The sequence below is a fragment of the Homarus americanus genome, unplaced genomic scaffold (assembly GCF_018991925.1).
Source record: "Homarus americanus isolate GMGI-L3 unplaced genomic scaffold, GMGI_Hamer_2.0 scaffold1826, whole genome shotgun sequence".
In the NCBI taxonomy this organism is placed as follows: domain Eukaryota; kingdom Metazoa; phylum Arthropoda; class Malacostraca; order Decapoda; family Nephropidae; genus Homarus; species Homarus americanus.
Window position 1 is genome coordinate 1 of NW_024737933.1, and position 103,120 is coordinate 103,120.

At 40.1% G+C, this 103,120-nt stretch overlaps 1 protein-coding gene across 5 annotated transcripts; it reads left to right on the forward strand.

Annotated features, from left to right (window-relative positions):
* The first annotated feature begins 680 nt into the window (after positions 1-680).
* On the forward strand, positions 681-68,829 carry LOC121873623. Of its 5 annotated transcripts, none has more exons than XM_042377265.1 (7): positions 693-816; positions 3,240-3,336; positions 19,412-19,547; positions 43,812-44,528; positions 46,141-46,275; positions 67,327-67,506; positions 67,644-68,829. In XM_042377265.1, exons 3-7 carry the CDS (start codon positions 19,545-19,547, stop codon positions 68,145-68,147), a joined length of 1,539 nt encoding a protein of 512 aa, XP_042233199.1. In that variant the 5' UTR covers positions 693-816; positions 3,240-3,336; positions 19,412-19,544; the 3' UTR covers positions 68,148-68,829. The 5 variants fall into 5 exon arrangements, with proteins under 5 accessions (XP_042233198.1, XP_042233203.1, XP_042233199.1 ...); XM_042377268.1 differs by having other exon boundaries at positions 19,412-19,490; XM_042377264.1 differs by lacking the exon at positions 3,240-3,336 and having other exon boundaries at positions 681-816.
* The last annotated feature ends 34,291 nt before the right edge of the window (positions 68,830-103,120 follow it).

Genomic DNA, 103,120 nt, shown 5'->3' on the forward strand with positions numbered 1-103,120 from the left:
AGACAGAGTGTTAAACTTTTATTATTATATATATATATATATATATATATATATATATATATATATATATATATATATATATATATATATATATATATATATATATATATGGATCATATGAAGATCTTCCCCCCCAAAGTATCCAACTGAAGATCCACCCCCCCAGTCGCGCTCATATGAAGATCCCCCCCCCTCAGTCGCGCTCATATGAAGATCCCCCCCAACATATAATATAAATAAACAACATAAGGATTAAATAATATAACATTATTCAGATTACTTTCATGTTACACTAAATACTGCAAGAAATTTATGTACATAGTTTCTTAAAAAAGAATTATTACACTGAATATTGCAAAAAAATATGAGTACATAGGTTATCAAAAGCATTCCTGAAGAAACGGTCACACCACATCCAGGCTTGATCATATGAAGATCCTCCCCCCCCCCAAGTAGGTTTGGGGGGGAGGATCTTCATATGATCATATATATATATATATATATATATATATATATATATATATATATATATATATATATATATATATATATATATAAATAATATATTTGTGTTAACAAGTGAGGAAGAAGATAAAGTATAAGGATAGAGATAAATTAATAAAACTTGAGGCTAAGTGGCCAGTAATCCCCAGAACAAGTTCAATAAAACTTAAGACAGAGCCGGAGTGTCGGACAAGGGACACACCATCTTCCCGCGTCACTTGACAACAACAAACTCGTCCAAATTTTATATTTTTCTACAAAATATAAAAACTCGTGATTTTTCCGCCTCCTCAACATTAGACAAAGTTCTTGGTGAGTTAATGGTTACTTATTCACAGTCTAGCTTTGAAATATGTGCTGAAATATGTGGAAAATGAGTTAAAAGTAAAGTATGCGAATGGTACAAAGTAGGACCGAGCCATGTAACTTATTCGTTATTTAACAACTTAAAAGTTACTTGTGTGACAGTCAGAGAAAAACATTAAAGACTTATAATGAGAGTTGTTTCAATTCGTTCATTTTTCCACACATGTTCTTATAGTATTTTAAACTGTTGTGGATATTTTGCCGTGACTGACTAAGTTTCTATTAACGCTATTGATATGGCCAATGGCCAACTTTTCATAGAAAATTATTGGTAAATTTTTCTTGTAGCTCTGTTCACTTGTAGCAAGTTAAAAATATATTTTTCTAGTGTATTTGTGTGTGCTGAGACCGAATATGATCTTCCTTTTTGGCGGAAATTAGCCGTTTTGTTTTGCGATTTTTTCCGTTTGACGTTTTCCGAGAAAAAATTGCCTAAGCGACTAAGAAATACACAATAAAACACTAGAAAAACAATAACCAAACCTAACCTAACTTAATTTAACTGAATTGACTCACCATATGATGGAATCACCTATTTCTTACCTTATTGGCCTGGTTCTTGTTCGTCGTTGCATTCTGGGATTCTTACACAACATCACATATGTTGGTCTTTGCGATATTTACATTCAGTCTTACTCTTAGTACTCTTTACTGAGGTTGGAAGAACACCATGCGATCGAAAAAATGCTATAGTTTCTGCGTTTTTTTCCCAAAACTCGCAATCAGCTCCATATACTTTAAGTGACACCCATCGCACACTTCCATGGTCGGAAGTGAACTTGAATTTCAAAATATGAGAGACCAAAAAGAATACTCGAATTTGATTGGGTAAAAAAGACCATGAATTAAACCCAAAAACATTTTAATTGGTTTCAAAATAAGAAAGGCTTTTGATTAGCCGCGTGACGTGTACAGCAACGCATGCGCAGGATGATTTATGAAGGGGACGCAGGAGACACGCAGTGTTGGACGAGAGGCAGACGATAATGACGCGTTGTTAATGGAAGAAAATAGAAACATTTTTGGAAGAGCTATCTCTGTTATTGTGCTTTCCGCCGGTAATGTAATAGATGAAAATTATCTTATAATTAGACGTCTTATTCGAATATGATAATAGATTAGTGGTAGGAATGAACGGAGCCACAAGAAAATAATACCAAATTATTATATAAATGGCGCTATTTCACTGTTTTATAGTGGACACTGTCGTAATTTGTGCAAATGTGTTCAAAAGTGGTTATTTGTAAATTAAACCTAACCTAACCTGAGATGATATGAAAAATAAGCAGCAGAAGCATTGTTAGAAGACCTCACCAACCTAACCAAACAAACCTACCTAATCTTACCTAACTTACTGTGAGATGGTGTAATTTTACGTTTTTTGTGGATGTGAGAGCAGCTCTCTGTACTGAATGGTTCTTAAGCATATCCTGAGCATCGGCGTTGATCAAGCCCGGGTGACAGAGTGTTTTGAAATACGTCAATATGATTGGCTGTTTACATTCTGGGAGGAGAGGTTACTGCCGCATAACCACCGAGAAGACTGAGTACTGTAGTGCACCTCCAGGTGGTTTAATTGTGAAAGAGATGTATATAAAGTATTACCTTCTTTATAAAACAGGCAAAAGGAACCAACCTTATCTAACTACAGTATAAAGTATTGAGTTAGGTCGGTTCCTGTGGTGGTACTTTCCTTTTTCAACATACCAGTACAGTAACTACTATGTTCTATTTGGAAATGTATATAACAATAAAAGTTGTTTGTTACTTTCTTATTAGTATAAATCTGGTGTTGAAAATTGATAAATATTTCAAAATAGATTGAGTGTTAATACTTTACCATTATTGCACACTTAAACTGGGTATTTTGCAGACTTTTTTATATAAAGGAAGCTATTCTTTACCTCCACAATAGTTCATATCCACCACACAAACTCTAATTTACCCAGTCTGGTTTTTCCGTTGTTTATCTTTTCGGTTTCATGTACCAAAGAGAACACCAAACAAATGTTTGAAAACCTTACCTAACTTTTCCTAACCTATAAAAAGGTTAAAAACTGCTTCTGAGTTCACGGATCCCCTCCTCGTCCGAGCACCCAAAACTACACCGATGTGTACGGTATACTCTCGATTTAACGGAATACGATATAACCAACTCTAGATTTAGCGGAAGGAATTTTTTCCGTTGCTTTTCACACGATTCGGTGAACAAGTTTGCTAAGTTGAGATTGATTCCGTTAATGTGCTCACACCTACGGGCACACCTCAGACCCACGATGTGTACTTAGAAACATTATTTGTGGTTTACAATAAACTATGTGGTTCGGTGTTTGTTTTAAAATTTTCTATAATTTTCATTTTTTTTCCAGTTAATAGATGCGCTCTTTTGACTTTCTCCCCCACACCACTTCCTTTCTGAGAGACTTTCGGCATCACGTCCAAGCACAGTAGTTAGTCGACCGAAAGGTGCAGTAAGCAATTGTTTATTGTAGTAGGCCCATAAGAGAAACAAAATTCAACTTAGGCTTTATTCTACAAGAGTTCAAGCATCATGTAGCAAAAACAAATGAAACAAATAATTAACATAAGCAGATAAATAGACAACAACAAAATGAAACAAAAGAGAAACAATAACATTAAAACAAAGTGGAAAGATATACCTATGTTCTGTACTGTATATATACAGTATAACAAGAGGTAGACACACGCAGGGCACAGACTGAACGGATGTATACAGACCCCATGCGCCAAGCAGCGCATTTAGCACGGAATCTACTGAATCAAGCTTGATTTAGTGAACTAGTTTGCTGAATCGAGCAAAAATAACGGAAAGTTCGATTTAGCAGAAGTTTTGATTTAACGGAAAGGGGCGGCTGTAATTAGTTGATTAAATTGAGAAAATACTGAAAACACTGAAAACCTGAATAAGGTCAACGTTTTATAGTATTAGGATTATTATAGGTTAGGTATATATATTTTAATTTCTAAAAAAAAAAAGAGTTTTGAACTCTCCGATAGCCGGGTTTTAATATTTACTCCGAAAATTGTTCCAAAAGTAAAAAAAAATCTGAAAATTCCGGCTTTGGGAACGATTTTTTGAGTGGCACATTTTCTGGAAAATTCTGAGAAAACTTTTCCGTTACCTGGATAATTTCGGGGATGAGGGATTTTTTCTGACTTTGAAAGAGTTGTCTTGGTACCCGGAAATCTCTCATTCCTGGAAGTGTTCTGCACCAATTTTTCAGGCAAATGGCGATATCACTGTACTGTATTTTAATTTTTTGAGTGTGGTGCATGACTCCAAAAAGATCCTTCTAGTCTTCAAATTTTTATTCAAAGTTGACTTCTTTAAAAACAAGGACACAGTACTGTAAAGTGAACCAAACAAACCCAACCTAACCTTACTTAACTTAAGTAAAGTATGGTTAGGTTAAGTTAGGTTTTGTTGGTTCATATCATAAACAAATGAATTTATGTTGTAGTCTCACAGCTGCCATCTCTGAAGAACTTAACGAACTCATCTTGATTACAGTAGGATCTCAAGTTTAGTGAGTTTTAGATTTGTTTCATATTTTTCTCATCACTTACAGTTTCCAGCCTTTCAAGAATAATTATTTTTATTACCGGTTTTGCGAGTCAATAGAGAGTGGGCAGCGCGCAGTGTAGCAGTCCTTTGTCTTCCACCGAGTTTTTGTTTACGGCAACTAGTTTCAATGAGTGAGAGCAGGCGGTGCAGTGACCTTGGATTATATAACCCATTGTGCTTACGTTTTGCAAGATTCTTGTGGAACTGTTAACAATTCTTGTGTATTACGGTAACAATACTTGTGTGTTACAATTCTCGTATACTAACAATGAGTGAGGTGCGTAATGTAAATGTCGGGAGCGGTTCTGGCGTTAATGATGATCATAGAGAAGGTCAACAAGAAAAGCCCCAAGCCAAATGTGACTACCGTAAGGGGATGAAGAAGAAGAAATACATCCTTGAAATTAAACGAGAGATGATCAGAAGTGGTGCTCGTACCTGTGACATCATGCGCAGGTTCAACTGTCCCCAATCGACCGTCCGTTCCCTTAAGAAGAACAAGGAAGCCTTAACTACTGCTGTGAATTTATTCTCAAGATTTTCTAGTAACAGGACGCTCTCTAATACTTCACAACGAAACCTACTGTTTGTTATCACAAAACATTACCTTCACAAGTGGCTGGAAAGAAGAAACCGTGAGCAGGGCGACCGGTCTGGGCCACAGATAAGGCATCAAGTACGTGTTTATTATGCTGCAGTTGAACAGAAGAAACGAGTTAACTCTCCACCACCGTTCAATGCTTCTGTTGGTTAGTTGTCTGGCTGTGTGTTACAGCAAAGACAGTGGTATTTTCCACTCTTCGCAGGAAAATTTCCCCAAGTCGAAACGACACATCTCACAGGAGCTGTATTTATTTATGCAAACACCACTGTACACCCTACCATATTGTTAATATTGTAAACAGATTAATGTATAGCTACTACTAGTTCTATACTGGAGGTGGGGTGGGGGATTAGTGGGTCATGTTACTGACCTGACCTAATGCAATGTCAGGTCACCCATTGTTGTGGTGACCTGAAGATGCCTTAAATAAGTTGCTCCAATTGTTTCCCACTTACTGAATGTACAGTACAGTATATGTAACTGTTATCACTTTGTGCACAACACAAATTGTTACAGAAAAACAGCAGCTAGTGAGTGAACAACAACCTTCTACAATGGCAGTAGAATATGAAGTAAGTGATTCAAGCAGCTAGGCCACCCACGTGCCTGGCACATGGGGATGCATTGGAGCATGATGCAATATCTTGGAATGCCTTGAAAATCTGTTCCCAGGCCAAGAACGGAGAGATCTGGAGAGAGTTTCTGGAAATTTTCTCGTAATTTTCCAGATTTTCAACCTCAGAAAATCGTTCACAAACTCGGAATTTAGATAAATTTCTTGAAAAAATTCCGAGCAAATTTCCAATTGGGCTATTGGCGAGTTCCAACTAAGAGGGATTCTGGCTAATGGAGATACCTGTATTACTTTGTAGGAAAGCCTCTGATAACGACGGTACTACTAAAGACGATTCATACTTAAGACCCTGGTTAATTTAGGACCCATTTCAATTTATATACTGTAGGTGCCATGATGGGGGCAGAAAAAGAGAGTGCATAAAAAACAACAGTTTTCACTTGATCACACAGAATCTTGAATGAGACTGTACAACTATAGACTGGTGAGCCTGACCAGCATAATATGTAAAGTACTTGAGAGTATTATCAGAGATGCCGCAATGGAACATCTAATACGAAACAACCTTGTAAAAGATTGCCATCACGGTTTTATGCCGGGGCGCTCTTGCTTAACACAATTGCTCAAGGTATTGGATATTTGGACCCATATTCTGGAGCGGGGTGGTAATATCGACAATATTTACCTAGATTTTGCCAAGGCTTTTGACAGTGTACCCCACGAAAGGCTTAAAATCAAACTGGAAGGGTACGGAATTCAGGGAAATGTCCTAGCGTGGATAGAAGACTTTCTACATGACTGCAAGCAGTGTGTGGTGATTAATGGCATGAAATCGTCATCTGTACCTGTCACAAGTGGGGTACCACAGGGCAGTGTATTGGGCCCGCTGTAGTTTGTTTCATAAATGACATGCCTGATGTTGTACACTCCTCCATACAAATGTTTGCCGATGACGCCAAGTTATTTCGGTAAATTAAGAACCAAGCGGACTGTGAAGAGCTGCAGAAGGACCTCTGTGGGCTCCAGGAATGGTCGAAGAAATGGCTGTTGAGATTCAATGTCACAAAGTGTAAGAGGATGCACCTGGGGCGAACCAACGGTAAGGAGGCGTATCATATGTCCCAACGGGATGAAGAAACTGCACTATTTGAGACTGTATGTGAGAAGGACCTAGGTGTGTATGTTGACAATGAGCTGAAGTTCTCGAGCTATTGCCAGAAGAAGGTAAATCAATCAAATAAATTATTGGGTCGTTCAGATATCTAGATGGTTCGTCCCTCGTAACGATCTTCAGGAGTGAAGTGCTTTCCCGTCTGGAGTACTGTTACCCCATCTGGTCCCCGAGATATGCTAGGGACTTTCAGTTGGTTGAAAATGTTCAAAGGAGGGCCACCAGACTGGTGCCTGCACTTCGGCACCTCAGCTACCCTGAGAGATTGGAGCGCCTGAACTTGCCTAGCTTATACTACAGACGGGCAAGGGGGGACCTAGTTGAGGTTTATAAGCATCTCGGGGGGCACTACTCAGTTGAGTGTCCTTACTTGGAGCTGGCGGACGCTCGCCCCACAAGGGGTCACAGCTCAAGATTGAAGAAGCCACACGTCCAGAAAACTGTGAGGGCAAACTTTTTCTGAGTGAGGGTTGTAAACTCTTGGAACAATCTACCAGAGAGTGTTGTGACGGCACCGAGTGTGAGCTCTTTCGAGACAAGACTTGACCAACACTGGAGCGGGCTCAGGTACATTCAGGAGCCGGTGCATGCCCAGTATTTGCCAAGAGTGGGTGACAGAGATGTGACCGATCGCCCGGGCGGCTAGCGAGCCGATCTTTTGGTGAAGAAGATAAATGAAAAGGAAAAGTAATCAGAGACACGACTGATTGCCCATGCGGCTAACTAGGCGATCAGTGGCGAAGAGGATAAAAGTGAAAAAGTAAAAGTATTACTGAATATGTATTTGATTGAATTAATGTATATATGTGTGAAATGAACAATGCAATTCATTAATAATACGTAGATTATTAAAACACAAGAGGAGAGGAGACGGTATTGTTTTTGTGTGTTTACACCCGTGAGTCATTGACGATGGTTCTACATAAACTGAAGAAAATAAGTCCCTGGTTGTAGCTGTAGTAAAAGTAATGTAAAAAAATGAATATGTATGTTTTAAGTAATGTTATTTAATCTTAGTAAATGAAACAATAAAAGTAGCTAACCATTAATGGTAAAGAAAAAACAAAATAGATTGGGAACTCCATCATATGAAAGTGCGTACATGTGAAAACATCGTCATTCCTCTACATAAGAAAATGAAAGCAACACTTATTACTGTTCATATATGTTTTAAATAATACCTACTAATGTAAAATAAAAATTCTACACAAAAATGGTGGTAAAGTCTAAAACATAAGGACAGCCAATGAATATTGTGCGAGTTTTTACTCAGTTGGCGAAGTCATCAGGTTCAACTCTGGCTGAAGCTGTAGCTTTCCATAAAGATATTAGCTGTTGCTGAAACTGTTACTGAACCTGAAGTTGTTGCTGAAGCTGCTTATGATAATGAATTTGATGGTGTAGCTGAAGTTGGTAGTTTAGGCCTTCGAATAATAAAGCTGTCAAAAGAACCTTGCACAGCTGCTTTCTTTTCTGTTAATTGTAATGCTTTCTGTTAATGGATCCACATCAGAAAATATGTTCATTGCTTGCTCCATATAATATCCACAGACCTCTCACCTTTTTCATATCGTTTTAACACATCTAGTTTCTCGGCTAACCTTATGCTCTTCTTTTGCCAGCTGTGACTGTTTGTGCTGGCGTCACCACTCATAAGCCCAAGCCCGGCAGCCTCCGTGCTCAAGGCTTGTTTTTTAATTTTTTTTTTATTTATTTTTTTTATAATACATATCGGGATTTAGTTATTATTTATATAAAAATGTAATTTTACTTTATTTTTTATAATATTTTTGTTGTAAATACGAAGAAAATAACGGTGTAAATTGAATTGGGTCCTAAATTAACCAGGGTTTTAAATATGAATCGTCGTTAGTAGAACCGTCGTTATCGGAGGCTTTCCTTCACGACCCTGTTACCAGTCGTATGAGCACCCTCTCTTATGGACAGCAACACATATATAGGTCATTCTACCAGTACATGCCTGCATACATACATACATGCATATTTATAATATATGTACATTCGGGGAAAGTAATTTCGCTACATCTTCAAGTTACTTATCTGTTAAAGCTATCAATGATATACTTTTAATGATGATAATTTGCATTACATCAAATGCATAGATAAATTTTGTGATACAGTACCTGTATATGTAAATTCTATTTCTTTATTATATCGTAGTGATGTTAATACCGTAGTTTTGCGTTAATGCCAGGAATTGAAAAGACTACATGAAGAGGAATTACCTTTCCCAATTACAGTTGTACCCCGCTTAACGCGGTCAATTGAACCCACAGGGTACCGCGTTAAGTGAACAACAGAACATATGGGATTAATTCCAATAGAGACTGGCCTGACCCCCAAGCTCCACTTTTTGACGACACACAACTATGTTGTAGTAAAAATATTATCTTAACTTTATGATGGTATGCACACAAAATTAATAATTAAGAGAAATATCAATAATATTAGGTTTTTTAACACTTACATTAGTAGAAAAGATGGCTGGGCACACGGGGATGGGGGGTTGGTTCCGAGGCAGAGGGGTTGGTTCCGAGGCAGAGGGCAGATTATTGGCCCTCACCTGTATCACTTGTATCAATCGTATCACTATCCACCACAGAGGCTTGCAGGGCCTCTTTGTCAAACCCCTCAAAGTCCATATAAGTCCATATCCTCACTATAATTATCACTATCACTGACTTGGGCCGACTGTGGTGGGTGGCGGGTGAAGAACCCGGTAATGTTTTGATGACTGGGCGACCTTGTGTGCATCGTGCCCGCGGCGCTTCCCGCGTATATGAGTAGTTGAACCGCGTTAAGTGAAAGTTCAGTTCTGGCGAGGCACCGCGTATATGAGAAATCGCGTTAAGTGAAACCGCGTTAAGCGGGGTACAACTGTATACATACTATGCACATATATTTACCTTCCTAACTACCAACATAAATACATGTACGGTATATGGATTAAAAACTCGTGTACGTGATGTAATTTTAAATCGGCGCTTTTGTAGATTTTGACACAATATAATTGCAAACCATCTAAAACTGCTCAGCAAAATGCAACAAGTTAGACGGAGTAAGGCAGTTTATTTACCCGTTCAGTGTGACTGGTGGGCCCTCTGTTGCTTGTGATCTTGGTCCAATCTGGCTTGCAGGAGGATAACGCCACAGGCATATCAGCTGCAGTCTTGAGTCTGTTTCTCTCTTTGGTTTTTAGCTTTGTTGTGGTGACAAAACCTGCTTCATACATGTAATTTGTTGTAAAAGGAAACAACAGTAAGTCACTTTCCTCACTTAAGAGTGGATATTCTTTGGTAACACTGATCCAGAATGATGGTTTGTGCTCGATTCTTAATGTATTATCACATGTGAGAGTGAGAAGCTCTTTTTGTTTATCAGGTGTTAGGTTCAACCCTACAATAGATTCTGGCCTCTCAAAAGCAAATGGGTCTTTTACCAAGTGTTTTTCTCTGAAAAATTAGAACTTCTCTTCAGTAAAATACTGATTAAAGCTGGCACACAATGCAAGGAGGTGAAGCTGTATATATCACCTTTCATATTCTTCAAACTTTCTTCAGTGATGCAGTTTTCCTCAATATATTATAATAGTGTTGGGAACATGTAGTAGATAGGGCGATCAACTCCAAGTCTGGCTTGCCATAGTACAGGGGTCACCAAACTACGGCCCGTGGGCCGGATCCCAAGTCCTTCCCCGGCTCGTGGTAGCTCAGCCTACGCTCTGACGTTACCAGAGCTTTCGTTCTGGCTTGCAAGTATTGAACAGAATGATTATGCGGCCCGCGCTCGTCGTTCTTTCAGTTATCCGGCCCACTGTGAAAAAAGTTTGGTGACCCCTGCCATAGTACAGTAGAAGTCCAAAAATCCGGACTGCTTGGGGATTGGGTCGGTCCGGATTTTCGGATTTTCCAGATTCTCAGGCAGTACTTTTAAAATTCAAATTAAGGAGGAATAAAGAAGAGATGAACAGGTACATTTTGATAGTTTATTCATTAGCAAATATAGCATGCTTCATTTATCAAAACGAGCAGGTTTAATGAAAAAGCTGTGAATTCTAGAATTTTATTCTTTGCCTTTTTTATATCATAAATTGTAGACTTTCCAATGTCGTATGTTTCCATTAGAACAGTATTGCTCACACCACGTACTAGTTTCTTAATTATTTCAAGTTTGTCACTCAATTTCAACGTGTTCTTCTTTCTCTTCACACAACGAAGTTTATTTACTTTAGGAGCCATTATTATGGGCTTGTACAGTAATCTGTAAATGGAAAGAGTAGGACTCAAAATATTGTTATATTACAATGGTATTCTATTCATACTGTGCTTGATATAATGCATTCACAGAAATGTAATATTTTTGCTAAAATGAAGTACGTATTACAGTGGAAAGTGGGATAAAATCGTGACGAAAACAATGACTTTCACTTTCTTTCGTTCAAAAGATGTTACTGTAATCGCTTTTCGAATGGTTTAGTTAAAAAACTGTTGTATTACAATAATATTCCCTCCTAATTGACTTGAATAAATACTTGAATGGAAATATACAATATTTTTGTTGAAACTACCCGCATTTCAGTGTAAAGTGTCTTAATAATAAATGGTAAACAATTTGCCTTCGGCACTCGTGTTTCAGTTTATAGGACGTAGAGCGTTTTTACTGAAGGTTTTGTTGTTCCCTTACCCTCAAAAACGTGGGTCGAACTATAAACGAGGAATATCATAAATTAACGATTTCTTGGTCAAAAAATCAGGGTCGACCGATAAACGAGGGGGGGTTATAGATGAGTATATACGGTATGTTGTCACAGTTTGATTGCTCGTTTTAAAGTGGCGACCACGTGGTCGCTTGTTGTCGCTGTGCAGCTGTGGCGCTCACGCATGTGCACATACACACAAAAGCCCGCAAAAAAAAAACAAAAACAATAATAATAATTAGTTTTCCAAAAGTCCGGATTCTCGGGTGGTCCGGATTTCTGGCATCCGGATTTTTGGACTTTTACTGTACTATTGATTTCTTAAAGGCTTTTATTTCCTCACTGTGTTGGAATACACCATTTCATTTCCTTGCAGTTTCAGATTAAGTTTATTTAGCTTTGAAAAATGTCTGCTAGGTATGACAGTTTTAATATCTCTCATCATTGCAAAATAAGTTTGCCAAATCAGATTTTTTAAGTAAGGGGGAAAGATGAATCTCCATCCTGAACTCATAAACCCTCGTTAGAATTCTGTCACGGGAAAGCCACCGAACCTCTGTATGATACAAGTGTGAATAATCAGCTCCCATTTCTAAGCACAGAAATTCAAACAACCGACTGTTCAGTGAAATTCCTTTGATCATATTAACAACTTTCACCACGTCTTTCAGAACATCCTTGAGATTATCAGGGATACCATTGGCAGTCATTACTTGCTGCCTTTGATATTTTATTCACAACCCCACTGTTTTTTCCTGTCATATTAGCTGCACCATCAGTTGTAATTCCTTTACAACTAGCCCAGTCCAGTTTGTATTTTCAAAATACACAATAATTTAACACTGTATATCTGTGACCCCAAAGTGTGTGTAGGTAAGGTCAAACAACAGAGTAAGTCTTCCAAAAAGTCATCTTTCCATGCATATCTAAAATTAACCAACAATGTTGCAGTTAGATATGTCAGTACTTTCATCAAGTTGGATAGCAAATTCTTCACCAGACTGTAGATGTGAAACCAGCTAGAATTCTACATCCTTTGCAATAGCACTTATCTGCCGAGACACTGTTGTATCACCGAGAGGGACGCATTTGATTTGATTTGCAAACTTATTAAGAACTGTACTCACTATATCCAGAGTGGATGGAAGAATAAGTTTATCAGCTTATTTATATGGCACATTTTCTTCTGCCGTGCGATAAGTAACTAAATATGGTGCCAGTTGTACTTTATCATTAAGGGTGGTTGCTTTACTAAGAAATTTTACTGACAACTTCATGTCCTCCTTTCTTCTCTGGAAGTACTCAAGTGGTTTACCAATGGGTTCAGTGTATTTTGTCTTTCAGTTCTTTTTCAATTTGGACGGTTTCAAACTTTCATTTGTAATAACTTCATTGCAAATCACTCACAGGCTTTGGTTCTTTTTTGCTCTGTTCACACCTTCCAAGGCCATACTTAAAAAAAACATCACTTTACTGCCTTGTCCATGACTTAATTTTCTTTTTGGCAGGGGGTTCAGAAGGGGAGGCTAATGAGGAAGAGGTCTCTACCATGCTCCCCACATTTTCAACTGTAGGGCTCTTTGACTGTTTATCTTTCTCAGATGCATATTTATCTTATGGCTGAGAAGGTACTATGATTTTTCTTATAAATAAGTGATCCCTCCCACATTATAAACACAGCTGAGAAAAATTTCCTGTGCCTGTAGTACTGTGGTGAATGTCGATTTCTGAACATGCCCGAGTCATGTCTCTCCCCCTTCCCCACCCCATGCACTCTCTCTTTTGTCATTTTGTTTATTTTATTTTACTGTATTTTATATATATATATATATATATATATATATATATATATATATATATATATATATATATATATATATATATATATATATATATATATATATATATATATATGATAAAATAACGGAGACTGCAGCTTTAGCCTTGAATAAAGACTCAAAGCTAAGGCATGCTGTTTCCATTTTCCGCGTGATTTTATCAAGATTTATCTTATCCAGTTTTCATTGTGGATTTACATGAAATATATATATATATATATATATATATATATATATATATATATATATATATATATATATATATATATATATATATATATATATATATATATATGTATGTATGTATGTATGTATGTATGTATATATGTATATATATATTATATATATATAAATATATATATATATATATATATATATATATATATATATATATATATATATATATATATATATATATATATATATATATATATATATTATCATGTAAATCCAAAATGAAAACGGATAAGATAATCTTGAGTTAAAATCACACGGAAAATGGAACAACGGAGATGTCTTGAATAAAGACTAAAAGCTGAGGTACTCTCGTTGTTTCCATTTTCCGCGTGATTTTATCAAGATATATATATATATATATATATATATATATATATATATATATATATATATATATATATATATATATATATATATATATATATATATGTATATATATATATGTATATATATATATAACCTAAACCCCTACTTACGACGGGGTTAGGGACCCAAATCCAGGTCGAATTTCAAAAAAAATTCAAAAATTTTTTTAAAATCTAATGAAACAGGGGGCACTAATAAAAATGTGAGGAATGGATACAGTACAGTAAAAGTAATAAATAATGAAGGAATGGATACGGTAGGGCTGGGCTTTTATACTGAAAATGCTCGTCAGCTGGGCAGAATTTTTACGGTTTTACTTGTGCAGGGTTGGGACATAGGTATTTGGAAGAAGCAGAAGGAGACAGGGCTGGGTGGTGTAATGTAAACTTCCTTCAGACAGGTTTATGCTGTGGTAACTACTGGTTGAAGAAGGTATTGGATCATCTTGAGAAATTGAAAGAGGCAGCACTGTGACGTGAGGAGCCAGTACTGGGGACTTCTTGAAATAGGTGTCCAATTTAGACACACAGTTTTTCTTTTTTCTTTTCATTATAAATTTCTCTGTAGCAAGCAAGTGAATCTTGGATCATTCTGTCAACTTTGGCATAGCTCTCATAATTTTTGATCCATGTCATCAAACATTTGCATTGCTTTACTAAATTAACAAATACTCTGGCGTGACATGAGGAAAACTTTACAAGGGGTCACACAGGCTCTTCTTCTACATTTTGTCTCTCTTCTTCCTCTGCAACTTTCTGTTCATCTAGTTCAATAAGATCCTGGGTACTGAGCTCTTCTGCTACACTTTCAACCAACTGTCCAACATCATGGTATCAATTTCTAACTCCAGCTGTTTACCTCACTCCACCTATCTTGTTACTAATAAAATAGCTTCCACTTTCATTAAATCCTTTGGAAACTGTTCACATATCTTTTCAGTTTCTTCCATATTCCATTATTACAATGTTTTTGTAACTAGTCCCATGCTGCACTAATGTTCTTTATACATGACAAAATGTTGTATAAAAGGGCTGGTAGGACTTTGCCACCTTCAGTAGCAACAACATAGCCTGAAGCGAAGGTAGATGTAGACCTAAATAAAGCACAAAAGCAGAAATACTTACCCAACAGTCCATGCGGGTTTGGGATGGGAGTAGAGGTAGTGTTAGGTGGCATGTACACTACCTTAACATCGAGTGCATGTCGTCCAGGTGTGGTGGGTATGCGGGCATTATCCAAAATCAGTAAATCTTGAATGGAATCCTTTGTTGCGCGAACAATACTCCTTGGCACAAGTGAATAAAACAAGTCATGAACCAAACCTCAAGTAATTACTAGGTCTATCCAGGCTTTCTTATTTTCAAACAGGAAAAACGACGTGTTTCGGCGCGGGTTTCATGGGGACTGTTTATAGATCGCGAAGGGCTTTGGCTTGAAACCAGCAACATTCCCCCCCCAACAGAAGTGTAATTCTGTCGCTTGAATACCTTAGATCAGGAAAAACGCGGATGAAACATATGTCCGGTTCCAGGGACGTCCGTTCTTCATTCAAGCCGCGGTGTTCCCTTGCGATAAAATGCGGCTCATCGCCAAAAGCCGGCAGCACCAACATCGGCACTAACGCTCCTCCACTCCTATAACACTGTATTGCGGTATCATCAAACCACCCTTGACTTCCTGTAGGGTTTGATCAAGTTGTCTCATGGCGTAAAACTTGAGCTTTGGAACGGGCACCGGCAAACTAATGATTTAAATTTACCAAGGCCTGCAGCTTCTGCATCTGGTCTTCTATCCATAGCAACGACAGGTTTTCCACTATATGTGGATAGGACCTTGTCTTTTTCTTTGTTATTATAGTTCCTTTATAGGTGTTGTTCCTTTCACTACTTCACCGAATCGTTCCTTGTCCTTCAGAATAGTGGATATGATGGGAATTAATGAGAAACCTGAATTAAGCATTGAATCGTTACTACTATTTTCGTTGTAAGCGACGGTTGCCTGTGGGTTTTGGTATCTAGAGAACGGGCGTAACCATGGGGCGCGCTTGGCTTCGCTGCGCTTTAAACTTCCAGTCATTATAAAGTCAATTAAATACAATAATAACGAAAGTTCTGGCCCGATCAGTATGAGGTTCAGGTGGCGGCTTTTGAGCGAAGCTGCTTTGGTGGGTGCGGAACCCAAACCACCCCTCCCTCTCGCCGGGGCCGAGCGTTTGATTATAGAAAATCTTTTGGCGATCATTTGAAAATTTTTAGTCCGCGGCGATTACTTGATCGTGGTAATGTCCCGTATGGACGTACAGTCAAAGCAGGTCGTTAAGTACCAATGGACGTAAGTCCATATAGTCGTAAGTCGGGGTCTAGGTGTATATATATATATATATGTTAGCGGGAGAGAGAAGTGGAGAAGACGGGAATGCTGCATTTAGCACGTTAAAGGGGTAAGATGCAGTTTCTTAGAAATTTTTTTTAGGGGGGACGTATGTATGTTTTTCTCAGCACATGAGGACAGTGCTGTCTTTTTTTAGGGGGGTCGATTGTAATATTCAGAAATTTCAAATGCCCCGCCATTAGGGATACTGAACGTTCAAGGTCGTCTGAGGGAAGAGAGCGCTCCCCGCACATAGTGGGAGGTTGTGGAACTAGGCTTATATTATATTAAATGTAATTTGCCGAATTAATAATGATGCGATTCATGAAGTTAAGGGACTATTATTGAATTTGAAATTATTATAGATCGTTTATCAGTCTGAATAATGTTACGGGTGTCCCAAGGAGTTATTAGTTAGGCGGAAAATATGTCACGTAGGCCTAAGCTAACGCCTTGAGAGGACGTGACGCTGGCTGGTCCTCAGTCACGGAGAAGCATTCAGACAAACAAGACGTCCCTGCGCGTCCGTCACAGAAATAGTCACGTGGCCTAGTCACCTGTGTTGCACTATTGCAGTATAACAAGTAAGTCTCATTCGATCTCAGACAGAGTTAGATAGGGCAGTGGTAAAGTTAACAAGAGCTAACAGTGAGCTCATTTCAGGGTTTCCGTCAGAACCCACTTGACCGGAGTTTGACTGCGAGAGATTGACTGCCGTTTGAGACTGCCGTTGATGATTGAGGGTGGCGATTGTCGCCATTGGACCGATCAGTGTAGGCCTGTCACTGTTTAGCGGGGTATCAAAGGATCTCTTGAGGGAATCTAGCCGTCTGGGTGCCCAGCTGACGACGGGATGATTGTGGGGGTCATCAGCTCTCCTCTATCTCGGCTCACAACACCACATGTCTCGAGCAGCTTAGTGAAACCCTCTTGCTAACGGGAAGCTAAAGCTTCTCTCATCTGTACAACGTCTGATTGGCTCACTCCCTTCCGCTTTATGGACGCTCTGGGAGTACACTGAGGCTATCTGAGTAAATTAATGGTCACACATTGAGACCATGAGTCTAGGACTCTAGGAGGTACCTAGAGGAACATTTTATCTCCCTTATTACGGGTGTATGTTGAGTTGGGTGGAGCATGGTTCACGAGTATGGGTGGACCCAGTAACATATCAATAATAGTGAATATATTTGGGTGTAGTTAATACCATTTCTCAGTTACTGATATTACTCTTGACGTGTGTAGTTTAATATTTCCTAAATAATTTTGATAGTATTGTTTTTTGAATGTTTGTGTCATAATCCCGACCTCAGGTATAACCTTTGTTCCCCAGAGTAGTGTTTAAGTTAGGTTAGGAATTGTGCATCTGTTGGGGTAATATAATTATATTGAGTGCCCTTTAGGCCTATTCATTGTAGAGTATTTAATTTCTTATTTTTTTGATACCATTTTCTCAGTGCTGGATATTATTTTGTTGAAAGCCCTTAAGGCCTGTTTAATGTGTGCAAGCAACATTTCTTAATACTTCAAATTTATTGTTGCCTGAGTTTCTAATAATTTCTATATCATGTATAACTTTTATTCCCCAGAGTAGTGTTTTAAGTTCAAGTTAAGAGGTGCTCATATTGGTGTACCATTATTTGATTGTGTTTGTAGTGTTGGAAGGAATATAAGTGTCTAAATTTTACAGTGTGTCTCATTCATCCCAGTCACAGACGCTATCCTTCCACGGGTCACGGACAATTCATTTTGTTTAGTAGATTTAAGTGTTCTTGTGCTGGTTCGGGATTTTTCTCAAAGGGGCGCTTCCACTGCCATTACCATCTATTAATCTTTAATAAACCCCAAGTCAAGTGAGAAACTAAAGTCCCGTATATTCCGACCGGTTACATATATATATAAAAAATTTTTGGGGGGTTCAATGGCAAGTGTCTACTGTGCAGCACCTTACACTTCAGCACAGCACAGCACAAGAACTGCCTCAGAAAACTTTGGTTATATAGTATTAAACTTTCACCTACAATAAAGGTGTCCATACAACTGTTGTTGCTTTGCTTACTGTTAGTTGGTGTGGGTGATGACTGGTTACATTGGGGAGGATGGAGGTGACTTGTCACACTCTGAGGAGATTTCCTGGACCTCTGGTGATGACACTAGCTCACTCCAGTAACTCCCAGGAGCTGGAGGTGATGGCAGTGGTTCCTTTAATGCTGTTGACTCTGGGAAAATAAGTGATGATAAAAATCTGTGCATCACTTTTCCACACAATTAGCAGAGACTTTATTAATGAGTTTCAGTGTTTAGGGATTTTGACAATGGTAAACGAGGAGGAGCTTTAATTTTAAATCACCAGGTAAAATCAAGGTGAAAAACATCCAACTTATCCCTTCCCATTTTTAGGCTTTTCATGAGGTAAGAAAGCATTTACAGAAAAATTGGCACAAGTTGCTGGTTAACATGTGCAACCATGATGCAGTATTACTGTAGCTGTTGATGTACCCGGTAGGTGTGTTGACTACGACATGAGCAACTTTTTTTATGGTATACCAGAACACTGTACATTGTTGCTTGTGTTTAGTAAGTAAAAAACCTTTGAATGATCCACTTTCAAATGTGTGTCTGTTCACTATCCAGGATGGCTCAAGTTCCTAAATAATGTCATTTTAAACACCCTTAGATGTAAAACATTTGTTCAATATCACAGAATTATGTAGATTTGTTTCTTAGTTTGTTCCATTTCATAGTTGTGTGTGACCATCTCAGATTGATATTAAAAGAAATATTGTACGTATAAGCTTCTTGTTCTCAATGAGGATGGTCTTTTTTTTATGTAGAATAAGCCTGCCTGAGTGTTTGTCCAGTAAATTGATGTAATACTTTTGCTCGATAAGTCACTGCCATTTTGAGCAACAGCATTTTTCTGCCATTTTCCACAATTGAACGGGTTAGCCGTGATTACCCGACGGTAGCTCTCCGTGGGTCTCTTGCAGTCTCTCTCGTCAGGTTCTCTGAACTTTTATTGACATAAAGTGTAACATAATCTAGTTACTAATATTCAAATGTTTACCTCCTTAACAGCCCTCTGTCAGCATCAGCCTTCAGTGAGATTGTGGACCTACAGCAGAGTGGTCAAATTGTACCTAACATAACGCAGCAGGTGATTAATGCCATAAGTATTGCCAGTGATCTACGGACTTCATAAACCTCAGTGATGGTCAGTACAAAGCTGATTATATGTTACATCAATTTATTTGTCAGTGGCCTAAGGTTAAAAATGCTTTGAAAGCATTTGAGGTGGATGTAGGGTAGATGATTAGTGGGTCTCATGTTTTTAACCTGACTTGTTATGTCCCCCAGTTTTTATAAGCTATTCTTTTGTTTGTGGTAGAGGTGGTGTGTGGATTAGTAGAGCCCATGTTATTGACCTGACCTGATGTTATGTAAAAGTCACCCATTGTATATAAGCCTCTTTCACTCCCTGTAAATTGAGTTGCTTCTGGGTTATATATATATATATATATATATATATATATATATATATATATATATATATATATATATATATATATATATATATACAGTTATCCTACTTGTGTCAATAGAACCCAGAGGGTCCGTTAAGTGAAATCGCGTTAAGTGAACAACAGAACATATGGATTAATTCCAATGAAACCAGCCCGACCCCGACTCAGAACACATAACTATGTTGTAGTAAAATAACATCTTAATTTTATGATGGTACATGCACACAATTAATACTTAAGAGAATGAAATATAGTCGCAAGAGTTAATGTCTAAAATATGGACTCAACTCCCTCCTCTTCTCACACTGCATTGCTTGGCCCTCTCTGAAATTTTTGGAAAACCACTAAATTCAAAATTAAAGATATACAATTGACATTGCTGAATTCCGACCAAGGAATATTTTGAATATAAATGTCATATATTTTGCACAAAAGATAACATATTTACTCAGGAAAACATTTTATCTAAAATTTGTATTTCTAATGCAAAATATATGATGTATATTCAAAATGATCACCAAATTATAAGAATTCCAGCAATGGAAATTATATTCTGGCAGGGTAATTTGTATGAATTTTATGAGCTAAAACAGGCAGTCAGGCAGGGTGGCGGTTGGGCAAATCTAAAAATAGCGTCTCGAGCGGACACTCACAGCGTATATGTGGAAAAAATCGTGTTAAGTAGGAAAGTTCAGCTCTGGCGAGGCACAGCAGATATGAAAAAGCGCTAATTGAAACGGCGTTAATTGAAGGTAATATATATATATATATATATATATATATATATAACATAATATACACACACACACACACACCCTGACCCCGACTTCGACTTCAGACTACGACGCCCTCAGATATAAATAAAAAAATAAATAAATAAAAATTTTTTTAAATGACACGCATTTTCTATGCAGCGTTTCAATTAATGTAGTCTCCATGTATAATTAGGAAATTATAGAGGGTCCTATGTGCATTCAGCTGACTACATTAAAGGTTAGTGCTCAGTCACATATCATTCCTTATTATTTATTACTTTTCCTGTACTGTATCCATTCATCATTATTCATTACTTTTACTGTACTGTATTTCATTGTAGATTTTTATTAATTTTTTTTTTATTTTTTTATATATCTGTAATGGGACTTACGACCTGGATTTGGGTCCTAACCCGTCGTAAGTCGGGTCTGGTATATATATATATATATATATATATATATATATATATATATATATATATATATATATATATACACACATACATACATACATACTACATCCTTGACCACCGAAGGGTCAAGACGTATCTGGCGCTCCTTTCGGAGCAGCCAGGTCAACTGTTAAGTTGGCCCATACCAACCCCCTCCCCTGAACCACTTCTCCCCACCGGAGTATCAACAGGTTCTCGCCAGAAGTTACAATTTCATTTGGGAAAGGAATGGAACCAGTGTTAAACAGAGGTGAACATTGGTGAACAGTGCTTAAGTCAGTGAGAACAACTCAACAGTAAAAGTCGTATTCAAGTTAACCTTCACACAGTGAGGTCCCAGGTACCCAGTGATAACGGCCCGTGAGACCCAACAACCGGCGATGTGTTAATCCGTCTACGATAGGAAGGCCTGGGGCCACACCTCACTCATATAACACCATCTGTGAGGGAATTACTACACCCCGTCAAGTCCCTCATAACACCATCTGTGAGGGAATTACTACACCACGTGATGCCCCTCATAACACCATCTGTGAGGGAGTTACTACACCACGTCAAGTCCCTCATAACGCCATCTGTGAGGGAATTACTACACCATGTGAGGTCCCTCATAACACCATCTGTGAGGGAATTACTACACCACATGATGCCCCTCATAACACCATCTGTGAGGGAATTACTACACCACGTCAGGTACCTCATAACACCATCTGTGAGGGAATTACTACACCACGTCAGGCCCCTCATAACACCATCTGTGAGGGAATTACTACACCACGTCAGGTCCCTCATAAAACCATCTGTGAGGGAATTCGTACACCACGTGATGCCCCTCATAACACCACTGTGAGGGAGTTACTACACCACGTGAGGCCCCTCGTAACACCATCTATGAGTAGGGTGTGTCATAAGGAGGCGAATTTTTTTTTTTTAGTTTGAAAAATCGGCCCATGGTAGTAATGATGTAGTTCTATGTGTAGAATCATGTGATATCTTCAGATTTGAAAAGTTTTCATTTTTTGCTAGGTAAATTTTAACTTGAAATCTTATGAAAATTTAGTATTCCCACCCCTTTACCAACACCACTAAATAGCTTATTTAAAGTAAAGTAAATGTATCAGGTTAATTTATTAGAATGAAAATGATCCAGAATAGTGAAACGAATGATCTTGACACATTTATTAAATTTAATATTCCTTTAGAAAACAAAATCATCAAATACAAAAACCGGTTTTACTACTACGACCCGGTGTTGCTGCACACCATAGAGAACATGTCTTTCTTGCTTCTGTTTCTACTCACCACCTCCCTGCTGACCACCTGAGCTCGGATGTAGCCTTCCCTCCTCTCCTTGCTGTACACGTGACTGCTGGCCTCACTCACTTGCTGTACACAACGCTCTATACTCTGGGTGTGCGAGGGCCAGGCAGGGACATGCATGGGGTTGTCCAGGAAAGCTCTGATTTGAACATTGGTGAGGCTGCAGGTAAGAGGGGGCTCACTGCCAGCCTGGATGTTATCCAGATCTATGAGATCAGTGAGGGTCTTGGCACCTAGATTGACTTCAGGAGTCTTCCTGACCCTGAAGGAATCGTCACCAACTGATTCATCATGCCCAGATCCTCTCATAAGTCTCATATCCAAGATCTTTTTGACTGCCACTCTTCTCTCCTCCTCATCCTTACTGCAGAGCATTGTCTGCAGAACTGCTTCGGGATGAGCATACCAGAAAGATCTCATCACAGTCTGCTGCACAATCTGAACAACCTTCCTTGGCTGACTCCTCAGGAGCTCAAGCTGGAAGAGAACATGCCTCTGACCTTCGGAGAACGATGACTTGACCTTGGTGTTGAACCAATTTGGCAATTAGACACTCACGATGAATTGGACAATAAGTCTCAGGTTGTGAAGCTGGTTCCCTTTCAGTTTATGATGAGCGACCCAAATTCTGCAGAACCTGAGCCAGGAGCTACCTAGAATGAGACTGGACCCATTCTGCAGGTATAGTTCATCAGGCATGACCCCAGTTTTGATGGCACTGCAAATCATGTAACCATAGTACTGGGTCAGTACTCAGGCTTCTGCCACCACAGTATGTGCAAGCTCAACGTAGCAGTGGAGCTGAACTGTGATTTTTCAAAGCTCGGATTTATTTCTAACTCAGTGGCAGAGTCCAGCATCTTGCCAAGAGGACCAGACCATCTGTTGTTTGAAAGAGTCTTGCCATCCAGCTCCTGGATCAGATGTCTGAGTGGCAACTCGTTGGTGTGGAGGTCACAAACAATCCAGACCAGCTTCCTCCCAATCTTCCGCTCTATCCACTGTATGACCCCCCTTGCCACCCTGTGTTCGTGTTGGTGCTGTCCCCTCCAATGGCCTGCAGGGTCTGGTTTACGTTCCTCTCTCTGAGCCAGTTCACAATGTTATCTGCCACTATCTCAGCTGGTTTCCTGATGTCATCTTTCTCTGGAGTGAAATGCCACAAATACTTCCCTCCTGGTTCACTGCAGCAGGAGTAGTGTTCCTCCTTCACCATGGCAAGGAACAACTTGTCAGAATCTCCAACTTTCATGAACACTTTAGTGTCATCCCTTCTCCCATCAAAGAACAAACAATTGATTCCATTTTCTCTTATCCCTTTATCAAACTCCTCTTCTAGGTTACTGACAAGTTTCTCCTGAGCTCTCCTAACTTTGTTATGATCTATCACCAGGTGAACATCATCAGGTGTTATCAAACCACCGTCAACCCAGGCAGCTGTTGCTATCTCTGCAGTTTCTCTGAGACCAGTGTGGTGTCGCATGCTGGCCAGAGCGTGCTCGATATATCTTTCCTATTTCGAATCTTATGTCGGAAGGTTTGGGATCATTATTTTCTGCTAGGGACAAAGTCACCATTCTCCTGGTCAGCACTCCGATCAGCCATGGGGAAGTCATTAAACTCTGAATCAGCTTGACTCCAATCATCGGCCTTTTTTACCTCACCCTGGGCCTTCTCAAGTCTCTTCTCCTCGGCAACTCTTCTCCTCTTCTGTCTCTCTGTGGCAGCCTCCTGTCTCTTGGACTCCGGAATATCTTGGCTAGAAATCATGAGAGCCCCTATACTGCCAGTCTTCTCTCTGTGCTTTGACAAATGCCAGTTCGATCACAGGAATCTTCAGTTCCACGCTTGCAAATACAGGAGATGTGGGCCTTCGGATTTACAGTCAACATCGTGATCCAAACTCAGGATAAGAGAACAATTAAGCACTTGCAAGTAATTATGTCAAATAACTGGTCCGGTTGTTTGGCAAAGCTGTCCTTAACTGCAAAAGTTTTCCCTCCCCAAGAGAGATATCTCTTGCTCTTTCCCAACTGGCTAGCAGTCTCTCACTAATCTTCTTCTGACTTGTTATGACTGGAGGCTTGAACTGAGCGTTAGCCAGAGTGTACTGTGCCAAGACAGCTTTGGTCATATCACTGGCAATGTCTTTGTTTATGTAAGTTCTTTGGTTCTTTTCACTGATTTGCCTGATTAAAACACCGTATCTCAAAGCATCTCTCAATGTAGTCAACTCCGACTTCAGGAGCTCTCTCCCAGACCCAAGATAGTGACTGAGATGGCTGGATTTTTGGTTCCTTGTCCTGACACAAGCAGCCATCGCAAATATTATCAACTTATAAATGCATCAGAATCTGAAACAGAAAAAAATATTGTTAGTTGGGTTGTTAAAGAATGAAGTCAGAAAGCAATGTTCACTATTTAATTGTAATGCACTAATGCAGCTGTACGTTAGATTTTCGATAAATTTCACACTAAAATTTACCTCGCAAAAGGTTGCAAAATATTGAAACTGAAATTATTTTCTTTTTATATACACTAAAATCTACCAAAAAAGTGATGGGCCATTAGTTTTAGCTGATCTTCCCTCCTATGACACACCCTAATCTATGAGGGAACTACTACACCACGTGAGGCCCCTCATAACACCATCTGTGAGGGAATTACTACACGTGAGGCCCCTCATAACACCATCTGTGAGGGAATTACTACACCACATTAGGTCCCTCCTGACACCATCTGGGAGAGAGTTACTACACTACGTGTTTGCTGTTCAACACCTACATTAATCTGAATGTTCACTGTATGTTCCTTTACCTTTCTCTAATGAAGGCTTTTGTTAAACCACCAATGTATGTAATAAGTCATTTATGTCCAATGTATATATTCAGCCTTCGGGCTGCAGAACTTTTTCAATAAACCGTTAATTATTACACACACACACACACACACACACACACACACACACACACACACACACACACACACACACACACACACACACACACACACACACACACACACACACACACACACACACACACACACACACACACACACACACACACACACACACACACACACACACACACACACACACACACACACACACACACACACACACACACACACACACACACACACACACACACACACACACACACACACACACACACACACACACACACACACACACACACACACACACACACACACACACACACACACACACACACACACACACACACACACACACACACACACACACACACACACACACACACACACACACACACACACACACACACACACACACACACACACACACACACACACACACACACACACACACACACACACACACACACACACACACACACACACACACACACACACACACACACACACACACACACACACACACACACACACACACACACACACACACACACACACACACACACACACACACACACACACACACACACACACACACACACACACACACACACACACACACACACACACACACACACACACACACACACACACACACACACACACACACACACACACACACACACACACACACACACACAGAGTAAAACCTAGATTAACCGCCCACATATGGGGGAAGGGGCCGACAGATAATCCGAAAGGTCGGTTAATATTAAATAAAGTCTACGAAAATAAACCATACATTTTCAATGTACCTATCCCTAACCTACCTCATTTAAGTCCCTCTATTCATTTTTGTTCATTTGCTATTCATACTTCAAGAGAATTTGCTTTAAAACATTAACCACTTTAGTAAATAAATATGAACCAGCACAGAAACCGTGAATACAAAATGGAAAAGTCAAAGAACATATGTCATCACAAAAATTGTGACCAAGTCCCAGGTTGCTCATCTGACTTACTGTCTCATTTACACACAATTGCAGGGTCTCAATTATTTCTCTTACTATTGACAGCACAACATACATATAGGTACATTGTTTCTCACTCTTGATTTGTTTTTTATTTTTGCATTTCTTTATGGTTCTTTATTATTATTAGCATTATCATTATTAATATTATTATTATTATTATTATTATTATCATCATCATCATTATCATTACATTATCGCCCCCCAGGCCCCAATGTGAGTCAGTGACCTGTGCCCGGGTGGGCTAATCCCCGTAAAAAAAAAAAAAATTTAAGGGGTCCGGGATCAGCGGTTAATCCGAAAGTCGGTTAATTGAGGTTTTGCTGTATATACAATCGGCCTTTAACATACGCAGGGGTTAGGTTACAGAGATACCTGTGAATGTTAAAAATCGGTGTACTTTTGCTGCCCCTCCCCCCAAAAAAATTCCCTGGCCCCCATGTCCTTATTTACCGTATATAACTGTGTGTAGTTCGAGTTTTTAAGACCAATTTATTTGGCAAAAAATTGGGGGTCGACCTCTAAACGGGTAATAGTTTGTTAGGTTGAAAAATATTTACCAGTAACTACCAGTAAACAATGGAAACGACGCACCAATGCACCACCAGCTGTGAGTGTCGGTACAGTTGCCAGGGCAGATCTCTTGCGTCATCATAGCAAGCCCAAAGTAGCCAAATGCATTGTATGGTATGCACAGGACGATGTAAAACAACGTATTCATTTTTTAAAGTTTATTTATAGATACTGGACATATATTTTTGTTCATTACATTTGAAACATCAATCTTTGTTAATTAAATTTGAAACAATAGAAAACTACGATACCGTATTTTCATTAAAATATTACATCACAAGTATATTTTACCTTAACTGTGACTGAATGAATATATTCTCAGAAATAAATATGGAAATGTAATATTTTTGCTGAAATGACGTACATATTACAGTGGAAAGTGGGATAAAATCATGACGAAAACAATGACTTTCGCTTTCTTTCGTTGTTCAAAAGATTTTACCGTAATCGCTTTTCGAATGGTTTTCAGTTAAAAAACTATTGTACTGTATAACAATAATATTCCATCCTATCATTAGCCTCATAATCCCACAACTGAAAACCATTTGAAAAGCGATTACGGTAACATCTTTTGAGTGAAAGAAAGCGAAAGTCATTGCTTTCGTCACAATTTTATCCCACTTTCTACTGTAATACGTACATCATTTCAGGAAAAATATTACATTTCCATATTCTCAGAAATAAATAATAGTTTTGTTGAAACGTAATGTACAGTATTTAATATTAAAATGCAAAAAGAGCTATAAAAACAATTAATACTGTACACCTGTAATGTACTGGCTGGCATCTCCACTCGTCCCTGCTCCCTCCAGTCACCACTCCTCCCCGCTCTATCCCTCCGCCTCCTCCACATCGTCACTACTGTTGTATTACAATAATATTCTATTCTAATTCACTTGAATAAATACTACGATACCATATTTCTGAATATTTTCATTAAAATCCATCCAAATCATTTTCCTTGTCATCGTCTTCAGCACCAAAGAGCTCCTCCCAGTCTTCTCCTTGAACAGGGCTAGAGGGTACGTGTTTTTCGAATCGTTTTCAGTTAAAAAATGTTACATCACATGTATATTTTACCTAAACTGCGCCTGAATGAATATATTCTTGGAAATAAATAGTAGTTTTGCTGAAACGTGATGTATTTCAATGTAAAATAGGATAAAATACATGACGAAAACAAAAGACTTTACCTAACCTTCCGATGTTCAAGAGATGTTACTCGTTTTTTTTATTGTTTTCTGTTAGAATACTGTTATATTACAATGATATTCTATTCATACTGTGCTTGATATAATGCATTCAATGTAATGTAATATTTTTGCTGAAATGACGTACGTATTACAGTGGAAAGTGGGATAAAATCGTGACGAAAACAATGACTTTCGCTTTCTTTCGTTCAAAAGATGTTATCGTAATCGCTTTTCGAATGGTTTTCAGTTAAAAAAACTGTTGCATCACAAGTGAATTAGGATAGAATATTATTTTAAATTAGGATTAAGTACATGAAAACAAAAGACTTTACCTAACCTTCCGATGTTCAAGATATGTTACTCGTTTTTTAATAGTTTTTGGTTAAAACACTGTTATATTATGATATTCTGTTCATACTGTGCTTGATATAATACATACACAGAAATGTAATATTTTTGCAACTACAATGCTGATGTCAACACAACCGTGGTTACAGCGAGACTGACTGAGTGAGGGAGAGCTATGCGTGTGTGTGTGTGTGAGAGGTTGCGGGAGCTGGCGGTTTCCCGTGTTCGGTGCCGCTCGAGTTGAATGGCCGACTATATACTGTGTGTGTGTGTGTGTGTGTGTGGCGGGTTGAGGTGTTGATTGTATGTAGAAGTCCGCGTGCTTTATTGGGCTAATGAAATATATATGGATCCTCGTGTTTCGAAGCCGGATTTGGTAAAACGTTACTCTGACCACCTACGTGATACGGGTGGTCCCCATTAGAGGTTCACGGCGCCATAAGCTCGTTGAACAGGCTTTGTGTGAAATATAACAAAGTCTCGGACTGCTTTTAGTATCCTGGTGGTCCAGCGGTTAGCGTTCCCTGGTCACAGTCATATGCTTGTGGGCCGTGGGTTCGAATCCTGGCGGGTTGAGGTGTTGATTGTATGTAGAAGTCCGCGTGCTTTATTGGGCTAATGAAATATATATATATATATATATATACAGTATTACCCCGCCTAACGCGGTTTCACTTAACGCGTTTTATCATATACGCGGTGCCTCGCCAGAGCTGAACTTTCACTTAACACGGATTTTTTCCACATATACGCGGTGAGTGTCCGACTCGAGACGCTATTTTTAGATTTGCCCCACCCTGCCTGACTGCCTGTTTTAGCTCATAAAATTCATACAAATTACCCGGCCAGAATATAATTTACATTGCTGGAATTCTTATAATTTGGTGATCATTTTGAATATAAACATCATATATTTTGCATTAGACATACAAATTTTAGATAAAAATTTTTCTCAGAGTAACTATGTTATCTTTTGTGCAAAATATATGACATTTATATTCAAAATATTCCTGGTCTTACAAGGAATCCAGCAATATCAATTATATTATCCTAACTTTAGTTTGAGGTATTATTTATTAAAATTTAGTGGTTATCCCACACATCTCCTTGGGACGGTTGGTGGGGGGTGAGGGGGAGGGAGGGACCGACCGACCATCTGTTACCCCATGAAGAATTATTATTTTTTGTTATTAACTGAAGATATTTGTTTTAGCTCATAAAATTCATACAAATTACCCGGTCTGAATATAATTTACATTGCTGGAATTCTTATAATTTGATGATCATTTTGAATATAAACATCATATTTTTGCATTAGACATACAAATTTTAGATAACAATTTTTCTCAAATTAACTATGTTATCTTTTGTGCAAAATATATGACATTTATATTCAAAATATTCCTGGTCTTACAAGGAATCCAGCAATGTCAATTATTATCCTAACTTTAATCTGAGGTATTATTTAATACTAAATGTTAAAAACCCTGGAAGGGAGGATTGGTGGGGGGTGGGGGGGAGGGTTGGGACTGACCGCACGGTTGGAAGAGGGGGGGAGGCAAGGTTGAGTCCATTATTTGAATGGACATTAACTTGGCGACTGTATTTCTCTATTTCTCTTAAATATTAATTGTGTGCATGTACCATCATAAAATTAAGATGTTATTTTTACTACAACATAGGTATGTGCCTTCAAAAAGTGGAGTTTGGGGGTCGGGCTGGTTTCTATTGGAATTAATCCCATATGTTCTGTTGTTCACTTAACGCGGATTTCACTTAACGCGGGACCCTCTGGGTTCAATTGACATATTAAATTGGGGTATTATATATATATATATATATATATATATATATATATATATATATATATATATATATATATATATATATATATATATATATATATATATATATATATATATACACACACACACAGTTGTACCCCACTTAACGCGGTCAATAAAACCCAGAGGGTACTGTGTTAAGTGAAAACCGCATTAAGTGAACAACAGAACATATGGGATTAATTCCAATAGAAACCGGCCCAACCCCCAAACTCCACTTTTTGACGACACATGACTATGTTGTAGTAAAAATTTTATCTTAACTTTATGATGGTATGAAAAAACAAGTACCGTATATCACGGCCTATAAGACGAAATTTGAACATTAAAAAAATCTGCCCAAAGTTAGGGGGTCGTCTAAACCACCAAGTTTAAAATTCTTACCTCTTAAATATTGTGGTTTAGTGTGTCAAGAGTGGTGATGAAAACATCGTAAGCCACTCACAAGGTCTTACCACAAATTATTTTATACTGAAACTTACGTTTGGCAAGCTGGATTCAAATTAAGATTACCGGTATATTAAAATAATAAAAATGTATTATAAACCTGTCTAACATACCGTAAAAGAGATTTATACCCCTGTAATAAACACAGCTATCATCACACACCCCTCCCCACGCCCCCCCCATTTGCCAGTGAGGAGACAAGAAAGGGAAAGTGACCGCGAGATTGGGCTATTTTTAGACGTGGAGGTGGTCAGTAATGCATACCGGTATCGGTATATTTACTCATAATAATATTTATCTCCTATAAATAATTGATTTAAATTTTATTTTTTTACAAAGAATATTCAGTAAATGAGTGCATTAATTCTTGAAACTATCGACGGTTAATTACAGACGCTCAAGTGACGTCACTAGTGTTTACACTACACCAGCTGGTAAATTAAATGTGTGCATGTGTATGCATGTATACATACAGTATATATAAATATGTTTGTGTAATAAATGTATGTAGTAAGTACGTAATATTTTTTCACTCAAATCCTAATGAAACACTACTGGAGAACATTCCTTTGTCGCAAAACAGTTTATAAATTAAAGAAAATAATTACAGTGTGTTTAATATATTACAGTATATTATAAATAAATAAATAAACAAATAATTCGGTAAATCTATTTCAAGTAAATGGAAAATAAGCAAACATGTTATTTACCAAGACACGTCCCTCTGGCTCAGGGTGAGATGGAGGGGAGATAACAAGGCTATTTATAGCCCGTCTGAAGTGGCCAGTACCCTAATGCACCATAAATAATTCATTGAACATTCATTTTTTGTACATAGTATATTCAGTATATATATATATATATATTATATATATATATATTATATATATATATATATATATATATATATATATATATATATATATATATATATATATATATATATATATATATATATATATATATATATATACAGTACTCCCTCTTTATCGACGGGGGTTACGTTCTGTAAACGGCCGTCGATAAAGAAACCGTCGATACCGTGATGGTTGCGTAATTTTTCTAACTATTATTAGCATATGTTGAATAAATGTACCTTTAAGCATTAATGCGTTTCCTTTACACATAACCTTAAATAATAGTGTATAAATAATAATATAATAAGTGGAAAAAAATACTAGCAAACTTACCATTTAATTTATTGAAGTGAACATCGGTCCTGACAGTAAACAATACAGTATATACAGTATATACAAGTGTGATGATTGAGGCTTATTAAAAGCCTGACCAGTCAGATGAGTATGATTAGTCAAGGTCTGCATCTTCTTGAGGGGTGTGGGCAGGTACTGCGTCTTATTGTTGTGAGGTGCCGGCAGCTTCTACGTCTTGTTGTTGTGAGGTGTCGGCAGGTTCGGCGATGACAGGCACTCGGCGACTGAAGAAGTTGGTGATGGTGGTCTGTGCTTTCTTGCTTCTCATTTCCCTCTGCAGTTCTATATATGGCAACATAACATTTTCAATAGCTCTCTTTGCTTTAAGGGACCTATCAAGGGAGGGATCAATGTCATAGAGACGAGCAGAGAGGGCCTTACTCATTCTTATCACTTCACCAAGATTATCTAAAGTTAAGTTCTTATTTTCATCATCACTCACTTCATCGTCTGTTTCATCCTGCAGCTCCACTAATTGTTCTAGTTCATCACTTGTAAATGGGTCCCCAACATTTCCCAATAACTCTTCTTGCACCTCTTCCGCTGTTAGGTCAGAGAACCCTTCACCTCCAACTTCATTTGCCATAGTTATTATGTTGCGTAACTGAGGCTCGGCTGTTGGGAACCCTGTGAATGTTGGGACAATTTCAGGCCACAATTTTTTCCAACATGATCGGACACAGTTCTGCGACAGTTCATTGTGGCTTTCAGCGATGAAGTTTATGCACTGTGCAATATCAAATTTCTTCCACATTTCTCTGGGTGTCACATCAGCATCCTTATCAAGGCACTCACGAATCATGCTGAAAGTCTTCTCTGCATATTTAGCCTTAAACACGACAATGACTCCCTGGTCCATTGGCTGGATGATGGAGGTGGTGTTTTTTGGCAGGAAAACCACCTCAATGTTGGGGTGGGCAGTCTTGAGTTCTTCAGAGTGGCCAGGGCAATTATCTAGACATAATACCACTTTGAACTCCATGCCAAGTTCATCCAGATAATTTTTCACCTCTCTAGCAAAGCAGTTTTTCAGCCAATCCACGCACAAATCAGATGTCATCCACGCTTTCTTGTTGTTCCTGTAGAAAACTGGTAGCAAGTTCATGTTTTTATTTTTGAGAGCCCGAGGTCGTGCGGCAGTGTATAACAACATGGGCTTAATCATATGCCCTGCCGCATTCCCACATAGCATCACTGTCACTCGGTCCTTCGCAACTTTAAATCCAGGGGCACTTTTTTCCTCTTTAGAGATGTAGGTTCGGCGTGGCATCTTCTTCCACCATAGGCCTGTCTCATCAGCATTAAAAACTTGTTCCGGCCTATAACCCTTTTGTGCTATGTGGTTAGCAAACTCTGCAGGGTATGCTTCCCCTGCCACAGTGTCTGCTGATGCTGCTTCGCCAGTCACTTTTATATTATGCAGCCCATAACGATGTCTGAATTTCTCAAACCATCCTTTGCTAGCTGCAAATTTTTTCAAATTGTCACCATCACCATCACCCTGATCATCACCATCACCATCACCAACACCATGATCATCACTTTTAGAAAACCTATCATAAAGTTCCTTAGCTTTCTGCCTAATAAATTTCGAGTCAAGTGGTATGCGGCGGCGGTTTAGGTCCTCTATCCAAATGTTCAGTGCTTTTTCCATTTTAATGAGGGCATCATCACGCACATGGCTTGTCACTTTTGATGTCACTGGTGCACTTGAAGCTAAAGCGTGCTTCAGATCCTTTGCACGTCGTTTAATTCCACGCACACTGGATTCGTTGAGCCCAAAGTGGCGGCCAACAGCTGCATAGCTCATACCGCTGTCGAGTTGTTTCAGCACTTCATTCTTCTCATTCAGCGTCAGCACTCGTCTTGCCCTCTTAGGTGTAGATCCAGAGGGAGCAGCAGGTCGTTTGGGAGGCATAGTGATATAATTTCATGTGATGAACCACCAGCAAAAGTTGAAAATCAAAGACTGTTGCCCACTCGGCTTGGCTGATGTTTGTGTTCAGGGAAGGCGGGCCGCGGGTAGGCGCTAGTCACGCCACTAGTGCCGCCTAGCGGCGAAAGTACAAACAAGGCCCGCGGAGTTCAAATAAAGCCAAAATAAAAATCCCGGCTAAATAATCCGTCGATAGTCGAAACCGCCGATAAAAAATCCGTCGATAAAGAGGGAGTACTGTATATATATATATATATATATATATATATATATATATATATATATATATATATATATATATATATATATATATATATATATATATATATATATTATATATATATATATATATATATATATATATATATATATATATATATATATATATATATATATATATATATATATTTGTGTAATAAATGTATGTAGTAAGTACATACCGGTAACCTTTTTCACTCAAATCCTAATGAAACACCACAATTAGAATACGGTGGTTGCTGTTGAACCACCTGTTGTATAAATAGTCGGAACACAGCCACACCACCGAGACGAGGGAACACTCCCACCACCGATCGTCTCGTGTGAAGCAAGCGTATAAATGAAAGAAAATACTTGCAGTGTGTTTAATATGTTACAGTATATTATAAATAAATAAATAAATAAACAAATAAATCGTAAATCCATTTCAAGTAAATGGAAAAATTTTACTCGATACTGACATTAGTTCCAGTTATCGGTAAATAGCAGACGCTTCAGTGACGTCACTATTGTTTACACTACACCAGCGGGTATAATTTGATGACATTACTTGAAGTGAATTGGCCTTATTTAAAAAAATCAAGGATGGTTGGTAAAGGACTACTGAGTCAGTGGGTAAGTGTCACATTTGGGGTACTGGTCTTATACAGCAAATAGAGCTCAAAAGCTACTTTTTAAATGGAAATTTGGGGGGGGCGTCTTATGCACCCCGCCGCCTTATAGGCCGTGATATACGGTAATATAGAAGAGGTTAGGTTAGGAAAAATAAAGGTTAACATAGGAAAAATAAAGGTTAGGTTAGAAAAACTAAAACTTAGGTGGAACACTTACGGTAGTAGAAGAGATGGGTTGGCGTACGGGGATGGAGGCTGGTTCCGAGGCAGAGGGCAGGCTACTGGCCCTCAGGTGAGTCACTATCACTGTCACCCACAGTTGTTATGGCCTCCCTGACAAATCCCTCAAAGTCATCTTCACTGTCTCTACCTCTGTCACTATCACTGGCTTGGGCTGGCTGTGGTGGGTTGCGGGGGAAGAACTCGGTTATGCTTTTTTGACGGCTGGTGTTTATGTTGTCGTGATACACCGTGATGTACGGCTCCATAGCCTGCACCAGCCGGGTATGGAAGACTTCATAGCGGTCATCGTCATTGTCGCGGGAAAGGAAGGACTTCATTTTCTCTGCACACTCTATGGCACACTTAATATCACTATGACTTAAACTGTGTTCTTCGGAGAATGACGCACCTTCTTCCTCCTCTTCACTGACGTGATCTTCTTCCAACATCTCGTCGGCAGTCACTTCAGGATCTCTGATCACCTCCAGGATGTCTTCGTTGGTGGTCTCGGAGAAGCCTTCAGCTGTAATATTGAGCGCAGCTTCTCTGGCAAGGTCCACTGCTACTGCAACAGTCTGAACCTCACCAGTAACAGGTTCACTCCTCTTCTCAGCTGGTATGCCATGCAACACATGTCTCCATGCGTGACGAATCGTAGCAATAGTCAGCAGATCCCATGCCTCCACCAAGAAGTCTACAGCTTGTTTGACGTTAAACTTCTTCCAAAATTATTTGACGAGAAATTCTTGAGCCGCCACCTCTTGTTCCTTGTCCTCGTCGCTTTTACTCTCGCTGTCGGTGTCACCCAGCATACGCAACTCATCCTTGGTGTTGGTACAGTCGTTCAGGAGCTTGAACTTCTTTGCAGAGTACGCAGCTTTCACATTGCAAATCAACTCCTGGTCCATGGGCTGGATTAATGACGTAGTGTTGGGAGGAAGGAAGACCACTTTTATGTTGGGGTGACGATCAATAAGTAGGGGCGAGTGTCCAGGTGCGTTGTCAAGGAGCAACAAAATATTGAATGGAGCATTCTGTTACTCGCAGAATTTCTTCACGTCAGGAACAAAACAGTTGTCAAACCAGAAGAGGGACAGAGAAGAGGACATCCACGCCTTACGTGCGGTTAGCCAGTGGACATTAAGCTTGTTCATGTCCATATTCTTGTAGGCGTGCGGCGTGCGGGCTGTGTGAATCACCGATAACTTTGGTTTACAGGTACCGGAGGCATTGGTGGTAAACAGGACAGTGATGCGTTCCTTCTGCATCTTCCGGCCCCGAATCTTGCTGGCATTCTTTACAACAAAGGTCTTGGACGGTAGCTTTTTCCAGAAAAGACCAGATTCGTCCATGTGAAACACCTGGTCGTCGGTGTACTGTCCTTCCTCCATAATCTCACGTAAGAACGGAGGAAAATCTCTAGCCGCCACACGGTCAGCACTCGCTTCCTCACCACCAATGTTGATGTTGGTGATCTTGTTCCCCTTCTTAAACGTGACACTGCTGCGTATAGCTCACGTGCGTACTCCTGCACTGAGCGCGTGTCCACCGCCATGTTGCGTCGCGCCTGACGAATCAAATAACTCACCAGCAAATTTTCCACTTTTGCCAGCACCCTGTTCTGGCAATACCTGATCGATGAAGCACCTGCAGACTTTGTGATTTTCATGTGCTCTTTGATCTTGGCTGCATCCTTCTTGATCGTGCGAATCGTAGATTCGTTGACGCCATGCTGGTGCGCGAGATCAACTTGCCGTGTTCCTTTCTCCAAATCTTGAATGATCTGGTACTTCACCTCGTAGCTTAAGGAACGTCGTGTCTTCTTTGGCTTAGTGCCGCTGGGTCCAGGTAAGGAAAGGTCTCTCTCTGGTGGTGGTGGTGGTCCGGCGGAAGCCATTTTACGGAACAATGGATGCGCGTTTATACGGTGTGGCCTTGAGGGATGAAACTGCCGCGGCCAGGTCAAGCGTCGTCTTTCCTCCCTCCCTCCCTCCCCCGGGTGGGCACGTCATAATACTTTAAGCCAATTACAGCTAGTAGCAGAGGGGGGTAGGGATGCATGGCCAATCACAGTCCGATACGTCATATGACGTCAGTGATAACGCAACAAAGACACACACTGCGCAACCTTACCGCGCGGTTTGCCCAAGCGGAGGGAGGAGGAGGGATAGGCGAGCACAGGCAGGCAGGCGGGCGGGTGGCGCGTGGGGCAAATCTAAAAATAGCATCTCGAGCCGGACACACACCGCGTATACGTGGAAAAAATCCGTGTTAAGTGAAAGTTCAGCTCTGGCGAGGCACCGCGTATACGGGAAAACGCGCTAAGTGAAACCGCGTTAGGCGGGGTACAACTGTATATATATATATATATACAGTTAACCCTCACTTTCCGCGTTCCCACATTCCGCGTTTCCACGTTCACGCAGTGCCCTGCCGGAACCCAGGATGCTCACATTCCGCGGTGCGTGTACCCCTTTACGCGGAGAGCGGCTGGCGAGCCTCGCCATTTTTGGATCCAAACCTCCCGCCATCCGCCATGTTGTGTAAGCGGCGCGAACATGGCGCCCACAAGGTCGCCCAGTCATCAAAACATTACCAGTTCTTCACCCGCCACCCACCACAGCCGGCCCAAGTCAGTGATAGTGATAATTATGGTGAGGATATGGACTTATATGGACTTTGGGGAGTTTGACAAAGAGGCCCTGCAAGCCTCTGTGGTGGATAGTGATACAATTGATACAAGTGACACAGGTGAGGGCCAATAATCTGCCCTCTGCCTCGGAACCAACCGCCCATCCCCGTGTGCCCAGCCATTTTTTCTACTAATGTAAGTGTTAAAAAACCTAATATTATTGATATTTCTCTTAATTATTAATTGTGTGTGCATACCATCATAAAGTTAAGATAATATTTTTACTACAACATAGTTGTGTGTCGTCAAAAAGTGGAGTTTGGGGATCGGCCCGGACTCCATTTCAATTAATCCCATATGTTATGTTATTCACTTTACGCGTTTCTCACTTTACGCGGGACCCTCCGGGTTACATTAACCGCGTAAAGTGAGGGTTAACTGTATATATATATATATATATATATATATATATATATATATATATATATATATATATATATATATATATATATATATATATATATACAGTGACCCCTCGTTTAACGAACACTTCGGTTAACGTAATTTCGATTAATGAACTGCCTTCCATAAGGATCTTCAATTCGGTTAGCGAAAAAAAATTCGGTTAACGAAGTTCTTATGAACCGACCTCAACATGTTTTCGCTTGCACTGACCGGGCAACCAGCTTTAGTATCAGTCCGCCAATACATCAATCGGTTCTAGGGCTTAAATTCCTTACTATTTTAGTAAATATCAAGAAGTTTATACTTTTCAATAATTTTAAAAGTTTAATATTCAATTTTTTAGTCATTGTAAAGGCCTGGGACTTAGGGATAGAAATCCCTTACCAGGCTAATGAGGATCTTAATAAAGGAAAGTCAAGGACCATGGTTTTCCGAGGAATAACAAACAACCGTTAGAGATTGGCATCTCTTTACTATAAAAATATAACACAAAACTCTGACACCACTCAACAAACATCAAATAATTACGGGAGTCAAACAAATAAGGCAGCCAACAGTTAATGGAGTCAAACAGTTAAAGGAAACAAACAAAGGAATCAAACAAATAATGGGAGTCAGCAATTAATGGATTCAAACAATTAAATGGAGTCAACAATTGATAGAATCGAACAATAAAGGGGAGTCAGCAATTAATGGAATCAAACAAAAATAGAATCAAACCATGAACAAATATTTCCTACGGCAGTGGCCCTGGGGGAAGGTTCTGGAACACGGTGATGCACACTCAGGGTAGGGAAGCGCCCATTCACTCCACACTCAGCGACGTCTTGAAAAGGCAGGAGAACACCGGGGCACAGACGGAATGTGAGGAACTGACTGTCGGGGTATGCGGTAGTGGTAGATGACCAGAGAGTTGGCAGTTGATAGGTGAAGGTCTGGGAACACAGCCCACGAGTCCAGAACCTATGATGAGATCACAGCCAGAATTTGACGGACAGCAGGGTAGCTAGATACTGACGGTATGGCGGCTGGGTTGAATCTGCCGGTGGCGCAGATAGTCGCTGCCGTTCTCACCTCCGTCCAACCATCCCAAGTGTCGTCTGCACCAGCAAACGAGCGAGTAAGCAGCGGTAACCAGCCGGAGGATCGTTTCCGCCCTTACAGTCATTTTAACAATTATTGAACATAATTGAAGGCAAAGTGACTAGTTTATTGCGCGGCATCCAGCCTCTTAACACAGCAAACAGGAGTTAGTCTCTCTCTGTTTTCACTGGAGGTAACATCTTGCTTGAGACTCTCTTCAACTAAACGCTTTTTTTCTGTGTTTCCAAGCAAATCATTGGTCATTTTGAAATATATTTTACATATTGACAATATATAATCTTGAATAACACCAAGAGAGCTAAAATTTTATGGGTGAAATAGCGCCATGGGGTGACTTCTCTTCCACCCCAATGCCTTCTCTTCTTCCATCTCCTCCACCCCCATTCTAAATCCCATCATCATCATCATCATCCAGGAGCCTTCTACATTCACACCTCAAAGTAAGTGAACTTTTCTTCCATTTATGTTGAATTTAGGAAATTTTCGGTGAGCTGGAACCAATTACCCAAAAACCCATTGAAACAATGGTTTCGGTTATCGAACTTTTCGGTTAACGAAAGACCTTCTGGAACGGATTGAGTTTGTTAACGGAGGGGTCACTGTATATATAATATATATATATATATATATATATATATACAGTATTACCCCGCCTAACGCGGTTTCACTTAACGCGTTTTATCATATACGCGGTGCCTCGCCAGAGCTGAACTTTCACTTAACACGGATTTTTTCCACATATACGCGGTGAGTGTCCGGCTCCAGATGCTATTTTTAGATTTGCCCCACCCGCCACCCTGCCTGACTGCCTGTTTTAGCTCATAAAATTCATACAAATTACTCGGTCAGAATATAATTTACATTGCTGGAATTCTTATAATTTGATGATCATTTTGAATATAAACATCATATATTTTGCATTAGACATACAAATTTTAGATAAAATGTTTACTCTTGAGTAAATATGTTATCTTTTGTGCAAAATATATGACATTTATATTCAAAATATTCCTGGTCTTACAAGGAATCCAGCAATGTCAATTATATTATCCTAACTTTAATCTGAGGTATTATTTAATACAAAATGTTAAAATTTATTTTTTTCACCCACTCTTCTCTTGAAGGGAGGATTGGTGGGGGGGAGGGTTGGGACTGACCGCGCGGTTGGAAGAGGGGGGGGGCAAGGTGGGGTACTTTGATTGACAGATAGTGTCGTGAAGAATATTTTTTTTTTTATTAACTGAAGATATTTGTTTTAGCTCATAAAATTCATACAAATTACCCGGCCAGAATATAATTTACATTGCTGGAATTCTTATAATTTGGTGATCATTTTGAATATAAACATCATATATTTTGCATTAGACATACAAATTTTTAGATAAAATGTTCACTCTGAGTAAGTATGTTATCTTTTGTGCAAAATATATGACGTTTATATTCAAAATATTCCTGGTTTTACAAGGAATCCAGCAATGTCAATTATATTATCCTAACTTTAATCTGAGGTATTATTTAATACAAAATGTTAAAATTTATTTTTTTCACCCACTCTTCTCTTGAAGGGAGGATTGGTGGGGGGTGGGGGGGAGGGTTGGGACTAACCGCGGTTGGAAGAGGGGGGAGGCAAGGTGGGGTACTTTGATTGACAGATAGTGTCCTGAAGAATATTTTTTTTTTTATTAACTGAAGATATTTGTTTTAGCTCATAAAATTCATACAAATTACCCGGTCTGAATATAATTTACATTGCTGGAATTCTTATAATTTGATGATCATTTTGAATATAAACATCATATATTTTGCATTAGACATACAAATTTTAGATAAAATTTTTCTCAGAGTAACTATGTTATCTTTTGTGCAAAATATATGACATTTATATTCAAAATATTCCTGGTCTTACAAGGAATCCAGCAATGTCAATTGTATTATCCTAACTTTAGTTTGAGGTGTTATTTATTAAAATTTTGTGGTTTTCCTCCAAAAATTTCTCAGAGAGGGAAGAGCCAGCAGTGTAGTGTGAGAAGAGGGGGAGGGAGTTGAGTCCATTATTTGAATGGACATTAACTTGGCGACTGTATTTATCTATTTCTCTTAAGTATTAATTGTATGCATGTACCATCATAAAATTTAGATGTTATTTTTACTACAACATAGTTATGTGTCTTCAAAAAGTGGAGTTTGGGGGTCGGGCTGGTTTCTATTGGAATTAATCCCATATGTTCTGTTGTTCACTTAACGCGGATTTCACTTAACGGGACCCTCTGGGTTCTATTGACTAGATTAAGTGGGGTTACCAACATATTGTATATATATATATATATATATATATATATATATATATATATATATATATATATATATATATATATATATATATATATATATATATATATATATATATATATATATATATATATATATATATATATATATATATATATATATATATATATATATTATATATATATATATATACCCTAGATCACTGCGCACCTACAGTGATTTACTTGCATATATATATATATATATATATATATATATATATATATATATATATATATATATATATATATATATATATATATATATACAGATTGTGCCCATAACAAATGGGAGACAGAGGACCAGGTAAAGTGGGATCAGAAGTGCAGGAGTTACCTGGAAATTCAATTTGTGATTTATGAGCTAAAGTTAATAAAAAATACAACATTTAGTATTAAATATTACCTCAGATAAGTGAGATAATATATTGACATTGCTGGATTCCTTGTAAGAACTGAAGATATTTGCACAAAAGATGTATAGATTGAATGAGAAAAATTTTATCTAAAATTTGTGTAAAATTGAACCGGAAATTTATGATTAAAAAGAGTCTTCCTGCAGGGAATTACAGATGGTCGATGGGTCCCTCCCTCCCCTCCTCCACCAACGTCCCAAGGAGATGTGTGGGATAACCACTAAATTTTATTAAATATTACCTCAAACTAAAGTTAGGATAATATAATTTATTGCTGGATTCGCCTTAAGACTAGGAATATTTGAATATAAATGTCATATATTTGCACAAGATGTAATTCTCTGAAACTAATTTTATCTAAAATTTGTATATTATAAGAATTCCAACAACCAGAGTAATTATGAGCTAAAACGGACACGTGAAAGTTCAGCTCTGTGATTAAGATGGCGGAAAATATATATATATATATATATATATATATATATATATATATATATATATATATATATATATATATATATATATATATATATATATATATATATATATATATATATTACATTCCTTGCAAGGAACTTTATAAATGCAACCAATTGTGTTGTTGGGGTAACTTTTTAAGTTCAGTATTTATAGAAAACCAACTAATGTGTGTTCATACATTCATTATTATTCTGCCCACCATAATAAAATCAAACAGTCAGATTTTCAACAATGTTTTTCGTGCCTTGAGAATTTGCAGTCCGGATTCATCGATGAGAATACAAATATATATATAATATTGGCTCAAACCTTAAATACCCTAGATCTTTCATAGACAAATGCTTAAACATTACTAAGAAACTTTTTATAGGACTGTCCCAAGCCCACCCATGACCATAAGAATATCTTAATATTACCATTTCACAAAAATTTCTCACACATTCCTGCACAACTAAAACCTGGAAACAAATGTTAATCAAGAACTCCCCAACAATACAATTTAGTTGCATTTATAGAGTTCCTTGCAAGGAATGTAATATGTTTTACTTGACCAGACAGGTAAAGATCTTGCAGCAGCTTAAGTTAAACAACACAAATACAGTGTTAGGACAGGCCAGAATCCAATGCTGTTTGTTCATTTGAGGGATAACAAGCATTTGCATTGACTGGGATAATGCCTCCTCAATATTACCATGTAATTCAATTGATAGTAGGAACATCATGAATCTAGTCTTATTATACATACTGAAACATTCAACATGAATTTGGAGTAACGGCATGTACAAGCTGGACAATTTTGTAATTAAGAAGATTTGTGATCAGGTGAGAAAGGCCAGGTCATGACCATGACCTGACCACGAACCGTTGTGTGCTATTTAAAGATTAGTGAGGTCATTACCTAATACCTGACCATTGTGGACCTGGTCTCACCCTCCTCTGTATATATACACCTTGATTGTATTACTCTCTCTAGTCTGTACTGTCACCCTGAAGATGTGAATTACAGCGGCTTGGGAACCGTGTTTTTCTTCTTTCCTTGTGGTTATCATATATACCTAGATCGCAGGCACCTACAGTGATTTACTTGCATATATATATATATATATATATATATATATATCTTGATAAAATCGAGAAAATGGGAATTACCTTAGCTTTCGTCTTTATTCAAGACATCAGTTGCCTCTGAAGATGTCTTGAATAAAGAAACTAAGGTACTCCGTTGTTTCCATTTAAGTGTGATTTTATCAGATTTATCTTATCACGTTTTCATTGTGGATTTACATAATATATATATATATATATATATATATATATATATATATATATATATATATATATATATATATATATATATATATATATATATATATATATATATATATATATATATATATATATATACTGAAAAGATGCTCTTCTTCACAGGATAACGACAAGCCAGAAGAGTGTAAAGTCTGTTTTGACAACTTTGATGAAGCTCTTCGACGCCCACGCTCTCTGCCATGTGGCCACACCTTCTGCACTGTCTGCATTGTTGACATGATAAAGAACTCTCAGTTCACCTGTCCCAACTGCCGTGCTGACCACAACACTTTGGCTGTTACTGATGTAACTCAACTTCCCATAAACTATGGGATGGAATCACTCATAAGGAGACTTAAAGGTGTGTCGTTCAAGCCAGCACAAACAAAGGCACCAACAAAACCTCCTCAAGATGGACCCAAAGGCATTAGCAAGAAGTTCCGGTCCTTGTTGCAGGAGCAGAAGAACAACATAAGCAGCCTCATTACTGCCTGTGATGAGAAACTGTCCCAGCTGGGAAAATACGGGAAGAAGGTGAAACACTTGAAAACTGAGCACAACCTTCTTGAGGACAGACTGAATGGTCTGCTGGAACAAAACAAGGCAGCAAAAGAACTTGTGGAGCAAGAGGAGACCAGTGTGGAGGATATGAGCACTAAAGGAGAGGAAGGAAAGCAGCAGCTACAGGCTGTGCTGGAGTGCCTCGAGACAGTTAACTCTGCTCAGGAAGTCGTCATGGCCATCGACGACGCTGATCAGCGTAGTGTGGTGACAGAAGATTGGATCCAGAAGTGCCAGGAACAATTCCCAAACGTGAACACTGTCCACACCTCAGTGAAGGTATGTTAGTGGAGGCTACTAAACCATAATATTTACAGTAATAGCATTTGGTGATCTTTGATGGTTGTTGTGTACAGTTCCTTCAGTAAATAACTTGATGGTTATTTCAACAAAATGTTAGGATCCAAGTGTTGACTTTCTCATGTGAGGTGAAGTAACTTTATACTTGGTACTTCACCCAGTTGCTGACAAGAAGACACAGCATTTGAATAATTTCTTTAACATCACTTAATGCAGCATCATGTATAAATGATTAAAATAATACACTTTATTCTTTCTCGGGAGACTGAAAACATTTACACACAATTTAGGTCTTAAAAAATACAAATATATTCCTTTACTTATACACAGACGCACCTTTATGTTAACAAAGTTTTTAAGACAAATTGGTCCATAAGTCGTTGAGAGGAAGATCCCAGCTGGGAGACTTGGCCCTCTCCATTGATACTTCTACTTGGAAAGATTCACAATAAAATAAATCTCATGTTTATGTAATAATTTTAGTCTGAAAGAGATAAAGTTATAATAAAACTGACATGCTGTTGACTTATGAGCACAGCACAGTACAACACAGTACAATACAGCACAGTACAGCACAGCACAGTACAGTACAGTACAGCACAGCACAACACAGAACAGTACAGCACAGTACAGAACAGCACAACACAGCACAGTACAACACAGCACAGTACAACACAGCACAGTACAACACAGTATAACACAGTACAGTACAGTACAATAATAAGGCCACAAATTAGAAATATGCTCTAGACAGCTCTACATGAGAAAGCTCACATCACAGCACAGTACAACACAGTACAACACAACACAGTACAGTACAGTACAGTACAGTTCAGTTGACTTTGTTGACTATTTCAGTTATTTGAACATTTTATGTGCAGTAATATACCCGGGAGGGAGAAGCACACATATCCAGAGAGCTCATAAAGACATGGAAGAAATTATTGGCATCTTTGTGGAAGAATATTGACAGTAAAAACAGTGGACATACAGGCGTTACAGTAAAGTAATTATAACAAGTATTGTACTGTACAATGGCAGGCAACTGTTCATTCTAACCTAAAATTGGTGGTAGGAACCAGATCATTAAGATCAGGGTGGAAAATGTTATCAAAACTCTTGAAGGAATTTGGCCCAAATGAAAGCCCAAATCATGAGCATATCTATAGTAAAGTGGTGTTTGTGGGTAACAACTCATAGTCAAAGTTTTCTCTGTTAGAATCAGGGACAGAGGTGTCTCATACTCATACCTAATTTATGATGGAAAAACTAATTCAAAGAGAAAAAATAATTTAACGTTTGTCCAATTTTAACAAGTCGTATGAATACTTAACATGTAGAAGTATGTCCATTGTAGCTCCGGTGTTACTAATCCAGTATGTCATTCATAGGGACTCTGGTCAAGAATGACTCAAACAACCTTTTGCTCTTACGTAGGTTTGACCATTTTAATTCACTTAATATGTCAGAAAGGTTGTAAGTGTTTGTAGCTTCACTCTTGTGCTCAACAACGCATCAGTGGTATTGATTTCATGGTTCCATCTTTTAATGTGTCTTTGATGTCCAGTAATATTTGTGTTGGTAACAACAGGTGCAGGAGAGCATCGGGTTGGCCCTGGAGATGATACCCACAGAAGCTGCTGCCACAGCTGCCCCCCTCCACCTGGGAGACTCAGCCTCCACCATCATGGAGAAATTTGATGAAATCACTACAAACAAATTAACTGTAAGTTTAACATCTTAAGACCTTTTTCCCACTAAGATAAAAAATTTAAGTAATATTGATAGTAAATTATTATTATTTTATTATTATTATTATTTTATACAATACATTATTTGAAGGAGCATGGTGGCTGAGTGGATACAGCACTTGCCTCCTGATCCAGGGGTCAGTGGTTTGATTCCTGGGCACTCTCTATTCGCCAAGCTGTAAATGGGTACCTTAAGTTTACAACTTGGGGAAGTGAATGAGGTGGAGTGCATTACCGGCCATGCTGCCTCCTTGTGTACCGAAGGTTTAGTATACAGTGTGCTGTATCCACACTGTCCCTGCCTATGGGACCCACTTTCACATGATTTGAAGGACTATCCAGGTTTAGGGTCAGTAGAAAGAATCATTAACAAGTGTAGTTATAACTGTTCCTTTACCATCTGGACTAATGATCTGTCCCACATAGGAAAGGAGTCATACACAAATTAATTTAATAACAGCAAAGTACAATAGATCCCACCTAATGTGCACGGTTACATTCCAGCACACACCTTTTACCCAGACGTGGAGTAGACCATGTTGACGTGTCCTCTCCGTGCAGCTCCGTCTTGACAGAGGTCTTAAGTCCATCCCTGTTGTTAATTCCATCAGTTCATCTTGTCCTGGGTCTACCAACGGGTCTTCTACCTCGTGGTTGTCAATCGCGTATGAGCTCGAGGTCTCTCGTCGGTGACGTTCTTCCCGTGTGACCGCACCGTCTTAGTTGGTTTCCTTCCACCTGGGTCACAGTAGGTTCTAGGCCTAAGGTATTTCTTATGCTGGTGTTTCTAATTCTCTCTTTTAGTCACTCCCACAATAAGTGTGATGACCCACATTTCTGCAGCTTCTATTTTACTATTTAATTTTTTGTATAATACCCAAGTCTCGCTTGCATGTAAAAGTGTTGTTTGAGAACGGTGTTGTAGATGTGGACTTTTACTCATATTTGAGTCTTTGAAGAGTGGATAGAGAGTGCCAATATTCTTCCTGAATTACAGTACAGTTAACCCTCACTTTACGTGGTGCCACATTCCGCGTTTCCACGTTTACGCGGTGCCTTGCCAGAATCTAACATGCTCACATTACGCGGTACGTGAATCCCATTACGCGGAGAGTGTCCGGCGCAACGCTATTTTTTGATTCGCCCCACCCGCCTGCCTGCCTGTGCTCCTCGCCTCTCCCTCCTCCTCCTTCCGCTTGGGCAAGCCGCGCGGTAAGGTTGCGCAGTGTCTCTTTGTTGCGTTATCACTGACGTCATATGACGTATCGGACTGTGATTGGCCATGCATCCCTAACCTCCTCTGCTGCTAGCTGTAATTGGCTTAAAGTATTATGACGTGTCCACCCGGGGGAGGGAGGGAGGGAGGGAGGAAAGACCATCCTTGACCTAGCCGCGCCAGTTTCATCCCTCCATGCCAGACCGTGTAAACGTGCATCCATTGTTCTCTAAAATGGCTTCCGCCGGACCACCACCCCCAGAGAGAAACCTTTCCTTACCTGGACCCAGCGGCACTAAGCCAAAGAAGACACGACGTTCCTTAAGCTACGAGGTGAAGTATACCATCATCCAAGAATTGGAGAAAGGAACAAGGCAGGTTGATTTGGCGCGCCAGCATGGTGTGAATGAATCTACGATTCGAACAATAAAGAAGGATACAGCCAAGATAAAGGAGCACATGAAGATCACAAAGTCTACAGGTGCTTCTATGATCAAGTATTTCCACAACCAGGTGCTTCTCAAGACAGAAAAATTACTTGTGAGGTACTTGGTGTGTCAGGCGCGACGGAACATGGCGGTCGACACGCGCTCTGTTAAGGACTACGCACGTGAACTGTACATCGCAGTGGCACGAAAAATGGGAATTACAGAGCCCAAACCCTTTAATGCTTCCTCTGGGTGGTTACAGAGGTTTAAGATCCGGAACAAGATCACCAATATAAACATTGGTGGTGAAGAAGCGAGTGCTGACCGTGCTGCGGCTAGGGAATTTCCTCCGTTTTTACGTGAGATTATGGAGGAAGGACAGTACAGTGACGACCAGGTGTTTAACATGGACGAATCTGGTCTTTTCTGGAAAAAGCTACCTTCCAAGTCCTTCGTTGTAAAGAATGCCAGCAGGATTCGGGGCCGGAAGATGCAGAAGGAACGCATCACCGTCCTGTTTACCACCAATGCCTCCGGTACCTGTAAGCTCAAGTTATCGGTGATCCACACAGCACGCAAGCCGCACGCCTACAAAACCATGGACATGACCAAGCTAAATGTCCACTGGCTGACCGCACGTAAGGCGTGGATGTTCTCTACACTGTCCCTCTCCTGGTTTGATGACTGTTTTGTTCCCGATGTAAAGAAATTCTGTGAGCGACAGAATGTGCCATTCAAGATTTTGTTGCTGCTGGACAACGCACCAGGACACTCGCCCCTACTGTTAGATCGTCACCCCAACGTAAAAGTGGTCTTCCTTCCTCCCAACACTACGTCTATATTACAGCCCATGGACCAAGAGTTAATCTGTAATGTAAAAGCTGCATTCTCTACGAAAAAATTCAAACTCCTGAACGACTACACCAACACCAGGGAAGAGTTGCGTAACCTGAGTGACACCACCACCGATAGCAAGAGCGAAGAAGATGAGGATCAACAGTTGGCACAGCAAAAAATACTGTTCAAACAATTCTGGAGAGTATTTAACATCAAGAAAGCTGTGGACTTCTTGGTGGAGTCATGGGATCAGCTGTCTATTGCTACAATTCGTCACGCATGGAGACATGTGTTGCATGGAATACCAGGTGAGAGGAGGAGTCAATCTGTGACTGGTGAGGTTCAGACTGTTGCAGTAGCAGTGGACCTTGCCAGAGAAGCTGCGCAGACTGTTACAGTTCCAGGCTTCTCCGAGACCACCAACGACAACATCCTGGAGGTGATCAGAGATCCTGAAGTGACTGCCAACGAGATGTTGGAAGAAGATTACGTCAGTGAAGAGGAGGAAGAAGGTGCATCAGTCTCCGAAGAACACAGTTTAAGTCATAGTGATATTAAGGGTGCCATGGAGTTTGCAGAGAAAATGAAGTCCTTCCTTTCCCGCGACAATGACGATGACCGCTATGAAGTCTTCCATACCCGGCTGGTGCAGGCTATGGAGCCGTACATCACGGTGTATCACGACAACATAAACACCAGCCGTCAAAAAAGCATAACCGAGTTCTTCGCCCGCAACCCACCACAGCCAGCCCAAGCCAGTGATAGTGACAGTGAAGATGACTTTGAGGGATTTGTCAGGGAAGCGCTGACAACTGTAAGTGACAGTGATGGTGATTCACCTGAGGGCCAGTAATCTGTCCTCTGCCTCGGAACCAGCCTCCATCCCCGTATGCCGACCCATCTCTTCTACTAATGTAAGTGTTCCACATAATTTTTAGTTTTCCTAACCTAACCTTTATTTTTCCTAACCTAACCTCTTCTATATTACTTGTTTTTTCATACCATCATAAAGTTAAGATAAAATTTTTACTACAACAAAGTTGTGTGTCGTCAAAAAGTGGAGTTTGGGGGTCGGCCCGGACTCTATTTCAATTAATCCCATATGTTATGTTATTCACTTTACACATTCCTCACTTTCCGCGGGACCCTGCGGGTTACATCTACCGCGTAAAGTGAAGGTTGACTGTACATTAGTTAGGGTTTTTCATTATCTTTTAACTGCTTTAATTTTTTATGTAAATATTGTGGTTTTCGTGTCAATGAGGAACCCTATATTTCCCATATGGTATGGTATTTAATATACAAATACAGGTGCTCCCCGACTTACGACGGGGTTAGGGACCCAAATCCAGGTCGTACGTCCGAATGGTTGTAAGTCCGATATAGATAAAAAAAAAAAAAATAAATAAAAATTCAAAATTTAAAAAAAAATAAAAATAAAAAATCTACAATGAAATACAGTACAGGTAGTTCTGCTATAATGCGATAATTGTGTTCTTGTTAAATATCGTGTTATAGAAAATCGCGTAATAGAAATAACAGGGCTTATGGAGAAAATAGGGTTAGGTGCAGATTACTCGAAATCAAAAAAATTTAGTAGTTAGCCTAACACAAAGGATAGCACAGTCTAAATAAATGTTACATTCATATCTAATACTGAAATCATACAGTAAATGTAACACTTTACCTTGAAAAAATATGAATGTAACTTGATGGGGGAGAAGGGTGATTTTGAGGTTGATAACATCGAGCTTCTCTTCAAGTGTTATATCCTTTCTTTTACGATCATCACCGGGAATTCTATCACCAGAACACTTCTTGGAGATATTCTTCTTTACCATATTCACAATTAATACCACAAAATTGGAGAAATAGTAAGCAAAAATCGCGTTATAGCAAACAAGCGTTCGCGTTATACAAATATCGTTCCTAATTCATAAATCGCGTTAGAGCAAATTCGCGTTATCAAAACACGCGTTATAGCAGAGCTCACTGTACAGTAAAACTAATAAATGATGAGGAATGGATACAGTACAGTAAAAGTAATACAGTCATGCGCCGGTTAACGTCTGACCGAACAACATACGTCCGATCGCATATACGTCCGATCGCATATACGTCCGATCGCATATACGTCCGATCGCATATACGTCTGATCGCATATACGTCCGATTGCATATATGTCCGATCGCATATACATCCGTGCCCCCCCCCCCCTTCAAAAAAGTGACGCCTGCTGGACCACCACTCCACGACCCCCTGATGGAGACATGATGATCCTCCCCATACTGGTCAGATATTATGTGTTAAAAGAATATGCTTCCTTACTTAGGCTTTTTTAAGCATTTGCCTACAGGTGAAATGTTAACCTACATCTATTGAGGATAAAATCTTTCACCTACAAATTGACAATAACACATTTGCTGTAATCAGACATATCTAGTTGCCTTAACAATTGCAAGCTGCAATTGGAGTTGCAATTTCAAAATCTGTGGCATTACTAAAAATAGTAAAGTTTCTGGTGCACTCTAAGATTAAGAGAGAAAACGAAGGACTCGGGCGTCCTGATGTGAGAGAAAATGGACTCGTATGACGGGGGACCAAATAAAAAAAGCATAGCTACATGTTTTTTGGACTACAGTATTAAGCGTACCCTTTTCATCACTTTGTAATAAACCTAGCCATGCCTATGTGTGTTTATAATATTTACCATAACATTATATATACAGTATTACCCCGCCTAACGCGGTTTCACTTAACGCGTTTTATCATATACGCGGTGCCTCGCCAGAGCTGAACTTTCACTTAACACGGATTTTTTCCACATATACGCGGTGTGTCCGGCTCCAGACGCTATTTTTAGATTTGCCCCACCCGCCACCCTGCCTGACTGCCTGTTTTAGCTCATAAAATTCACACAAATTTCCCGGCCAGAATATAATTTACATTGCTGGAATTCTTATAATTTGGTGATCATTTTGAATATAAACATCATATATTTTGCATTAGACATACAAATTTTAGATAAAAATTTTTCTCTGGGTAACTATGTTATCTTTTGTACAAAATATATGACATTTATATTCAAAATATTCCTGGTCTTACAAGGAGTCCAGCAATGTCAATTATATTATCCTAACTTTAGTTTGAGGTATTATTTATTACAAAAAAGTTAAGTATTCTGGTTTTCCCACACATCTCCTTGGGACGGTTGGTGGGGGGTGGGGGGAGGGAGGGACCGACCGACCATCTGTTACCCTGTGAAGAATATTTTTTTTTTTCATTAACTGAAGATATTTGTTTTAGCTCATAAAATTCATACAAATTACCCGGTCAGAATATAATTTACATTGCTGGAATTCTTATAATTTGGTGATCATTTTGAATATAAACATCATATATTTTGCATTAGACATACAAATTTTAGATAAAATTTTTTCTCTAGGTAACTATGTTATCTTTTGTGCAAAATATATGACATTTATATTCAAAATATTCCTGGTCTTACAAGGAATCCAGCAATGTCAATTGTATTATCCTAACTTTAGTTTGAGGTATTATTTATTAAAATTTAGTGGTTTTCCCCCCAAAATTTCTCAGAGAGGGAAGAGCCGGCAGTGTAGTGTGAGAGGGGGAGGGAGTTGAGTCCATTATTTGAATGGACATTAACTTGGCGACTGTATTTCTCTATTTCTCTTAAGGATTAATTGTGTGCATGTACCATCATAAAATTAAGATGTTATTTTTACTACAACATAGGTATGTGCCTTCAAAAAGTGGAGTTTGGGGGTCGGGCCGGTTTCTATTGGAATTAATCCCATATGTTCTGTTGTTCACTTAACGCGGATTTCACTTAACACGGGACCCTCTGGGTTCTATTGACCGCGTTAAGTGGGGTACAACTGTGTATTTAATGGGGTCTAAATGCTCGTAAAATGGGAAACTTAGGGTTGGATCTTGGGTGCCTGGAACCAATTAGAATAAATCCCATAGGTTCTGTACTTTCGTTATCGGCGGGGTCCCAATTAGGCGTGATAACCAAGGGATGACTGTTTTGTACTGTATATACTTGTGACACTGGCCAGTTGCTTCTGGTGTTATGGTACAGGGGTACCAAGTGACAGCACTAGGATCCTGCTTCCTCTTATATAATATCTCAGACTAAAGTTAGGAGATTATAATTTGCATTGCTGAAATCCTTGGAAGACAGCCAATAATTTGAATATAAATGTCAATATTTTGCTCAAGAGATAAAAAATTTTGTACATTAGTGTACAGTACTGTAGTACATTTTATAAAAAAGTTTTTCAACTGTATTTTTGGGTAGATTTACATAGATTTCTTAGTGCAAAGCTGGAGTGCACATGTACTAATTTGATTATGGTACTAAAATTGTTTTCTCTAGTGCAAATTATAGCATGTTTATATTCAAATTAATCAATATGTTACAAGAATCCCAGCTATGTTAATTATATTCACCCAGGTCATATCACTGGCTTTTTATAAGAGAGAAGCTTAGTCACCTAAGAACTGATAAATATACACTCGTTAGACCTGGGCCTGTGCCAACTGTCAAACGTACTACCTCCCCTCCCTCCACGCCTCCTCGCTCGCTCCCACCCTCTCCCCCATCTGCTCGGCGTTGCTGGAATCCTTGTAAAACAGTGAATAATTTTAATATAAACGTCATGTATTTTGCACAAGAGATAAAAATTAATCACCTATATTACGTTACAGTAGTGATTTAACAGTAAAAGTGTATATGTACAGTCGGCCGTTCACATACGCGGGTTTAGCATTCATGGATTCGCAAATACGCGGATTGCCCCGCCAGAGGAATATTCTGTACATTGAAGTAATTGAAATACATTCAAATCGCGCGCCATTCAACTCGCTCGCGACACCGAACACGGGACACCGCCTGCTCCTGGAACCTCACACACACACAGCTCTCCCTCACTCAGTCAGTCTCGCTGTAACCACACTTGTGTTGACATCAGCATTGTAGTTGCAAAAATATTACATTTCCGTGAATGTATTATATCAAGCACAGTATGAATAGAATATCACTAATATAAGAGTATTTTAACCGAAAACTACAAAAAACACGAGTAACATCTCTTGAACATTGGAAGGTCAGGTGAAGTCTTTTGTTTTCGTCATGTATTTTATCCTATTTTACATTGAAATACATCACGTTTCAGCAAAATTACTATTTATTTCCAAGAATATATTCATTCAGGCGCAGTTTAGGTAAAATATACGTGTGATGTAACATTTTTTTAATTGAAAACGATTCGAAAAACACGTACCCTCTAGCCCTGTTCAAGGAGAGGACTGGGAGAAGCTGTTTGGTGCTGCCGATGGCAAGGAAAATGATTTGGATGGATTTTAATGAAAATATTCAGAAATATGGTATTGTAGTATTTATTCAAGTCAATTAGGATAGAATATTATTGTAATACAACAGTAGTGACGATGTGGAGGAGGCGGAGGGATAGAGCCGGGAGGAGGTGACTGGCGGGAGCAGGGATAAGTGGAGATGCCAGCCAGTACATTACGGGTGTATTAATTGTTTTTATAGCTATTTTTGCATTTTAATGTTAAATACTGTACATTACGTTTCAACAAAACTACCATTTATTTCTGAGAACATGGAAATGTAATATTTTTGCTGAAATGATGTACGTATTACAGTGGAAAGTGACGAAAGCAATGACTTTCGCTTTCTTTCGTTCAAAAGATGTTACCGTAATCGCTTTTCGAATGGTTTTCAGTTGTGGGATTATAAGGCTAATGATAGGATAGAATATTATTGTAATACAGTACGAGTACAACAGTTTTTAACTGAAAACCATTCGAAAAGCGATTACGGTAAAATATTTTGAACAACGAAAGAAAGCGAAAGTCTTTCGTCATGATTTTATCCCACTTCCTACTATAATATGTACGTCATTCCAGCAAAAATATTATATTTCCATATTTATTTCCGAGAATATATTCATTCAGTCACAGTTAAGGTAAAATATACTTGTGATGTAATATTTTAATGAAAATCCAGTATCGTAGTTTTCTCTTGTTTCAAATTTAATTAACAAAGATTGATGTTTCAAATGTAATGAACAAAAATTTTTGTCCAGTATCTATAAATTAACTTTTAATAAATGAATACAGTTGTACCCCACTTAACGCGGTCAATAAAACCCAGAGGGTACCGTGTTAAGTGAAAACCGCGTTAAGTGAACAACAGAACATATGAGATTAATTCCAATAGAAACCAGCCCGACCCCCAAACTCCACTTTTTGACGACACATAACTATGTTGTAGTAAAAATTTTATCTTAACTTTATGATGGTATGAAAAAACAAGTAATATAGAAGAGGTTAGGTTAGGAAAAATAAAGGTTAACATAGGAAAAATAAAGGTTAGGTTAGAAAAACTAAAACTTAGGTGGAACACTTACGGTAGTAGAAGAGATGGGTTGGCGTACGGGGATGGAGGCTGGTTCCGAGGCAGAGGGCAGGCTACTGGCCCTCAGGTGAGTCACTATCACTGTCACCCACAGTTGTTATGGCCTCCCTGACAAATCCCTCAAAGTCATCTTCACTGTCTCTACCTCTGTCACTATAACTGGCTTGGGCTGGCTGTGGGCGAAGAACTCGGTTATGCTTTTTTGACGGCTGGTGTTTATGTTGTCGTGATACACCGTGATGTACGGCTCCATAGCCTGCACCAGCCGGGTATGGAAGACTTCATAGCGGTCATCGTCATTGTCACGGGAAAGGAAGGACTTCATTTTCTCTGCACACTCGGCACACTTAATATCACTGACTTAAACTGTGTTCTTCGGAGAATGACGCACCTTCTTCCTCCTCTTCACTGACGTGATCTTCTTCCAACATCTCGTCGGCAGTCACTTCAGGATCTCTGATCACCTCCAGGATGTCTTCGTTGGTGGTCTCGGAGAAGCCTTCAGCTGTAATATTGAGCGCAGCTTCTCTGGCAAGGTCCACTGCTACTGCAACAGTCTGAACCTCACCAGTCACAGGTTCATTCCTCTTCTCAGCTGGTATGCCATGCAACACATGTCTCCATGCGTGACGAATCGTAGCAATAGTCAGCAGATCCCATGCCTCCACCAAGAAGTCTACAGCTTGTTTGACGTTAAACTTCTTCCAAAATTGTTTGACGAGAAATTCTTGAGCCGCCACCTCTTGTTCCTTGTCCTCGCCGCTTTTACTCTCGCTGTCGGTGTCACCCAGCATACGCAACTCATCCTTGGTGTTGGTACAGTCGTTCAGGAGCTTGAACTTCTTTGCAGAGTACGCAGCTTTCACATTGCAAATCAACTCCTGGTCCATGGGCTGGATTAATGACGTAGTGTTGGGAGGAAGGAAGACCACTTTTACGTTGGGGTGACGATCAATAAGTAGGGGCCAGTGTCCAGGTGCGTTGTCAAGGAGCAACAAAATATTGAATGGAACATTCTGTTGCTCGCAGAATTTCTTCACGTCAGGAACAAAACAGTTGTCAAACCAGAAGAGGGACAGAGAAGAGGACATCCACGCCTAACGTGCGGTTAGCCAGTGGACATTAAGCTTGTTCATGTCCATATTCTTGTAGGCGTGCGGCTTGCGGGCTGTGTGAATCACCGATAACTTTGGTTTACAGGTACCGGAGGCATTGGTGGTAAACAGGACGGTGATGCATTCCTTCTGCATCTTCCGGCCCCGAATCTTGCTGGCATTCTTTACAACGAAGGTCTTGGACAGTAGCTTTTTCCAGAAAAGACCAGATTCGTCCATGTTAAACACCTGGTCGTCGGTGTACTTTCCTTCCTCCATAATCTCACGTAAGAACGGAGGAAAATCTCTAGCCGCCACACGGTCAGCACTCGCTTCCTCACCACCAATGTTGATGTTGGTGATCTTGTTCCTCTTCTTAAACCTATGCAGCCAACCAGAGGAAGCATTGAAGGGTTTGGGCTCTGCAATTCCCAGCTTACGTGACACTGCTGCGTATAGCTCACGTGCGTACTCCTGCACTGAGCGCATGTCCACCGCCATGTTGCGTCGCACCTGACTAATCAAATAACTCGCCAGCAAATTTTCCACCTTTGCCAGCACCCTGTTCTGGCAATACCTGATCGATGAAGCACCTGCAGACTTTGTGATTTTCATGTGCTCTTTGATCTTGGCTGCATCCTTCTTGATCGTGCGAATCGTAGATTCGTTGACGCCATGCTGGCGCGCGAGATCAACTTGCCGTGTTCCTTTCTCCAAATCTTGAATGATCTGGTACTTCACCTCGTAGTTTAAGGAACGTCGTGTCTTCTTTGGCTTAGTGCCGCTGGGTCCAGGTAAGGAAAGGTCTCTCTCTGGTGGCGGTGGTGGTCTGGCGGAAGCCATTTTACGGAACAATGGATGCGCGTTTACACGGTGTGGCCTTGAGGGATGAAACTGCCGCGGCTAGGTCAAGCGTCGTCTTTCCTCCCTCCCTCCCTCCCCCGGGTGGGCACGTCATAATACTTTAAGCCAATTACAGCTAGCAGCAGAGGGGGGTAGGGATGCATGGCCAATCACAGTCCGATATGTCATATGACGTCAGTGATAACGCAACAAAGACACACACTGCGCAACCTTACCGCGCGGCTTACCCAAGCGGAGGGAGGAGGAGGGTGAGGCGAGCACAGGCAGGCAGGCGGGCGGGTGGCGCAAATCTAAAAATAGCGTCTCGAGCCGGACACTCACCGCGTATACGTGGAAAAAATCCGTGTTAAGTGAAAGTTCAGCTCTGGCGAGGCTCCGCGTATACGGGAAAACGCGCTAAGTGAAACCGCGTTAGGCGGGGTACAACTGTACTTTGTTTTACATCGTCCTGTGCTACCATACCATGGATTTGGCTACTTTGGGCTCGCAAGAGATCTGCCCTGGCAACTGTACCGACACTCACAGCTGGTGGTGTGTTGGTGCGTCGTTTCCATTGTTTACTGGTAGTTACTGGTAAATATTTTTCAACCTAACGAAACTATTACCCGTTTAGAGGTCGACCCCCAATTTTTGCCAAATAATTTGGTCTTAGAAACTCGAACTACACACAAGTATATACGGTAAATAAGGACATGGGGGGGGGGGGGCAGTAATAGTACACGGATTTTTAACATTCACGGGTATCTCTGTTACCTAACCCCCGCGAATGTTAAGGGCCGACTGTACTTATATAGTATTCCACATACACATAAGTATAAATAAAAAGTTTATGTGATGATCGGACAACGTCCATTTCGGTTAACGTCACGTTTCCAAGAACGTATCTAGGACGTTAACCGGCGCATGACTGTAAATAATGAGGAATGGATAGTGTGACTGAGCACTTACCTTTAATGTAGTCAGCTGAATGCACATGGGGCCCCCATAATTTTCTAATTATACATGGAACTACATTAACTGGAAACGTTTTGGTATAGAAAATGCGCGCTTCATTTGGAAAAATAAAAAAATAAAAAACATTTGGTCACAACTGCGGCGGTCGTAAGTCTCGACGGTCATAAGGTCAGAGCAGGTCGTAAGTACCGATGGACGTTAGTCGAAGCAGTCGTAAGTCGGGGACTACCTGTAGTCGCCCAATGAATGGTTTTCAAGGAACCTAACCAATTGGTATAGTGAGGGAAATCTGTACTCGCCGTCTGGGCCACATTGTCCGCGTGAGTGAATGTCTCAGTCATTCCATCTCTTTGTCCATCTTCTCTAATTAATTGGACCACATACAGTAGATGACAAAGAGGGCCGGAGACAGGACACTTCCCCGTCTGACACCACAATTTGTGTCCAGATAGTTCTCTCCTCCAGTGACAGTACAGGTAAACCTCCAGATACGATGGGATTAGTTTCCCAAAAAGCCCATTGCTGGGTGAATTATATTTTTCTATGTCAAATCAATGATATTTTATGAGGAAACAATATTTAACCCAATGCACCATGCATCGCTCCCTTCACTTGTACGCCTGCCCACGCCCCGCCACACAGCCAATCCGTGCACTACAGCCCTGCATTTGGTCGTACGTCGATCATAAACCCACCATCGCATGGCTCCACAATTATTGGCCAGCGTCGTACTTATCGTTGGTGTTTTTTTCTTATATAGTGAGAGGACGGCACTAACATTTAGACTGAACTGTGTTACGGTGATTGTCAAGTGATATATTCTGTGTTTTTGTGAATGTAAATTGCTTCACTTCTCTTTTAGTGAACATGTGTTCTGTGTGTGCTGGCTGATATTTTTGTGCTTATGTTGTCATCCCTGGTTTTTTCTTACAGTACACTACACTACAGGTTAATACTGTACATTACATGTATTAGCCCTTGTCTCATGGCAATAACAATTACAGCTAGACCCCGACTTACAACGGGGTTAGGGACCCAAATCCAGGTCGTAAGTCTGACATGGTCGTAAGTCCGACATAGATAAAAAAAAAAAAAAATTTTAATAAAAAATCTACAATGAAATACAGTACAGTAAAAGTAATGAATAATGAGGAATGGACACAGTACAGTGAAAGTAATAAATAATAAGGAATGGATACAGTGTGATTGAGCACTTAACCTTTAATGTAGTCAGTTGAATGCACATGGGGCCCCCATAATTTTCTAATTATACATGGAGAATACATTAACTGGAAACGTTTCGGTATAGAAAATGCGTGTCATTTGAAAAAAAAAAAAAAAAAAATTAATAAAAAATCTGCGGCGGTCGTAAGTCCACGTAGTCGTAAGTCGGGGTCTAGCTGTATATAAATTTGGGTTAATACATTTAGTTTATAAATACAATTACCCAACTGTAATTTTCCATAAGCTGTGAGTTGCCATGTGCTGTTCACGTGAGGGGAAATTCCTTTATCAGTAAGCCGACCTTGAGAATGTAGGGTCAGCCCAGCCTCCCCTCACAGGCACCAGTCTTCACTTGAGTCTCGCGAGAATCGGACGGGTGACTTAACTCAGTCAAGCTGAGCCCTGTCCTTAACTAACACTCACAGCTTACAGTGTTAATTACGGTGCTTTTACTCACAGCCTGTGACCTTTTCTGATAATCAATAAATGGAGAAAAGACCATTTTGGGTTTGTAACTTAACCCCTTAACTTATTTATATATAAGCCAAGTTAAAAGGGCGCTCTACCCAAAGCTTATATATACAGTAATATTTTCACCCAGTTAATGTGACTGTGAAGTGAGACAGAGTGCAATATACATGTACAGTGGTCCCTCGGTTAACGAGCGCCTCGGTTAATGAAATTTCGGTTAACGAGTTACCTTCCATAAGATTCACTTCGGTTAACGAGCAAACCCTCGGTTAACAAGTTTCTTACGAGCTGACCTCAACATGTTTTCGCTTGTACTTGGCGGTCAACCAGCTGTAGTATTAGTCCGCCAATACAGTAATCTGTTCTAGGGCTTAAATTCCTTGCTATTTTAGTAAATATTAAGAAGTTTATACTATTCAATAATTTTAAAAGTTTAATATTAAATTTTTTAGTCATTTCAACAATTATTGAACATAATTGAAGGTAATGAAACTAATTTTATGTGCGCCATCCAGCCTGGCAACACACCAAACAGGCGTTATTCTCTGTCTTTTCAGTGGAGGTAACATCTTGCTTGAGACTCTCTTCAACTAAACACTTTTTTCTGTGTTTCCAAGCAAATTATTGGTCATTTTTAAATTTATTTTACATGTTGACAATATATAGCGCAGTGCACTGTTATTTTAAAGAAAATATTCTTTATTTACAGCAAGTTCAGACTTAAAATATCACGTGTTGAGATTGTTTGAATCCAGCATGGGGCCTAAGAGATCAAGAAAAGCGATTTCAATCCAAACCAAGCAGGAAATTATAAAAAAACATGAAGAAGACATTAGAACAAATGCGCTATGCAAAGAATATGGCATGTCGACATCAACTGTGTCGACAATTCTTGCCCAGAAAGACAAATTTAAAGAAGTGAAAGTGAGAGACAAATCTACCAGAGTGTTTAAAAGTAGATCCCTAATTGCAGAAGCAGAGAGGTTAGTACTTCTCATCTGGATTAGGGAAAAACAGATGAAAGGTGATTCAGTTTCTACTGAATTTATTTGTGAAAAAGCCAGGGAGATTTACGAACATTTAAAGACAGATCAACCTGGTTCTTCAGCACAGAAGTTGAAGATTTTAGGGCCAGCAAAGGCTGGTTCAAAAGTTTGAGAAAAGAAGTGACATTTTTAGGCATGGTGAGGCTGCTAGTGCTGATAAGGAAAGGGCAGCAAAGTTTTTAGTGGAGATTAACGAACTGGTGGAAGAAGAAAATTATCTTCCACAGCAAGTGTTCAATGTGGATGAAACTGGGCTGTTCTGGAAAAAGATGCCCAAAAGAACATTCATCACTAGAGATGAAGCCTCTTTACCTGGGCATAAACCCATGAAAGACCATCTCACTCTATTGCTTGGTGACAATGCTTCAGGGGATTTCCGACTGAAGCCTATGCTTGTCTACCACTCTGAGAACTCCAGGGTGTTCAAACAACAAAAAGTGGAAAGAGGAAAGCTTGGAGCTTATTGGAAGTCCAACCGTAAGGCATGGGTGACAAGACAGCTCTTTAATGAATGGGCTGTTGAGGTGTTTGCCCTTCTGTCAAGAGCTACCTAACCACCAATAAACTCCCTTTAAAGGCTCTTCTCTTCATGGATAATGCCCCTGGGCATGACCCTGATCTTGCCAGCACCAATCTGATCTTGCAGTATCAATTTGACTTTGTGAAAGTGTTGTTTTTGCCTCCTAACACTACATCAATCATACAACCAATGGACCAGAATGTGATTAGCAACTTCAAGAAGTTGTACATGAAGAAAATGTTTAGGAGGTGTCATCAGGCAATTTCCACTGATCCTCAACTAACACAGAAACATTTCTGGAAGACACAATTCAACATCCTGGAGGCTGTAAAATTGATTGTGTCATCATGGCAAGAAGTCTCCACTAGATCCCTCATTTCTTCATGGAAAGCACTGTGGCCATCAGTAGTCCATGATTTTGAGGGATTTGAGGAAGAAACAGAGTTGGACCAGGAGATTGTGTCCATTGGTCAGTCATTGGGCCTTGAAGTGGAGGAGGATGATGTGGAAGAGCTTGTGATGTCTCATGAGGAGGAACTTACTCCTGAAGACTTGAAGCAACTGGATGAGATGTTACAGGTAGAGGCTGACAGTGGTGAAGAGGAAAAGGAAAGTGATGACCATATGTCAACTTCAGAGTTGAAACATGTTATTTACTACTGGGAGAAGTTCAGGAAACTGGCTTCTAGGCTCTCAGATGTGGAAAAATCTGAACTAACTTTGTGTCATGTTGAGGACACAGTGGGCTCCTTCTTTAAACATAAGTTAATGGTGAGGAAGAGAGATGCCCCACAGACCACAATTGGCATTTTCTTCAGTAAAAGGCAGAGGGAACAAGATGCTATCCCTCAGCCTTCCACTTCAAGAAGGAGAGAAAGGATGATGCTAGCCCTCAGCCTTCCACTTCAAGAAGGAGAGAGGATTTTCCTGGTGGAGAATCTGTCAGTCCAGAGGTTCCTGACATTTTCATGGAAGGTGACTCACCTTCCAAGAAGCAGTAAAATGCTTCTCCACCTCCACTTCCTTCTCTTCTCCCTTCTCCCTTCTCCTCCACCTCCCACTTCAAATTCACATCATCATCATCATCCAGGAGCCTTCTACATACACATCTCAAAGTAAGTGAAATTTTCTACCTTTTTTGTTGAATTTAGGCAATTTTTAGTGAGCTGGAACCAATTACCTAAAAACCCATTGAAACAATGGTTTCGGTTAGCGAGTTTTTCGGTTAACGAGCAACCGCCTGGAACGGATTGTGCTCGTTAACCGAGGGACCACTGTACAGTACACTACAGGTTAATACTGTACATTACAGTAATATTTTCACTCAGTTAATGTGAGTGAGATGTGTATAGGTACAGTCCCCTTCACTAGTACATTTACAGGGGCTCATCAGGTTTTGTGCAGTGATATAGATTGCAACAAACTCTGGTGTCACTACTGACCGCCATCCGGTTCTTGGTCTGTCTTTCACACTTCCTGTGTCACGAAAATGTTTCACCGGTTCATAAACAATAGTCGTACATGGTGTTGGGCTATTGGGGAATCTCCTAAAGCTTTCAACACACCATTGATTACATTTGCAATCAAAGTACGCCTCCAACAGAGTGACCTTCTGTACCCGTGGAAGGCTCATTGTCAACCGACTCACACTTGCGTCCCTCTACCCGCTTTTGAACGAAGTCACCTGACCGGTACATTACTCGGCAATCTTCTGCGACGTTGCCAGCACGTGCTGCGTGAAACCGTGGATGGCTATCGTTCTCCATTATACTCCTATAAATTGCCAAATTTTGAGTATGGGGACTTTATAGACACCCAGTATATGGTTTATGCCAATAAAAATAAGTTTTATTGGGGTTGATAAAGCTGTTTCGCCTGGCATGGGGGCCTCAGAGATGTAACCTTGGAACTGGAAAACTTTAAAACTTATCTCATGCGGTAGAAGGTTAAGGAGCACCTCCCAGTCATCTGGTGCTCCAACAAGGAGGCCTGGGTAATGACGGTGTTGTGCCAGAGTTATATGGTTGGTTACCTCTCCAAGCACCTCAAGGAGTATGCCAAGAAGCAGAACATCACCAACAAGTTACTCCTGATCCTCAACTATGCACCTTCGCACCTGCCTGGGATGGGTGAGTGGACCGACAACATCAGTGTGATGTTTCTGCCCTGAACACCACCTCGCTCGTCCAGCCAATGGATCAGAGCGTCATCACATCCTTCAAGGCCGATTACTTGAGGAGGTTAATGAAGCAGCTGTTTGAGGCAACAGATGGAGAGGGAAACGTGACCATCAAAGAATTCTGGCACAGCTACAACATCAAGCACGCCATGCAAAACATTGAGAAGTCGTGGAAGGAGGTCACACAGAGCTGCATGAAGAGTGTGTGGTGAAAAGTGTGGTCCTAGTGCGACTTTAGCGGCTTCACCGACGCTGTAGCCGTACGCTGCAACATCACCGGCATCTCCCAGGAGGTCGATTAAGAGAATGTGGTTGAGGTTTTGGAGAGCCACTCTGAGGAGCTCAGCACAGAGGACCTGCTGCTCCTGGAACAGCAGCAGAGAATGGAGTCAACGGGTGAGGAGGACAACCCTGCACCCACGACACTGACTCTGAAGGTGTTGAGCACTGCCATGGACCACATGAACACTGCCATGGATCTGCTGGCTGAGAATGACCCCCAACATCAACAGGAGTTCATCTGTGAGGGCAGTGGTGGTGAAGGGCATACTCTGCTACATGGAGCTGTACCTTAAGAAGAAGGAGGCGCGTCAGACAACAATCACCTCCTTTTTCAAACCCCTGTTACAGTCAGAGCCACAACCCTCCACTGCTGACACCTCTCCAGTCCCACCCAGGAACTTCACCCTCTTTAAAGCCAAGCCAAAGCCTACACCTCCAGCCCCCACTGTAGAAGACCCTTCTAGGACTCCGACTCCCACTCTCTCCATCCTCTCCGGACTCCCCAGAGTGACGTCTCCACTCCACCTACAAGAGTCCCCTTAGCCTCAAAGGGACAAGTAATGATGACCAGACTTGTCAATTATGATGTGGTGAGTGTTGTTATCTACAGAGAGTAGTATTGCAACATTTTATTTGTCTGTGATACAAGTGTTGGGGGACTGGCTGGGAATGTACCCCATGCTATAATGCTCCCCATTTACAATAATTCACCTGCCGATGGGTTCTTCAACAACATAACCCCATCGTATCTCCAGGTATGCCTCTATGTACAGTACAACCCGTAGTTTGCACCAGATAAAGAAATTCAAAGCGATGGATATCGACCGCCATTCGACGGGTATCGTTAAAGCGAGTTATTTTGATCGTATATAGCGAGACGGTCTTAATTTATGACTGTCGTTAAAACGGAATATTGCCGATCGGGATATAGTACCTGGAGGTTTACCTGTACTCTTTTAATCCTTATATGTGCTCTTGGTTGCTCTGGCAAGTCTTTGGGGTCACCTTCGATATTCAAAACACTCCTCGTGCATTCTCTGAGGCCTTTATAAACCAACAAATGGCTCCTTGGTCGTGCCTTCATAAACCAACAAATGGCTCCTTGGTCGTGCCTTTATAAACCAACAAATGGCTCCTTGGTCGTGCTTTCTTAAACCAACAAATGGCTCCTTGGTCGTGCCTTTATAAACCAACAAATGGCTCCTTGGTCGTGCTTTCTTAAACCAACAAATGGCTCCTTGGTTGTGCCTTCATAAACTGTCAAATGGCACCTTGGTCGTGCCTTCATAAACCAACAAATGACTCCTTGGTCGTGCCTTCATAAACCAACAAATGGCTCCTTGGTCTTGCCTTCATAAACCGACAAATGGCTCCTTGGTGTTGTCTTCATAAACTGTCAAATGGCTCCTTGGTCTTGTCTTCATAAACTGTCAAATGGCTCCTTGGTCTTGTCTTCATAAACTGTCAAATGGCTCCTTGGTCGTGCCTTCATAAACCATCAAATGGCACCTTGGTCGTGCCTTCATAAACCAACAAATGGCTCCTTGGTCGTGCGCCATAAACCAACAAATGGCTCCTTGGTCGTGCCTTCTTAAACCAACAAAAGCTCCTTGGTCGTGCCTTCATAATCCAACAAATGGCTCCTTGGTCATGCCTTCATAAACAACAACAAAAGCTCCTTGGTCGTGCCTTCATAAACTGACAAATGCCTCCTTGGTCGTGCCTTCATAAACCAACAAACAAAAACAAAAGCTCCTTGGTCGTGCCTTCATAAACTGACAAATGGCTCCTTGGTCGTGCCTTCATAAACCAACAAATGGCTCCTTGGTCGTGCCTTCATTAACCAACAAATGGCTCCTTGGTCGTGCCTTCATAAACCAACAAATGGCTTTTTGGTCGTGCCTTCATTATTATTATTATTATTATTGTTATTATTATTATTATTATTATTATTATTGTTATTATTATTATTATTATTTTTTTTTTTTTACTGTTATTATTATTGTTGTTGTTATTATGATGATTATTCATTATTATTTTTATTATTATTATTATTATTATTGTTATTATTTTTGTTATTACTATTATGATTGTTATTATAATTATTATTATTATTTTTATTATTATTGTTATTATTATTGTTATTATTTTTGTTATTATTATGATTGTTATTTTAATTATTATTATTATTATTATTATTATTATTATTATTATTATTATTATTATTATTATTATTACAGGTTGACTATCAAAAATCCGGCAACCTTGGGACCTGAGGAGTGCCGGATTTTCGAAAATGCCGGAAAACTGATGGATATATTTGCTGTATAAGTTTAACAGAAAATGACTACCTGTACAGTCCTTTAAACAAAGCCAATTAAACACTTAAGTTAGGATAATAAAATTGATATTGCTGGATTCCTTGTAAGACCAGGAATATTTTGAATAAACATGTCATATATTTTGCACAAAAGATAACATATTTACTCAGAGTAAACATTATATCTAAAATTTGTATGTCTAATGCAAAATCTATGATGTTTATATTCAAAATGATCATCAAATTGTAAGAATTCCAGCAATGTAAATTATATTGTGGCCGGGTAATTTGTATGAATTTTATGAGCTAAAACAAATATCTCAAGTTAATAAAAAAAAAAAAATATTCTTCACACCGTGCCAGATGGTCGGACGGTCCCTCCCCACCCCCCACTAACCCTCCCTACCAGATAAATGTGTGGGAAAACCAGACTATTTACCTTTTTAGTAATAATTAATACCTCAGACTGAAGTTAGGATAACATAATTGACATTGCTGGATTCCTTGTAAGACCAGGAATATTTTGAATATAAATGTCATATTTTGCACAAAAGATAACGTATTTACTCAGAGTAAACATTATATCTAAAATTTGTATGTCTAATGCAAAATCTATGATGTTTATATTCAAAATGATCATCAACTTGTAAGAATTCCAGCAATGTAAATTATATTCTGGCCGGGTAATTTGTATGAATTTTATGAGCTAAAACATATATCTTCATTAAATAAACAAAGAAATATATGAAAATGCGCTCCGAAATCCATGCCGGAAAAATGAAGGTTCCGGTTTATTGATTGCCGGATTTTTTATGGTCAACCTGTACTATGTCGAATCCCAAGTTGGCAGAAAGTTTAGGTTTATTGGTGTTAGGTAAGAGACTTAATCCCCACTTAGACAAGCCTTGTTCTGCTAAGAAAAATAAGTTATTGGACCCTCCAGACATTGGGGCAGAAAGGAAGTCGACAAAAACCTCTTGTCTATTCAATGTGATTTCAGTGGATTCTGTTTTTTTTTTTTTTATTATTATTATTATTATTGTTATTATTATTATTATTATTATTATTCAAGCAGTAATTGTTACTAGGTAAGGATAATGGCCGTGGTACTGTCCACAGGTTGATGATCTGGGCAGGATGACTGAGGGTGTCAAGAGGCAGGTGGAGGCTGGCCGGGTGTATGCTGTCCACCAAGACCAACACGGCCTCCGCTCCTCCAGGATAACTACACAGTATGGACGGCTCTACCTGCACACACTCCAGAGCCAGCCCGCGCCCCTTCACGCCCACACCATCCAGGTTACTTTATTTCACACTCTCTAATTATTACCAATTTTATTATATGACAATAATAATGAACTCATGATTCATTTAAATAAGTTGATGTTAATATGTTCAATTTTACATTTATAAGATCATTATTTTTGTGTTTGTAGTTCACCGACTTTGTGGGCGCCCTGGACTGTTCCTCCACCCTGGTATTTCTTGACCTGGGCTGGGCCGGGTCAACAAGAGGCCGGGTTCACATCCGGCTTAGCCCCGACACTCCACGAGGCAGACAATTTACGTTGTTGTGTACGGGCCAGCGGGGCCACACCTACGCCAACACAAACTTTCTGAAGGTGTGTAACAAGGGTAGAGAGGGGGAGTGTGTGGTGGGTGGAGACTACCAGTATAATGATGGTAAGGGAGGAGCCCCACTACTGCCTGACCTCCAGGGTGATTACCGCGTGTCAGGGAGTGCGGGGGATGTGGGGTGTTGTTATGGTGGTGATACCCGGGGTGTACAGTTCAGCATCTCCACCAGGTACCGCTCTAGTTGGCTCATTGAGGTGTTTGGTAAGGTGGAGAGCGGCCTGGAGGTGGTGAAGGCAGCAGTCAACCACAGTAACATCAGGGAGGTGACTGTGGTTGACTGTGGTGTTGTGTTGACCATCTAGTTCACTGTACCATCACCATCATGTCACCATCACATCACCATCACTTAAGTGTCACCATCATTTATGTCACCATCACCATCACTTGTCACCATCACCATCATGTCACTGTCACCTGTGTCACCATCACCCTTATGTCAACATCACTTATGTGTCACCATCACTTATGTCACCATCATCTCACCACCATCCCTGTGTCACCTAACTTAACCTACCCCGTTTTCTGTGTAAAAGAAAACAAAATCACCCAACCCTCCCTAACCTAACCACCATGACACACTATAGTGTCACTATAACCACCACAACACTATAGTGGCACTATATGTCACTATAACCACCATGACACACTATAGTGTCACTATAACCACCATGACTACAGGTATATGTCACTATAACCACCGACACACTATACAGTATGTGTCACTATAACCACCACGACACACTATAGTCACTATAACCACCATGACACACTATAGTGTCACTAACCACCATGACACTATATGTCACTATAACCACCATGACACTGCGTCACTATAACCACCATGACACTATACAGTATGTGTCACTATAACCACCACGACACACTATAGTGTCACTAATCACCATGATACACTATAGTGTCACTATAACTGCCGTCACTTAAAACTCTTTTTAATACTTTTAAGGATATATTTTGCTACTGGTGTTTCCCTAAACTCACAACAGCTCGTGAGTAACAAACAAGTTATTAGTCGTGGTATAACATTTGTACAAACATTTATTAATAATGTAATAAAGTCAACAATTGTTTTATTTAACACCTGTATTTTGCATTAATCCATTGTACACCCTTAACTACACCCTTAACTACCCCCCATAACCACCCCATAACTATACCCATTAGGTGTACAATGGAGGCTTAATTTTGAAAATCGGCCCATGGTATTAATGATGTAGTTCTGGTGCAGAATCATGTGATATCTTCAGATTTGAAAAGTTTTCATTTTTGCTAGGTAAATTTTAACTTGAAATCTTATGAAAATTCAGTATTCCCACCCTTTTACCAACACCACTAAATAGCTTATTTAAAGTAAAGTAAATGTATCAGGTTAATTTATTAGGATGAAAATGATCCAGAATAGTGAAACTAATGATCTTGACACATTTATTAAATTTAATATTCCTTTAGAAAACAAAATCATCAAATACAAAAACCGGTTTTACTACTACTTAATCTCGGTAAGCTGCTGCACACCATAGAGAACAACATGTCTTTCTTGCTTCTGTTTCTACTCATCACCTCCCTGCTTAGGACCCTCCGGAGCTCTCGATGTAGCCTTCCTCCCTCCTGGTTGCACACGGACTGCTGGCCTGGCCACTTGCTGTACACAACGCCTATACTCTGGGTGTGCGAGGGCCAGGCAGGGACATGCATGGGGTTGTCCAGGAAAGCTCTGACTTGAACATTGGTGAGGCTACAGGTAAGAGGGGGCTCACTGCCAGCCTGGATGTTATCCAGATCTATGAGATCAGTGAGGGTCTTGGCACCTAGATTGTCTTCAGGAGTCTTCCTGACCCTGAAGGAATCGTCACCAACTGATTCGTCATGCCCAGATCCTCTCATAAGTCTCATATCCAAGATCTTTTTGACTGCCACTCTTCTCTCCTCCTCATCCTTAGTGCAGAGCATTGTCTGCAGAACTGCCTCGGGATGAGCATACCAGGAAGATCTCCTCACAGTCTGCTCCACAATCTGAACAACCTTCCTTGGCTGACTCCTCAGGAGCTCGCTGGAAGAGAACATGCCTCGACCTTCGGAGAACGCATGACTGACCTTGGTGTTGAACCACTTGGCAAGTAGACACTCACACCATGAATTGGACAATAAGTCTCTGTGGGTTGTGAAGCTGGTTCCCTTTCAGTTTATGATGAGCCACCCAAATCTCTGCAGAACCTGAGAGCCGTTGTAGAGCCACCTAGAATGTGAGACTGGACCTATCTGCAGGTAAGCAAGTTCATCAGGCATGACCCCAGTTTTGATGGCACTGCAAACGAAACCATAGTACTGGTCACTCAGGTCGCCAATGACAGTATGTGCAAGCTCAACGAGTGGAGGGCCAACTGTGATTTTTTCAAAGCTCGGATTTATTTCTAACTCAGTGGCAGAGTCCAGCATCTTGCCAAGAGGACCAGACCATCTGTTGTTTGAAAGAGTCTTGCCATCCAGCTCCTGGATCAGATGTCTGAGTGGCAACTCGTTGGTGTGGAGGTCACAAACAATCCAGGCCAGCTTCCTCCCAATCTTCCGCTCTATCCACTGTATGACCTCCCCTTGCCACCCTGTGTTCGTGTTGGTGCTGTCCCCTCCAATGGTCTGCAGGGTCTGGTCTACGTTCCTCTCTCTGAGCCAGTTCACAATGTTATCTGCCACTATCTCAGCTGGTTTCCTGATGTCATCTTTCTCTGGAGTGAAATGCCACAAATACTTCCCTCCTGGTTCACTGCAGCAGGTGTAGTGTTCCTCCTTCACCATGGCAGGGAACAACTTGTCGAATCTCCAACTTTCATGAACACTTTAGTGTCATCCCTTCTCCCATCAAAGAACAAACAATTGATTCCATTTTCTCTTATCCCTTTATCAAACTCCTCTTCTAGGTTACTGACAAGTTTCTCCTGAGCTCTCCTTACTTTGTTATGATCTATCACCAGGTGAACATCATCAGGTGTTATCAAACCACCGTCAACCCAGGCAGCTGTTGCTATCTCTGCAGTTTCTCTGAGACCAGTGTGGTGTCGCATGCTGGCCAGAGCTATGCTCGGGATATCTTTCCTATTTCGAATCTTATGCCTGGAAGGTTTGGGATCATTATTTTCTGGGTTAGGGACAAAGTCACCATTCTCCTGGTCAGCACTCGATCAGCCATGGGGAAGCTTCATTAAACTCTTGAATCAGCTTGACTCCAATCATCGGGCCTTTTACTTCCACCCCTGGGCCTTCTGCCCTTCTTTTCCTCGCAACTCTTTCTCCTCTTCTGTCTCTGTGGTAGCCTCCCGTCTCTTGACTCCTCGAATATCTTGGCTAGAAATCATGAGAGCCCCTATACTGCCAGCTAGCCTTCTCTCTGTGCTTTGACGAAATGCCAGTTCGATCACAGGAATCTTCAGTTCACGCTAAAATACAGGAGATGTGGGCCTCGGATTTACAGTCACGATCGCATCCAAACTCAGGACAGAGAACAATTGGGCACTTGCAAGTAATTATGTCAAATAACTTGGTCCAGTTGCTTGGCAAAGCTGTCCTTAACTGCAAGTTTTCCTCTCCCAAGAGAGATATCTCTTGCCTTTTCCCAACTGGCTAGCAGTCTCTCACTAATCTTCTTCTGACTTGTTATGACTGGAGGCTTGAACTGAGCGTTAGCCAGAGTGTACTGTGCCAAGACAGCGTTGGTCATATCACTGGCAATGTCTTTGTTTGTGTAAGTTCTTTGGTTCTTTTCACTGATTTGCCTGATTAAAACACCGTATCTCAAAGCATCTCTCAATGTAGGCAACTCCGACTTCAGGAGCTCTCTCCCAGACCCAAGATAGTGACTGAGATGGCTGGATTTTTGGTTCCTCGTCCTGACACAAGCAGCCATCGCAAATATTATCAACTTATAAATGCATCAGAATCTGAAACAGAAAAAATATTGTTAGTTGGGTTGTTAAAGAATGAAGTCAGAAAGCAATGTTCACTATTTAATTGTAATGCACTAATGCAGCTGTATGTTAGATTTTCGATAAATTTCACGCTAAAATTTATCTAGCAAAAGGTTGCAAAATATTGAAACTGAAATTATTTTCTGTTTATATACACTAAAATATACGAAAAAAGTGATGGGCCATTAGTTTTAGCTGATCTTCCCTCCTATGACACACCCTATTAATATAGGTTCTTTGGTTGGTTAGGTAGGTTTCTTTGGTTTGTTACGTTAGGTAAGTACTTTGGATGGTTAGGTTAGGTGGATTTCTTTGGTTGGTTAGGTTAGGTAGGTTTCTTTGGTTGGTTAGGTTAGGTAGGTTTCTTTGGTTGGTTAGGTTAGGTAGGTTCTTTGGTTGGTTAGGTAGGTTTCTTTGGTTTGTTACATTAGGTAGGTTTCTTTGGTTGGTTAGATTAGGTAGATTTCTTTGGTTGGTTAGGTTAGGTAGTTTTCTTTGTTTTGTTAGGTTAAGTAGGTTTCTTTGGTTGGTTAGCTTAGGCTAGTTTTTGTGGTTGGTTAGGTTAGGTTAGGTATATTTCTTTGGCTGGTTAGTTTTGGTAGTTTTCTTTGGTTTCTTAGGTTAGTTTAGGTATGTTCTTTGGTTGGTTATGTAGGTTTTTGTTTGGTTATGTATGTTTCTTTGGTTGGTTAGGTTAGGTAGGTTCTTTGGTTAGGTTAGGTAGGTTATTTGGTTGGTTAGGTAGGTAGGTTTCTTTGGTTGGTTAGGTTAGGTAGGTAGGTTTCTTTGGTTGGTTAGGTTAGGTAGGTTATTTGGTTGGTTATGTATGTTTCTTTGGTTTGTTACGTTAGGTAGGTTTCTTTGGTTGGTTAGGTTATGTATTTTTTTTGTTTGGTTAGGTTAGGTAGGTTATTTGGTTGGTTAGGAAGATTTCTTTGATTGCTCTGTTAGGTTAGGTAGGTTTCTTTTGTTGGTTAGGTTAGGTAGGTTTCTTTGGTTGGTTAGGTTCGGTAGGTTTCTTTGGTTGGTTAGGTTAGGTAGGTTTCTTTGGTTGGTTCGGTTAGGTAGGCCCTTTAGTTAGTTAGGTAGGTTTTTGGTTTGGTTTGGTTAGGTTCGGTAGGTTTCTTTGGATGGTTAGGTTAGGTAGGTTCTTTGGTTGGTTAGGAATGTTCTTTGGTTGGTTAATTTAGGTAAGTTTCTTGGGTTGGTTAATTTTGGTAGGTTTCTTTGGTTGGTTAGGTAGATTTCTTTGGTTGGTTAGCTTAGTTTTCTTTGGTTGGTTGGGTTAGGGAGGTTCTTTGGTTGGTTAGGTATGTTTTTTTGGTTGGATAGGTGAGGTAGGTTTCTTTGGTTGGTTAGGTTTGGTAGGTTTCTTTAGTCGGTTAGGTTAGGTAGTTTTCTTTGTTTGGTTAGGTTAGGTAGGTTACTTTGGTTTGTTAGGTTAGGTAGGTTACTTTGGTTGGTTAGGTTAGGTAGGTAGGTTTCTTTGGTTTGTTAGGTTGGGTAGGTTTCTTTCGTTGGTTAGGTTATGTAGATTTCTTTGGTTGGTTAGGTTAGGTAGTTTTCTTTGTTTTGTTAGGTTAAGTAGGTTTCTTTGGTTGATTAGGTAGGTTTTTTGGTTGGTTAGGTTATGTAGGTAGGTTTCTTTGGTTTGTTAGGTTAGGTAGGTTTCTTTGGTTGGTTAGGTTAGGTAGGTTTCTTTGGTTTCTTAGGTTAGGTAGAATTCTTTGATTACTTGGTTAGGTTAGGTAGGTTCTTTTGTTGGTTAGGAAGGTTTTTTGGTTGGTTATTTTAGGTAGGTTTCTTTGGTTTGTTAATTTAGGTATGTTTCTTTGGTTGGTTAGGTTAGGTAGATTTCTTTGGTTGGTTAGGTTAGATAGTTTTCTTTGGTTGGTTAGGTTAGGTAGGTTCTTTGGTTGGTTAGGTAGGTTTTTTGGTTGGTTAGGTTAGGTAGGTTTCTTTGGTTGGTTAGGTTAGGTAGGTTCTTTGGTTGGTTATGTAGGCTTTTTGGTTGGTTATTTTTGGTAGGATTCTTTGGTCAGTTAGGTTAGGTAGGTTACTTTGGTTGGTTAGGTTAGGTTGGTTTGTTTGGTTGGTTAGGTTAGGTAGGTATCTTTGCTTGGTTAAATTTGGTAGGTTTCCTTGGTTGGTTAGGTTAGGTAGGTTCTTTGGTTAGGTTAGGTTAGGTAGGTTACTTTGGTTGGTTATGCTAGGTAGGTTTGTTTGGTTGGTTAGGTTCGGTGGTTTTCTTTGGTTAGATTAGGTAGGTTTCTTTGGTTGGTTAGGTTGTGTAAGTTTCCTTGGTTGGTTAGGTTTTTTAGTTTTCTTTGGTTGATTTGGTTAGGTTGGTAGGTAGGTTTCTTTGGTTGGATAGGTTAGGTAGGTTTCTTTGGTTGGTTAGGTCAGGTTAAGTAGGTTTCTTTGGTTGGTTAGGTTAGGTAGGTTTCTTTTGTTGGTTAGGTTAGGTAGGTTTCTTTGGTTGGTTAGGTTGGGCTAGGTTAGGTTGGTTTCTTTGGTTGGTTAGGTTAGGTTATAGAGAAATCCGACTGTGATAACTATTTAGGAGTAATTATAAGTAGGAATCTTAAACCAAGTAAACAATGTGTATTTGCTCGAAACAAGGCTAATAAAGTACTTGTGTTCTTACAAAAGAGTGTTACTTACGAGACTAGTGAGGTCATCCTAAAAATAAAATTTGCGCCTGTGAGACCTCATTTTGATCACGCAGTTCAATTCTGGTCACCGTACTACAGAATGGATATAGAATCCCTGGAAAGAATTCAGACAAGAATAACAAGGCTAATCCAGGGCATTAGGACCCTTGAGTACAGAGACAGGTTAATTTTCACTCCTTGAGAGATGTAAAATGAGGGGTGATATGATAGTGGTGTATAAATGGAAGTCAGGGCTGAACAAAGGTGATATAACAAAGGCAGTCAAACTATCCAACCAGGAGCGAACTCATAACAATGGTTTTAAATTATACAAATTTAGATTTAGGCGCGAAATTGGTAAACATTGGTTTGGAAATGGAGCAGTGGCCGAGTGGAACAAGTTGCCATATATCATCATTAACTCAAATACGCTGGATAGCTTCAAACATAAGTTGGGCGGATATATGATTTGATTTTGATTTTGCCGCTACAGCGGCTACTTTATTGCGCACTCCACACTCATCCTGTGAGCGGTAGCGCAAAAGGATTACAGAGTAGGGTTTACAAGGGGTCATAATAATTAACCCCCGTTGTCAGGATATTATGGCACTGAATGTTACGCAGTATTTCATTTCCATTATTTATTTAGTTCTATACATAAAGGGTAACTTATTCACAAATGCGTGAGTACAGACGTGTGAGGCAATATATCTGGCCGCACACTTTGTTATTCACATTTGCGTGAGAGGTATTCAAGCACATTGCGTATTTGGTTCTGTACATGAGAATTGATATAGTTACTAAGTGCAAAAAAGTGGATACAATCTTAATATGTCGGCTATCTTGCCATTAGAGATGAAGTGTTGTGCCATTTCACACACAGTGTGCTTGGACCTGTCCCTAAAAGGTTCAATCTTCACACAGTCGAGGACGTAGTGTTCAAGTGTGTGGCCATGTGTATGGCCACACACTTTACATTTAGTTTTGTTTACATCTGCTTGAGGAACATACTGCCAAAGGTACCTGTATCCTAACCTTAATCTAGCGGTTACAACATCTTGTAATCTAGTGATCTTGTTACTTGCTCCATATACATGTTTCACTTGATACATCTCATCATGGCAACCTATGGATCGACTAGTGCCTGTTTGCACTTGTCTACTTGCGTCAAACTCATCAATAAGTTCTTTCCTAATTACAGTTTTAAGGGTTCTTTTTGACAGACCCAAATTGTATTCAACGGTGTCTTTGTTAGACGCGAGTTTGGCGAGGGCATCAACTCGTCATGTTTTATGAGGCCTATGTGAGGGGGGATCCACAACAGTTTGACCTTGACACCCTGGTCAACAAGGCACGCATATTTGTGTCTGGCTTCAGAGACAAGAGTGTGACAACCTGAGTCGAGGGTACCAAGGACAAGTAGTGAGGATAGAGAGTCAGTGATGATGAGACTGTCAGTAACAGTGGTTTCAATGAATTTAATAGCTGTGAGTATGGCAACTAATTCAGTTTGTAGAGTGGATGCCCAGTTGTTAATTCTAACTCCTTTCTCAATTATATGGGTTGGGTGTTAACTGGTCCGCCCTGTATGGGCCCATAGGCCGCTGCAGTTTCCTCCATTCTTATGTACTTAATAAAACCTACCTAACTTACCTATCCTATCCTTACCAACATTTGTGTAGCTCACCTAACTTTGAAAAGTCTTATTCCTATAGTTAACTTACCTTATTAATACAATGTAAAAGGGTAGTGAGGAGACTTGTTGCAGGAAATGATGGAGAATTACGTCTCCACGGTCGTTCAACGCAGGACACGTGTTGTATTTGGATGCCATAATTAAGTCGTTTACGATAATTCTCCAAGAAATTTGCTCCTGCGTAAATCTGGGGTTAACTGTGATTGGTGTAGCCTGAAGGTCAGGTGAAACAAATTTCAATATAAAAGTCCAATAAGTTGTGTTTTAAATGAGTCATTATTGTTGTATCCCGGTCCTGTTCATACCACGTCCACTAAACATAAACATTTTGGCTCGTTTATGAAACAAGGTTTTATGGGTCGGTTTTTGTGCGTCTATCACAGAATTACGGTCAGATTTGTGTACATTTGGTGTTATTATATGTTAGGAAAGTTAGTTGTTATATCATTGTTGTTGTTTACAGCAGCGCTTCTCAAACTATCTGGTGTGGCGGACCGGCGTGGTTTTTTTTCAATGTGCCACGGACCGGCGAGCGAAGCGAGCCAATCCCGGGGCCTATAGGCCCCCCCCCCCCAGGAAAATCTTTTGAGATATGTCCCACAATAATTTTTTGTTTTTCAAATTTACACAGGAATAGTGTGAACCGGCCTTTAAGATTATTAGTACTTACATTTTCAGATCAGTGGGTTGGGATGGGGTCCCAAATGACAAACACGCAGATACCCGTATGATGCTCTGTTCCACTTCTTGATGGTAACTAACCTGTGACCTGACATCACAGACTGCTGATCCACACGTGTGGAATAGCAGGGTTGCCAGCTGTGTGACACCCTTCACGTCTGGCACGCATAGTAAAAAATCGGCCATTTCTTTTAATGGGATGCATACATTTATTTTATCCGAAATTAAATAACTACCATACTTAAAATAAAAAGATTTATGTTTTGGGTGGATATGGCGTAACTGGTGGCCGAGAAACGTGGCATTCTGGCATAAACGATATAGATACTGGGATCAGCAGTGACATAAGCAAGTTTGCGGATGACACCAAAATAGGGCTGCAAATTAATTCAGGGCAGGATGCAAATGCATTACAGGAGGATCTAAATAAACTGCAGGGGTGGTCTGAAAAATGGCAAATGAAATTCAACATCAGCAAGTGCAGCGTACTTAATATTGGAAGAACAAATACTTATAATGTATAGCCTACAGCCTTAACAACATCAACTTAGAGAAGTCGACTTGTGAAAGAGACCTTGGGGGTACTTGTAAGCCCGGACCTACGGCCTAGAAAACAGTGCGTTAATGTTCGAAATAAGGCAAACAGAGTATTGGGTTTTATATCTAGAAGTGTAAGTAACAGGAGTGCAGAGGTCTTATTGCAACTATATCTTGCGCTAGTTAGGCCGCACCTCGATTATGCGGTTCAGTTCTGGTGCCCCTATTATAGAATGGATATAAATTCACTAGAGTCGGTGCAGCGACGAATGACAAAAATGATTCCGGGACTTAGAAACCTTCCATATCAGGATAGGTTAAAGAAACTTAACTTGCATTCCCTAGAAAGACGAAGAGTGCGGGGAGATATGATAGAAGTATTTAAGTGGGTGAAAGGAATCAATAAAGGGGATATAGATAAAGTTCTTATAATATCCGAGCAGGATAGGACTCGGAGCAACGGATTCAAGTTGGATAAGTTTAGGTTTAGGAGGGAGATAGGAAGAAACTGGTTCACAAATAGGGTGGTGGACGAGTGGAACAAGCTTAGCAACTTTGTAGTAAGTGCGGGAACTCTGGAAAGTTTCAAAAGGAGGCTAGATAGATTCATGGATGATAGAGAGTGGTAGTAACTCTCAACAGGAGCTGCCATGCACAGGCCAACCGGCCTATTGCAGACTCCTTATTTTCTTATGTTCTTATGTAACACAAGGTGATGCGGCGGACCACACTTTGAGTAGCACTGGTTTACAGTACATATAGCTTAACAAAGTTAGGTGGGGTTCTCAAAGGTTTTTTGGTGTTTTAACACCAAACAAATCTTTGAAAACCCTACCTAACTTTTTTTAACCAGTATTAATATTCATTAACCCAGAATCTTTGGTTATTTAATTGATGGCCGGCCAAAAAAGCCATTCGGTTAATTGTGTTTCGTAGGCAGCCGACATTAACGTTTGTGTTAAATAAACAGGAGAAAGTGGCAGCGGCTTATATCATTTGTGTAATAATATTATTATTAATGATGAAATTATTAATGATGTACTAAAAGAATAATAGAGTTTTTGAGGGCAAAAGGGGCACCGGTGCGGCCACCTTAGTCAAGTTCATTTAGTGTAGGTTTTAGCCGTTCCTCGTTCCGTCGGGTAGTTACCATGCCGGAACAAACAATCGGTAACGATCAACCGTAAGCTTGAAGTAGTATAATGAATTATTAATATGTCAGTTTTTGACACATAATATTAGGTAGGTACTGTATAGTGGTTATGATGAGTAAACTATTACCCCTATCCTTAATGTCACGGTCTAACAGTCGTGGGCATAAAAACAACTTGTATACAACAACTTCACCGACGGTCCTTTTTTATTTGGGTGTTATATTCAGTGCTTGGCCGAGTGGATACCGCGCTCGCCTCCTGTCCTGGGGCTGTACGGTACCTAAGTGCAGGCCTCCTTGTGTAGCTACTAATATACAGTGTGTTTTGTCAGGCCTATGGGACCCACTCTTGGGTAACAGTACTGTACAGTATCTTCAACTAGTAATTCAGAAGGTTGAACAAATTAACTAAATTCTGTACAGTACAACAATCAATTAAATATGGACTACAAAAACGACAACTTTATACTTAACGTATATAAAAATAATTTGGTAACACCTGTGTTAGATAAAAATAATAAAAGTAAAATAGATAGTCATGCGAGCACAAAGAAATACGTACAAATACATTGAAGAGATGACGCGAGTTATCCTCTACGAGTTTACGGTATAAATGTTGAGCCGGTGAGATCCAGCAAAGTGTAAAGTTGTCTCTTACTGCCGCATCACTTGACAACTTCTCTTTAAATATGGGAGCTAGGCTGTAAATAGGTCAAAATAAATGTATAAGCAACAAGAGCGGTTCTCCTGAAATGTGAAAATGAACTAAACTAAGAGGAAGAGTCTCAATGTTCATGTCTGCTGTGACATTTAAAGTTTCATATTAAACTTTGATCTTTTCATTAGGGAAATAGATTGTAGTGGATCCTCTCCCCAACAACTCCCAACTGAGCTCCGGCCGCGCACCTACCAACCAATCAGCGTACAGCATTCCGTTCCAAGTTTAGAAGCTCCAAAAAGTTGTTGGTAGCGAAAGGCAGAGCGGGGAAGATGACAGAGGAAGGAGCAGGAGGTTAGGAAGGGAATTGTAGTGGGAGAGATAGAGCCGTGGCTTTAAACGACTGCGTTTATTTGGTTAGCGCATAGCGCACGTATTTGGTTTTTGTCTGTGTTGGGTGTGTGATCCTCGGGTCACATCCTCGGATTATGTCAGTTCCAAGTTTAGAAGCTCCAACAACTTTCCCTGAATATGAATTCGCAACCTTTCGATTTACAACAGGTACCTACTTACTGCTAGGTGAACAGGGACCAAGGAGGCTAGGAAGAGTGTCCAAACAACTTCCGCCTGCCCGGGATTCAAACCCGTGGCATCTTGCTTGCAGGAGCATCCAAAGAGAGACAGGAGCCGTAAGGAAAAAAGTCACAACAGCAACAATGGACACCCAGGGCGAGGAAACGCTCCTGACTTTAGAATGTGCAGACGACTGTGAACTACAGCTTCACTGGTGTGACAAAATATTTATCCCTAGTGAATGCAAAACGATGCCAGACATTATACAAGCCATAACGAAACAAGATCTAAAATGGACCTACTCTAACGAAAAATACTCTGAAGCACTAGTGGAAGGTTATCTGATAAACCAAAGGATTAAAATAAGGAGACACAACTTCAAAAAAGAAGAACAATGGAAATTCCAAAGAATCCGTAACGGACTGGTTCTGGACAAGAGATCGCCACCCGCGCAACAAACAAGAAACAAAAAAAAAATCAAAACACAATGAATAACGACAAACCCAGAAGACTTACCATCATACAACACAACGTCCGCAACTGGGAAACAAATAAAAACAACCTTGCAAACACATACCTCAGCATTGATCCAGACATAATTTTAATAAATAGTCGCGGCAATTCAAACTCCAAGAAAATAAAAATATTTGGATATACAACCTACCAAAGAAATAAAACAGAAGAACTAATTGATGGCGTGGCCATTGCTGTAAAACACAGACTCAAACATCAAATCATCGACGATTTCCAGGACGAATTCCTGGGAATCAAGATAACTACCACACTTGGAGAAATAGGAATAGCCACAGCATATTTACCGCCAAGAAGGAACTACTTGCCGGCCCCAGACTTGATAAAGCTATTGAACTACAACTGTCCAACATATATAATAGGAGATCTGAACCCAAGACATCCAATATTCGGCCACGGAAACAGGAACAGGGTGGGCACTGCACTGCATACCATAATGAACACAGGGAAGCTGATCCACCTAGGACCACACTTCACCACATTCATTGGCAATAACAAAACAACAACCCCAGACAAAGTCTTCACCAATAACAAGGCATTCCTGAATTACCATATAAAACAAGGACCACTAACTACCAGTGACCACATTCCAATGATAATAAAACTATCTACAAGCCCAATCCAAGTACCAACAACCCCACGTTTCCAAATGCAAAAAGCAGACTGGGAAGGCTACAGGAAGCAACTAGAACAAGTTAAGATCCCAGATCTCCAAGGCAAAATACTAGAAGATATAGACAACGAAACAGATACCCTTATACTTAACATCAAAAAGGCAATAGAGAACAACATACCAATCACAACATATCGAACGCTACCACACATCAGGACATCTCATGAATTGCGAATGCTCTAAGTACAATACAATAACATAATGATGTACATAAAAAGCTATCCACCAACAACAGAGCTTATTAGAAACTTAAGGCAAATACAACAAAAGTTAAGAGATGAAAGCCTGATAGCACACCAACAGATATGGAACGAACTAATAAACAACCTGGATACCACAAGAAATGACAAGAACTTCTGGCAGAACGTAAACAAAATTCTAGGAAACGACAAACCCCAACAAAAATACATAAAAGACCAAAACGGGAAAAAACTCTTTGAAGAAAAAGAGATAGAATCCGCATACAGGAGAGAATGGAAAAAAGTATTTCAAATATCAGAAGAAGAAAATGAGGAATTTGATGAGGAACACGAAAATCACATCTGCAGAGAAATGGCTGAAATGATACATAGGACAACCCCATACCATGTGGTGGACAAAACCAGGCTCAACCCGATAGAACCAACCACAGAAGGAGAACTGCTACACTACATCAGACACACTAAAGAAAAAGCACCAGGATTTACAAAAATCACAAGAAATATGATCCTATACCTGCCCAACAAATGCACACAAGGCATCCTTGAAATATTAAACTCAGCTTTGGCAAGTGGATACTTCATTGATGCATTCAAAAACGCAAAACTCATATTCATACCGAAACCAGCCAAAGACCACACTCAAGTAATTAACTACAGACCGATTTCCCTACTCGAAGTTGTCGGAAAACTATTTGAAAAGGCAATCAACAAGAGAATCAGAAAACACAGGAGCGAAAACGGACTTCTAAACCCCAGACAACATGGATTCACTGAAAAAAAGGGAACACATACTGCACTAGCCATAATCACGGAAACGTTAGCCAACAAGAAAGCAGAAAGAAACCAAGTCAATATTGTATTAAGAGATGCCAAGAAAGCGTTCGGTAAAGTATGGCACCTAGGATTAAAATTTAAACTGCTCCAATTAAATCTTCCAGACCCACTAGAAAAAATCGTCTGTGACTTCCTAGACGATCGCACGGCACAAATACAAATTGGCAGCTATATAGGACCACCCATAGAACTGAAAAGTGGAGTACCCCAAGGCAGTGTCCTTTCACCCACGCTGTACAATATCTACACAGCAGACCTACCAGAACCAGCTCCCTACAGTGAATACATAAGTTTTGCAGACGATATCACCCAAATCATCACATACCCCGGCAAATCAACAGCAATAATGGCACAACATACTGCCAACGCAATAGAGAACATCAACCAGTACGAAAAAAAGTGGAAGATACAACAAAGTAATTCCATATGCCATGGAAGGCACTGTTCTAGGGCTGAAGATGATAACAAAAGGCTATAAAACATTCATCACCGAAAAACTTGCAAAAACCAGAAACATGGTAATTAAATTAAAACGCTTCAGAAGCCTGTCAGCAAAAACAAGTTAAAGTTATATAGAGCCTATGTCCAATCCCGACTAGTATATTCACCAATTCCCCTACATGCAATAAAACAAACAAACATAAAGAAACTGCAGACAATTCAAAACTTAGCCCTAAGGGATGTATACAACTTCAGATATCCTGACATAGTCACCAACCGTCAACTACACCAACGAGCGCAAATAGAACCCCTAAACGTTTACCTACACCAACAATAAAAAAAAAATATGGACAAAGTTAGAAGAAATAGAGGCAGGACCAATCATAGAATGGGTGGAAGAGACGGGAGAAGGAAGAAGAGAACACTCGTGGTTCCCTCGCAGTAAAAGAAGAGCCCTCGAACCCACACCAACTCCACTCTATTGAAAGATGCAACGTTACCCCAGTGACAACCTTGGCAGCCCTACCACTTACAACATTAGATCATAAAAAGATGGGATGTTCTTAGCAGAAACACAAGTACCTGCCCTAGACTCCCCACCATTGGCTAGGACATAAGACCCGAAAATGTAAGGGATAAAATTGCAATATTTGCTAAACATACAAACACCTGACATAAATATAATACCTAAGACGAAAATTAGCTGAAACACAAACATGCGAAAACAGAAGCACTTGGGATGAGCCCCAAGACCTAGCATTCTACTATTATTTTCCAATTTCCTCGCTTTTCTTCTTGCACTATCCACCAACCACAAGTCCCTCCAAATTCCATCATTATTCTTCAAGTCCAGTTCCCGCACCACCAATCTACGCACCAGCATCAAGATTTCTTCGTACTTTACTTCACCCATCAAGTCAAGTCAAGGGGAACTCATTCTACACTCGGCTACCGGACCAGCAACATCTCTCAACAGCTCCTCACCACCCAGCTTCCTCAGAAACCTCCTCGCCCTATAAGACCTCTGAGCAAGCTACTCCTCACCTAGTCACTCCTAAGCACTGCACTGTACAACAATATATATATATATATATATATATATATATATATATATATATATATATATATATATATATATATATATATATATATATATATATATTTCATTAGCCCAATAAAGCACGCGGACTTCTACATACAATCAACACCTCAACCCGCCAGGATTCGAACCCACGGCACACAAGCGCATTGTGAGTTTCTATTCTACCTCATTCCTGAGTGTGAGATATCTACATGTACGTACGTTTGTGTGCCCATACAAAGAGAAAATAGACACTAAAGAGAATTGACAACTGGCCACTTACAGTACGCTACAATATCAACAAATATGAAGAGCAGTTTAAGGCCGGGTGATAATCCATCGTGGGGTTTAAAATGGTTATTATCCTCACTCATTTTAGGATAAACCCCACCGTGACATATTTTATTAAAAAATGACTATAATTTAAAAGAGCAAATTCAAGGTACTACAATAATATTGTTTATGCTAACTTAACCAGGTAAAAAAAGTCAATATTTTCCTGCCTATTAAGAGTCACTTGTAAATAGCTTATTTGTTGATATTTTATAAGTAATATGGCCTCCTCCTCCTCATGACCCTCTTCCTAAAATAACCATTGTTTTTTATTAAGCATAAATGGTAATTACTTATAATCACAATATTACAGTAGGTATTTCATGTTTTTTAAGACTTTGTGTACAAAACATCTGCCCAAGTACTGTACCCAACATTAGTTAGTTTTTCACATGTTTTATCTGGTGATAAATTTGTCCAGGAACCTAACTCCACTATTTACATTATTTCTTATGGGAAAAATGGATTTGTTTAGTGTCATTATGTATAAAGTTGTACTTGTGAGGAACATACATACAGCATTAAGAGGAGACTCCTTCTACAGTACAGTACAGTACATGTGAGGAACACACATACAGCATTAAGTGGAGACTCCTTCTACAGTACAGTACAGTACAGTACTTGTGAGGAACACACATACAGCATTAAGTGGAGACTCCTTCTACAGTACAGTACAGTACAGTACAGTACAGTACAGTACTTGTGAGGAACACACATACAGCATTAAGTGGAGACTCCTTCTCCAGTACAGTACATTACTTGTGAGGAACACACATACAGCATTAAGTGGAGACTCCTTCTACAGTACATTACAGTACTTGTGAGGAACACACATACAGCATTAAGAGGAGACTCCTCCTACAGTACAGTACAGTACTTGTGAGGAACACCCATACAGCATTAAGTGGAGACTCCTTCTACAGTACAGTACAGTACAGTACAGTACTGTACAGTACAGTACAGTACTTGTGAGGAACACACATACAGCATTAAATGGAGACTCCTTCTACAGTCTGTACTTGTGATGAACACACATACAGCATTAATTGGAGACTCCTTCTACAGTACAGTACAGTACAGTACTTGTGAGGAACACACATACAGCATTAAGTGGAGACTCCTTCTACAGTACAGTGCAGTACAGTACAGTACTTGTGAGGAACATACATACAGCATTAAGTGGAGACTTCTTCTACAGTACAGTACAGTACAGTACAGTACAGTACAGTACTTGTGAGGAACACACATACAGCAATAAGTGGAGACTCCTTCTACAGTACAGTACAGTACAGTACAGTACAGTACAGCACAGCACAGTACAGTACTTGTGAGGAACACACATACAGCAATAAGTGGAGACTCCTTCTACAGTACAGTACAGTACAGTACAGCACAGCAAAGTACAGTACTTTTGAGGAACACACATACAGCATTAAGTGGAGACTCTTCTACTTGTGAGGAACACTCATACAGCATTAAGTGGAGACTCCTTCTACAGTACAGTACAGTACAGTACAGTACAATACAGTACAGTACAGTACAGTACAGTACTTGTGAGGAAAACACATACAGCATTAAGTGGAGACTCCTCCTACAGTACAGTACAGTACAGTACAGTACAGTACAGTACAGTACAGTGCAGTGCAGTACAGTACAGTACAGTACTTGTGAGGAACACACATACAGCATTAAGTGGAGACTCCTTCTACAGAACAGTACAGTACAGTACAGTACAGTACAGTACAGTACTTGTGAGGGACACACAGCATTAAGTGGAGACTCCTTCTACAGTGCAGTACAGTCCAGTACAGTACTTGTGAGGAACACACATACAGCAATAAGTGGAGACTCCTTCTACAGTACAGTACAGTACAGTATAGTATAGTACAGTACAGTACAGTATAGTACAGCACAGTACAGTACTTGTGATGAACACACATACAGCATTAACTGGAGACTCCTTCTACAGTACAGTACAGTACAGTATAGTACAGTACTTATGAGGAACACACTTACAGCATTAAGTGGAGACTCCTTTTACAGTACAGTACAGTACAGTACAGTACAGTACTTGTGAGGAACACACATACAGCATTAAGTGGAGACTCCTTCTACAGTACAGTACAGTACAGTACAATACAGTACACTACTTGTGAGGAACACACATACAGCATTAAGTGAAGACTACTTCTACAGTACAGTACAGTACAGTACAGTACAGTGCAGTGCAGTACTTGTGAGGAACACACATACAGCAATAAGTGGAGACTCCTTCTACAGTACAGTACAGTACTTGTGATGAACACACATACAGCATTAAGTGGAGACTCCTTCTACAGTACAGTACAGTACAGTATAGTACAGTACAGTACTTGTGAGGAAGCTACATATAGCATTAAGTGGAGACTCCTTCCACAGAACAGTACAGTACAGTACAGTACAGTACAGTACAGTACTTGTGAGGAACACACATATAGCATTAAGTGGAGACTCCTTCTACAGTACAGTACAGTACAGTACAATACTTGTGAGGAACACACATACAGCATTAAGTGGAGACTCCTTCTACAGTACAGTACAGTACATACAGTACAGTACAGTACTTATGAGGATCACATATACAGCATTAAGTGGAGACACCTTCTACAGTACAGTACAGTACAGTACAGCACAGTACAGTACTTGTGAGGAACACACATACAGCATTAAGAGGAGACTCCTCCTACAGTACAGTACAGTACTTGTGAGGAACACACATACAGCATTAAGTGGAGACTCCTTCTACAGTACAGTACAGTACAGTACAGTACAGTACTGTACAGTACAGTACAGTACTTGTGAGGAACACACATACAGCATTAAGTGGAGACTCCTTCTACAGTACAGTACAGTACAGTACTTGTGATGAACACACATACAGCATTAATTGGAGACTCCTTCTACAGTACAGTACAGTACAGTTCAATACAGTATAGTACTTGTGAGGAAAACACATACAGCATTACCCTTTGGATGCGACATGCGGGTAAACCGCCCAAATATTATATTAATTAAATCGACAAGCGGATATCCCGACCTTGAAAAAACTTCCCAAATGAGACGACATGCGGACATATTATGATGAGGTATAGGAGTATTTCTTGAATGCAATATAGCTTATTTTTGTACTATTTTGTTTGATATTATCTGAATATGTAATACATATCTAAATTTGCTGTTTAGTAACCAAATTGATATAATTTATTTGCCATATACCGAACATTGATTTATACCAATTTTCTGCATTTTGGGTATAAATGTCATTTTTTCTCTAAAATTTGCACACATATGTGAATTTTGTTCCAGATTTGGAAAATATACTCAAAGTTCTCTAGGAAAACATATAGAAAATGTGATTATATGAAATTCATTTTTGGCAGGATAATTGACACTTTTCAGGAACGGCGAGAATTTAATTACGCACCTAAAGGGTTAAGTGAAGACTACTTCTACAGTACAGTACAGTACAGTAAGGTACAGTGCAGTACTTGTGAGGAACACACACACAGCAATAAGTGGAGACTCCTTCTACAGTACAGTACAGTACTTGTGATGAACACACATACAGCATTAAGTGGAGACTCCTTCTACAGTACAGTACAGTACAGTATAGTACAGTACAGTACTTGTGAGGAACACACATATTGCATTAAGTGGAGGCTCCTTCTACAGTACAGTACAGTACAGTACAGTAGAGTACGGTACAGTACAGTACAGTACAGTACTTGTGAGGAACACACATGCGACATTAAGTTTGAGACTCCTTCTACAGTACAGTACAGTATAGTACAGTACTTGTGAGGAACACATACAGCATTAAGTGGAGACTCCTTCTACAGTACAGTACAGTATAGTACAGTACTTGTGAGGAACACACTTACAGCATTAAGTGGAGACTCCTTCTACAGTACAGTAGAGTACAGTACTTGTGAGGAACACACATACAGCATTAAGTGGAGACTCCTTCTACAGTACAATACAGTACAGTATAGTATAGTACAGTACAGTACTTGTGAGGAACACACTTACAGCATTAAGTGGAGACTCCTTCTACAGTACAGTACAGTACAGTACACTACACTACACTACAGCACTTGTGAGGAACACACATATAGCATTAAGTGGAGACTCCTTCTACAGTACAGTAGAGTACAGTATAGTACAGTACTGTACAGTACAGCACTTGTGAGGAACACACATATAGCATTAAGTGGAGATTCCTTCCACAGAACAGTACAGTACAGTACAGTACAGTACAGTACAGTACACTACACTACAGCACTTGTGAGGAACACACATATAGCATTAAGTGGAGACTCTTTCTACAGTACAGTACAGTACAGTACAGTACAGTACAATACTTGTGAGGAACACACATACATCATTAAGTGGAGACTCCTTCTACAGTACAGTACAGTACATACAGTACAGTACAGTACTTATGAGGATCACATATACAGCATTAAGTGGAGACTCCTTCTACAGTACAGTACTTGTGAGGATCACACATACAGCATTAAGTGGAGACTCCTTCTACAGTACATTACAGTACTTGTGAGGAACACACATACAGCATTAAGAGGAGACTCCTCCTACAGTACAGTACAGTACAGTACTTGAGGAACACACACACAGCATTAAGCGGAGACTCCTTCTGGTACAGTGCAGTACAGTACAGTACAGTACTTGTGAGATTTATACATACAGCATTGGTGGAACTTCTTCTACAGTACAGTACCAGTACAGTACAGTACAGTTCTTGTGAAGGAACACACAGCACAGCAATAAGTGGAGACTCCTTCTACAGTACAGTACAGTACAGTACAGTACAGTACAGTACAGCACAGCACAGTACAGTACAGCACAGCACAGTACAGTACTTGTGAGGAACACACATACAGCAATAAGTGGAGACTCCTTCTACAGTACAGTACAGTACAGTACAGTACAGTACAGCACAGCACAGTACAGTACTTGTGAGGAACACACATACAGCATTAAGTGGAGACTCCTTCTACAGTACAGTACAGTACAGTACAGTACTTGTGAGGAACACTCATACAGCATTAAGTGGAGACTCCTTCTACAGTACAGTACAGTACAGTACAGTACAGTACAATACAGTACAGTACAGTACAGTACAGTACAGTACTTGTGAGGAAAACACATACAGCATTAAGTGGAGACTCCTCCTACAGTACAGTACAGTACAGTACAGTACAGTGCAGTGCAGTACAGTACAGTACAGTACTTGTGAGGAACACACATACAGCATTAAGTGGAGACTCCTTCTACAGAACAGTACAGTACAGTACAGTACAGTACAGTACAGTACTTGTGAGGGACACACAGCATTAAGTGGAGACTCCTTCTACAGTACAATACAGTACAGTATAGTATAGTACAGTACAGTACTTGTGAGGAACACACTTACAGCATTAAGTGGAGACTCCTTCTACAGTACAGTACAGTACAGTACACTACACTACACTACAGCACTTGTGAGGAACACACATATAGCATTAAGTGGAGACTCCTTCTACAGTACAGTAGAGTACAGTATAGTACAGTACTGTACAGTACAGCACTTGTGAGGAACACACATATAGCATTAAGTGGAGACTCCTTCCACAGAACAGTACAGTACAGTACAGTACAGTACAGTACAGTACACTACACTACAGCACTTGTGAGGAACACACATATAGCATTAAGTGGAGACTCTTTCTACAGTACAGTACAGTACAGTACAGTACAATACAGTACAATACTTGTGAGGAATACACATACATCATTAAGTGGAGACTCCTTCTACAGTACAGTACAGTACATACAGTACAGTACAGTACTTATGAGGATCACATATACAGCATTAAGTGGAGACTCCTTCTACAGTACAGTACAGTACAGCACAGTACAGTACTTGTGAGGATCACACATACAGCATTAAGTGGAGACTCCTTCTACAGTACATTACAGTACTTGTGAGGAACACACATACAGCATTAAGAGGAGACTCCTCCTACAGTACAGTACAGTACTTGTGAGGAACACACATACAGCATTAAGTGGAGACTCCTTCTACAGTACAGTACAGTACTTGTGAGGAACACACATCCAGCATTAAGTGGAGAATCCTTCTACAGTACAGTACAGTACTTGTGAGGAACACACATATAGCATTAAGTTGAGACTCCTTCTACAGTTCAGTACAGCACTTGTGAGGAACACACATACAGCATTAAGAGAAGACTCTTTCTACAGTACAGTACAGTACAGTACAGTTACAACACAACACAGTACAATACAGCACAGCACAGTACAGTACTTGTGAGGAAACACATACAGCAATAAGTGGAGACTCCTTCTACAGTACAGTACAGTACATGCATACAGTACAGCACAACAAGTACAGTACTTGTGGGAACAACACATACAGCATTAAGTGGAGCTCCTTCTACAGTACAGTACAGTACAGTACAGTACTTGTGAGGAACACTCATACAGCATTAAGTGGAGACTCCTTCTACAGTACAGTACAGTACAGTACAGTACAGTACAATACAGTACAGTACAGTACAGTACAGTACTTGTGAGGAAAACACATACAGCATTAAGTGGAACTCTTCCTAGTGCAGTACAGTACAGTACAGTACAGTACAGTGCAGTGTACAGTACAGTACAGTACAGTACTTGTGAGGAACACACATACAGCATTAAGTGGAGACTCCTTCTACAGAACAGTACAGTACAGTACAGTACAGTACAGTTACAGTACTTGTGAGGGACACACAGCATTAAGTGGAGACTCCTTCTACAGTACAGTACAGTACAGTTACAGTACTTGTAGGAACACACATACAGCATTAAGTGGAGACTCCTTCTACAGTACAGTACAGTACAGTACAGTATAGTACTGTGAGAACACACATACAGCATTAAGTGGAGACTCCTTCCACAGTACAGCACAGTACAGTACTTGTGAGGAACACATACAGCATTAAGTGGAGACTCAACCCACAGTACAGTACAGTACAGTACAATTACTTGTGAGGAACACACATACAGCATTAAGTGGAGACTCCTTCTAGTACAGTACAGTACGGTTGCATAAGAACATAAGAACATAAAGAGTGTGTAACACACATGCAGCATTAAATGGAGCTCATTTTACCAGTGCAGTACAGTTTGAACAGTATTTGTGAAGAACACATATATAGCATTAGTGGAGACGCCTTCTATAGTACAGTACAGTACTGATTTTGGTACAGTGCTATTGAAACACACGCATACAGCATTAAATTGGAACTCTTCTACAATGCAGGCGCTATTGAGAACACACAGACAGCATTAAGTGGAACGCTACTACAATTTTAGTACTGTGCCTTGAGAACACTTAGCATTAACTGGGACTCCTTCACCACAGTACAGTACAGTACCATACAGTGCAGTACTTGAGAACACAAATACAACGATAGTGGAGGAACTCCTTCTACAGTGCAATTACTATTGCCCCAGCCCAGAGAACACATTAAGTGGAGCATAAACTACCGTGCAATGCAGTACTTGTGAGGAACAACATACAACATTAAGTGGAGGTAACACATTTGTTTATTACAGTTAGTACTTGCCCAGAGAACACACATACAGCATTAAGTGGAGGCTCCTTCTGCAATTTTGCAATTTTCAACATGGGAACACACACTACAAATTAAGTGGAGACTCCTTCTGATTACAGTACAGTACTTTGTGAACACTGCAACGTGGATGCAGACTCCTTTGGTACAGTGCTGTGCTGAGAACACCACCCCAGCATTAGTGGAGACTCCTTCTACAGTACAGTGCAGTGCAGGCTGGTCACAGTGCAATTCAGTACAGTACAGTACAGTACAGTACTAGCCCAAGGGTACATTTACAGCATTAGGGTGGAATATTCTTTACAGTGCAATTTGGTACAGTGCAGTATGGTACAGTACAATTTTGGTACAATGCAGTATAAGAACAATTACCAGTGCTTTGTGGGAACACACATACAACGATGAGTGGAAGTCCTTCTGGTGGGGTGAGTGCAGTATGGTTCAGTGTGTGCATTGCTTGGAAGGAATTTTATACTGACGACTGAGGGTGAGATTCCTCCACCCATTTTATTACAAGTCTGGCCACTTGTGAGAGAACACATACAGCATTAAGTGGAACTCCTTGGCAGTACGGTGCAATTTGAGCTGTTTTATTAGAGTACAGTGAGTCTGTGCATACAACACTGCTGTGCTGTGAGAACTTATTCACCATTAATGGAGACTCCTTCTACAATACAGTACATTCTGAAATTTACAGTGCAAGCACAGTACAATTACTGAGGAACATACAGCATTAGAGACTCCTTCACAGTACAAAACAATACAATTACAGTATAGCACAGTACAGTACTTGAGGATGACATACAGCATTAAATTAGATTCCTTCTATAAGGGTACAGTGCAGTACAGTGCAATTACCAGCGCGGTGCAATGCTTGTGAGGAACTTACTATGCAGCATTAAGTGGAGACTCCTTCTGCAATTTTGAGGTGCAGTAGTGCAATTATGTTACAGTACTGTAAGGGATTACTATACATGAAATCCTTCTACAATTTGAGTAAGTGCCGTATGGTGTGTGTACAGTGCATGTAAGAACATACAGCATTAGGGAACTCACTCTGCAGTGCAATTGCAACCTAACATGAGGAACACCTTTTAGCGATGAAAGTGGGACTTCCTTCTACAGTATGGTACAGTACAGTATAGTGCAATTTCAGTGCAGTACAGTACTTGTGAGAGAACACACATGCAGCATTAATGGTGACTCATCTGCAATTTTTAATTTGGTACTTGTGAGAGAACACCTACCTATACAGCATTAAGTGGAGCTCCTTTCTGCAGTATGATGCAAGCTGAAATTGCGACTTGTGAAGGAACACACAACAGCCAAAAATTAAGACTCTCATACATTTGGTAGGTACCAGTATTGCACAGTATGAGAACACACACATACAGCATTAACTGGAGGACTCTCCTTCTGATGCAGTACAGTACAATTTTAATTATGGTACGATACAGTACCGGTACTTGTGAGAACACACATACAGCGATGGTGGAACTCCTTCTGCATGCAGTACAATACAGTACAGGCCTAGCTGGTACAGTATAGTGAGAACATAGAGCATGGTGGGACTCCTTCTGGTACAGATGCAATATAGTACATTTCAACACAATTTTGTGGGATGACATATACAACATTAAAGTGGAATTCCTTCTGGTACCAGTACCAGTACTGTTAGAAATTTTGGTACATTACAGTGCAGTACTTAGCGAACGCTATACAGCATTAAGTGGAGACTCTTCTACAGTACCAGTGCAATTTTATTTTCAGTACAGTACTGGCACAATTACAGTACTTGTGAAATTTACATATAACATTAAGTGGAGAATCCTTCTACAAATTACTGATGAAATGCCGTGTGGTACAGTGTTACGTGCGGAAGGAACACACATACAGCATTAGAGGTGGAACTCCTCACAGTAAGTACAGTACAGCACTTGTGAGAACACACATACAACGTGGTGGAGACTCCTTCTACAGTACCAGGTACAGTGCAAGTATGGTACAGAATGCAGTGCTTGTGAAATTCTATACACAACATTAAATTGGAGGCTTCTTCTACAATTTGGTAAGTACAGTACAATTACAGTACAGTACTGTGAGGAACACACATACAGCTGATAAAGTGGAGACTCCTCTACGGTACAGAACAATTGCAATTTTAATTTGTACAATACACTGATACAACGCTGTGAAGACACATACAGCATTACAGTGGGGCTCAGCCTACTGTTACAAGTACAGCACTACTTGTGAGGAACATACAGCGTAAGTGGAGACTGTTCTGGTATGTTACAGTACAGTACAGTGCAATGCAATGCAGCCATGAGGAACATACATACAGCATTAAAATGGTGACTCCTCCAAGTACAGAACGGTATGTGAGGAACACCACGCCTGGCATTAGTGGAGAATCATTCTACAGTGCAGTAGGTGCCGAAATGGTGCAATTATTGTGCATTGCTGGAAGATTTCTGGCGATAAGTGGAACTCCTCCACAGTGGTACAATTACCCAACATGAGGAACACATACAGCATTAAGTGGAGACTCATGGCTAGTGCAGTGCAGTACAGTGGTATGATGAGTACAATGCATTGAAGTGCAGTAGAGTGCAATTACAGTACAACCTTTCGTACCCAGTACTTGTGAAGACAAACATTCACCGATGGTCAGACTCCTTCTATTTTAGTGCATTATAATTTTGAGGTACAACTGCAATTACAGTGCTGCAATTTACACATACGGCATTAAGGAGGCCTCCTTCTACGGTAAGTAATGCAGTGCAATGCTGGTACAGTGCCTTGAGGGACCAAACATACACACAACATTAAGTGGAGATTCCTTCTGAAGGTACAGTGGTACAATTGTTACAGTACAATAGCTACAATGTAGGAACACACATACAACATTAGTGGAGACTCCTTCTACAGTACAGTGCAATTTTGTTTTAGTATAGTAATTACTGTGAGGACACACATACACAACGTGGTCGGAGAATCATTCTACAGGTACAGTGAAATTACCGTATATTACATTAATCTTACGGTACATGTAAGAACATACATACAGCATTAAATGGAACTCACTCTAGTACAGTACAGCACAGCCACTTGTGAAGAACACACACATACAGCATTAAAGTTGAGACTTCTTCTACAGTATAATTGCAGTACAGTATGGTACAGTACAGGCTGAGTACAAGTACTTGTGAGGAACACACATACAGCATTAATGACTCCCTCTACAGTACAGTACAGTACTATTATTGAGGAACACATACAACATTAAGTGGAGCTCTACTACAATTTGTTTGAGACATTACAGTACAGTCATGGGAACACACATACAGCGTGGTGGAACTCCTTCTACAGGTACAGTGACACAGTACAGAACTTGTGGGGAGTTTCATAGATCATCAAGGTGGAACTCTTTCTGAGTTCAGTGCAGTACCAATTGCTGTGAGGAACACATACACATACAGCATTAGTAGACTTCTTCTACAGTATAGTACAGTACAGTACAATTTGGTACAGTACAATTACCAGTGCTTATGAGAACACCGCCTGGCGATAGAGTGGTGACTCCTCCTACAATGCAGTACAGGCACGTGAAGACACACATAAAGCATTAAGTCTGGAGACTCACTTGCTGCAGTACAATTTGAGTACAGTGCAGTACAGGTACAATTTACAGTACATGTGAGACACCGCCTGGCGATAAATGGAGACTCCTTCTACAGTATGATACCCAGCACCACCAGTACAAGGCTTGGTGAGAACACACATGCAGCATCAAGTGGAGACTCCTTCTGTTTAGTAGGGTTCAATTGCCTGCTGCAGTACTTGTGAGAACACATACAGCATTAACTAGGGGACTCCTTCTGGTACAGTACCAGTGCAGTACAGTACAGTGCAATTACCAATTACAGTACTTGTGAGGCCGCCAACGTGAGATGGGAACTCCTTCACAGCTGAGTACTACTCTGGTACAGTCTGTACAATTACTGGTATTTGTGAGGAACACTGGCATTAAGTGGAACTCCATCCCCACAGTACAAGTACAATATAGTACATTTCAACTTTAATTTTTCCAGTACTTGTGGGGACCAAACATACAACGTAAGTGGAATTCCTTCTGCAGTACCAGTACAGTACAGTAGAGTACAGTACATTACAATTACAGTACTTGGCGAAGAACGCTTATACTGACATTAAGTGGAACTCCTTCTACAGTGCAATTTTGGTACAGTGCAGTGCAATTACAGCACAGTACAGTGCACGAGAACATATATAGCAGTAGGTGGAGATCCTTCTGGTACAGTGGGAGTGCCGTAGGAGTACTATATGGCCATTACTTGGAGCCTGGCATTAATGGAGACTCCTCTGCAGTGAAATTACTGTTGGCACTGTGAGACACATACAGCGATGAGTGGAGACTCCACAGTACTGATACGGTACGGTATAGTACAGTGCAGTACTTGTGAGGAACACCTTCACACATACGGCATTAAGTGAACTATTTCTACAATTTGATGGGGGTGTGCAATTTTGAAGTACAGTACTTGTGAGAACACACATACAGCGTGAGGTGGAGCTCCTCTACAATTTTAGTGCAGTGCAATTGCAATTTAGTCTGGTGGTACAGTACAGTACTGATGCCCATTCAGTTCAACACTTGTGAGGAACATATGCAGCGATACGGTGGAGACTCAGCTAGACAGTACCAGTACAGCACTGCACTAGCGAGAACACACTATACAGCGCGTAAGTGGGACTTCTTCTGAGTATGGTGAATTTGAAATTACCAGTACAGTACACGGTACATGTGAGGAACACACATACAACGATAAATGGTATTCCCTCTACAATTTTATTTTAATTGCTTGTGAAGAACATACAGCATTAAAATTAGGAGACTCCTTCTACAATTTTGGTGGCACATTAAAAGAAACATGAGGAGACACACGCTGGCATCAGAAGTGGAACCGCCTGCAGTACGGTACGAAGACATAACATGAGGAACATACATACAGCATTAAATGGAGACTTCTTCTACAGTAAAATGCAATTTTAGTACGGTACGAACAATCCCCAGTACTTGTGAGAACTTTACAGCGATGGTGGTGACTCCTCTACAATTACAATGCAGTGATGCTATGAATTTTATACAACATTAAGTGGAACTCCTTCTACAGTGCAGTGCAATTTAATTACAGTGGTACAAGTGCAGTACATGTGAAGAACTTACACATACAGCATTAAGTGGAGCTCCTTCTACAGTGCAGTGGCACAATTACAGAACTTGAGAACATACAGCATCAAGTGGAGCTCAACTACGGGCACAGTGGCTTCAGTACAGAACTGTGGGGAACACATACATCAAGTGGAACTCTTTCTACAGTACAATGGTACAGTACACACAGTACTTATGGGAACACACCTTAGCGTGCTAGGGGACTCCTTCCTGCAATTTCAGTACAGTGCTGGTACAGTACAGTACCGTGCTTGTAATTTCTAGCCTGGCATTAAGTGGGACTCCTTCTACAGTGGGTGAAGTACAGTACAGTACAATGATTGCGAAGAAAGAACACATACAACGATAAGTGAAGACTCCTTCTACAGGCTATTTGGTACGGTACAACTTTAGCACTTTAGCCAGGAACACACATACTGGCAGTAAGTGGAGCTCAACTTCTACAGGTACAGTACAATTATAGTAAAGTACAGTAAATACCAGTACAGCATAACACCAGTGCCCTTCAGAACACCACATTCACCATTAAGGTAGACTCCTTCTACAATACAGTACATTACAATACAGTACAACACCAATGCAATGCCAGCAATTTACCTTTGGCATTAAAGTGGAGACTCCTTCTGCAGTACAGAACAATACAGCTGATACAGTGGCTGGTGAAGTGCTTTATTGAGGACAAACATGGCATTAGAGTGGAACTCTTCTGATTGCAGTGCAGTGCAATTTACAGTGTAATTACTGTGTGCTTGTGAGGTTTCTATACAACAGCTAAAAGTGGAGAATCCTTCTACAATTTACAAGTGAAATTGGTAAAGTACATTAATGTACAGTACATGTAGAACACACATCTTTCATTAGTGGAGGCCTCTCTACAGTACAATTACTGGCCTGCAGCAGAGAACACACACACATACAGCATTAAGTGGAGCTTCTTCTGATATGGTGCAGTATGATTACTGGTACAGTACTTGTGAAAATACATACAACATTAAATGGTGACTCCCTCTACGGTACAGTACAGTACTTGAGAACACATACAACGATGAAAGTAGAACTCCTTCTACAGTGCAATACTGTACATTACAGAACTTGTGAAAGAACACTATACAGCATCAAGTGGAGACTCCTTCTGCACAGTGCTGTGCAACAGTACCAGAACTTGTGAGGAACACACATACAGCATCAGTGGGGCTTTCTTTCTGCAGTACAGTGAAATTTTGATGCTGCACAGTACTTATGAGGACACGCCAGCGTAACTGGGATCATGCACAGTACAGTACAGTACAGTACAGTGCCGTACTGTGAGATTACCTATACAGCGATAGTGGAAAGCTCCTTCTACAGTACAATTTTAATTTTCTGATTGGTACAGTACAGTACACAATACAATTACAGCACTGAGATTTGCAGCATTAGGTGGAGACTCTTTCTACAAGTACAGTGGTACAATTTTGGTACGGTACTTCAAGGAATTTTATACAGCATTAGGTGGAGACTCAACTACAGTACAGTACAGTGCAGGTCAGTACAGTACAGTACCCAGCACTGAACACATACAGCGTGCGTGGAGACCCCTGATGCAGTGCAGTGCAGTGAAATTACAGTGCAAGTGAGTACAATTTAACACTTATTGAGAGAGAACACGCCTTCTGGCATTAAGTGGAGACTCATCACCAGTACAGTGGCACTGGTACAGTGCTTATTGAAGATTTCTATACAGCATTAAGTGGAGGCTCATCACAATTTTGATGCAATTTAGTGCCCAGGAAAACAGACACATACAGGTGTGTGAGACTTCTTCTACAATTACAGTGCAGTGGTACTGAAATTTTAATTGCAATTACAGTACAATACAGTACTGTGGGAACACACATGCAAGTTAAGTGGAGCTTTCTGAACAGTACAATTTTACTACAGTACTGTGTATGTGTACATGCAACATTAATGGAGACTCATTTTGAGTACAATTACTGGTTTGGTACAGTATTTGTGAAGAACACACACATATAGCATTAAGTGGAACTTGTGAGGAACACACATACAGCATCAAGTGGAGACTCTTTCTACAGTACAGTAGAGTACAGTACTGCACAGTACTTGTGAGGAACACACATACAGCATTAACTGGGGACTCCTTCTACAGTACAGTACAGTACAGTACAGTATAGTACATTACAGTACAGTACTTGTGAGGAACACACATACAGCATTAAGTGGAGACTCCTTCTGCAATACAGTACAATACAGTACAGTACAGCACAGTACAGTATTTGTGAGGAACACACATAGAGCATTAAGTGGAGACTCCTTCTACAGTACAGTACAATATAGTACATTTCAGCACAGTACAGTACTTGTGAGGACCAAACATACAGCATTAAGTGGAGATTCCTTCTACAGTACAGTACAGTACAGTAGAGTACAGTACATTACAGTACAGTACTTGTGAGGAACGCTTATACAGCATTAAGTGGAGACTCCTTCTACAGTACAGTACAGTACAGTACAGTACAGTACAGCACAGTACAGTACTTGTGAGGAACACACATATAGCATTAAGTGGAGAATCCTTCTACAGTACAGTAGAGTACCGTATAGTACAGTATTGTACATTACTTGGAAGGAACACACATACAGCATTAAGTGGAGACTCCCTCTACAGTAGAGTACAGTACAGCACTTGTGAGGAACACACATACAGCATTAGTGGAGACTCCTTCTACAGTACAGTACAGTACAGTATAGTACAGTACAGTACTTGTGAGGAACACATACACATACAGCATTAAGTGGAGACTTCTTCTACAGTACAGTAGAGTACAGTACAGTAGAGTACAGTACAGTACAGTACAGTACTTGTGAGGAACACACATACAGCATTAAGTGGAGACTCCCTCTACAGTACAGAACAGTACAGTACAGTACAGTACAATACACTACAGTACAGCACTTGTGAGGAACACATATACAGCATTACGTGGAGACTCCTTCTACAGTACAGTACAGCACTGCACTTGTGAGGAACACACATACAGCATTAAGTGGAGACTTCTTCTACAGTATAGTACAGTACAGTACAGTACAGTACAATACATGTGAGGAACATACATACAGCATTAAATGGTGACTCCCTCTACAGTACAGAACAGTACTCTTGAGGAACACACATACAGCATTAAGTGGAGAATCCTTCTACAGTACAGTAGAGTACCGTATAGTACAGTATTGTACATTACTTGGAAGGAACACACATACAGCATTAAGTGGAGACTCCCTCCACAGTACAGTACAGTACAGCACTTGTGAGGAACACACATACAGCATTAAGTGGAGACTCCTTGTACAGTGCAGTACAGTACAGTACAGTAGAGTACAGTACAGTAGAGTACAGTAGAGTACAGTACAGTACAACACTGTACAGTACTTGTGAGGAACAAACATTCACCATTAAGTGGAGACTCCTTCTACAATACAGTACATTATAGTACAGTACAGCACAGTACAGTACTTGTGAGGAACACACATACAGCGTTAAGAGGAGACTCCTTCTACAGTAGAGAACAATACAGTACAGTATAGCACAGTACAGTACTTGTGAGGACCAAACATACAGCATTAAGTGGAGATTCCTTCTAGAGTACAGTACAGTACAGTACAGTACAGCACGCTACAGTACTTGTGAGGAACACACATACAGCATTAAGTGGAGACTCCTTCTACAGTACAGTGCAGTACAGTACAGTATAGTACAGTACTTGTGAGGGACACACATACAGCATTAAGTGGAGAATCCTTCTACAGTACAGTAGAGTACCGTATAGTACATTAATGTACAGTACATGTAAGGAACAAACATACAGCATTAAGTGGAGACTCACTCTACAGTACAGTACAGCACAGCACTTGTGAGGAACACACATACAGCATTAAGTTGAGACTTCTTCTACAGTATAGTACAGTACAGTATAGTACAGTACAGTACAGTACAGTACTTGTGAGGAACACACATACAGCATTAAATGGTGACTCCCTCTACAGTACAGTACAGTACTTGTGAGGAACACACATACAGCATTTAGTGGAGACTCCTTCTACAGTACAGCACAGGACATTACAGTACAGTACATGTGAGGAACACACATACAGCATTAAGTGGAGACTCCTTCTACAGTACAGTACAGCACAGTACAGAACTTGTGAGGAACACACATAGAGCATCAAGTGGAGACTCTTTCTACAGTACAGTGCAGTATAGTACTTGTGAGGAACACATACACATACAGCATTAAGTGGAGACTTCTTCTACAGTATAGTACAGTACAGTACAGTACAGTACAGTACAGTACAGTACTTGTGAGGAACACACATACAGCATTAAGTGGTGACTCCCTCTACAGTACAGTACAGTACTTGTGAGGAACACACATAAAGCATTAAGTGGAGACTCCTTCTACAGTACAGTACAGTACAGTACAGTACAGTACATACATGTGAGGAACACACATACAGCATTAAGTGGAGATCTTTCCCACAGTACAGTACAGAAACAGTACAGAACCTAGGGGAGGAACACACATACAGCATCAAGTGGAGACTCCTTCTACAGTACAGTACAGCACAGTACAGAACTTGTGAGGAAAACACATACAGCATCAAGTGGAGACTCTTTCTACAGTACAGTAGAGTACAGTACTGCACAGTACTTGTGAGGAACACACATACAGCATTAACTGGGGACTCCTTCATCAGTACAGTACAGTACAGTACAGTACAGTACATTACAGTACAGTACTTGTGAGGAACACACATACAGCATTAACTGGAGACTCCTTCTGCAATACAGTACAATACAGTACAGTACAGCACAGTACAGTATTTGTGAGGAACACACATACAGCATTAAGTGGAGACTCCTTCTACAGTACAGTACAATATAGTACATTTCAGCACAGTACAGTACTTGTGAGGACCAAACATACAGCATTAAGTGGTGATTCCCTCTACAGTACAGTAGAGTACAGTAGAGTACAGTACATTACAGTACAGTACTTGTGAGGAACACACATACAGCATTAAGTGGAGAATCCTTCTACAGTACAATAGAGTACCGTATAGTACATTATTGTACATTACTTGCAAGGAACACACATACAGCATTAAGTGGAGACTCCCCAGTACAGAGTGCACCGATAGTACACTATTGTACATTACTTGAAGGAACACACAATACAGCATTAAGTGGAGACCCCTACAGTAGAGTACAGTACACAGCACTTGAAAGGAACACACATACAGCATTAATGGAGACTCCTCTACAGTACAGTACAGTACAGTATAGTACAGTACAGTACTTGTGAGGAACACATACACATACAGCATTAAGTGGAGACTCTTCTTACAGTGGGCACAGTACAGCACAGTACTCTGTGAGGAAACACACATACAGCATTAAGTGGAGACTCCCTCTACAGTACAGTACAGCTAGCAAGCCAGTACAGTACAGTACAGTACAGTACAGTACAGCACTTAGAGGAACACATATACAGCATTACTGAGAGACTCCCTTCCAACAATACAGTACAGCACTTGTGAGGAACACACATACAGCATTAAGTGGAGACTTCTTCACAGTATAGTACAGTACAGTACAAAAGTGCAGCATGAGGAAACACATACAGCATTAAATGGTGACTCCTCTACAGTACAGTACAGTATCAGAGGAATAACACATACAGCATTAAGTGGAGACCTCTTCACAGTACAGTACAGCACATTAAAGAACTTAGAGGAACACACATACAGCATCAAGTGGAGACTCTTTCTACAGTACAGTACAGTATAGTACTTGTGAGGAACATACACATACAGTATTAAGGAGACTTTTCTACAGTAAGTAGTACAGTACATATAGTACAGTACAGTACAGTACTTGTGAGGAACACACATACAGCATTAAGTGGTGACTCCCACAGTACACAGTACATTACTTTTGAGGAACACACATACAGCATTAAGTGGAGACTCCTTCTACAGTACAGTACAACAGCTAGCAGCACAGTACATGTGAGGAACACATACAGCATTAAGTGGAGACTCCTTCTACAGTACAGTACAGCACAGTACAGAACTTGTGAGGAAACACACATACAGCATCAAGTGGAGACTCCTTCTACAGTACAGTACAGCACAGTACAGAACTTGTGAGGAACACACATACAGCATCAAGTGAGACTCTTTCTACAGTACAATAGAGTACAGTACTGACACAGTACTTGTGAGGAACACACATACAGCATTAACTGGGGACTCCTTCTACAGTA

Coding starts and splice junctions, on each gene's coding strand:
- LOC121873623 (XM_042377264.1), top strand. Junction 44,529..46,140: donor CTGTCCACACCTCAGTGAAG/GTATGTTAGTGG, acceptor TGGTAACAACAG/GTGCAGGAGAGCATCGGGTT. Junction 67,507..67,643: donor TTCACGCCCACACCATCCAG/GTTACTTTATTT, acceptor TTGTGTTTGTAG/TTCACCGACTTTGTGGGCGC.